Source organism: Mastigoproctus giganteus, chromosome 6 (assembly GCF_048544385.1).
Source record: "Mastigoproctus giganteus isolate SK-2022 chromosome 6, ASM4854438v1, whole genome shotgun sequence".
In the NCBI taxonomy this organism is placed as follows: domain Eukaryota; kingdom Metazoa; phylum Arthropoda; class Arachnida; order Uropygi; family Thelyphonidae; genus Mastigoproctus; species Mastigoproctus giganteus.
Window position 1 is genome coordinate 52,664,778 of NC_143580.1, and position 110,716 is coordinate 52,775,493.

The window sequence follows — 110,716 nt, forward strand, 5'->3', positions numbered from 1 at the left end:
GGAAAAGGTTTCTTGAAATTTACGTTCAAAATTGGACCAGTCAATATTTGTTGTCTTGTAACGGGGAAAATCCGCATTACATCTTGGAACATTGCTAGAAGTAGCAAACTGTAATGAAAAGGATATCACATTATGGTCACTACCGCACCAAGAGGGATGCAGTGACCAGAGAGTAAGGTTGGGACCAAGAGTTCTATTAGAGAGTGTCACATCTATATCGGAAGATCCAGTTGGTGAAACGAAAGTAGGAATACCAATAGGATTATTCCAAACCTTCAAATCCTTAGAAATTATAAAATCCTCTAAAATTATACCTTTAGGAGTTGATGGATTTCTAGACCAAAGTGTGGATGAAGCATTTGCATCCATCATGATTAATAATTTTCTTCCAGCTAAAGTGTTTAAAGCAAGTTCTAAGTAGTTGATAAAAGGCTCTATTGGTTGGGAGTCTTGAGAGCTTTGAATATACAGTGAGATCAAGTAAACCTGTCCGAAGACACCCTCTACGCAAACACAGACAGCATGTCCTGTACATAAAGTATTTATTTTAGTCACCGCAAGAGTAGGGGAAGCAACAACTAGAGCTGCCCAGACTCTAGCTCTAGCATTCCCACCAGTACCAGAAAAATGAGTATTGGACTGTATTATTCGGCAAGAGGGTGGAAATCCTTTGATTTTCCCTTTAAAGGAATAAGGTTCTTGAAGACCTAGTATAGATATCTGTTTTTCAACCATTAATTTGGAGAGGTCATTTAAAACAGAGGCAGAGCGTTGACAGTTTAACTGAATCAACTTTAGTGAGGTTCCAAGAATGTTATTATTTTGCCTGTTGAACGTAATTTATTCGGGATTTGGCAAGCTCCTGAGCACGAATAAACTCTGGACAAGTAAGGTCACGATAAGAGTTTGCGGAGTTGTGTTTTCGCAACTTGCAATTAGGACAACAAGGGGGAGCAGTATTATTTGGACAACCATCAAGTTGGTGACCTTGTAGGCCACAGTGTCCACAAGTATTAATTTGCTGAGAACAAAATTTAGCAGAATGACCAAATCCTAAACATTTATAACACCTAGATACAATAATAAAATCTCTAGTATTGTGAGCTGTCCAGCCGAGGAACACACGGCGGTCACCACTCAGAAGAATATCACGAATTTTGGGAGATACATCATAGACTATGTGATTGTTTGTTTGAACTTTTGATTTAAACTTGAATCTGATTTTTACATTATCTTGAAATTCCTGTTCAGAAATATTGAGGTCACTTAAGTTCTTCTGATATAGATTATCCAAAAACTCTTCATCAGAGGTATCTTTGGGTACATCATGGATTACCAAGGAAGGATTTTGCTTCCTTGGTTTTTCAATTTTCAAATTTCGCTCTGTAAATCTATTACAAGATGTTAACTTATCAAGGTCTCCTTGAGTGGCCGTCTCAATAAGAATACCCTTGTCTCTAATTTTGCGGATGGACTTAACCTTCACCTTTTTAAATGCCGTTTTGAACTCTTTGGAGACCAACTGTTTTACCTCTTCACTTGTAGAGAGGTCGCTGTGCTCGTTTGGCTTAACAAACAGTACGTGTCGTTGTTGAGTTCCAGAAGGGGCTGGTACTGAAGGTTTAATTACATTGGTATCTACAGGTTTTGCTACAGTTTGAGCAAAGCTTACATTATTTACACAAGGGGAAGGGGGAAGACAGTCAAGTTTGGTCTTCAATTTCTCATTTTGGACCGTAAGATCCGTAACTAATTTCTCCATAGAGCACCAAGTCTTTGTAATCTCTACAAGTAATGCTGTATCAAGTGGGGCTCGTTTAAGAAGATCAAATAAATTATTACGTAATATGTACACTTCATCTGAAACTCCTTCATAATCTGTGAAAGAGCTATCAGTAGGGAGATTCACAAGCATCTCAGCAACTTGAGAGATGGGTTCTTGAATAGGAACATCCAGTAAATCTTGATCTATTAACTGGATTGGTGTAATGATGTCTGAGATCTCAGGGGCATTTTGCTTTGTTAAATCTTTATTTTCCATTGTGAAAATTGATAAAGTTCAAAAGTTCCAAAGATATTAATTTTTAAACAAGCAAAGTTAAAAATATGTTATTATAAGTCACCTAGAGTACAAATCAGTAGTCTAAGCCCAAAAAACAAGAGAACCACAAAACTAGTCAGTTCTCACCAGGGGGCGCTACAAAAATTATGAAAAATAAGTAATTTGGTAAGGATTCCCCTCACCAAAAATGAGCGAGATCCGCCCAATAGGTACTAAGATATAAGCAATTGAAAAGCAATATTTTAGAGCCCAAACCAGCCCAATAACAAAAATGGAAGGCTAGTTTGAGATGCAAATACAAAAATGTTGATAACGCTGGCCCTAATGCTCCAATCCACACCAAATTTTCAGCAGGGGGTCTTTGGGGCACTGGGAGGAAGTATACTGAGTGTCAGAATATTAGGAACACCCAGTACAGAATTATTAAATTTACAATTTTCTTAAAGCAATGTTACAACAATATATACATACCTGGAAACATATTATGGCAACCATGGTAACCAAAAACAACAAAAGACTTAAATTATATATTTAATCTAAGGTGCAACCAATATTTTGCACCTAAGATAGTATCAAAATCAGTTTGCTGCAAAATCAAAGAGTCATCCCCACACTAAAAAACAAACGCTATGTAAGTCTATGAGAGTTCCACTAAATGGCAGCACCCACAGGAGGCCGCCATTACATAAACAAAATGGTGTCCTTCTATCAGAAGTAAAGTCCGCCAAAAAATATTGACCTTTTCATTCATTGGCCAGAGAGTTGGGGAAGACAAGATGGCAGCCAGGATGAAACCAAAACTAAATATGTTGGCATTTGCAAGAAAATTATGTAGCAGCAGTATGGCTGGCTATTTGCACATAAAAAGTATCTCTCAAAATGCCCAGTGCAACCATCAGCCACCCAAGTGTTCCAAAATGGTGATAAAACCCTTAACCACCCCAAAACTGGAGGGTCAAAGGCCAAACACAGAATTATCTGAACGTGAAGGGAACAACAACGTTAATTAGCAGCCATTTTCTTGTGTTAACAACAGCAAAAAATATGCCAGAATGCAGCAGTTTTAATATGGAGAGCAGAGCGCTATCCCTTCACCTTCAGGAACAAAAAATATATAGCCACACTCACCACAACTTCAGCTTTATGGGAACATACTTTTTACAGGGGGGGATGGCCTGAAAACACAAAAACCAGATACAATCCATGGAGACTCATAGATCACATGTGTACACTTTGAAAGCTATCCAACTAGTCCCTCTAGCTGCACAAAGTATTTTATTATTTTTTTTTTTGGCGGGCTCCAGGGTTTCCCCTATTCACCTTCCCTCTAGCTGCACAGCTGTAAAGGGACATTTCTTCGGAAATACAATTGATATTAATAATAATAATAATAATAGTCGCATTTTGCGGTGACAACTGCAACGCCAACTTCGGTGTTGCGAGAAAAGGCAAACATATCGTGCCTAACGCTTTGCAAACAAGTGCAGATATATTGCCAATTCATGTGGAATCAATTATGAACAAAGTGTTTTAACATTTTCCTGTTTTCGCTATTAAAGTTGAGGCACTGAAATCCTTCTGCAATTTTGTTGAAGTGGAATACAAGCTACTTTTAGGAAGTGCGAAAACGAGATGGCTTTCCTTTCTACCTGCAGTGGAAAGAATAATCGAAATGTTTAATGGTCTCAAGTCATATTTTCTATCACAAGATAACAGCCCCAAACTCTTGAGGGATTTTTAATACTCCACAGCCCCTTCTCTGGTTCAAGTTCATTCATAGTCAGCTTAAAATGTGTAATAACACAATCAAAATGATTGAACGAGAGGACATTTGTGGCAGTGAAGTGGCACAAGAACTGATTGCCCTGACAGAACAAATGCTCAATAGAAAGGAGCAACGTTTTTTACATCTGCTGTCCTGGATCTCAAAAACCAACTTATAGAGGATGGTGTCATCAGAGATGTTGAATTTACTGAAACTGTCAACAATTTCTATGATACTTTCCTAGAATACTTGGGAAACTGGGCCAAGCCTTTTGCAGACCTATGTGACTTTAAATGGGTTTTGTTAAATATTCCTCCATCTTGGTGTGTTGTTCAAAAGTGTGTCCAAAACATATCCAATATTGACAACAACATACTAAAAGTAATAGATGAAGACGAACTATTCAATGAAGTGAATCATGTGAAGAATATATGGAATACTGTATATGTGAATCTAAAAATGATCATTGGAAGAAATGTGGTGTGACCAGTGGCGGATTACCCATTAAGGCAATGAGGCACGTGCCTAGGGGCCCCAGGCTTTGGGGCCCCCAAGCCAAGACATTTTCCTATAGTGTTCTAAAATAGATTAATGTTTTCAGTAAACATCATAAAAATCTTGATTAATTTAAGTGAAAATTTAAGCAAAAAATTCAAAAGTACAAAATTTCATTTATTTGCCACCTAACTTTTATTTATTTTTTATTCTTTTTTGGGGGCCCCCAAATATTATTTGCCTAGGGGCCCCCAACTATCCTTAATCCGCCACTGGGTGTGACGACTAGCGAAACGTTGGACTGAGACGATTCAGAACAATGAAAAATGAAGACATTAGTTTTGGGAATATAATACACATTGTGAGTTTTGTGTTAGGAATACCGGGCATAAATGCATCATTAGAGACAGTGTTTTCTTTAATGAACCATATGGCTAATAATAATAATAATCATCAGAATGCTTCAGCTAGTGCTCGAACACCCCCTCCCCCAACGTGCCTATATATCAACAGGTTACAAATCTTTACAAATCTTTAGTTGTATATGCTATCGCAGGACCAAATTTCGCTTTTATCCAAAGAGTTAAATTATAATTTACCACTTCGTATTTTGGACTGATGAAAGGAACCAGTTGTATGTTGAAACTGTACAGGCAATATTAATAACAAAAACACATTTTAAAGACATTTCTTGTATGGGCTTTTACAATTTCATAAAGGAACAGCCTTTTGGAAAAAAATCAATCATCTAAAAAATATGACAAAGTTATTAGTAGTGTATGTCCTGGACCATCTGCTGAATAAAGATTTATGTAATTTGACAATAATGTGACACTAAAACAGCGATAAATATGTAAGTAACCTACGTTACTTTTAATCAAGCTAAACAGTTATGGCTAGCTGGCATGAAACGAGTACAAGAGGATCATTTTAACTAGTATGACAGTCGAATCATGTCAACTCGCCATGAGTGTCCCGTTTTTTGGTTTTATAAATCTGGTCACTATTCTAAGGCGACACAAAAATAAATACATATAGAAAACAAGCCAAAGTCCAGGTTATTTTTTTGAAATGGTCCAGTTCAACCCATTTCAAAGTCTACAACGTCATCAATTAGGATGGCCTTGGCAAAACATACTAAATCACAGTGAAAATGAGATCTTCCAACGCTAGCGTATGCCTTTATCTCCTTTTTTTTTTTTCTCTCTCTTTTGATCTCAAAGTACAAAAAGTGAAATAAGAAGTATGCTCTCGTTCCTCGGTAGTATAGTGGTAAGTATCCCCGCCTGTCACGCGGGAGACCGGGGTTCGATTCCCCGCCGGGGAGTTTTTTTTTTCTTCTTGTTTCAAATTAGAGATCACATTAGTTATAATGATTACTATGTTGCTTTAAATAATCTTCTCCCCTTTTTATTATTATCATTAAATCTGAGAAGCAGAAACAAGGAACTGAAATAAGAAATAGGTTCTCTATTCTAGGTAGTTTAATTGCAAATATTCTCGCCTGTAACGTGGGAGAATGAGGTTCAATTCCCTGCCGAGGAGGTTTTTTTGTTTTTTTTTAATTTCTTCTTTCTGATTTCCAATTATAGATTATATCAGTTATAATGATTATTTTATTGGCTCTTTTTTCATCTGAGAAGCACAAGAAACTGAATTAAAAATACTGCTGTCATTGCTCGGTAGTACTGTATAGGGGTAATATATAACAGAGCTATGATGCTCAATACGTTCTACGTTGATATCAATATCTGTAGAAGAATAAGAGAAATTTATCTCAATATTATACGTAGAACACTTCAGTATGATACTCTCCAGAAATTAAAACGTATTGAGCATCGTAGCCCTATATACTCGTACAACGTATTGAGCATCATACCTCAGTTATATACTATCAAATTGATACGTAGAACGTATTGAGCATCATAGCTCTGTTATATACTATCGAATTCATATTTTAAACTCTTGTTGACTATTTCATTCACTTACTTTCTCTCCAGGCATAACTATCGATACACACAATTATGGGAAATTTTTTGAACATCTTGGTGGAAAATTCCTTTCCTAGTTTCACATTATAGATTACATTAGTTACAATGGTTATTATACTAGCTTTAAATAATTTATCGAATTTAGCATGTAATTAACAAATTACTTAAATAAATGCGTATATCTACAACTTCCAAATAAGCTTTACTTGTACTTACGAGCATAAAACTTTTGGCAGAACGATTAGCAGATCAAAAAGATTGAAATAGTAAGTGAGCTTTCAAACATCGATAATAGAGTGGTAACTATCACTCCCTGTCGCATGGGAAAGTTAGGTTCAATTCCCCAGGTTTTCTTTTCCCTCTGTCTTTCTCTCCTGGTTTCAAATTACGTATGGCTTGTAACAATGTGTAACAACCATTAGAATTACACTAATTATAATGGTTGTTACATTATGAGATGGCTTTTAAATGATCCTTTCAATTTACCATCTAATTACCTAATTACTTATAATAATTGCGTATGTAAAACTAAAAGTGTATGAGTGTAATAAATTTTTCCCATCAACGATTCGCTGATCATAAAAGATTGAAATTGTAGATGTTATTTCGTTGGTCGGTAGTATAGTGCAGTGGTTCTCAACCTTTTTTTGTTCGTGGCCCACTTCTGAGTTTCATTCATCTCTGTGGCCCCACCTCTCATATTGTTTACTTATAAATATAATATTTATAATAATACTATTTTGCAAAAAGTCTTTGGGCCGGTACAAGACGTTGATGGATCCTGGAGAATCAGAACGAACCATGAACTTCATCATCTTATTCGGGGTGCGACATCGTCAGATTTGTGAAGAGCCAGAGACTTGCCTGGTTGGAACATGTTATGAGAAAAGATGACAGCAGAATTAAGAGGATAATGAAATGGAAACCTACCGGTAGGAGGGCAAGAGGAAGACCGCGGAAAAGATGGATGGATGACGTAGAAGAGAACTTAAAGATCATGAGAATAAGAAGTTGGAGAAGTTTGACTTTGACTATGTACTTTATCAACTGCACTTTTTATTTATAACATCTATTATTTGTTTATAATATAAGGAACATTAATAATAAAAAGTGATTTATTTACTACAATCTTTATTTATAATAGAATTTTTACTCATATAATATTGTTTATTCACAATACATGTATACAATTATGCTCCTAACAAAAAATAATACAATAATATTATTGTCCCTTAGTTTAGTGAGATCCTTGCGGATCCCACTATATATATATATATTTTTTTTTTTTTATTTACAGTATTAGTAATAATTTTATTTTAGAAGTGAACTTTTCGTGGCCCACTTAACAGTTTCCATGGCTCCCAATTTTAAGATTTTTACCGCTGGCCACCTCAGAAATACGGCACGAACCCAGTTGAGAACCACTGGTATAGTGGTTAGTATCACTACCTGTCACGGAGGAGATTCCTCCCGGGGGAGTTTTCTTTTTGTCTCTCCCGTTTTATAACTAGGTTACATTACTTATGATGTTTATTGTACTGACTTTAAATTATTCCTCCAATTTAGCATGTAATTACCATATTATTTACAATAACTGCATACATGTCAATCTTTTAAAAAGGCTCCGTATGTACTTATGAATATAACAAAATTTCACAAAACGATTGGCCGATCTTAAAAGATTGAAATAATAAGTAGGTTCCCAATCCTCAGTAGTACAGTAGTAAGCCATAGCCGAGTGGTTAGGTACCAGGGTATCTTAAGTACATGTGCCTTGAGTGATTAAGTTCGATATTGAAATTCAAGGTTTAAAAAAAAAAAAAGATGTGCCTACTACTGGTCGTGTCAACCATTTCCATTTCATCTTAAGTTCTCAGTAATAAAAATACTCTGCAAACATAGAAGAACAGTATATAATTAATGTTTGTTTGATAACATAAACTGTTTTATGTTTTTATTTTCTTTCCTAGATACTGAAATGCTGAAGATTCAGATGCATTCTTCATCAGTGATGATCAACTTTCTATCACTTTGTCTCTGTTTGTTATTTTATCCGATGTTAACCAACAGTATCCCGAATGAGACAAATACTATCCAAACTCCATTGCAATCGGAAAAGACAAATAGCGATATTCGTCCTTCTATCGGATCGTCCATGAACACCTTGCAATTTCACCGTCAGATACTAGCTAAAGATATGGGATTGCGTACTTTGATGATGGGCAGCATGCTGTATAGTCTGTCTCTGTTACCTGCTATGGTTGTAGCGTTGGGTAGAACTGGAGTAGCTGGTTCTCTTGGTGGATTACTCTCCTCTTTTGGAATAGGAAAACGTTCTGTTCCAGGCAATTATATGTCAGACACTTTGTTGCCTCTGCTTGAAGAAGATGATACCAAGAAGTTCTTGAATATGTTGCGTCATGCTTTTGACAAATGGCAAGTAGTAGGAGAAGAATGTAAGGAGCTTTTTGTATGTGAAATTTATCAAGAGGTTGCTACAAGAGATATGGCTCCCGATATAGGAATGTTCACTGAAGCTATTGAAGAAGTTTTCTCGTAAGAATAATTTTTATTATTTATACCTTATTTATAAATAAGGTTAGATTATTGTACCTGGCAATAAATAGAACAACCCCCCTTCTATCCATTCTGCAGCCCATTTAACTTTCCCTATTTCCAAAACGACGATGTTTTTAGGTAGCTGGTAAGCTTAATTAATTGATACACAGTACTATCAGGAAATGATCAAATTTTTTCACAGAATCTTTTCTTAGAAACAGCAAAAACTACTGATTACAAAAGTTATATCTTCCTGTAATGATTTCAATCAGCCGGTACACTTATTTTAATGTTTATATTAATTATTTTTAAATACAGGCTAGGCCAAAAATATAACGACATTTTGAAGGTTCTGATCACTACAGTAATTAAATTTACATCCCCCCACCCCAATCTTTAAATCTGTTTAGAATTTAACGCAAGGCTTTAACTGTACATACTATCTCATCATTAGAGATGATCAGTATGAGTTCCACCAGAATTCAACCTTGAAAATTAGTGGAGCACTGAACGTGACGTTACACCATTTTCGACAGCAATTAACAATGATGATATCATTGAATGATTAGTAATCGAGAGATTTCAATAATCGAATTCGATGATTATTAGTAGTAGTAGCAGCAGAGACATGTGATTTCACATATCCATTCCCTCTAAACATTTGTCCAGCTCCTTGAATTTATTTAAGCTATCAACTTCCACAACGACAGATGAAAATTTCTTCCAGCAATCAACTACCCACTGGCTAAACGCAAATTTCTGCACATCTATTCTATAACTGTCTTTCCTCAATTTGAATTTGTGCCCCCTCAAGTCCGTAATCTGAGCATGAGGAACAATTCCATCAGAATTTAGCCGGCTCAACCCATTCAAAGCTTTATGCTACTCAATCAGATGACTTCGCAGGTGCCTAGTCTCTAGACGCTGCAATTTGCAGAACTTAAGCCTTTCTTGGTAACACCACCCCCCCTCGTTCCTCTCACCTATCTTGTTGCCCTTCTCTGTACTCGCTCAAGTAACTCTACACCCTTCCTAAAATGTGGCCTCCAGACCTTTACGCAGTACTCAAGGCACTGATCATTCGAATGATATGAGTATAATCGAAATGATCTAATGATTTGCGGTAATCGAAATAATCGATTATGACCTCTCGATTATGCTCATCACTAATAATTAGTTGGCAAGAGAATTTGCGATTTTTTCTTTAATCGATCAAGAGTATTCTTTTTTTTTTTAATTATGATTATCTATTTTTAACAAATTGGGGCAATGTAGCATTAAAGAAAAGTTACCGCTCTGGATCAAGGGCTGGTTCAGTGGGAGAAAACAGAGAATGGTTATAAATGGACACTACTCTTCTTGGAACACTGTTATTAGTGGAATCTCCCAGAATTCAGTGCTGAGCGCATTGTTCTTTTCTGTATTTATTAGTAACATTGATGAAGCAATATCAGATTTAATGTATAAATTTGGGTATAAAGGTAGACACGGTGATTAATGACAGTATTCAGGGTAATCTACTTCAAAAAAGTCTGAAAAAATTAGTCATATGGGCTGAAAAATGGTAGTTGAAGTTTAACGTTGACAAATGAAAGTAATCCCCGATTGGCTTACCAACTGTGTGCTAATATACTCAGGGTAGTGGAAAATGAAAAAGACCAGGCAGTAATCGTGCAGTCAGATATGAACTTCCCTGAGCAATGCAGAAAGGTTTCCAGGACAGCTCATGGGGTTTGTCAATGATATTCAGGAACTTGGCTAGCAGGGATAAGGAGGTGATTATCCCTTTGTATAAGGCAATGGTCAGGCCACATATTGAGTACTGCATACAGTCCGGAGGCATCATTTTAGGAAGGATGTTGATCTTCTAGAACGGGTGCAGAGAAAGGCGGCGAAGCTGATGAAGGGAACGAAGTGGTGGTGTTATCAAGAAAGGCTTCAGTTGTGCAAATTGCAGCGTCTGGAGCCAAGGCACCTGCGAAGAATTTGATTAAGGTGTTTAATTCTTTGAATGGATTGAGCAAGCTCAATGATGGTGGTCTTTCTTTCTTTTGCTTAGAGCACATGCATGAGGGGACATAAATTCAAATTAAGGAAGGATATTTGCAGAATAGGTGTACGGCAGTTTGCCTTTAGCCAGCGAGTGGTGATTGCTGAAACAAACTTCCATCTGTTGTTCTGGAAGTTGACAGCTTAAATTAATTGAAGGTGCAAGAATATTTGTCGATGCTATCGAGGCAGTGATATATATTTAAAAATTTTGTTTCGTTACTTTTGTCGAGCAGTGTACTACTACTACTAATTATTATTATTATTATTGTTGCACTAGTAAAATAAAATATTGAACACTTGAGTGATATTTACTGATTATGTTTTCTTTCTTTTTTTTTTTTCTTCCTTTTGTATATATTTCCAGACGAAAATCGCCGCAATCCAAACGTGACGTACATAACAGAGAATCAATTTCACTCTTTCTAGAAGCCGCAAGAAATGGACTTGATCACCAGAACTGCAGCGCTACCTATTTAACTTGTTCTAAATCACTACAGGAGCATTAAGTCATTAATTTTCGATAATAAAATTTATTAAAAACAAAATTCGAAATGTGGTGAAGACATTTTACATCCAAAACTGTATTTTATTTTAAAACAAAAGCATGCCATATAAATAAAGAAGTCATTATTCTGTGTCATTGTTATGATTAATATAATTAATGTGAAATCCATTATATCTCGAGAAAGTGGATTTATATGTCAAAAGTTATAATGTTGTGCTTAAGGAATCACTTTTACTGTAATCTGTCTTTCTCTTTTTCCGATTTGGACTTGTTGGTTGGCAGCTTTAAAGAAGTTAAAATATGTAACAAAAAGAAAAAAAGGATAATCGTTGAAATTATTTAAAACGGCATTTTCAATAACAATTTAAAATATTACGTGATATCATCACTTCATTTTTAATTATAATTTGATTTACTATTATAAAATATTTAAAATTAAAATCAATACAGTATTTTGATAGTGCACGTTTTATTTAAAATTCATAGTAACCTTTATATATTTATTTTAAGTTAACCATGTTATCCAATTTTTAATTAGGAGTTTAATAAAATAAAGCTTAATCCCAGGGGCTCACATCTGGTGAGTTTGGGCTTGGCACACCCAGGATCCTGAGCTGGATATCATCATTCTTCTCTTTTTTGGTGATTCCTCAGGGTAACTGGGGATTTTTTTTTTTTTTTTGCTGATGAGCTTCCTTGCACCATATAGCTAAATAATAATAATAATAATAATAATAATAACAATAATAATAATAACTTCAACGTAAGTAACAGAGATGTTTTGCAGCATTGAACCTACGTCAAAAGCTGAATACAGAAATGTAATAATCGGACATCCCTAGTACCTTTCATACTAATGTACAACTTTATCCAATATTTCTTCTTCTTTATTTAAAATACTTAACAGTGATTTTAGCTATAAATATTCGTCGTTTTGCAAGATGCATCTCACTCTTTCTTACTTTTGAGCCAATTTAAGAAATGTTCTAATATATTTAGTGAAGGACGTTACGTGGTTGTTTTCCATTAAGATTATTACTAAATATAATACCACTCTTATACCACGTGAAAATGATAATATAGTTTATTAAGCTATTCGCCTAAACTACTATACATTAAGGTAACGTTTCGGGTATCTTACCGATACCCATGATCAGACCATGCTGCTGACAGACTCGCGTATGCACATCAGGTTTCTGGGAGCATCGCAAGAGGAGTCTGTCAGGAGCACGGTCTGATGATGGGTTTCGGTAAGACACTTGAAACTTTACCTTAATGTATAGTAGTTTAGGCGAATAGCTTATAAGAGAGGTATTATATTTAGTAATAACCTAAAGAAATGTTCATGAAATATCGATATCTGCTCTCAGAAATCACTGTTTGATTTATTTCTTTTTGTTAAAATTAATTTATTCAAACGAACAAATTAATTCTCTCATAATTGAGAGAATTATGAGAGAATTAATTATGTGACTGTTTGAATAAATTAATTTTAACAAAAGAAATAAATCAATGAGAAATTGATTTATTTCTCATTGATTTATTATGTGACTGTTTGAATTTTGTAATTATGTGACTGTTTGAAATTAAACTCATTACATCATCTCGCAATAGGACAGATTTTGAAGACGTTCAGTGTTTGCCATATTAGAATCGGACCATAAATTTTCGATAATGAAATGTGATTGCTGTGCAACAAGCTAGTCCTCCTTTCTTCAGGAATTTACAAAAATATTATTCTGTACTTTTATTTAAAATTTACAATTTTATATTTTAATTAATGAAAAACCCTAATGCATAGGTATCGAAAATTTCAAATTCCGAATGAATTATGTTTGGCTTCTTGATGTGTAATTTTATTTAACTCATGTTGTTTTACTGAAGAAGTGTAGTAAGTCATCAGTCGTTTTTTTTCTTTTTCCCCAAAGTAATCCTTATTGAGGTATCCATATTCCAAAACTAATTTCAGTGTTTCAGAAAAAGGTTTTATTTTATTTTATTTTTTTAAAGAGATAGAGGCATAATACTAGAAGCATTGGCTATTTGATGATTGTTATTGTAATAAGGTTTTAGGAGCATGGTCAACTAAGGCCTTATTGCTCCGTCTATACTGTCTGAGAATTGTGTGCTTAGTGATCGATTTTCTGTTTGCTGAACAAAAACCCGAGTTTCCGGGACAAAAAAGTTGGTTGTTTGATATATACTGTACTACACTGGTGTGCAAAATTTAAGGACCAGTCAGGTTTTCACCTGTAGCTTCTAATAGGAGTGGCCTGGATATGGGAAAAGCATACCAAAGGAACCTCGCGAGGTACAGAAATGATGAAGGAAACAACACCGACACAACAACGGAAACAAAACGGTACAGAGGGACTTAATTCAAAAATGGCAACATAACACTGGCTGCCATGATGCAAATGCATCACTGCCAAATATGGAACAGAGGTCTTCAGTAGGAGATATGGCCACCCCCAATGTCGATGCAGGCTTTGCACTGCCTGTCCATACTTAGAACAATGTTTTTGATAAGTTCTTGCGGTAACATCGTCTATTCCTCTCTCAGCGCCATCTTCAGCTGGTGAACATTTTCTGATGGGTGTGGACGTACCGCTAGGTGTCTTCCCAGAGCTTCCCATATGTGTTCGATGGGATTTAGATCATTGAACGGGCAGACCAATCCATACGAATAATGTCTTCACTTTCCAAAAACATATCAACAGCTGCAGTGCGATGGGGTGTGGCGTTATCATCCATAAACACGACCTCGGGGCCAATGGCACCTTGGAACAGACGCACATGGGGAAGGATTACCTCAGTACAGTAGCGTGCAGCACCAGTTACAGTACCGCCTTCCAGTATCTGGAGTTGTGTACGTCCATCCAAGTTAACGCCTCCCCAGACGAGAACACCTCGACCGCCATATCGATCCTTTTCAGTGATGTTTGCTGGGTGATCATCATCATCATCAGCCATTTTCAATCCACTGCAGGATGAAGGCCTCTCCAGCAACTTTCCAGTTCCTTCTGTTTTGAGCACTGGACATCCATTTACTACCCACAAACTCATGAATTTCATCTATCCATCTCCGCCTTTGTCTTCCAGGTTTTCTTCTAGCTCCTCTTGGATACCATTCTGTTATTTTCTTAGTCCATCTGTCATCATGTCTTCGAGCTATGTGTCCTGCCCAAGACCATTTTAGTTCTTTAGTTTTGATAAGAATGTCCTTTACTTGAGTTTGTTGCCTAATCCATGTGTTTCTCTTCTTATCTAACAGTCTTATTCCCAATATGATCCGTTCCATTCTTCGCTGTGTGGTTCTCAGCTTCTCTTCCATTCTTTTGGTGAGTGCCCAAGTTTCACTTCCATAAGTCATGGTGGGGAGTATACATTGGTCCATTATTTTACGTTTCAGACAAACTGGGATATTGCTCTTCAGTATGTGACTATATTTCCTGAATGCTATCCATCCAAAATTTATTCTTCTCTTGACTTCCAGCCATTTATCATTATTACAGCTAATAACTTGTCCCAGATAAGTATATGACTCCACCTTTTCAATTACTGCTCCTTCAAGCATTATTTCCCTTTCTGTGGCATACTTGTTCATCATTACTTTTGTTTTAGCCATATTCATCTTTAGTCCAAAATCCTTACTAGCTGTGCATAACTGATTAAGATTTTCCTCTAATTCTTTGGGATCATGGCTTATGACCACAATGTCATCTGCAAATCGCAAATGGTTTAGGTACTCTCCGTTCACATTGACTCCTTTCTGCGACCAGTCTAATCTTCTGAAAGCTTCCTCAAGGGCAGCAGTAAACAGCTTCGGAGATATTGTGTCTCCTTGTCGAACTCCTTTCTCAATTTTAAATTTCCTACTGTCTTTGTCTAGTCTAATAAAGGAGGTAGCACTCTCGTATATTTTCTTCAAAATCATAATATATGGGGTATCAATGCCTTGTCTTTCCAGTGCCCGAAACATTGCCTTATGCTGTATGGAGTCAAATGCCTTTTCATAATCCACAAATGCCAGGCATAATGGTGTTTTATATTCATTTGCTTTCTCCCTTAGCTGTGATATTACATGAAGGTGATCCATAGTTGAGAATCCTGTCCTAAAGCCAGCTTGCTCTTTCGGTTGATTCTCATCCAGTATTCTTTCTAATCTGTTAGTAATGACCCTTGTGAACAACTTGTAGATGTGGGATAACAAGCTAATTGGTCTATAATTTCCAATTTCTGATTTATCTCCTTTCTTATGCAGCAAAACTATGATTGCATTATTCCACTGCTTAGGCGTCACACCTTTTCTAATGCACTTTGTGAAGAGCCTTGCCAGTTTTTGTGTTATGTCTCTTCCTCCCAATTTTAACAACTCTACAGTAACTTCATCTTCCCCCGAGGCTTTCTGATTCTTCATTTTCTTCAATGCATGTTCTACCTCATCAGGAAGAATATTGGGTATGTCGTATGTGTTGCTACTTTGCAATCCATCTTCCCCACTGCTGGCATCATTCCCCTGCTCCTTGTATAATTCTCTATAGTAGTCTTCTGCTATTTGAATTATGCCTTCTCTGCTGTTTATAAGTACACCATCGCTATTCTTCAGTTTCAGTATCATTTGTCTTTCTGTATTACTGATCATGGCTGCTGATTTAAATCCTTTGTTTTCCCTTAATGCTTGTTCTACTTTTCTTGTGTTAAATCTTCTTATGTCCTCTCTGAGTCTCTTTCTAATGGCTTTGCATAACTCAGTATACTCAATTTTCTCCCTGTCAGTGTTTTTCTTGCTTTTCATTTGTCGTCTTCGGTTCATCATGACAAGTGTTTCTTGACTAATTTTTTCTTCTTTGGATTTCTTTTTCCCTATAGGTTTCTTGGGCTTTATCACTTTCAAAAAGTTGTAATATTCTTCGTCGATATCTTGGTCCTCAGCAGTCTGCAGAAGCTCAAAGAAGCTCTCAGCAGTCTGCAGAAGTCTGCATGCAGGGTATCACCCAGCAGTCTGCTGGGTGATACCCTGTGCCAACCTCTCGCCAGATTAGCTGACGTCCAGAATCGCTGCTGAGACTGAATTACTCTCATCAGTAAAGAGTACCTTAAGTAAAGATTTCGTGGTTGTAACCTTTAGAAATAGTGTTGGTCCTTAAGTTTTGCACAGCAGTGTATATATATAGCTAATCATGGTACTCAGTTTTCATTATGTCTGCGGTATACTCCTGTTCTCAGTTTTGTTATTACACTGTTTAAAGCACATTTCACTAATTTCATGCTATTCTAATATTTCTATTCAGTGCATATATTCTTCTTAAATCCATGTAATTATCTGATATACTTTTTTTTCTTTTTAATGAGAACTACAAATGCAAAAGGTATCAAAACTTAGTACTACGCATGAGTTAAAGGAGATGGGGAGGGAGCAAACACCGGAAACTGCTCTGGAGACTAAACATGGATTTCATCACGTCAAGCCTCCAATAAGCATAATGGTGGCATTGTATCGGTTGGTGAGCGCCATCTACCACTTAGTGTTAGATTATCAGTAAGCATTAGTATTATATTACTATTACAGTGTATATTAAAGTATTATACAGTATTATTAGTGTTATACAGGGTGTTTCAGTTAAACGTTTCAGAACTTCTAAGAGGGGTAGGGTACATCCTGACAACTCGAAATCATATAGCAATGTGGGGTCGGAAATGCTTTCCTGAAGCGGTGTTGTACACAGAAGCACCATAAAGAAAAGAGACCGTAAGTGAGAAATTGTTTTAATAATACATGAAAAGAAGCAAAAGGTACATGGATTATCTAGTAGATAGGTCTAACCGGACCTATCTACTTGATCTTTCTGCAGCAAGTATTGCCACAACTTTTGAGAGATGAACAGATTTCTGCATCGACGCAACAGACAATGTGGTTCCAACACGATGGAGCCCCTGCCCATTATAGCGGAGATGTTCGTAACTACCTGGATGTCACATTTGGTCAACAGTGGATCGGACGTGGTGGTCCCGTGCGTTGGCCTGCTCGGTCACCCGACCTATCATGTCTTGATTTTTATTTCTGGGGTCATATGAAATCGCTAGTTTATGACACCCCTGTTGACAATGCTGAGGAGCTGTTTGCAAGAATCGCAGTAGCTGCCGAAGAAATTCGAAATTCGCCTGGAGTATTCCAGAATGTTCGGATGTCCATGCGTCGGAGATGTGAGGCGTGCATTGTAGCCCGTGGAAGAAACTTCGAACACTTACTTTAATCCATGTACCTTTTGCTTCTTTTCATGTATTATTAAAACGATTTCTCACTTACGGTCTCTTTTCTTTATGGTGCTTCTGTGTACAACACCGCTTCAGGAAAGCATTTCCGACCCCACATTGCTATATGATTTCGAGTTGTCAGGATGTACCCTACCCCTCTTAGAAGTTCTGAAACGTTTAACTGAAACACCCTGTATATTAGTATTAGTACTGGTCACTGTAATAGTAGACATCAGCAACTGTTGATTTAGCCAGTAGGCACTTCAAATTCATAAAATTTAGATTACAAATAAAAAACTTGTGTTTCTCACCCTATAAACATACTAAATAAACCATAGAATTTCTAGAATTTATTTATTAGCATTAGTATAGAAGCGGAACTTCTTTTTTTATGTTCTTTAAGCTTTATATTTCTAACACGTTCTATGTTATTTTTTATTATTATTATTAGCTATATAGTACAAGAAAGCCTGAGTCTTATGCTGCACCAGGCCGAGTTACCCTGAGAGAGAGAGAGAGAGAGAGAGGGGGGGGGGGTAGAAAGTAATCACCAAGAAAAAGAAGAATGATAATATCCAGCTCAGAACTCTTTCCACGGGAATTTTCCAATTGGCTGTTTGCTTACTTCTAGAATTTTCTGATAGATTGTGGACAGCAGCCAAGCTCATTTGATAATGTGATAGGGTTTAGAGCATCACTGACTATGGCGTTGTTGCTCCCTGTATACGATTTTGTTTATTTTGTTTATTGGACTGTCGATTTGCTGTTTGTTTCGCCTACCCTCATCTTAGACTGACTATCTCAGCCACGTTGTGAAAAAAGGCCTATAAAAATTCCTTCCGTCATTGACGGGACTCAAACTCAGGTCTTTGCTACCAGATGTGGGGGAGGAAGGACGATTCTCACAACATAAAGACAGAGAAAATACTGACGCCTGATAGCTGCAGCTGCCTACTGACTAATGGTGAACGATCCAGTGAATTAAACAATCCAACCAACCAACATTCGCTTTCTTTATTTTGATTAGTTCAGTTTGCTCAAAGAATTCAATTTTCTGAAACAAAATATATAATATCAGAATTTATCAATTTATTACTTTGGTTCTTGCAATTTTCTGATAACTAAAGAAGAGATCATTGTGCCAACATGAAAAGTTAAGAACAGAAAATGGAGAAAAATAGCAAATCGTTTTCGTAATAAGCACGGTAATTGTCACTGCCTGACCGAAAGACATCGTGTATACACTGTATAGGAAAAAACGAATTGTTTCGATTTCATTGAAAATTGATTTGCGTGCCATCTGTTGTTGTGCACTGTTTCTACTGAGCAACCACAAATTTAAAGAGATGTGACGTAAGACGCCGTTCTACTGCATGAATATGATAGTTCGGTTTTCGTCTGCTAATTTTGTTAGTTTTATCAAATTGTAATATTTTGTCATACTTTAAGCCTGTTCAACTATTTTTTTTTTAACTTTTATAATTGCGTAAGTTATTCTGATAATCACATATTTCATTATGATAATTGTAAATAACTATTTTCGATACTGTATTATTATCGAAAACATTCGCCACGTTATATGCATTGTCTTGGTAAATTTGTGCCTTAGCGTAAATGTTCTCATCTTTGTGAGGATTTTAAATAGCAATTTATGTGCAACAGTGTAAGAAATAAAATAAATGTATTTGTGGAATACACCTTTTTTTCTTTTTTTTTTTTTCATTTTCGAACGCAGTGACAAACCACTGCTTTCGAAAAAAATCGATAATGCAATGTACTTACAGAGTTCGAATTAAAAATAAATAATAGAATATAACAGATTTCGCTTTCAGATCTAAAGCCTCCTCGATAGAGATAAAATTAGCATTTTAGCATTAGCATTAGCATTAGTAGAGGCATTTGATGCAAGAAAGCAAGCTTATGCAGCATCAGCCAAAAAAAAAAAAAAAAAAGTAACATAAATAAATAAAAATAACCACTCCACTTCACCCCTCTGTTCGTTCGAAATACCTGTCCAGGTTCGAAATTAGTGGCAAATGCAGGCGTGTACATGAGGGACGAGTCAGAGAAACGTACACATAAATAAAATGCATATTATATATATATATATATTTTTTTTTTTTTTTTGTTTTTCTTGTAAATCTCGGATGAGATTGGGTAAAGCAGTAAATAATATATATTATATTATTTACTGCTTCACCCAGTCTCATTCGAGATTTACAAATTCCTTTTTACTTCAGTGACAGTATAGTAGTTTCGCAACTTTTCGCTTTTTTTACTGGGTTCGAATCCTGTGGGAGGAATTCTTAAATGCCTCCTCAATCGGATTTATAGTTAGCTAGAGGGAGTAGAATTTTTCAGCGTGTACAACATGCGAATCGGCAGTGAATACACACGCAGCACAATATTGCCTTAGATGCTAATGCTTAGTATATTGTAATAACAGATTCCTCTGGAGTGTCCCTTAATCCAACTTTACAGAACATTTCAAGAAAAGTAAAAAATAACGGAATGATAGTGCATAGCTCAGTTTAGATACATTGACCTCTACAAATAAGTTTCGGTATGGTTATAAAACTACATCCATTAATATTTGGTCTAGAATAAGAAGGAAACATCTCTTTGGTCGTTTGCCTTTATATGTTATAAGGAATTCATGTATTATAAGAAACTTTTCAGAATTATTTGACAATTTTAATTTTGCTTGAAAATTTTAATTGCTCCTCCCTCTCTTCAGAATTTCAAATCATCTATTACCGTAGCATGTAGTATTAGCAGTAGTAGAGGTATGTGATGCAAGAAAGCAAGCTTATGTAGCATCAGCCGAAAAAAAGATAAAACCCATTTCACACATCCATTCCCTCTAAAAGTTTGTCCAGTTCCTCCTTGAATTTATTTAAGCTACCAACTTCCACAATGGCAGATGGAAGTTTGTTCCAGCAGTCAGCTACCCTCTAAATGCTTAGATCAGTTGGAGCCTAAGGTTTAATGGGATGTTGGGTGGCCCCAAAATTGGGAGCACCAGGAATGTGCCTGTGGATAAACTACTGATTTGGATATGCTACTGACCTATTTATTAATTATAAATTGGTAATGGAAAATCTCTTGTTGGTCGCTTAAACCAAATCTGAACAGCTGTCCTTAATGTTATTATTATTATTATTAGCCATATGGTACAGGAAGCCTGAGGCTTATGCTGCACCAGCCAAAAAAGAAAAAAAAAAAAAAAATATTCCCAAGTTACCCCCTGAGAGAGAGAGAGAGAGAGAGAGAGAAAGAGAAAGGAAAAGGAATTGCCAAGAAAGAGAAGAATGGTGATATCCAGCTCAGGACCCTGGGTTTGCCAAGCCCATATTCACCAGATGTGAGCCCCCAGGGTTAGATGTATTGGATATGCTAAGTGTTTGTCTCACAATTTTTAGCATTAGCATTAGAAAGGCATATGATGCAAGAAAGCAAGCTTATGCAGCATCAGCCAAAAAAAAAAAAAAATCGATCCCATTTCACCCCTCCGTTCGTTCGAAATACCTGTCCAGCTGAACTTTAAATTTATTTAGGCTATCAACTTCCACAACAAGGAATGGAAGTCTGTTCCACCAACCAACTACTCGCTGGCTAAAGGCAAATTTCCGCACATCTATCCTACATCTGTCATTTCTCAATTTGAATTTATGCCCTCTCAGGTGATTATTCTGAGCAAGAGGAAGAATCCCATCGGCATTGAGCATGCTCAAACTATTCAAGGCTTTATACACCTCTACCAGGTCACCTCGCCGGCTCCTAGTCTCCACAATGAGCAGTGTAATTTGCAAAACTTAAGTCTTTCTTCATAAGAGCAACCCTTTGTTCCATTCACTAATCTTGTTGCCCTTATGTACTCGTTCCAGCAGCTCTATATCCTTCTGGATATGAGGCCTCCAGACCTGTATAGAGTACTCAAGGTGTGGCCTGACCATTGCCTTATACAAGGAACATGACATTGCCTTATGTCATGGTGTCATTGACAAGACACCATGAGCTACTCTTGCAGCCTGTCTGCACTGCTCAGAAAACTTCATATCTGCCTGCACAATTACCCCACGTCCTTTTCATTCTCTACCACTGTCAGTGTAGTACCACAGAGTTGATACGTTGCTCTGGGATTACTGCTTCCAATATGTAGTACTTGAAATTTGTCAATGTTAAACTTAATTTGGCACCTCTCAGTCCATCTGCTCAACCTTTCCAGATCCTGTTGCAACAGCATAGCGTCAGTAGTGTCCTTAACAACCCTACCAACACCTTTGTATCATCTGCAAACTTGGACATTAAGCTTGATATACCATCATCAATATCATTTATAAATACAGAAAACAAAAATGGACCTAACACTGAACCCTGAGGGACTCCACTAATAACATTAGTCCACGATGAGGAGTGTCCATTGATTACCACTCTCTGTCTTCTCCCCCTCAACCATCCCTTTATCCATAGCAACAATTTGCCTCCAATGCCACACTGCTCCAATTGTGCAGCAGTCTTCCATGTGCAATAGTATCAAAAGCCTTTCTAAGTTGTTGTTATTTGGTTTTTAGGAGCATTAGTAACTAAGGCCATATTGCTCCAGAGATATGCGGTGGTCATTCCCTGATCTTTCTGCATCCTCCGTATTTGGTGGTCACGGGCTCAAACCCTGGTCTAATCAGGAAGCGTGTGCTACGCACTGCTGCTCCTGCCCACCTGGCTACTGAGGCGCCACGCCTTTCTAAGATCCAAATATATAATATCAGAATTATTCACTGCTTCCAGTTCTTTTGTGACTGCATCATTATATCCAATTAAATTGGTCAGGCAAGACTTTCCCTTAAGAAAACCATGCTGTGTCCGAGCTATAACTGAAGTCTTGTCTAGATGATCCTGCAGTGCATCTTTAACCAGTGACTCCATTATTTTACCCGGAACAGAAGTTAAACTAACTGGTCTGTAATTACTCGTGTCACCCTTTGATCCCCCTTTGTGAATTGGAGATACATTTGCACATCTCCAGTCCATGGGGACCTCCCCTGAGTCCAAGGATGCTCTCATAATGATGGCTTAGGGTTTGCTTAGTTGCTTTGCTGCCTCCTTTAATATAACTGGATAGATCCCATCCACCCCAGGTGCCTTTCTTATGTTTAACTTCAACAATTTCTCCTCCACTTTGCTCTCAGTTATTACAAAATCATTAAGCACCCTGCTACAATTTGATAACCTTCTGCCATTTTGAAACCTTAATAACTCCTCATGTGTGAATGTAGATGCAAAATACTCATTCAGTTTGTTCGTCTGTTGATGAGCAGGATCATCAACAGTCAAACCATCGATATCAAGTGGACCAATCAGATTCATCCCCTTCTTGTTAGCGTTTATATAAGTAAAGAAATCCTTGCTGTTTTTCTTAGCATTTTTTGCCAAAGATTTCTCATAATCTGCCTTCGCCTGCTTAACCTCCTTTATTAATTGATTACAGACTAGTTTATATCTGCCATAGGCTTCTGAGTCGCTTGATAATTTATGTGTATCCCATGCATTTTTCTTCTCTGTCACGAGTCTCATTAGTTCATTTGATAACCATTTAGGCCTAACACTTGAACAATATTTCTTAATAGGTATGTAAAGCCTAGTAGCTTCCAAGATTAATTCCTTGAATGCTTCCCATTTAGAATTTGGTGTTGGTAACGTCATCAGTTGGTCCCAATATAGAATTTAAATACTGTCTCAGACCATCGTAGTCGCCTTTACGAAAGCAAAAACCCTTCCATTTACCCCTGATGGTAGTTACCTCTTTGAGTAAATCCCACTTCGGCACACTGTGATCACTGCCACCTAGTGGTTTTTTTATCTGGAGATTCTTGATGCATGATAAATCACTACTGGTAATCAGATCAAGAGTATTACTCCCTCTAGTTGCCTCCCGAATATGCCGATTTAGAAAACAATCATCCAATAAATCCACAAAAGCCTTGATAGTGTGTGAGTGACCAACCCACAAATTCCAGTCAATATCTGGGAAATTAAAATCTCCCATTATAAGACTCTCTGATTTACTGGCCCACTCTATTTCTCTGTACAGTTTCTTATTATACTCATCAGAGTCATTAGGCCTATAGCACACTCCTACTCTCAATTTTGATCTCCCAATGCTTATATCACACCAAACTGACTCGACACTGCACTATCCAGCGATGTCAACTGGCTTCACTTCCTTGGATTTTATGTGTTTCTTAACTAATAGAATAACCCCTCCTCCCTTCCTATCCTGTGTATCCTTTCTGTACACATTGTACTCCCCAAATTCCAGTTCTGCATTCCTTATATCTGTGTGACACCACGTCTCTGATATCCCAACAATATCTGCCTTTGATGTTTTTAGCAATACCTCAAATTCATCAAATTTATTTACCAAACTCCTAGCATTGGTATACATGCACCTATTCCTATTCTTAGCTACCCTGACACAACCCATGTGTTTACTTGTACCGCAATGACTCCCAGAAATCTCTGAAATACCCTGCGTCTTGTTTTCCAGCCTGCTACTCATTCCAATAGAAGCAGTGCAAGAATCACTTTCACCTCTGCCAGTAGCTACTGTTAATCTATTAGTCCTTGTATCCCCCCCAAGCTAGCAGTTTTCCGACCCACCTAACACTACCTCGATGGCATCAGCAAATATTCTTGCACCTTTTCTATTTAAGTGTATCCCATTCCTGTAGAAGCAGTCTCTCCTGTTAACAAGTACACACCAGGCTGAAAAAAATTCTATCCCTTGAGCCTTGCACAATCTTTCTAGGGCTGAATTGATCGACAAGGCTCTCATCATATACTCCCTCCTATTGTGTCGGGGCAGAATTGCAGACACTTTCAAATTCAACCCTAATTCACGGCTTTTTTTCAACAGTGACCTGTACTTGTTAAGTAATTCCCCCGGTCTCCTACTCTTAATATCATTAAGGCCAATGTGTACAACTATAACACCTTTTGTGCCCTTAAAGGATGATATCCGCTCTACAACGTCATCAACCTTTGCCCCTGGCAGACATACCCTGGTCCTGTTCCACCTATCCTTTTTACATAGCATGTTTCCCGTTTCCCTGACATTAGAGTCACCAACAACTACTAGTTCATGTGGGACCACATGAACTTTCTGCCTTGGGGGTTGCCGCTGTGTTGCGTAATGATCAAGTGCAAGCTCTGACATTGATGTGGGCAGCTGAGAACTTGATGGGCCGCTCAATTTAGATCCTTCGAGGGCATCCACCCTGTCCTTCAAACTCTCATAAAGGCCCATAACAACGCTGAGTTGCTGATCAATACAATGCTGCATTTATCTTTTTTGCTAACTGGTTAAATATTAACTAATTTTGTTCAAGTTTAATAATGGATATCATGAATAATTTGAACTTTAATCCTGTAGTAATATTGTCTGTCAAGATATAATCATTCAGGGCCATGTTAATATACACTGCTTGATAAAACTAACAGAACAAAATGTTTTTCTTGAATATTTTATTGTGAACAGTGCTGAACGAAGGTGAATATTTGGTATAATAGGCATCCTTGCATGCAAATTCCGAGTATCCATAAAAATGAAGAATTTACAGATAAAGGAGCCACACTAGGAGGCAGTGATCACAGTGTACTGAAGTGGGAGTTACTTAAAGATGTAACTACCATCAGGGGTAAAGAGAAGGGTTCTTGCTTTAGTAAAAGTGACTACAGTGGGCTCAGAGATTTTTTTAAATTCTATACAGTGGGACCAACTGATGATGAATCGGACCAACTGATGATCTTGGAAGCTAGTAGGTTTTTTGTTCCAACTAAGAAATACTGTTCTAGGTTTAGCCCCACATGGATGTCAGATGAACTAAAGAGCCTCATGGCAGAGAAGAAATATGCATGGGATGCATATAAATTATCCGACAACACAGAAGCCTATGGTAGATATATGCTAGTCTGTTATCAAGTTACAAAGGAGGTTATGCAAGCGAAGCCAGATTATGAGAAATCTTTGGCAAAGGATGCAAAGAAAAACAATAAAGAGTTCTTTACTTATATGAACTCTAAAAGGAAGGGGATGAATCAGATTGGTCCATTTAATATCAGTGGTTTGACTGTAGACGATCATTCTCAGATAGCTGCCACACTAAATGAGTATTTTGCATCTATATTCAACATGAGAAGGCCAGATGTTTATCAAACTGTAACAGGGAGTTAAATGATTTTGTAATAACTGAGAGCAAAGTGGAAGAGAAACTGTTGAAGTTTAAAACATAAGAAAGGCACCTGGAGTGGATGGGATCTATCCAGTTATATTAAAGGAGGTGGCAAAAGAAGTAAGCAAAGACTTAACCATAATTATTTGTTTGTTTGTTTGTTATTTGGTTTTTAGGAGCATTAGCAACTAAGGCCATATTGCTCCGGGAATATGCGGTAGTCATTTCCTGACCTTTCCGCATCCTCCGTATTTGGTGGTGACGGGCTCGAACCCCGGTCTAATCAAGAAGCGTGTGCTACGCACTGCTGCTCCTTCCCACCTGGCTACGGAGGCGCCCAACCATAATTATGGATGCAACTTTGTTCTCAGGGTAAGTCCCCAATGACTGGAGATGTGCAAATGTATCTCCAATTTACAAAGGGAGGATTAAAGGGTGACACAAGTAATTAGAGACCTGTTAGTTTGACTTCTGTTCCAGGGAAAATAATGGAGTCACTGGTTAAAGAAGCATTGCAGGATCATCCAGACAAGACTGCAGTAATAATTCAGACAGAGCATGGGTTTGTTAAGGGGGAGTTTTGCCTGACCAATTTGATTGGATTTTACGACATGGTCACAAACGAACTGGATGCAAAAAATAATTTTGATGTCATATACTTAGATTTCAGGAAAGCTTTTGATACTGTTGCACATGGAAGACTACTGTACAGATTGGAGCAGTTTGGCATTAAGGGCAAGTTGCTACAACAGATAAAAGGATAGTTGAGTGGGAAAAGACAAAGTGGTAATCAGTGGACACTGCTCTTTGCGGACTAATGTTCTTAGTGGAGTCCCCCCACAGTTTGGTCTTGGGCCCATTGTTGTTTTGTACATTTATCAATGATATTGATGAAGGTATATCAGGCCTAATATCAAAGTTTGTAGATGATACAAAGGTTGGCAGGGTTGTTAATAAGAGTAATGACATATGTTGCTGCAACAGAATCTGGAAATGTTGAGCAGATGATCTGAGAAGTGGCAACTGAAGTTTAACATTAACAAATGCAAAGTACTGCATATGGGTAGCAGTTACCTCAGAGAAATGTACCAACTAGGTGGTGTTACGCTCAGGGTAGTGGAGAATGAAAGAGACATTGGGGTAATTGTTCAGTCAGATATAAAATTTCCTGAGCAACAGACAGGTTGCAAGAGTAGCTCATGGTGTCTTGTCAATGATATACAGGAATTTTTCCAGCAGGGATAAGGAGGTGATTATCCTCTTGTATAAGGCAATGGTCAGGTCTGGAGGCCTCATTTTATGAAGGATGTTGAGCTGCTGGAAAGGGTACAGAGAAGTACAACTAGATTGGTGAATGGAACAAAGGGTTGCTGTTACCAAGAGAAGCTAAAATTTTGCAAATTGCAGTGTGTGGAGACTAGGCACCTGTGAGATGATCTGATTGAGGTATGAATTGAGCAAATTCAGTGCTGATGGAATTCTTCCTCTTTCCCAGATTGATCTCTCCTGAGGAGATATAAATTCAAATTGAGCAAAGACAGGTGTAGAATAGATGTGCGGAAATTTTCCTTTAGCCAGCGGGTGGTTGATTGCTGGAACAAACTTCCATCTGTCGTGGAAGTTGACAGCTTAAATAAATTCAAGGCAGAACTAGACGAACATTTGGGGTGAATGGGTGGGTGAAATCGGAAGGATTTTTTTTTTTTTTTTTTTGGCTGATGATTGTATAAGCTTGCTTTCCTGCATCATATGCCTCTACTAATGCTAATGCTAATAATTTTTGGTTTAATTTTTAGTGGATGTTGCTTTTTATAGGTGAATCTTCAAGAAATTGATTGTGCCCAATATTAAAATAAGTTGCTAACTTCTGAAGCATCAAAAATTCTATAATCCCAGAAGATCAATTGATATTTAATTTTTTTGTATTAATTTTCATTATCATTAGTTTTATTCAAATGAAGTAACACACAAACCTACATACATTTTTGTATCTCCTCGAACAGTGTATCTACCTCTTCTTTTAAATTTATTCAAAGTACTAGCTTCCACAACACCAGATGATGTTTGTTCCAACATTTTGAGAAAACATTTTGTGCCACTTATAATGTAGAATGTGCTATTCATCTTATACATAAAGTTAATTGAAACAATGTTGTAATTATTATTATAATGTAATTAATATACTGTATTTAAGTAAATGCTTTACACTTAAGCATAAGTGTAAAGAACACTTGTTTACCATTTGTATTCATGTCACTTGTTCAGACATATTGCTTTTATTTATTTTATTAGTAGTGACAGATTATGCAAAGAAGCAAGCATATATACATTATCAGACGAGAAAAAAACAGCTATTCCATTTAACAATTTTTTAGTTGTCTATTTCCTAATTCTTTTTTAAATTTTTTGATGAAATAGTTTCAACAATGACTCACTCTCTGGCTGAAAGTGAATTTTTGCATGTCTCTCCTCCAACCATCCTTTTTCAATTTAAATTTATGTCCCTTTATGTGTCATCAGAGAAGAATAAAGATGTCATCAGAATTTAGTTTACTTAATCAATTTTAAAGCCTGATTGAAGTGTTTAAATTTTAAATACTCCAATCAAGAGTGTTTAAAATTTAACCCTTGCAGGTGTCTAGATTTCAGGCATTGCAGTGTGCAGAATTTCCTCAGAAACATCTTTAAAAAATCTTTAAGATTCATGCATGTGACTATAGATTTAAAATAACTAGTCAGTTGATTAAAATATATTATAATGTTCACATTCTAATAATAATTAATTATAAATTAAAATATATATCTACAATGAAATTTGTAATGAAAATAAATTTAATCAAAATAATAATAAATTATAAATTTAGAAATACAACATAACTTTTCTGTATAGAACAATAAATGGATTTGGCATTCTACACCATTATTTATGATCATCAATGTGATAGTCATCTGAGAATTGCATATTATAAAATTTTTCTTATTAAGGGCATTGGTGGCTCATGACTCTGATGTATGGGGATGCTGCTTCTTAAAGTTACATTAAATTGCCTTGGTTATAAGAAATGTAAACTCTCACATGACTTACTTCATCGGGAAGCATGGAGGCCATAATCAAATCAAATTTCACAAAAACCATCTGTCGTAGAAATAATGTTTCTTACACATTACACATCTCTTCATAACATAACTTCAACTTAGCAAGTTCAAGCTCAATTTGCAATTAAGCTGCAATCACATAGTTATACTGTTGAATGTTCAGTATTGACTTAACACTGATATAATTTACTTAATGGGAATTTGGGCAAATCATGCGAATAACAAAAAGACACTGATATTGTGATGACACACCCTTAATGAGCAACAATCAAATCGACACTGCTCAAATCAGCATTGACTCAACCACTGGGAGCAAAATATGGAATTCTCTAGCACATAGTTCTGTCTATGGTTAAACTTCAGAAGTGAAAACGATTTCCTGTTTTTATTTGTTTATCATTGAAACGATTATTGGAAATACTGTAGTTGTTTTTCCATGAACCAAAGGCCTTAGGCTATGGTTGGGATGGCCCTGGCTCTGTTTAATACTTGTATTAAATAAAGAAATTATTTTATTTTTATTTCTTTATTTATTATTATTTTATTTTTTGATTATTGGAAATAGAGGATGAGTATATTATATGCGGGACCTGTTAATAAAAATATTCATTGCATTGCATTGTTCTTCACAAAATTCATATAACTCTGTTGACTATATTTAGATTTAAAAAACTGGGAGTGCTGCAGTTCTGCAATACCTACCAACGACCTGCCCCTGGTTAAGGGTTGTTTATGACATTGCGAGTGTTTGTAATCAGTATAAAAAGTCATTGGCTTTCCTTGCTTAGTTGATAATTAAATGCGTCAATCTTAGACCACAAGGATTACAACAAAAACTGTTGTCAACTTAAAACATGGTTCACAATCAAATACTAACACTATTATTAGCCTTTACAGATAGCACAGTGCATATAAGCATTGTCCTCCCTGCAATTTCATGTCGACTACATATTTTGTTTGATTGTGCATTGCAGAAGATTCATATATGCAAAGTTTGTGCAATGCAAAGATCAATACTGCTGCAACTTAGCTTGGTGTGTCATGCGGTCTCAAATGTGGCACTGCAAGTGTTGACAGGTAGGTTGCCCTTGGACTTTTCTCTTGTGTTTTAGGCATTGTGCTTTTACTATAGTAGAGGAAAACAATATGAGAAATTGTTTTTGACATGTACCACAGTTACAAGGAGGAGAGAAAGAGGATTTGGAATGAACTGATTGTTCTTTGGCAAGATAAATGGAGTGCTGCTAATAAAGGTTTGATAACAAAAAAATTCTACCTGTGGTAGTAGACAGGTAAATGCATGCCTAATTGGTTCTGTTGAAACTTGTACTCCACATTTTATTTTAGAGGACATGGATCTTTCATTGCAAAACTAAATGCCCTTGGAGTGATGAATCGGACCATATGTCATTGTGGTGTGGTGGAGGATTAAGGTCATGTACTTTATAGCTGTAAAGAGTACCAAGATCTTCAAAAGTAATTGCAGGGACTACTGTCAGATGTAACAGAATTGAAGCCAGGTTGTGAGTGTGCTGTTGTGGCCTGTCTCAAGAACTTCTCAGCTTTTCAAGATTTTGCACACACAATTTTCTTGAGACACTGAGTCCTGTTAGAAATGGAGCAAGTTTTAGATTAGTAATTTGACTTATGGACCTGCTAGGGGGACTTATTGGGTGTTAATCATTTCAGTGACTTGTAGTACTATGTATCAAGTGAGGTATGCTTAGTTTATATGGCTGGTTAGTGTATTTCAGGGCAATGTACAGTTTATGGGAGGACATCTAAGAACAGTGCTGGGACTCTTATGCAGATAGTTCATCAATAGAGATATTTTGGGGGTCTCCTGTGGAGGAACAGGTCACCAAGCAAACTGAAGTTGTGTGGGGAGTCTTAGATACTGGGATTTTTGATGTTCCTAATGCTGTGTATATGAATTCTGTGCATCCTGAAAATGATATCTGCAGGAAGAACCGCTTGGTATTTTTCTACACTACTCTGTGCCTCTGCAATTTCTGCTCATGGGAAACCCGGACTGCTAAACCTTCTAAATAATGTCTCTATTGTGAATGGTAGGACTCTAACAACAGGATAATTTGAGAACTGTATATGAAGAATGAAGTGATGTTGAACTGCTGCGTCTACACTTTATGTTCTCTTTCATTTCTTTCTTCACTGCCTTTTCATTTTTTCTTCTTTCTGTCCTTGCTTGCATGTTTCTTCTTTTATACTCTTCAACATTTTTCTACTCTTTCTACACTACTAAAGTGTTCATAGATTTGTATATATTTGGAGAGTATGGATTACGGGTATAGATAGTAGATCCTTGGCCTGGCTCCACATAATCAGTGTTGAATCCAGGGGGTGACCGGGGGTGAGTTTCACTCCCGGTGGAATAAAATTCCCCCGCCAGTGAAAAATAGTAATTTTTATTTTATAAAACACAAATTCAATAAATTTATGTCAAATAAACAACAAAAAATCACATCAACTAAGTGTGGTACTTGTTAGGTAGTAGACAGTGAAAATAAATCACTAAAACTCAAGACAGAAGTTTTCAAATTAATTAAATGGGCAATATTTCTGGCTGTGCAAATTTTAACTAAACGTCACTATTTCAAGTGTCTGTATTTTTGTTTTATGGTTTTCAGGTTCCTTTTATTTTCACACAAACCATCTCTTGATAGTGTTTCACACAAATGGTGTACTTGTGACTAATTCTTTGTTTGTATATTCACAAACAAGATTGCAGGCCGCAAATAGGTTTGCCTGAATTGGTTCCTGACAGATGCTATTGTAATTATAAAGTGTCCCGTGGCTTTCAGGGGAGTCTGCAGTCACTAGTTCAATCGTCAGCAGTTTCGCTTTATGGTTTTCATATTCCTTTTTTTGTTTTTTTCACAGCAAGAGTCTACTTGTGGCTAATTCTTCCTTTGTATACCACAAACGAGATGGTTTGGTTGCAGCCTATAAACAATACATTTTATAACTTTTTTATTATATATGCATTGGTACTTTAAAGTACTTGTGTGTTGTATTGTGGTCTCCAGGGTTTCCCCTATAAGCTGCTGATGCATCTGACAAGACATAGCACCAATGCTGGCAAGTGTGTGTATGTGTAGGTATGTACAGTGTATGTGTGAGTTGTGTTGAATGTTGAGTGCCTACACATGGCATTTCGCAGTCAGGGGGCAGAGGACACCTGGTCCCCCGCTCCCATCCCAAGCCACGTGGAGGCAGCCAGGATCAACTACCAAAAAATAGCCTCTTACTGGTGCTATTAGGCACGCCTGGGAGCCCTAAGGTATTCGAGGAAAAGAAATAGGATTTAGAGGGAATAGTATGGGAAATGGAGGGGACAGAAAGCAAGGGGAAGAAAGAAAAGACATCCCCTGAGTACAAAGAGAGAAGTGTGAAAAAAAGTTTACAGGAAAAGAAACGTATAGTGGATCAATTTTAACACAATGTTAAACACCTAAAAACCTTAAAACTAAAACTATAATGTTTTATGGTGCAGAGCTAGCAACATAGCTATTTACATGTACAGGGTGTCTCAAAAATATTGGTACAAATGTTTAGGGAAGGTAGGTAACATCTAAAGGAATGTGAATCGCATAGGAACCCATAACTGGAAACGTCACTGTAAGTTGGTACACGGCGCTGTTCATCAGTTCGCGAGAGGGGAAAATTTCTGGTTTACTCATTCAAGCAGTAGTCGCCGCACGAAGAGCATGCATTGATATACGAACTGTGAGCTGGCAGACATGCACCTAGTGTATGGATTAGCAGAGGGCAATGGACGAGCTGCTCAACGAATTTATGGAGAACGCTTCCCAGACAGAGATGTACCAGACCACCATTTGTTTGTGTGTGTGCATCAAAATTTGTGCGATTATGGGTCATTTAGCGGTAACAGGAGTAGTGCGGGCAGACCACGTTCAACGCAAACTCTCGCCATGGAAGAAAGTGTGTTGAATGCCGTCCAGAATAATCCTACTACCAGCGCACGCACCGTTGCCTCTGCCTTAAGAGTGTTTCGTTGCAGTGTACAGTGTGTCTGGCACGACAATTCTTTACACCCCTTTCATCTCCAAAGGGTTCAGTTACTGCTCCCCCAAGATCATCCTGCATGTGTGGCTTTTGCACAGTGGTTTCTCCAAGAAAGTGTTCAAGATTTGAATTTTCCAGCCTATGTTTTGGTCACGGATGAGGCTTATTTCACTTGGGAAGGCTTATTCAATCAGCACAATTCTCATGTGTGGACTCAAGACAACCCACACAATGTGTGCCCCCATGCGGCACAATATTGCTTTGCAATAAATGTGTGGGCAGGTATGGTCCCGTGACTGCTTAGTCGGCCCATACCTGTTACCATCCCGCATGAACTCCGCTAAATATTGGATCTTTCTTGAACAAGTTCTACCAGGGTTACTTGACGATGTTCCAGCAAATGTGAGACGCAACATTTGGTTTCAACATGACGGGACGCCTGCCCATTATGGAAAGTGTGTTCGTGACCATTTGAACAGGCGTTTTTGGGCGTCGATGGATTGGCCGTGGTGGACCCGTTGCCTGTTCCCCCCACTCACCTGATTTATCGAGCCTTGATTTCTTTCTGTGGGGGGGCCCTCAAATCTATCGTGTATGAAATGCCTGTGGAGATGGAAATGGATCTCGTGGCGAGACTCGTCTGCTGCTACTGTCAAAGAAACTCCAGGTGTGTTTGACCGTGTCCACCAATCCATGCTGTATCAGTGTCAAGCATGCATCGCGTCTCATGGTGGAACCTTCGAGCATCTGTTGTAACATCATGAAATGCATCCATCTCGTACTCCATTGTTAATATTATGTCAAATAAATATTTGCCACTAATTACTGTCTTGTGTCATTTCTGTTTCTTGTGCCTCTGCTACTACTTTCCCGTGACGTTTCCGGTTATGGGTTCCTATGCGATTCACATTCCTTTAGATGTTACCTACCTCCCCTAAACGTTTGTACCAATATTTTTGAGACACCCTGTATTCAATTATTCTAGTCTGCCAACTGCAGACAGAATCAGAGAATTTTTTTTATCTCAATTTTAGACACCAAGAATTACAACACAAACTGTTCTCAACTTAAAACATGGTTCACAATAAAAACATAGCTTAGAAGTATGAATCCAAGCAAACCCAATACATATGGGCATTCAATCCACACAGTTCCCGATCAGTTGAACAAACTAAAAGCGTCCATACATTTGATATAATTTGCCTACCACCAGAACAAACTTATATTAGGCCACAAGTTATACTTTACAGATGACCAATTATCTAAAAGCTCCATAGACCACCAAAACCTCAACATCTATTATAAAACCCAATCTTTTCTGGCAAACAATCCAGGTGCAGCTCAAGCACCCAGAATGAAGCAGAAGACATCGACAATTTATTTACAAGTCTAAATAAACACCATCAGTGTTAGTCTGTCTACCATTATCCAACAATCCATCAGGCAAAGATGTCCAACCAGCGAAATATTCATTAAGAACTGTACTATGTCTCAGGTTACAATTCCCTAAGTTATAGTTTTTTTTTGTTTTTTTTTAACGTGCTCAACCCAAACAACCATCAACCAGTCTAACAATCACAATACCTCATTTCAGCACTCATGACAAAACAGTTGTCACATCATTATCCAACTGAAAACAATTTACCAGTATTCAAAATCAATTACACTCAGTTGACAGAATAGTTAGACAACATTCAATACAACCCATTTCTATTGTCCTATAAAATATCCAGTTCTTGTCACTTTACCAAATCACTGTTACATTAATAATCAGTGCAACAGTCTCACTAGGAGCTGTTGACCCTACAGCCTCCAGCTTAGATACAAACATAAAGATCTGCAATTTAACAGTTCTATAATTTAAAGAACATCATTTATGTCCAATCCACAAGACCAATGGTGTTTCGATTGAGTAACAAACACTAGCTCAAAAACCCTCATTCTGACTCAATTTGTTAGGTAATCCAGAAAAACTCCAATCTCCAAGAAATCCATCACAAGAATTTTCCTTGCAATTTTCAATGAGTATAATGCCTTGGATTATAATGACTTCTCTACATATTTACATTAGCTACATCCTTTGTTGTAGTAAAGCATATAAAACTGACTGTTCAGCATTAAATTTACTTACTATAAGTTAACCATTTGTATCTAATTCATAATTATAAAATTACTTTCTTCATCTAAACAATTTATTTGTGAAATCTGAAAAAGCATAAAAATTTTCCTTGCAACTAAGAAACTGAGGCAAATCATCCTTGTTGTACACATTTGTGAGGAGTTGGAGACTATTTTTTAAATCTAAATACAAATAATATTCAAATATTAAATGGACAACAGTCTCCTGAGTCCCACATTTACATAAGGCCGTGGCAGCCAACTCAAACTTGTATAGCTTAGAGTTAAGGCTACCATGACCAGTCAGTAAAAAAGGCACATTTAAACCAAGCAATTTGCTGTTTAGTATACTCCATCACATTTGGGATAAATTTATTAGTTACTTTACCTTGTTCAGCAGTTGACTAGACCATTTGCCAGTCATTTATAAACATTGATCTTATTCTAAGATTGTCCTCCTTCACTGGTGTGTCCAAATCAATAGAGAAATTCCCGACTCTAGCCGGCAAGGCTTTCCACCTGAGATATTGAAGATAGTGATATATCACTTCATAATTTATTGGTAGCTTTCCATTTACAACTTACAGGGCTAAAGTGGAGATGGTTCTATACAATTTCTAGATATAGTAAGTAGAAAAAGCATTGTGTTTGTATTATATATCTTTTGACTTGACAGTTTGTGATACGATAGCCTCATGCACCTGCAGCATAACATATCATAATAAAGATACATTTGTAATAAAGCTTTAAAGTAGCAGACTTAACACCCCAGACACATTTTGAAATTCTAATTATTTTCCCTGTAATTGCCTTAATTTTTGAAGCAAATATTTAGCATGAATAATGAAACTGAAGTGGTCATTCATCATAATCACTAAATATTTATAAGATCTTACAATTTGAATAGTTGTCATTGAGTCTATTTGGTGGTCTGTTCAAGTTTAAATAGCCCTTCAGAAGCATCTGTTTTGTCTTAGATGTCAAAATTTTTAGCTTGAGTTTTGGACCAACAATTTAAATTACTCAGTATGTCATTTGCTCTCATTTCTAACTCAGGTCTAGATTCTCCAAATACTAAGACCACAAGGTCATCAGTATACGCTATTTTCAGGACCTTCTCATTCTCAACAGTGAGCCGCCCATCAAGGACCGGTTCTAAAAATTGGATAAAGTATGGATCCTTGAGGGCAGTCCTAGTAACAGGTCTACTTACAAATCAGTAGCCCAATGAGATTAAAAGATGCCTATCATTAAAGTAGTCAGATGTAAGCCTATAGATAGGAGCAGAGAGCCTGGTCTCCCAGAACCTCGCCAGGACACTCTGCCACCATAAGGTGCCAAAGGCCCTTTGAAGTCCACGAAGAGGCCGAGGACATTCTTTGATTCCGTAGATGAAACAGAATTGATCACGTGTCTGATAGCATCAGCCGTGCATTTAACCTTGTTAAAACTATACTGGGATTGTACCTGCAAATTTTTACCTTGATAATACACAAGAAATCTGCCTATGATTAACTTCTCTAAACCTTGCTCAACGTAGGCAAGAGGGCAATTGGCCGATAGCACGATGCATCATTAGAAGACCTGTTTGAATGCTTAAGTAGTATTTTGAGATTGGCTTGTTTCCAAATACAGTACCAGGGAAAGAAACCATCCCTTAGACAAGAATTAAGTAAGTTTAAAATGAGCTGCGAACACACGTGCCAAATTCTTTTCAAAATCACAACCTCGATAAGAACCAATCCGGGGCATTTCCCATCCCACATTGAATCAATAGCCCATGCAGTTTCCTCATAAGTAAAAGGCTCTTCAAGTGCTAGACCTATGCATCTGTACTGTAATATTGCAAGATTGCATGAAGATAAGCTGAGGGCCCAAATGAGTTATCGGAAAAATTAATAAATAAAGTGATTGATACACACGCCAAGAAAACTCAAAGAAGAATAAGATTATTACAATGCAGTAATTGCATGTTTGATTATAATTTGTATAATGTTTTGTTGCAAATTTTAATCGGTGAGTTTCATATTATTAAACTGTGATTATTGTCAGTAATGTGGTTTTTCTGAACTGGCTATTAGTATTTAGATGTTAAATAATAAATATTTCCTTTTGTTTCCTATTTTGTTTTCTCATATTCTCCCATTATAATGTTCATAAATATGCATAATCTGTATATTTATGCATATTTTAAATTTATATTTATGCATAAATATAAATATACAGATTTGTTTGTAACATATGCATATGTTGTAAATATTAAATAATAATTAAAAAAATACTACATGTACCCCCCCTCCCCAAGTTTACATTCTCCCCACTGGTGCAAACACTCTGGATTCAACACTGCTAGCGATGGAAACTAGTCTGTTACAGTTTGCTGTAGCTGACTAGGCAAAGTGGCCAGTCATACAACACAAATAACACAACCTGACACTGTACTATGATACAGTTATACCACTACATCAATTAGGACTTTATCAGTATAGTAACTACATACAAAACAGGCAGGGTGCCATAGATTGGTTGGGGCTGCACATACCAATAAAAAAAAAAGAAGTTCTTTCCACAATGGGTGTAAAAGGCCCAGGTTAAAATCCTGTCAATGACGTGAGGAATTTTTATTGGCTTTTTTCACCACACGGCTGGGTTGTAAAAAAAGCACATGAATCATGCAGCCCTTAGGTGAGAGTTGTCTGGTTTTTTCTCCTGAAAATTGGGTTTTTTTCATCCAGCAAACAGGCAAATAAACACAGAACACGTACAATTTACAAACATAATATATACAGATCAACAATATGGTTTAAGTTGCTGATGTCTAAAACCTCAGGCAAATGACTGATGACAAATATGGAATTTTATCTGTATGTGAAAAGTTATCCTTCATAACATAATCTCATTACCATTTGTTATATATCTTTTATGAGCATTTTTCTCCTCCACTTCAAAAAAAAATTCTGTGACATAATAGTATCATTCTTGTTTTAGCCTTTGTAAAATTCTTCATTTTTTTCTATTTCCTTACAATTTCTCCCATAGATAAAAATGGTGTTATCAGAAGTGAACACAGCATTTCTGGTGACAATTTTTGAAGAATGCATAGATCGTCTTCAGATTCTAGGTCAGGTATTATCCAAAACCTTAATGCAAACAGCTAAACTTGTGAGTACTAAAAAATTCAAACTTCTAAAGTTCTCTTGATTTATTTTAGTATTATTCATAGCAGTACAACTCTCTAATGTTCAAGGCATGTTCCCAATGATTCCAGGACTGATTTTTTTTTTTAAATCATTGGATATTCATATAATTTATTTTATATATAGTATAAGTGAAGCAAAGTCAGTTCCCTGCTTTCATGCAAATTCTTGCATGTTCATTCCAGTCATGGCATGCACAACACAGTTTTGTCAGTGTTAAGGTGCATTAAAATCTAAAATAGTATTGTAGATTTAGGTTGTGGACAAATGTGTATTGAATGCTTACATACGATGTATGGCAATAAAGTTCCCAGACTGGTGCTGTTGCATTTATGTTCATTGAGTTTGAAAATAAATGGAAGGGGAATGTTGTAGTTCAAACTTTCTTCAACAGATGATGGTAATGAGATTGTCCAGTAGGCTGATAGGTTGCAAGTAACAACCAGTATCATTAATAACATTAATGTTCCATGTCATGATTTTGCAATGGAGCAATGAATGAATATCAAATTTTGCTTTAAACTGGAAAAATTTGCAATAGAAATGTGAAAAACTGTTTATGGTGATAAAACGTTAAGTTGTACTAGAATACATAAGCAGTTCAAAGACTGATGTGAGGATGTTTGTGATGACTCAAGAAGTGGGCATCAGTCAGTCTCTCAAAATGAGGACAGAGTTGCAAAAGTTTGGGAAATTGTGGCTAGTGATTGTCATTTGACCTTCAGAATGATGGCTGATGAGTTGAATATGAATAAGGAGACAATTCATCAAATTCTGCATGAAGATTTGGAGAAAAGGAAGGTCTGTGCAAAATTTGTGCTGCACAGCCTCATGGTTGAGCAGAAGCAAAGAGGTGTCATCATGTGAAGACTTCATCCAGACTTGTTGAGACAATCCTGATTTCCTTGACTGTATTGTCACTGGAGATGAGTGCTGTGTTTCAGTATGACCCAGAGATGAAGTATCAGAGCATGCAGCAGACTTCAAAATCATTCTCAAGGCTGAAAAAAGTTTGATTTACAGAAGTCTAGGATGCTGATCATGTTTTTTGACAAACGGTGTGATTCACAAGGAATTTGTACCTGTAGGGGAGAGGTAATGTTGCATTCTATGTACAGGTGTTTCAAAGACTATTGAAGTGCATTTTATGGGTGATGCTGCAATTTTATCATTAGCATTAATAATGGCAAATGAAAAAAAAAAAAAAAAAAATCAACGCTTTCTATTTCACCTATCCATTCCCTCAAGGCATCTGGTTCTTGTTGCATGATAATGCCCTCACCCATTCTGCACTTGTTGTGAGGATATTTCTGATGAAACATGGCATCGTACTGATCACCAATCCACCCAACTCTCCTGATCTGGCACCAGTGGACTTCTTCTTACCCTAAGGTAAAAGCTGCTCTCGCAGGAAAGAGATTTCAGGATGTTGAGGACATAAAGAAAAACAACCACCAAACTGAATGTCCTCTCTTTGGACACCTTTGCTCTGACTCTTTTCAGAAACTTTTAGAAAAATTTAATAAATGCATTCAGTCAAGTTAACTTTGTGTTCTTTTTATTGCACCGGTCCAGGAATTTTATTGCACATCTTGTATGTACAGACAGAGATATTTGTGATTGGCTCTTGATGAAATGAGTGTGGGATGGGGATGCTTCATTAACACACACATGGCAAGCCTCGAAGATGTCAAAATTTACTTCCATAAAGTTGTGGGACACATTGTTTTTGCTCTCTGAGAGAAAGCAAAATGCAGGTCTTTGGATTTTGATATGGGTGCAGTGCAGTTTTCTGTTGATGGATTTATATAATTGATTTATTGATTGTGACACACTGTGTACAATATAAATTATATTTCATGAAGTATTTATTTAAGCAAAACATCAAAATGAAGTCTGTATGTTAATCTTGTGTACTACTATAGTATAAATTTATATTATAGTTTGGGCCTACTATAATATAAATTAGAATCCACGAAGAATTTGTTAGAAATTCCAGCAAAATTCAAGATTATATTAATGGATATTAAGAATAAAATCATCAGAAATGATATTAATTAGTGAATCTTTTAATCAGTGTACCATCTATACATGTAATTTAAAAAAAAAAAAAAAGTATGTAAAGCTGGTACATGCTGTTGATGTCAATTAAAGGAGACGTAGGATTATTTAAGTTGTAATTTTAAAAATATTCCCAAAAAGTCATTTTATTGGGTTCTATATTTCGGACACCTGATTAACATAATGTTGATTCACAAAATGGAACCCGGACCTAATTAAAACTGGGGCTAGTGGTTTTATGCATCCAAAAATGTAGTTGATTGGTGAATCTTAATCCATCTGTATGGTACATTATTTTTAAAATTACTGTGAAAATAATGGGTTCCCTTTGACTAACCATGCAGAAGGACCCACTCCTTGCTATTGATTTAACATCAATAACCCATAAGCTTTACATACTTTTTTGACCAAATTACAGTGATGGAAACATCACATTAGTCACTGTAATGCCTACCTGAAAAAAATTAAACATACATTAGATTTCAACACAAATTGTGGACATCCACACAAATTTCAAGAATAAAACTGATCACTTGTGGAAATTTGATCTAAGAAATACACAATAGATCAGAAGACCATCATTTTACATGCCTTGTCTAAAATATGAGGAGCAGTATGAAAGTAATGCTTTTTTCATCACAAAATTCAATTCTTACAACTGTGCCTTTTACATCAATTAATCTTCAATCATTAATAAATGCACTATTATTTTTCTACAAAGTCACCATCATTTTCTATGCACTTCTGCCATTTCTGAGTCAGATGCTGTATTCCAATCCTGCAAGAGTCCTTACTCTTGCTCCGGAGGGCTTCATGAACACGGTGCTTGAGCTGGTTGTCATCTGCAAAATGGGTTCCATGGATTGCAGCCTTCAGAGGGCCAAAGAAGTGATAGAAGGTGAAAGATATGGGCTATGGAGAGGTGAGGAAGAACAGTGCACCCCAGTTTTGCAATGGCCTCCATTGTGTGCAGACTGGTGTGGGGTCATGCATGTCATGCAGGTTTTCAACTTTTTTCAACATTTCCACATCAATCTGAGTTGATTGTGGTGCCACACTCCAAGAAGTCCACAGGCTAGACCCCATCTTTGTTCTGTGAAACACTATCACCATGACTTTACCAACAAAGGCTATCTTTTGAATTTCTTGCTCAGTGAATTTTGATGATGCTACTCCGATTCTGTCTTTGTATCAGCGTCATTAGCATTAGCATTAGTAGAGGCATTTGATGCAAGAAAGCAAGCTTATGCAGCATCAGCCAAAAAAAAAAAAAAAAAAAAAAAAAAAAAAAGTAACATAAATAAATAAAAATAACCACTTCCACTTCACCCCTCTGTTCGTTCGAAATACCTGTCCAGCTGAGCCTTAAACTTATTTAGGCTATCAACTTCCACGACAAGGGATGGAAGTCTGTTCCACCCACCAACCACCCGCTGGCTAAAGGCAAATTTCCGCACATCTATCCTACATCTGTCTTTCCTCAATTTGAATTTATGCCCTCTCAGGTGATTTTTCTGAGCTAGAGGAAGAATCCCATCAGCATTGAGCATGCTCAAACCATTCAAGGCTTTGTACACCTCTATCAGATCACCCCGCTGGTGCCTAGTTTCCAGACACTGTAATTTGCAAAACTTAAGCCTTTCTTCGTAAGAGAACCCCTTTGTCCCATTCACCAATCTAGTTGCCCTTCTCTGTACTCGTTCCAGCAGCTCTACATCCTTCCTGAAATGAGGCCTCCAGGCCTGTATACAGTACTCTAGGTGTGGCCTGACCATTGCCTTATACAAGGGAATAATCACCTCCTTATCCCTGCTAGAAAAATTTCTATATATCATTGACAATACACCATGAGCTACTCTTGCAGCTCGTCTGCACTGCTCAGAGAACTTCATATCTGCCTGCACCACCACCCCCAGGTCCCTTTCATTCTCTACCACTGTCAGTGTAGTACCACAGAGTTGATACGTTGCTCTGGGGTTGAAATGGTAATTCAATTACCATTCAAATGGTAATTGAAATGGTCATAATGGTAGACCCAGGATCCAGGTTAAATACAATGTGTTTAACATACACACATTGTGTGCATGTTCAAATTCAAGGATACACTGTGTTTTTTTTTTTTTTTCACATAGAGAGCTATCACTGGTAGTACTTGAGGCTTGCCACCTGCATGGTAATTAATGATGCAGTGACTCTGTACATATGTAAACACTTGGTACCCATGTGTCCAGAACAAAAGGCCAGAACAGTGTTTTCAAGGTGTAAATTAGATGCACCTTGCAGAGGCAAACAAACAACAAGTGAACATTAAATTTTGTTTAAAATTAGATAAAAGAGCCACTGAGACACACAGCCTTTTGAAAGATGCTTACAGTGATGCAGTTATTGTGTGCTTGAGTGGAATACTTGTTTTCCCATTGGAAGGGGGAGTATTGAAGGTGATCCCAGGTCATGTCATGCTTCCACTATACATTTGGATAAAAAGTTACCAGGGCCTGGGGAATTTTTGCTACAACCTGATTGCTGAGGAATAGTTTTGATGCTATCAGATAAGTTGAACATAAGCATAAACAGTTATCATCAAATTTTGAATTAAACTCAAACATCAAAATTTGACATCAAAATTTGAAATCAAATTTTGAATTAAAATTTTGAAATTGTGTGCAAGGTTGGTTCTGCATGGTTAGACACTGAAACCAGGGATACAAATGGAAATTTTCATGAAATTGAATGCTTATTAATAAAATATCTTAATATTAATAATCAAGTATGTACATGACCTTACCAATATATGTGATAAACTGGAATGGCATTCAAGTGCATTTCAGTTCATTACAAGCCCTCACCTGAGCAAAAGGTAACAAAGCCTGTGTTTTTTGCTGATTTTTTATAAATTTTACTTAATAATAACACCTTTATTACTTCTATTATTGTTGGAGATGGAAGTTTGCAGAGAGTGAGGTGAGTAGTAATAGTAACAAACTGACATGGGCCTATTGATTGGAAAATGTGCCACATATGCTCTGATGGGAATGAATGTGCTTGAATTTGCATAGAAGTAGAGAACTGAGTCTGCCTCATTTGTATATAAATAAATTATATGAATAGCTGTTGATTAAAAAAAAATCAGTTCTGGAACTTTTGGGGCATAACTTGTACACTGCCCTACGATTAATATCTGGACAACCCTCTTTATAGTTGGTTATGTCCCACACAAGTATACATTATGCTTGTAAGCCTTTGAGGAGTCAGTAATATGATTGTAAATGCTAGCTGCCACAATCGACAGACTAACAAACATTCCAGCACAGAATGTTAATAGGGTGCAACATAAGCAGTTGGTTTGTATGGGATATTTCAAAAGCAGTGAAGATCCCTAGATCAATGATTGACCATGTGATTATTATTATTATTAGCTATATGGTGCAAGGAAGCCTGAGGCTTATGCTGCACTAGCCAAAAAAAAAAAAAAAAAAAATTCCCGAGTTACCCTGAGAGAGAGAGAGAGAGGTAGAAAGGAATCACCAAGAAAGAGAAGAGTGATGATATCCGGCTTAGGCCCCTTTGTGTGCCAAGCCCATACTCACCAGATGTGAGCCCCCGGGGTCTGCATATGGAAGCAGACAGAACGTGATAGGAGAGAGCTTTACAAAGAATTGGCCACTTGGAACAGGCCAATGTTGTCACAGCATACACAGACCCCCGGTGAGATGATTGGGACACCTATAGCACCTGTACAGTGTGCAGGACACTATTATGCAGGTTACCATGGTCGTGCAGCCATCCACAAGCAGCTAATCACCCTGATTAATTCCAGACACCATCTAGCTTGGTGTAAGGCCCATCATTCTTGGATTGTAGACCAAATGGATAGCTGTGTTTAGCGGTGACAAGTCAGTACACAGTCTACCAATCTGATGGTCATGCCTGGGTATGGCAGATGTTGATAGAAAGTTGCCTGCTGGAGTGTGTCACCTCAACGATGAAGTTTAGCAGAAGCAGTATGATGGTCCAGGGCTGTATTCATGGTTTGTCTAGATGTCCTGAACAATAATGCATTGCCTGCGTTGTGGCAGCACATTAGAGAAGGCCCATACCTATATCAGCAGGATAACTCTCCATATAATACTGCTCACATTGTAATAAACTGATTTGAGGATATGAGTGTTTAAAAATTGGACTGGCTAGTCCAGATCCCTGATCTCAATCCTATAAAGAACCTCTGGGATGAATTGGATGTTAAGTGTGTGTGTGAGGAAAAACTACCCAAAAAACAGAGCCAAACTAGTTGCTGCTTTGAAGGCCAAATGAAGGAAAATATCAGAAGATATTTATAAAAATGCTGGTGGAGAGTACTCTATGGAGACTGTCATAATGACTGAAGGTTTCAATGCACATTATTTGTGCACCAGATATTAATGGTAGGACAACATATATAAGTAATTCAATGCACCAGATATTAATGGTAGGACAACATATATAAAATGGAAATATAAGAATCTATTGGCTCATTTTGTGTTTAGGTTCTGGTTGTAAAGGTTAGTACATGAACACAAAACCATTGAAGTAATAGAGTTATTAAGCATATACTCCAAAATAACATGCCGGTTTGGAGTATATATATATTTCAATATATATATAGATTTCATATCACCATCATCTATCCTCGTTCTGCTATTCCACGGGTCGATGTATGAAACCTCGCCACCATGCCCTGTCCGTGTACTTCTCTCTGTCATTGATTTCACTCCAATTTCCTCTTCTCTTAATGACATCAGTCTTTATCATGTCCTGCCATCTCATTCTTGGTCTCCCCCTTGGTCTTTTGTCCCTTAATTGTAAATCAAACATTCTTCTTGGCAAATGCCTCTCATTCATCCTCTTGACATGTCCAAACCATTTCAAATGGGACCTTCCAATCCTATTCTGGAGTTTTTCAACCTGAATTCTCTCCCTAATCACATCATTCCTGATTTTGTCTTTCCAGCTATGCTCCTCACAAATCTCATTTCTGCCCCCTGAATTCTGCTTTCATCCTTTTTCCTCATAGTCCAAGTTTCAGATGCATATATCAGAATTGGTGCGTATAATAGGCCTGATATATAGCCTTCTTACACTTCACTGGTATGTTCCTGTTCCAGATCAGATCTCTTTATTTTTTTTTTATTTTTTTATTTTAGGACTAATTTTATTTTTTTTTATTTTTTTATTTTAGGACTAGTTGCTGCTTTGAAGGCCAAATGAAGGAAAATATCAGAAGATATTTATAAAAATGCTGGTGGAGAGTACTCTATGGAGACTGTCATAATGACTATACCTTGCAGTTTGAGCAGTATTGGAGGGGTGGGGGGAGAAGAATATTTATTAGTTTAGAGTAGTGATTCCCAAACTTTCAATTGTATTATCACTGAAGTATAGAAAAATTTTCATTTGTCTCCAGAATGCATTTCTGAACTTTCTTTGTGAAGACTTGCACTTAGTTAATGTCTGATAAGCAGAATATAATCTGATACTATAGAAAAGGAATAGTTCTGTTAAACTTAGTTTGAATCTACTGTTCAGTCATTCAGTCAATCAAAAGCAGAATTGAACAAGCCAGGCAGGCATTCACCAAATGGAGAACCCTCCTCACCGACAGAAGCTTGAACATCATGCTCAAATTATGCACATTGAAATGCTACATCTGGCCAATACTGCTCTACGGTGTAGAAACCTGGACTCTAACATCAGCCACTACAAAAAAGCTCCAGGCCTTCGAAATGTGGCTCTACTGAAGAATGCTGAAAATTCCGTGGACAGCCAAGATAACCAATGCACAGGTCCTGCAGGACATGCACACGGAACGGGACCTGCTCAAAACCATCATCAGCAGGAAATGGAAATACCTAGGTCACATCGCTAGGAACCAACAAAAATATCACCTACTATCACTCATCCTGGAGGGAAAGATCGAAGGCAAGAAACGCCCAGGCAGACCGAAAATGGCATGGCTAGATAACATCAACACCTGGCTTCACATGACAACAGCACAAATTCTACACGCAGCGCTAGACAGAGAACAATATCAAAACGAAGTCGCAAACGCCATTCGGCAGCATTAAAGAAGAAGAAGAAGTTCAGTCATTTTCCATCACGATAAATTCTCATATTTTAAAATATTGTGAGAAGCAGAAAATTGCTCAAATTACATTTAGAAGGCATAGAATGAACAAGGTTTGGAAAATAATATAATGAAGCAGCAGTAAATCATGATTTATTTCCAGTTATACAGTTTTATTATTCCATTAGGTCTTATCCATCTTTAAACAGTAAAATGAAAACACTTTCTCCGAGTAGAGAATGATCAGTTTGTTCTCTGCAATGATATTGTAAAATCTTTCTGCAGTATTTTAAAAAGAAATCACGTGTAATAGTTTAAGAATTCTGATATGGTTAAATGTCTTGTCTCTCTGTTTACTCTTACAGTTGCACAGGGTTCCTACTGAGCTTTCATTATTTTAAATCACAGGAAGTAGTTTTAACAGTAAAATCCCTTCCTTTTTAAAATTTTTTGCTTTCTCTCAGTTTTATACAGTGTTACAAAAGTGTTTGTTTGATTTTATTATGAAGTCAAATGGTAAAATTCTAGTTTCTGGCTGCTGCCTTATAGCATGATGTGATTAGCATAACATTGTAATTCAAAGCTTTATAATACAAGGATCCAACAGTAATAACAGTAATTGTAGTACATACAGAAATAATAATAAAAGCAAAAAACAGAGATAATAGTTTTAATAATTCAAGTTAAATGGGAGCAGACTCTACTTGGATTATAAATAAATCTTTATTGCATACTTATTGTCGGGGGGGGGGGAGGTACAAAGTATACAAAAAATGAAAACCCATAAAAGCAGCATTTCAGGGATTATATAAAATGATAGAATAAAAAAAATGTATTTTGTCATTTTATTTGTTACTGTATATAATTACTGTAATAAAATTACTGTATGTTATTAATTAAAAATTGTAGTTTTTAATTAATTTTGGTGGTGTATTTAACACTACAAAAAATACCTAAACATCCCTTCAAATGAACTGGGTATTATTCTTTAAAGTTTGATAGTAAGTTTTCTTTATAGATATATATAACATCTCCTATACAAGATGAGTAATTAGAACAATTGGAAAGAGTCATTTGTTGTATTCTGTATGAATTTTGCCATGATAACAGTTCAGCAGTAGCCACCAGAAAGATTTTCAGTGTTTATCCTAATTCACTAGATGTCTGCAAATTGCTAGATGTCTACATTGCTTCAACAAATTGCCAGTGTCTACATTGGTTCATCAAATTGCTAGATTGGTGAACTAATGTGGCCTTCTTGCTATGTGGACGTCTTGCTAGATGTCTGCATTGCTTCACCACCAAATTCCAATCATGCAATTTTGACTTTTCTGATACCCATCATTCAAGAAGGCCATTGGAGCTGTATAAAATTCTGCTGTGCTCAGCTGTTGAAGCAGATCTCATCGAACAGATATCAAGAAAATTTAATTTTCCATGGTCTGCTGCAGTGATTTTCAAGCTATTGTTGGCCACAGAAGGTTTTTGTAAATTAAAAAGAGTAATATAAATTAAATAAAAAAATCAGTGATAAAAATGAAAAATTTGCAGAATCCAAGGATTCTGCAGAACATGCTTTTAAAATCACTGTTCTAGTCAGTTTGAATCTTGAATATTTCTTAATTCATATTAAGAATTGTTAAAAATATATTGTTATATTGTTCTATTATATTGTTCTAATATATTGTTATATTGTTCTAAAATATATTGTTAATATATTTTAGAACCCTCATCCCAGACTTTGTTTTATATGTTATCTTCCTCCTCTTTCACTGAAAAACAAAAAACTTTGTACAGTATAATATTATAAAGATTGTGAGATTGTCTCTCTTTCATTAAAAATCTCACAAAAGCCTAGGATTTTGCAGAACCTATTTGTAAACATATAGTCCACTATTCAAGGCCATCTTCAGCAGGTTGGGAAGGTAAACAGACAGTGAAGTTTAGGTCCCACATGAATAATCAGCTTGAAATAGAGCCCAGTGTTTGACAGTTTGCAACATTTTTCTGAGTAAACAGCAAAAGGAACCATTTCTTCATCAAATTCTTATTGAAAATGAGTTCTGAAAAAATATGTTAACAGAAAGCATAAGAACCAGTGGCTCTCTCCCCCTCCCTCCCTCCCTCCAGGACAGATGCCAGTTCCTTCACCAAAATCAGTGTCTACACCAAAAAAAAAAAAAACCTTACTGTGCATTTGGTGGAATACCACGGGCATTGGTCACTTTGTATATTGGAACCGGGTCTCACAGCTGATATCTACCATCAACAAATGGAATGTCTGACCACAGCTTCAACCAAAAACATCCGGTGTTGGCCAATAGGCAAGGTGGTATTCCTTCAGCATGGCAGTGCTAAACTGCATTCAGTAAGACTGGATCTACAAAATATCAAAGATTTAAGCTGGGAATTTTACTTCACCTCCTGTCCTACTCACCCAACATTGTGCCTTCAGACTACCTTTGTTTAGATTTCTAGAACACTTAAAAAGTGTTCCAGAAATCTAAACTGGAACACTTTCAAATATTGATGAGTGAAACTGGGGGTCTTGTAATTCTTTGAGTCAATGCCAGCATCCTTTTATAAAGAGGAGATTGAAAAGTTGGTTTCAACATGGAGAACTTTGTGGTATTGGAACAGGTTGGGAAAGTAAACAGACAATGAAGGAAACAGAAAAGATCATCATACCTGATATTTGCTGTCAACAAATTAATGTTTGAAGCAGTAAAATATCCAGGAGGAGAAGGGCTATTGTCCCAATGTCCTCTCCCCTTCTCAGAGCCTGAGTAAATTGAAACAAATATTGTGTGCTCTATGATATTAAGTTGTATGTATAATATACAAAGGCTGGTTAAAAATTCAAGGTAAATTCAAACTAAATTCAAGCTTGATTTTCAACTACTGTCAATCAGTATATCATTATTATATTCCTTCCCCCCCAGAAAAACAGTCTGATCTGCTCCTATCAGACTGTTCCTAGAAATCCCAGTGCTTTAACTGAAAAATTTGATAACAATGATATTATATAAACAATTGAATAATGCTTTTTATGGAAAAACATGTTTGTCTTTTACTACAAAAAAGTAACATTACTTTCCAGAATTACTAGCATAAACTTGTTCTTTACTTATACCTTAGCCTCTGTAGAAAAGTATATTAAAAAAAAAGTGTTTAATATTTTTGCAACCAATGTTTAAACAGTTTTTAATTCAAAAATTTATTACATTTTTTGTTTTTATAACCAAGTGAAACCAAAAAGTCTATTCTGTCCTGTCCCATGCTCTTGTAGCCAGCAGGATCCAAACTATCTAGTTAGTGTAAGTCTCAATGCACTTATTATGCAGCCCAACCATGAGTTTCCTTGGCATTGTAATACTTTAAACAAACATTGTATAATATTGTAAAGATTGTGTCTCTTTCATTAAAGATACTATCAGGTGGCCACTAGAAACTATCTGAGAAATCAATAAATCCTGGAACAGGCTGAGAAAATATTTCTTCATAATCAAAAACAAAATATGTGATGCAGGATTATGTTTACAATGTAATTTACTGTTCATAAAAAGTTTTTTTTTTTTATATTAAGCTTATTTTAAGGCTGATGTGACTCAATCACTTTCAGCTTTTAAATTTGACATCTTGCAGGACCTTCAAGATAAGTTTGATAATTATTTCCAATATGTTTGTTTTCCTTAAAGTGAATATTACAACAAATATTGTATTATGCTATTTTCATTTTTTTGTTTTTTTCTTATTTCTGTTCTTTTATCTTAACTATTGGAATATACTTTTATATATACTATTTTATCTATATATATTGGAAGAGTGAGGATTCAGATGATCAGAGCAGTGTATCAAGTAGTGACACAGCATCAAGCAATTTTGAAGATGCTGGTATGCCACATCTTCCTACACTTGGGAGTAAAAAAATACCTACAAGCATGGAAAAGTTGCAGATGGAAAGGTAAATTGTTTATTTGTTAAGGTCTTAAGAAATAAAAGGGGCGAAGGTAAATAAAGCCAACACGAGATGGGAGACATTGGCTAACTTACCCAGAAAATTAGTTTTCTGATACTGCACTCTAGCGCTGCTCACTTGGTAAACAGATGGTAGGTGTTATCAATCTGGAGCAGAAGTCGAGAACGATATATTGATTGACAGGTAGGTGTAGCAAATGATGTACTGATTGGTGTGTGAACACAGCAGATGATAACATTGGTTTAATATCACTTGCCCTAATCTCAGAAGCACTAATGGTCACTTGCCTCAATAGTAACTTGCCCTAATGAACGCTTTCCATAATGGTGAAGCCGACCAGGCTAGCCGGGTGGGTAAAGTGCCTGCCTGGCAACCCAAAGGTCGCGGGTTCGATTCCCGCCTCGGGCTTGGATCAAAGTACTGCAAAAACCTTGGGAGGTGCATTATGGTGGCCACAGAAGCCTATGCGCCAACAACTACAAAAAAACCATAATGGTGAAAAAAGGTCAGATTACCTCCACTTGAATCCCATGGGAGCTTGAACCCCTCCTGAAGTGGAGGGGATAACCTGACCTTTTTTCTTTAGAATCATGGGTGGACTAGTGCATAAACTGTTTATTACTGTATTTTTATTTTTAAAGACACATGCGGATACACACGTATTATAACGTCAGTCAGTACCTCAATAACTGTATATATATGTATATATATATAGTTATTTTATATATATATACATATAACCACAATGTATGTATATATATATAAAGAATCTTTCTTTCTTTTTCTATTATTTCCTAACTTACCATTTAAGGTCAAGTTATGAAATATAACAAAAAATAAAGAAACCTTTTCCTTTTTTCGTAACCAAACCTAAATTAATAATATAGTAAAAACACTCATGAACTCCAAAACTTTTATTTTAATAATGAGAAAAAAAACATAATGAAGAACATACAAATGAACAGAATGGAATGTTTTCAGAAAAAAAAAAAAAAAAAAACAATTTTGTGAATACAAATCATATAGTTGGACCCTATAGCTATTTGCGATTTGATTAATAATATTCTGAAAAGTATCTTCGTGATTTTTCCCATAAATTTGATGCCATACATATTCATTCATGTGACCCGTCAGCATAACTTTACAGCTACCATTTAGTCTTTTAGTCACACTTTTTAGTCTCTTCCACTGGACTTTGATGTTATTCGTATGTGGATCTACAAATGTTCCTTGCGTTTCATCATTAAATGTTTGTAATTCTTTTTTTCTAAGGCCGTAATATGCCTATATCCACACAATTCATCTGTTATGATGATAGTATTTTACCTCACTACTTTTCTAATAATACTTAAAGGAGTTTTTGCTTTCTGATTTTTTATGAATTTCATGAAGACGAATTTTGATTCTCTTTCAAATACTCCAAACACCCATTTCTACTTAGCAGTTAAATTTCATCCTCTATGATGTTTTGGTTTTACCAATAGTTTCGCCTGTTTCTACAGTTTTCCCCGATCCACCCAACTTAATGGGTTTTTTTAGCAACTGCAATTCGCAAATATCTCTTAGTTTCTTATAAAACTTAATTGCTGTTACTTTCAAAATCTCCAGATGGAATGCTGTCATAGTTACTGGTGTGCACGTTTACCAAAAGTATATAATATACATTATCTTTTTTAATGGAAGTATTGTATTTTCCATAAAACTATGTTTTAATAAAGAAACTCGCACAGAACATTTTTTACAATACCAGAACTTTCCACGTGATTCTGTTCATGATTAAATTAGTTTAAAATAATCATTGCACTTAAAACAGTACAATTTCAGTCTTATTAATTTAGTTTTCATCAAAAAATCAAGCAACATTTTATTTTCTTTACAAATTTCTTCCATCTTTAAAAGATTCATTGCTACTATTACCTGTTTACCGTTCATTACAAAACTAATTATGCGCTGTTCTTTACTCATAAATACACATCATAATGCCAACCAATGACTACACAGTAGCTTGTCGTCTGTCACGCCCACCACCAATCATTTCATTGTTTGCCATGCCTACCTGTCTGATAATACCTACTGTCTGTTTACCAAGTGAGCAGCGCTAGAGTGCAGTATTGCCAAACTAATTTTCTGGGTAAGTTAGGCGACGTTTGCATGGTTCTCATGTTGTCTTTCTTTACCTTAGCCATAAAAGGCTTTGTTATAATTTTTTTTTATATGTTTTGTAATTATTAACAGAATATGTAAATGAAAGCTAATCCCTTAATGTCTTTTGTATCCTCTTTTCTGACAGGTGGTGATCAGAGGTACTGCTAGGCATGTGTAATTATACCAGGCTTCTCACTTTCCTGGTGCTTTGTGCAACTAAATTTGTCTCTGTTATATAACAAACAAAGCTGTGTACGATATTACTTTAAAATAGTAATGGTGGGCAGGCTTGCTAAGTAATTTTATGGTTACAATGTGAAGCTACCCCCCATGCAACCAGTAAAGTGTAAAATGGCCAAATATTCTTTGTTAGCATGGTGTTGTGAGTGAGTTGAAATCAGAGTTTTCAGTGTGGAGAAAAAATTTATAGTGATATGCAAAATTAGGTAGAATAAAGAGAAGGTTGTTGTTTGCTGTGGTTTCATTTGGTCACCTTAGCAAGCCATACAGTTTTTGAAAATAGACAGATTGAGCTCACTGGGAGGATACAATACAAATAACAGGGACATTAATTACTTTGATTGATTAAACACTGAGTTTTTGATGCAAAAACATCTATGGCGGCACTAGAGTAAAATCGATTGGTAAAGAAATTCTTACAGTAATGGAAATAGTGAATTTTTTTACCAAAACGATGCAATTGACATCACTTCCTGTTAGGTGGCTGTTAGATTTTAAATGATGCAAATGACATCACTTCCTAAATGGTGCTAACAATGCTAACTCAGTCACTAACATTGATTTGGTACAGTAAGTAGTTGATTCAGTAGAGTAAGTTCATACTAGGATATGGAAATGACATCACTTCCTAAATGATGCCAACTCAGTCACTAGCATTGATTCAGTAGAGTAAGCAGCAGGTAGTAATATTATACGAGAATAAAAGCAGAATATTATGCAAGAAAGTGGGTAGTAATATTATGCAAGAATAAAATGCAGATTTTAATAAAATCTGCTTTTCGAGATTTTGATCAGCATCAACCTTCTAAGTAGCGTAAGTAAGTCTTGAATAAACCGTTCAAAAATTTAAACGGTTTTACTCTAGTTCTGCCATAGATGTTTTCACATAAAATAAAACATCTTTCATGTGAACAGGGTACACATGCTGCTTTTTTTATTAATTTAATTTTTACAACATGTGTACATCTGTTGCACGTACTTCCTGTAAATCACATGGTTTCTATGAAAAATGCATCCCAAGTTTTTGAACATCCAGTTGACAAACAAACTTCTGGTGCAACCCATTTGTAAGTTTGGAACTTACAGTATAATATAGTTCCACTGTATAACAGAATTTTGGTTGATAAATTAAGGCACAACCCCCCCATCAATAAATTTCACATTTACAAAATATTGAAACAGCAACAATTGATAAATTTACATGAATGCCGTTTCTAGATGTACAGCTGTCTAATTTATAAGAAAAACTTATAACTTGTTATAACACATATTTTCAAAATCATGTTTAAAATAAAACTGCAGTGTAATCCAAATATTAAACTCTTCTGCAGCATATACACCATAAAAAATTATTATGGAATAGGAGGTTTCCCATTGGTTTGTTGTTTGGTGAATTGGCATAAACTGTCTTGGCTGTAGTGTAATCCAAAAACACAGAAACTAAGGCATGAACATAGCTGGAGCATTGTGTTGTTGGTTTTTAGGAGCAGGGCCAGATTTACATATAAGCTAAACAAGCTACAGCTTAGGGCCTCACTCCATCTTAAAAAAAATAATTTTTTTAATATTGTCACAGGTGAACTGTAAGAGAGAAGGGCCTCGTGCATGTTATAGCTTAGGGCCACAACAAGTTTAAATCCGGCCCTGTTTAGGAGCATCAGTGACAGACCATATTGCTTCATTGTGTACTATGTCTGTACAAGCGTGTGTTCACATGCCAATTTGCATGTTGTGCAGGCTGAAAAACATAAAATAATTCAGAGGGAGATCCTAACCCTTCAAATTGAGACCAACTAATTACACCCCAATTTGAAGACACCTTTAGAAATTACTCCAATCTATGACAGGACTCAACTCAGACCTTTCCAAATGAGTGGCAAGTGGTGAAATTACTGTACTATCATGGAAGACCTACAAAAGATTAAAGTTGCTCTTCCATGGAAACTTAATTATAATACATAACTATGTTAAACTTAATTTCAACAGATAACCATGTTAAAAATGACTTATACTGTTTCAGTTGTAGGCAAACTGAGGACTGTATTCTTTACGGTATGAATTTTTTTTTCAAAGTAAGACAGTATAGTTTTTTTTTATGGATGATTTTATGGATGACTTATACTGAGATGGGGTTTCGCTGCCATTCATTCTTAAATGGTATATAAAATTTATTAGTTAATAATTGTATGAGTATGAGTATTATTTTCATTTTACATTTTTATTATTTATTTGATTATTTATTTTTAGCCCAGTCATGAGTGGAGTGAGAAGTGCATATCTGCTAGTAGAATTACCAAAAGGTTGAAGAAAATTATTACACTAGAGATGAAATTGGAAGTGTTATAAAGATTTGATTCTGGAGAGAAGGCTGTGGATATAGGAAGAACCCTTGGTCTGATTTCACCATTGTGGGAAGAACCCTTCCCACAATGGTGAGATCTATTCAAAATCATGATGGAAATAAAATAAGGGAAGTGGCTAAATCTGCAGCGCCTTCAGATACTTTGATGCTGACCTGTGCGAGAAGTGCTATGATGATGAAAATGGAATCTTTTCTATCTACTTGGATACAAAATCAGGTTGCACAGAGAATACCATTGAGCAAAATAATAATACAGATGAAGGCAAACATTTATTTGTTGATTTTAAAAACAAGTTAACTTGCGATGATAGTGCATATTCTAGTGCTACCAATAAGGAAGAAAAGTTTTAAGCTAGTTGGGATTGGTTTGAGTGTTTTAAAGTTCATGCAAATCTACATAGCATTTCACTTAAGGGCAAAGCAGCTAGTGCAGATACTTCAGCTGCAGGGCATTTCTCCAAAGAGCTGAATGCAATAGTTTGTGAAGGTTGCTATGCTCTGAAACAAATCTTTAATGTGAATGAAACTTCCTTATTTTGGAAACATCCAGCAACTAAAACTTATATCACCAAAATGGAGAAATCTGCACCAGGACTTAAAACTAGTAAAGATAGACTTACTCTTCTTTTAGGTGGAATGCAGAGGGAGATTTTAAATTTAAATCTCTTCTTTTCTACCATTCTGAGAACCCCAGAGCTATGAAAAGCTATTCAGAGGATCAACAGGAAGTCGATCCTTTGAATAGCCTTGGAGAGTAAGCAAAAAAATCTGGATTACAACAGTTTTATTTAAAGACTGGGTTTTGACTGGTGCTATTCCTGAAATGAAAGCCTACTGCACTAATCAGAACTTAGACTTTAAGCCATTAATTCTGTTAGATCAGATAAGATCAGACATAGATCAGATACTTGTCAGAAAATGTAAAGTTTCTATTTTTGCTTCCTAATACCACTTCATTGATCCAGCCAATGGATTAGGGAGTAATTTCAACTTTTAAAAGTTATTTCCTCAGACATACATTTAAACAGCTTCTAAATGCTATTGATGGACAAGATAAGCCTACTATGTTGAAATTTTGGAACACATTTAACATACTGAATGCCATAAAAAATATTTCACTCATGGAATGAGATGATATCTTCATGTGTGGATGGAGTTTGGCACAAAATATGGCCAGAATGTGTGCACAAAGAGAAAGACAGCGATGGTGCCATTTTAGGGGTTGATGAATTGCCCATGGTTCATCAAGAAATAGCAAACTTAGCTAGAGAATCTAACTTTGAGGGAATGGACAAGAGATATAGATGATTTGTTCGTCTCACATAATTAATAAATGAGCAATGAAGAGTTAATACAACTGGATTTACAAGCAGTAACAAGCATTACAGTTTGGAAGAAATTCCTATGCAATCAACTTTAACTTGAAAATAAATTTCCAAAATCCTGAGTTTTGATCAACTAAGCTTTTGAGATTTTTACAAATGACAATCCTGAGAGGGAAAGAAGTTCAAAAGTAACATGGGTGATAGCACATGACATTAGTTGCTATACGGAAATTTACATACCCAAAAAAAAAAGTGGTGTTCAGCAGAATTTAGATAAATATTTGAAGCTAAAAGAACAAGGAGACATCTGAACCTCAAAGCATACAGATCCAGAGTCTGAGCAGATTAGTTCTTCATAAAATTGAGTTTCACATAATTTGTTTTTTTGTATTTATATGTTGAAAAGTAGAAGTTTTTTTTACTATATATTTCAGGTCATTATTTTTATAATTCAGAAGGAAACTAGGATTGATTAATTTAAAATTTCTTAGAATATTCTTTCTTGAAAATTTTAGTGCTGATACCTATCTTCGATATTTCAATGGTTTCTTATTTGAAAATTGTATTTCGATTTGCATCATTTCAGTTTGTATTGTGTTTTTTAAGGATGTAACTGTATATATATATATATATATATATATACACACATACATACATACATACATACACAGGGTGTTTCAAAAATGATGGTCAATAATTTAAAGGTGAAAAGTACAAACTAAAATAAGCAAAAAAGTTCCAGTGAACATCAGGCCGCAAATGAACCATTTTCAAGATAATGCACATTTTCTGTTAAGATCCGCCACTGACTATTGGAGCACTCTGGGAGGATAGTCTTTATTGCTGAGACCTTTTACACGCTGGATATGGTAGGGGTACAGTAATTGGTGATGTAAAATTCGCCACACACACTGCTATGACTCAGTACACATTCTTGCAGAGCAACCCTCCTTGTCGAAATTCCGGGATTTTGTTCTATTCTTTCTAACACCCTTTCCTCAACATCAGGTTTTGTGCTTCCGGGCCTACCTGCTCGTACTCCATGTGCGAAGTGCCCATGTTTCTAAGGCATTGATGTACCTTGATGAATATGCACCTGTTGGGCTGCCTTCAGCGGGGAAATGCTTCTTGGGACAAATGTGCAGCCTCGAGTGCACTGCCGTTGGCTTTACCATACTTAAAATGCATGTCCACATACTCTTCGTTGCTGTAACCTCTTTCCATGTTGACTATCCTTTGACAAGTACTAGTATGCCTGCTACAACTCAGAGCATTGAGAAAGGGGAAAGGGAGAGAATGAGCATAACCTAAACTAAACAAACAAGTCAGTGGTGGATCCCAACTAGAAATGTGCAATATCTCAAAAATGATTCACTTAAGGACCCATGTTTACTAAGCTTTTTTTTGCATATTGTAGTCTGAACAGTTCACCTTTAAATTATTGACCATCACTTTTGAAACACCCTGTATATGAACGCACCTAATATTTGAGGTTGTTCATAAGTCAAGAATAACTAACAGACTTACTGCTGCTTTCAGTTGAATGTGGATTGCTACTAATTTTAATTATGTTGATATAATGTGAGATTTTGCATTGATGAAACCTAAATAAAATAAAGATTCTAATGGGGAAATTAATTATTGAAATATGTGTATTGCACATTTATTCCTGATAATATATAATGCACATAAATTTTATTCATGTGATATAATATTAATACTAATGTTATATATGTATATATATATTTTTAAATGATGCTATGTTGCTTCATATATAATATATCATGTAGGTATATGATGCACTGTCAGCTGGTAAGCCAGTGAGGTCAAGAAAGGTAGGTGTCTGTGAAAAATAACTGCACCGAGCCTCATGGGATTTCACACTAGCTATGATGATGATACTGCACTGACTGTTTAGTCATTCCAAATATGATCTCCCTCTGAAGCTAGATTTACTGAAGTGCAGTGCATGGTTACTCCTGGTTCCCTGTTCAAGATGGGTCTGGATCAGTGCAATTACTGTTGGTCACATCAACTCCCCACTCTTAAACTTATTTTTTAGTGCCTTTAAAAATATGTGTACTGTTGCTTCAGACTAGCTAAATCTGGCATTATGCCTCTCTTGTCTATGTCCACACCAGAGGATCAACAAAGCGCTGCACAATTTTTATGATTCCTGAATGTCACACTCTGTGACATTTATTGGCAGTGGCTGCTGTATATAGGAAGAAGTGTTTGTCATATCTGATGGTTTGAGCAATTCAAAAATGGACAGACTGATGTCAGTGATGTGGAAAGGTCCAGTCAATTGAAAATGCGGAAAGGTCAGGGAATGACCACCGCATATCCGGGAGCAATATGGCCTTAGTTGCTAATGCTCCTAAAAACCAAATAACAAACAAACAAGCAACTCCAGACAACACCACTGCCATTCAAAACAACAGGTGAATGACAATCAAGGACATTGTAGCTGATATGAAAATTTCATATGAATTCATATATATCATTCATGAAGCCCTGCATTACACAAAGGTTGCAGTACAGTGGGTGCTGTGAAATCTCATTGAAGACCAGATAGTTACTTGTGCTGTATTCTACCTGGAATGTGTGCAGTTCTGTTGGCATGATCAGGATGAATTTTTGGATTTCATAGCAACAGGAATTGAAAACTGAGTCCACCATTCCACCTCAGAATGGAAGGTGCAGAGTATGGTGTGGAAACATCTGTCCTCCACCCCCCCCCCACCTATAGAATTCTGTTTGACTCTCTCTTCCCAAAAAGTCATGTTGATATGCCTATAATCCAGCAATTAGCAAAGGAATTATTTTTGCCAGTTTCCTGCCATCTGGGGAAAAAAAAAATTCTTATTTGTTGTCTTCTGTGGCACTCCTGCTTCATGGCAATGGCCTAGCTACACATATCTACTTCATTTTGAAAAAACTCAACTGGGGTGGGAAGTTCTTCAGCATTCATCATACAGTTTGACCTTGCTCCTAGCAGCTCCATCTGTTTGACTTGTTGAAGAAGAATGGCCTACATTTCACTGGCAACAACAAAGTGAAAACAGCCATTGATCAGTGGTTTTGTAGGCACATTCTGCAAGAGAGGTATTAAAATAATTATGAAATAATTGGACATCTCTCAACAAGCTTGGAGATTATGTTGAAAATGGGTTAGGAATGCATTCTTCACTTGTATATTCAGGCGCCTCCATAGCCAGGTGGGCAGGAGCGGCAGTGCATAGCACACACTTCTTTATTAGACCGGGGTTCGAGCCCATGACCACCAAATACGGAGGATGCAGAAAGGTCAGAGGAGGACCACCACATATCCCCGGAGCAATATGGCCTTAGTTGCTAATGCTCCTAAAAAAAAAAAAAAAAAACCCAAATAACTTGTATATTCTAAAATGTGAATAATTATGAAATATGTAAAATAAAAAAAAAACTTTTGGCAAAGACTTTTTGCCCTCTTATATATACTGAGTGATCACTGAATTATGACCACCCCTATGAAAACTGAATGCGACCCGTTGACTACATGAGGTACAAGAGTGCGGAGTTAGTCAACCTACGTAGCATAGATAAGGTGTCAGTGGTTCAGTAGGTAGTAAAATTCTCAGCGTGATGGGTAAAAGGAAGGATTTATCAGACTTTGATAAAGGACAGATTGTGGGTGCTTGACGAGCTAGTACCTCGGTTTCCCAAACAACTAAACTGGTAGGGTGTTCGAAAGCCGCCATAGTTAAAATGTACCAGGACTGTTGTCAAAATGGTCAAACAATGACCCGAAGGCAAATCTGCAAAGGTCAGCAAAAGGTTGATGTTAGAGGTGAGATAGGTCTGATGACTCATACAGGCAAACAGGCACAGCACTGTTGAAGAGTTGACTACCAATACAGCATGGGCTAACCCGAAACAATATCTGGCATGGCCATGCATTGCACGCTCGCATGTATGGGCTATACCAGCAGACAACCCCTACGGCATCCTCTCCTAACCAAGGTTCATCGGCGTAAAAGACTTGCTTGGTGCAAAGAGCATGCAAGTTGGACATTAGAGGACTGGAAGAAGGTGTGCTGGTCGGATGAGTCACATTATTTACTCCACACTATGGATGGTTGTGTATGGAGTTGGCATCAACAACATGAGGCTCTTGATCCATCATGCATGGTATCAAAAGTGCAGGCCGGTGGAGGCGGTTGAATGGTGTGGGACATGTTTCACTGGCAGGAACTTGGACTCCTGGTGCACGTGGAACAACGTATCAGTGGTCTCTGCTATTGTCAACTGCTTGCTGACTGTGTAAGAAAAAGTGTAACATGGCTGTGTACACCCAGCTATGGTACACTTTTTCCCAAATGGTGATGGTGTCTTCCAAGATGACAGTGCGCCGAGCCATTGGGCACTTGTTGTGCAGGAATGGTTTGAGGAATACAGTTCTGACTTCCAGCATATCAGTTGGCCTCCGAACTCCCCTGATATCAATTCCATAGAGCAATTGTGGGACACCATGGAAAGGCATATCAGGCATCTGGATACACCAGTCACCTCCATACCTGCATTGCTGACTGCATTACACACAGCTTGGTTGGCCATACCTCCTGAACGCTTCCGACACCTTGTTGAATCAATGCCACATCAGATAGCTGCTGTACTGAGGGCAAGAGGAGGACTGAGGGTAAAAGGAGGATCACTGAATTATGACCCACTGATCATAATTCAGTGATCACTCAGTGTATATTGTAATTCATTCAGGGATGGTTGGAGCACAGTTATTCCCAGATGCTAATTTCCTCTCTGCTGTAATTGGAAAATAAAGAGAACATATATAGAAAAATTATTTATATAGCTTCATTTCTTTTTAATTTTTATTTTCTGGAACATGATTTTACTATGGAATAGAGTCCTTTAGAAAGTTGTAAAATATATTTTACAACTTTCTAATATGGTAAACTCCTTTTATACACTTTTGCTTTTAATACCCTTTTCTTCTGGTTCTATAGTCAATTCTGTGAAGTGGCATGCATTTTTTAGCAGCTATAGCACTCCTGTTTAAATGCTTTCCTGCTTGTATCACTTTTTTTTAAGGATTTTATCCAAGGTTTTATGACAATTTTATCCAGTGTTAAACCCAGATAAACCCTCCTTCTTCTTGATTTTTAGCTTTAAGAAAGGGATAATAAATGATAAATTCTAGAAATTTTTAATTGTGCAGCTTTGTTTACTTCACAAAAATCATTCTTTATTCATTACTTTATTCTATGTAGATGACATTTTTTCATATTTAACTTGAAGGTAGATAGGCCACACTTTACAACTTCGTGTACTCACTATTACATTTAAATATTCTCCTCAGCCTTTTTAAATTCAACATTATTTGTTCACTTTCCTTTTTAATGCAGTAATTAATGTCTTTTGTGTTTATGTGTGTTCAGTATGTCATCAGTAAAGTTTGTTAATGTTAGCATTATTATTATAATTACTATATTAATACTACTTTATCACATTTATGCAGTAATATTCAAGGTATGTTTAGTTTAATTTAATAAAATCTTTTTAAAAATTTTCATTCTTTTTAAGCAAAAAAAAAAAAGTTGAAGGTGTCAAAAAAGCAAGTATGGTACATTAAGTGTCCAGGTTTTCAACTTAATACAAACTACTGTATCATAAACTCAGAAAAAAAAAAAAAACACTAAATATCACTGTTGTCTAACAAAATATTGATGAAAAATAGCCTCCCAAAAGGGGTGGGGGGGATCCCCATCCTTTTTGTATATATTTTCTTCTATTAAAACATATTTAATTTATTCCTTAACTTGTTTTAATAGAGAATACATATGTAAAGTGATGACAACTACACTCCACGAATTGGAAACAAGTAGAACTTTTGGATATCTTATAGATACTGTGATGCAAGAAGATGAACAAAGCAAAGCTTTAGGAATAGCTTATGAAGAGTAAGATTATGTTTCATATATGTTATCTTTTGATTACTAGTATTATTTTTTTATCTTATTTTCTAGTAACTATATTGTTAGTGTTTGCTGGTCATGAGTGCACCACAGAAACAGAGAAAGTAATGTTCATTAACAAATGAAACTAATATTAAGCATATCATGAAATCAGTGGGCAAATTTTTACATTTTGAAGATACATATACTAAGTATCTGGCATAGGGCCTTAAATGATGCTAACTCCATCTAGAATATAAGGAATAACTTTTTTCTTTGTTTCCAATCAAAGGAAAAAAATAATAAAATCCAAATCCAATCAAGGAATTTTCAGTAAGATTCTAAGGACATAGCTTGATTGAAAATGTATCTTCCATAGTACAACTTAATCATTAAAATATCAATAAACACATCACATTTATCATCTATTAGTACTATCATCATTTAAAGGAGTGCTACTATAAATCAACTCAGTACACATATATATATAATAAAATTATCCTTACATATACTTATCCTTAAATACTTTATAGTAGTAGTGAAAAATGATGCAAGAAAACAAGCTGATATATAGCATCAGCCAAAAAAAAAACAAAAAAAAAAAAAAAACCCTACACACTTCATCCATCCAGACCCTCCAAGACCTAGTTCATTTACCTAGTTCTTCCTTGAATTTATTCAAACCATCCACTTCCACAACAACAGAGGGAAGCCTGTTGCAATACTCAACTGCCCACTGGTTGAAGGCAAACTTCCATACAGCTATCTTGCAACCATTCTTCCTCAACTTAAATTTATGACCCCTTCATGTATGCAGTCTCAGTGAGCATTAGCATTAGTAGAGGCATATGATGCAAGAAAGCAAGCTTATGCAACATCAGCCAAAAAAAAAAAAAAAAAAAAAACACATTCCCATTTCACCCCTCCGTTCGTTCCAAGTACCTGTCCAGCTCAGCCTTAAATTTATTTAGGCTATCAACTTCCACAACAAAGGATGGAAGTCTGTTCCACCAACCAACCACACGCTGGCTAAAGGCAAACTTCCACACATCTATCCTACATCTTTCCTCAATTTGAATTTATGCCCTCTCAAATGATTATTCTGAGCAAGAGGGAGGATTCCATCAGCATTGAGTATGCTCAAACCATTCAAGGCTTTATACATCTCAATCAGATCACCTCACAGGTTCCTAGTCTCCAGACACTGTAATTTGCAAAATTTAAGCCTTTCTTCATAAGAGCAACCCTTTGTTCCAATCACTAATCTTGTTGCCCTTCTCTGTACTCATTCCAACAGCTCTACGTCCTTCTTAAAATGAGGCCTCCAGACTTGTATACAGTACTCAAGGTGTGGCCTGACCATTGCCTTTATACAGTATAAGGGAATAATCACCTCCTTATCCCTGCTAGAAAAATTCCTGTATATCATTGACAAGACACTATGAGCTACTCTTGCAGACCATCTGCACTGATCAGAAAACTCCATATCTGCCTACACAATTATCCTCAGGTCCTTTTAGTTCTCTACCACTGTCAGTATAGTACCACAGAGTTGATACGTCACTCTGGGATTACTGCTTCCCATATGTAGTATTTACATTTGTCAATGTTAAACTTCATTTGCCACCTCTCAGCCCATCTGCTCAACTTTTATAGATCCTGTTGCAGCAGCGTACTGTCATTAGTGTCCTTAACAACCCTGCCAACCTTTGTATCATCTGCAAACTTGGACATTAAGCTTGATATACCATCATCAATATCGTTTATAAATACAGAAAACAACAATGGACCTAATACTGAAGAGACTCCACTAATAACATTAGTCCACGATGAGCAGTGTCCATTGATTACCACTCTCTGTCTTCTCCCATTCAACCATCCCTTTATCCATAGCAGCAATTTGCCTCCAATGCCACACTGCTCCAATTTTTGCAGCAGTCTTCCATGTGCAACAGTATCAAGCCTTTCTAAGATCCAAATATATGATATCAAAGTTATTCCCTGCATCCAGTTCTTTTGTGACCACATCATAGTATCCAATCAAATTGGTCAGGAAAGACTTTCCCTTAACAAAACATGCTGTGTCTCAGCTATAACTGAAGTCTTGTCTAGATGATCCTGCAGTGCTTCTTTAACCAGTGCCTCCATTAATTTTCCTGGAACAGAAGTTAAACTAACAAGTCTATAATTACTTGTGTTGCCCTTTGATCCTCCTTTGTGAATTGGGGTCACATTTGCCCATCTCCAGTCCATGGGTAACTCCTCTGAGTCCAAAGAAGCTCTCATAATTACGGCTAAGGGTTTGCTTACTTCCTTTGCTGCCTCCTTTAATATAACTGGATAGATCCTGTCCACCCTGGTTTTTTATGTTTATCTTCAACAATTTCTCCTCCACTTTCCTCTCAGTTATTACAAAATCATCCAGCTCACTGCCACAGTTTAACTCACCTTTGGCATTCCCCTCCCTGAATAACTCCTCATGGGTGAATGTAGATGCAAAATACTCATTTAGTTTGTTAGCCACCTGAGCAGGATCATCAAAAGTTGAACCATCAATATCCAGTGGACCAATCTGATTCATCACTTTCATTCTAGAGTTTACATAGGTAAAGAACTCTTTTCTATTTTTCTTTGCATGCTTTGCCAAGGATTTCTCATAATCTGCCTTTGCTTGCCTAATCTCCTTTGTAACTTGGTTACAGACCAGCTTATATCTATCATAGGCTTCCAAGTCATCCATTAATTTATATGTATCCCATGCATTTTTCTTCTCTGCCACATGTCTGATTAGTTCATCTGACATCCATTTAGGCCTAAACCTTGAGCAATATTTCTTAGTTGGTATGTAAAGCCTAGTAGCTTCCAAGATAATTTCTTTGAATGCTTCCCATTTTGAATTTGTTGTTGGTAACATCATTAATTTGTCCCACCGTATAGAATTTAAATACTGTCTCAGGCCACCATAGTCACCTTTACGAAAGCAAAAACCCTTCCATTTACCCCTGATGGTAGTTATCTCTTTGAGTAAATCCCACTTCAGCACACTGTGATCAGTGCCACCTAGTGGTTCCTTTATCTGCAGATTTTTAACGCATGAAGAATCATTACTGATAATCAAATCAAGTATTTCTCCCTCTAGTTGCCTCCTGAACATGCTGATGTAGAAAACAGTCATGCAATAAATCCACAATATCCCTGCTAGTGTGTGAGTGACCAACCCACAAATTCCAGTCAATATCTGGGAAATTAAAATCCCCCATTATAAGACTCTCTGATTTACTGGCCCACTCTATTTCCCTGTGCAGTTCCTTATTATACTCCTCAGAGTCATTAGGCCTATAACACACTCCTACTCTCAATTTTGATCTCCCAATGCTTATGTCACACCAAACTGACTCGACACTGCACTGTCCAGTGATGTCAATTGGCTTCACTTCCTTGGATATTATGTGTTTCTTAACTAATAGTATAACCCCTCCTCCCTTCCTATCTTGTCTATCCTTCCTGTACACATTGTACTCCCCAAATTCCAGTTCTGCATTCCTTATATCTGTGTGACACCATGTCTCTGATATCCCAACAATATCTGCCTTTGATGTTTTTAGCAATACCTCAAATTCATCAAATTTATTTACCAAACTCCTAGCATTGGTATACATGCACCTGTTCCTATTCTTAGCTACCCTAACACAACCCATGTGTTTACTTTTACCGCAGTGACTCCCAGCAGTCTCTGAAATACCCTGCATCTTGTTTTCCAGGCTGCTACTCATTCCAATAGAAGCAGTGCAAGAATCACTTTCACCTCTGCCAGTGGTTACCATTAATCTATTAGTCCTTGTATCCCCCCAAGCTAGCAGTTTTCGGACCCACCTAACACTGCCTCGATAGCATCAGCAAATATTCTTGCACCCTTTCTATTTAAGTGTATCCCATCCCTGTAGAAGCAGTCTCTCCTGTTAACAAGTACAGACCAGGCCGAAAAAAATTCTACCCCTTGAGCCTTGCACAGTCTTTCCAAGGCCGAATTGATCAACAAGGCTCTCATCATATACTCCCTCCTATTGTGTCTGGGCAGAATTACAGACACTTTCAATTTCAACCCTACATTATGGCTTTTTTTCAACAGTGACCTGTACTTGTTAAGTAATTCTGCTGGTCTCCTACTCTTAATATCATTAGTGCCAACATGTACAACAATATCACCCTTTGTACCCTTAAAAGATGATATCTGCTCTACAACGTCATCAACTTTTGCTCCTGGCAGACATACCCCGGTCCTATTCCACCTATCCTTTTTACAATGCATGTTTCCCGTTTCCCTGACAATAGAGTCACCAACAACTACTAGTTCCTGTGGGACCAGTGCATTTTGCCTTTTGGGTTGCCGCTGTGTTGCGTGATGATCAATTGCAAGCTCTGGTGTTGATGTGGGCAGCTGAGAGCTTGATGGGCCCCTCAATTTAGATCCTTCAAGGGCATCCACCCTATCCTTCAAGCTCTCGGCATAAAAATGCTGAGTTGTCGCCTCATTTCCTCACATACATCACGTGCACACAAAGACATCCTCCTTAGCAATATCATGTCCCATACCTGATTGCTCCACAAACATCAAGCAAGCAGTGCATTTTAAAAGGCTGTGATTCAGAGGGCAACTGCCCCCCTCAGTTTTCTCCTGAGCCACAGCATTCCATTTAGCTTGAGCCTTTTTCTTTGCTGCTCTGGTCTGAGTCATGATTCCAATTCAATTTCAATAAAATTTCAATTTGAGTACAAAATTATAACCCTAAACTTGTATCCCAATGCAGTTGTAACACTATATATCTATATATATTTTTTAAGTGTCAAGTATTATCCTCGAGTTTCTTTATATAAGTTCTGTATCAAGTTATGTATTGATTAATTATTTTGCATTCGTAAGATCTCTATATGTATTTAATTAAAGTACAACTTAATTGACAATGAAGTTCAACAAGAATAATAAATTACTGATTAATTTATAATATTATATACTATACTATACTAAGCTAATGCTATCTAGTTCGGGATATAACGTATTGTATAACAATGGTGGCAAGTTACGAATGGTAATTCTACGGACACTTAAATATTAATTAACTTCCAAAATCTCGCTGTCTCAATTCAGAATAAATCAAGGATCTTGCCTAGGTCCATAAGCTACTTACAGAAAATAATTTAATATAACAATTGGTCAATAAAGCAGCTAACTATAGCTAAAAAACGTCCAGTTCGCCAGCTCTGCAAAATTTGTAAAACACGTGGATTGGATACCCTTACCGATACTAAGTAATAACCTACAAAATCTCTATCTACGTTAAAATTTAAACTAAGTATTGTAACTAGGAATATAGAGCTACTCTAGAAAATAAGTTAATATTCCAATTCAAGCCAATTTAAGTTAATGAAACAGAAAAAACTTCTCTATGTTCCTCAGCCATAAAAACTTCGCCTGCACAAGGTTACTCTCCCCCAACACCCGAGAAGACCATTAACATTCAGCTTACTCAATCCATTCAAGGCCTTAAATGCCTCAATTAGATCACCTTGCAGGTGCCTGGTCTTGAGACACTGAAATTTTCAGAACTGAAGCCTTTCTAGGTAAGAGCACTCTTTTGTTCCCTTCACCAATCTTGTTGCTCTTCTCTGCACCCATTTACAGATCTACATCCTTCCTAAAGTCCTCTGTTTCCTAAAGTCTTCCTAAAGTCCACCAGACCTGTATACAGTACTCAAGATGCAACCTAACCATGGCCTTATCTCCGCTAGCAAAGTTTTTGTATATCATTGACAAAACCTGATGAGCTATCCTGGCAGCATGTCTGCACTGTTCGGAGAATTTCATATTTATTTATATAGAGACTTCTCACCCACATGGCACACAGACCCTAAATAATGGTGAGAATGCTGAGAGTTATAGAATCAATACAAAACTAGAATTAACATATATACAGAATTTAGATTAAGAAAACAGAGTAAGGAGAAAATTCTTATACATAGATAGATTAAGTGTAAAATCAATGTTGTAATTATTCAATACCTGAAGGAAATGAAATAGAGGACTACCAAGTAAGTGTTTAGTAATTTCTTACTGGACAATTATCCCAAGGTCTTTTTCATTTTCCACTACCCAGAGTGCAGTATGACACAGTTGATAAGTTACTCCAGGATTATTGCTACTCATATGCAGTATCTTGCATTTTAGCATTAGTTGAGGCATATGATGAAAGAGTGCAAGCTTATATAGCCCAAAAAAAAAAAACCCCTTCCCATTTCACCCATCCAGTCACTTGTTTATTTCAGCCTTAAATTTATTTAACCTATCAACTTCGATTGATATTTCTTAGATGGAAGTCTGTTCCAGCAGTGGTGCCTCCGTAGCCAGGTGGGCAGGAGCAGTAGTGCGTAGCACCTGCTTCTTGATTAGACCGGGGTTCGAGCCCGTGACCACCAAATATGGAGGATGTGGAAAGGTCAGGGAATGACCACCGCATATCCCTGGAGCAATATGGCCTTAGTTGTTAATGCTCCTATAAACCAAATAACAACAACATCTGTTCCAGCAATCAACTTGCTGCTGGCTAAAGGCAAATTTCTGCTCATCTATTCTACAATTGTCTTTCATTTTGGTAGGTGTTTCCATTATTTTATCCAACACGTGTACATTGACAGAAATTATACGCCACCCATTGGAAAGGACAATCCTAGTCACTGAAATGGTCAAGAGCTGATTGTACAAGAAGCAGAGCAATCTGATTTCCTTAGCTGACAAATTAACCACAGATATTAGTTTTGTTTGCTTACTCATGTATAAGATGCCTGATTAGGAACTCATAACAGTTTTGTTAATATTAGATGTGCTGCCATAATTAGGAACAACATTTGCTTTAGCAGTGTAGTTATCTATGTCACATGGTCCTGTGATAGAGATAGGTACAGTAATTTTCCTTTTGAATCATGACACCTCTGTTAGCTAGGGAAATTAGAATGCTCTACGCTTTATGACACATTCTACAGGAAAGAAGAACAAATGACTTTAGTATTAGTCATGGCAAATGATTCAAGGAAGTGACTTTATACAGCATCAACCAAAAAAAAAAAAAAACATAACCTCATCTGTCTGTTCCCTCTAATAATTTGCATCATTTTTCTTTAAATTTATTCAAAATTACCCACTTCCACAATGTCCATTGTGACTTTGTTTTACTCAGTCCATTTAAAGCCTTTGTTCCCAACCATTGTGAATTTGTTTTGGGATTGATTTTTTGGGATACAAGACAAAAGGTTGTAGAGAAGTATTATCACAGAAGAATGGGTAGCTGAAAGCTACTCAAAACCTGATGATATTTCTTAGAATACAATTCTTAGTATATATTCTAGTTATTTGGTTTTGGTTTTTTTTTTTAGGAGCATTAGCAACTAAGGCCATATTGCTCCGGGATAAGCGGTGGTCATTCCCTGACCTTTCCGCATCCTCCATATTTGGTGGTGACGGGCTCGAACCCCGGTCTAATCAAGAAGCGTGTGCTAACGCACCGCTGCTCCCTCCCACCTGGCTACGGAGGCGCCTAAATATTCTAGTAAACAAGCAACATTTACTTCTCTAACTAAACAAAAAGTTTGTTTCTTCACATGTTCAGTTTATAATTAAAAAAATCCTGTTAGAAAATTTAAAATAGCACTCAAGTACATTCACATTCATGTCATAATTATATTCATTTTAATATAGTTGTGCATTTTATTCATGATGGTGTTATTAATTGTAGATTAGATGTTGGAATGACTGAGACTAGGAACTTACTGTTTGTTTATCCATATATCAGATGTCTAATTAGGAATGCATGCCAGTTTTGTTAAATATCTCTGTTATACCAGATGTAGTATCATGATCAAAAATCACCACATGCTGGATCATGATACCAGAAGTTAGTTTATTAAGTAAGAAGTTTTTTAATTATGGTTCCCTGATACCTTTATCTGGTGCTCCATAACTAGTGAAGTTAATTAAGTGAAATAACTAGATTATATGGTTGATCTCATTTTGAATAAATGGCTAACGAGAACCACGGGAAACTTTGGTAAACTTACCAGGCAAACTCGTTTCCTGCTGCCACAGTTTCTCCCTGCATTCTCAGTAAACAGATGGTGCATGTTATTGGTAGTTGCAGTAGAAGTTGATAATGATGTATTGATTATTTTTTTCTCATTATTAAGCAGATTATTGGAGTTTATGAGTGGGCTGAAATTTACTTACGGGTACACCCTCCAGACTGCCTCAGTCTTAGATTGTTTATCCCCCTTCCTGCTGTTTTAAAATAGGAAAACAACTTCTACAGATGGTGTGTTTTATCGGTAGTGGCAGTAGAAGTTGTTTTCCTATTTTAAAACAGCAGGAAGGGGGAATAAACACCTAAGACTGAGGCAGTCTGGAGGGTGCCCATAAGTAAATTTCAGCAGCAAAGGCATTACACTCATGAACTCCAATAATCTGCTTTTAATAATGAAAAAAAAACTAATCAGTACATCGTTATTGACTTAAACTGCCACTACCGATAACACACCATCTGTTTACTGAGAATGCAGGGAGAAACTGTGGTAGCAGGAAACGACTTTGCCTGGTAAGTTTATTGAAGTTTCTTATGGTTCTTGTGTTGCCTTTCTTTACCTTCATTGAATAAATTTGGCAGAGTGTGCCTCATGTTACAGATGGTAATTTTTGCTTAATTGAATGTTGCCACGAAGTTTGAAAGATTTCAGTGTAATATTGGGAAATTTGACTTCATAATAGACTCACCTGATAATTCAGTATTCTTTGGCACAAAGAACGTTGAATTTATTAAGGTGGTATCAGACGATGCCAGCATACTGGCCAAAAGTATTAAGCTTTCAGTTAATATTAAGTTATATTTGCCATATAATTTGTACATAATAAAAATAAGCATTCTCTACTTTATTCCTAGAGAACTAAAATTGAAAAAAAAAATTCAAGAGCTTCATGAAAAGATTGCTACAGTAAAAACTGAAACAAAGGAACTAGTAGATGAAATGGATGCCGAAATACTTAACTTGAAAGAGCAGGTACAAAAGTCTAAAGCTAGAACTCAAATGGAAATAAGTTATATTACAAAGCGTACTTCAAATGACGTTGTTCAAACCAATAAATTATGTTTTGACAGAGAAGCTGATCTTAGAAAAGTATTACAGGTAAGAAACAAAATAAGGTCATGATATAGTATTTTGTTTCATGTGTGGCCCATTACCAAAATGCATTCTTTTCAGGTTGAATGCATAGCTCTCTATAATGCTGTGGAAGGACATGTTTTGCATGGTTGGCATGCTCTTCTAGTCAGGTGCACTTTCAGTTTTCTGTAGGATTGACTTACCTAAGCCTACAGGGTGACAACAGCTACCTCACAAACTATGTTCCTAGTATCCAAAAAAGTGTGTGTGTGTGTGGGGGGGGGGAGAAAATAGAGTAAATTGCTTTCAGGTGTTTGATCTCTCTCTCTCTCTCTCTCTCTCTCCCCCCCCCTCCCTCCCCTTGAAATCTGATTTTTGTGTTAACTTTGCTGCTGTTCTGGTGAATTTCTCTTCCTAGTGGTAGGGAAGAATGATGTGTGCCTAGGAGGTTAAGTTTTTTTGTGATGGGTAAAGCCCCAAATTGGTCCGTGACCATCATGTAATGTTTTATGAATGATTTATAATGCTATTTATGAGTAGTAGCTGCTCAACATATTGAAGCTCCCTTTTCAATGTCTTTGTAGACCATTCCATCAGGCACTGTCAAGGTTCTCAAAATCTATAGGCTACATGCTGAAAAGGAACTCCAGTATGTCAGCAGATATTGTTCAGACCTCATTGGCATCATTGTGATCAAACTCTGTATGGCCCCTCTTTTGCTTAGAAAGTCAAGGGCTATATTTGGATTTAAAATTTTTATCCTATGGGGTTTTAGTCATAAATTCTTTTATTTGATTTTTTTCAGAAAGATTTATTGAGCCATCCCAAATTTTATTTAAATTGAACATTTCTTTCAAAAATAGCTATTATTTATTTTTTTCATAGGTATCACATACAAGGTGGCTCTTAAATAACAAGACTGTTGCAATAAAATAAATATAATGAAATATTTTGTGTGACTGTTTCAAATATTTTATAATGAAATATCCCCTTCAAAATGATTGCCTCAGGCTTGCATACACTGTTCCATACTTTTTTTTTCAAGAACAGAAACATTTCTGGAAGTCATCTTCTGTAAGCCCTTTTAACACTTTGATCTTTTTTTTTCTGAATGTCATCAGTGAACTAAAAATGGGTTCCCTTAAGTACACTTTTCAGTTTAGGGAAGAGAAAAAAGTCACAAAGGGTAAGGTCTGATGAGTAGGGTGCATGTTAACACACAAGGATTTGTTTTTTGGCCAGAAACTGCCAAAGAGAGAGTGCATTGTGTTCTGGAGCATTCAACCATCCTTTCATAATTCATCCTTGTCTGTCAGAACTTCAATGTAGTATGTTTGATTGACAGCTTGATTTGGTGAGACATATTCAGCCATAATAATCCCTTTAATATCAAAGAAAACAAGAAGCATGGTGGTTTTCATTTTTGATTTTGACATGCTTGCTTTTTTTTGGTCTTTTAGATTGTTTTGTCTTCTATTGCACTGACTGTCTTTTAGTTTTATGGGTCATACTGGAACAGCCAACTTAATTACAGTACTCAGAATGTTTGGACTTTCTTTAAAACATCTTCTCAAACTTGGAGTCTTCTCATTCTTTGATCTTCATTCAAAATTTTTGGCACAATCTTGGCACGCTTTTCTCATGTCTAAATTTTAAAATTTGTCTGACTGTTTAAATGACAATCATTTCTAATTAGAATCCTTACATGGTCCACATTTTCATCAGTTTTCATGGATTGCGAACAGCCTGGTAATTCATTGTCTTCCACATTCACTCTTCCTTCTAAAAATCTTTTATGCCATTCAAAAATGCGATATCTTAACAACATAGTATCTTCCCCGTAAACTTGATGTAACAACTCATAATTTTCGGTTGGTGTTTTCTTTAGTTTTGTTAAAAAATTTGAGGTTGATTAGTTGTTCAATTCTTTTGTCTGTCATTTTTTTGGCCAACTGCAGAAACATAAGGTAATGAAACCTGTCTCAGTGTAAAGTGAATGCACATATTGGAATATGACTTGGCAGACAATGAGGGAAAGGTTCAAGACCAATTGCTATGCCTTTGTTTCACAGGGTGCTTGGTGTACAGTGGCTGTATGCCATCTCATTATGTAATAGTCACACCTTGTAGGCTATCCATATACAACAGGGTCTCAAAAAGTACTTGAGGGTTAGGTTCCTGGTAATTTTGCATAAGTGAGAATTTATTATATAATATCGGTGTAGATACACCATAGTTTATCCATAAATTTGAACTGTATGTGTATGTAGTGTAAAATGAACTGAAATGTATGTAGTGTAAAAGGCATTGTTTTAATTGTATCTCATATTGTGGTTGCCTTCACGAGATAGCTGATATTGCACTACTTCAAATAAATAACGCTTCTCTGGTAGAGAAGACTGCTGTTATTTATTTTCAGTGGATACCACCACCCAGACGATCGTTTCGTAGCTATTTGGCTTCATCATCAGTGAGTGGGCAGGTACCCTGGTAATGCAACATGCCATCACAGTTGCGAAGTTAATTCCACAATATGAGAGATGCCAAATGGTGTATAAATAGTAATGTATTAGAAGATGAAATGCACAAGGCATAATTTCTTATGGGTTTAGGTAATTAACTATATAATATCGGTGTAGATACACCATAGTTTATCCATAAATTTGAACTATGTATGTATGTAGTGTAAAAGGCATTGTTTTATGTAAGTTGGGGTTCCCCCTATAGAAAACTATTGTACTAAGGTAAAACTAGGCGAATTCTTATAAACTATGTATGTGTGTGTGTATATATAAACTTTATTTCTATAAATGTGATATACATAAATCTAACAGTACAGTCAGGATTCCCTAAAGGAACATCCTCATAAAGGGCATGCCTTTAGGGGAAGCCATGTTTAGGGTAAAGATATACATTATTGCTCTTATTAATCCATAAGGTATATCATCTAGTTCAAGTACAGAATTTTTACTCATCTGAATGAAAAGCTGATACTGCATATCCACTCTGACATTAATTTTCCCCTTCCTTCCCTTCCATTCTCATTTTCTGCTGACTGCCATCATAAAATGGACAAGCTTAACTACATGTTGCTAATATAGGTATGAATCAGGGATCAGTCATGTATGAATGGCATCACGTACTCTGAGTTTGCACACCTTATGATCCTACTGTACTGCATATTAAAGCTGAAGTACTGGATGTTGTTTGTGGTGATGCACGTTGAGGGGATGAATGGGCAATATGGTGGATGTGCAGAAAAAATGTTCTTGGTTCATGCATATGAAGTGGTCACTTTTTTGATGAGCTCCTTTTTGCTATCAGTTTACTAAATATATAAATCTTGAATTATTGCTATTTGTTTATTATATTAATCAGATCAGAAATGTGAAATGTGTTTTCTTTCAATTGTTATTAATATCCAGGAGGAAATAAGTCTTCTTCTTCTGGTGTTACAACCCAGGGTGGGTCTTAGCCTTCTCAATGATGTTCCACCAGTAAGCCCTCCCAGAAGTCAAACTTCTCCAACTTTTTATTCTCGTGGTCTTTAAGTCCTCTTGTACATCATCCATCCATCTTTTTCGTGGTCTTCCTCTTACCCTCCTACTGATAGATTTCCATTTCATTATCCTCTTAGTTATTCTGCTGTCATCCATTCTCATTACATGTCCCAACCAGGAAAGTCTCTGGCTCTTCACACATCTGATGATGTCCGCACCCTGAATAAGATTGTTGAGTTCATGATTCATTCTGATTCTCCAGGATCCATCAACGTCTTGTATGGGCCCAAATACTTTTAGAAAAATTCTACACTTAAACACTCTCAACAACTGCTCATCTTTACTCGTTAATGTCCAAGCTTCACAAACCATATGTTACAACTGATCTAATGAGACTTATGTATATATCCTTAATTTTAAATGTCCGTTCAATACTCTGGACTTCATTAGTTTTTCATGTGCATAGAAGCATCTGTTTCCACTCAGGATATGGGACTTCATTTCATAGTAATAGAGTTGGACTGGTTTATCTGTGAAACTAGATAGGCGAAATTTTGAACATGCTCAAATGAGAAGCTGTTAGTTCTTAAATTTTCCGTGTTATCTGCCATTCTCCAGACTTCCATATATTTTGTCTTCAGTTCATTTATCCTAAGTCCTCTTCTTTGTGCTTCACTATCCAGCCTGGCCACTGTTTCCTCCAGTGCTCCTTTAGCCCTACTGATAATAGCGACACCATCAGCATATGCACAGACCTGCACTGTCTTTGTGGCTATGTGTCCAGTCACTTCTAATTTTCTGACAGCCGCCTCTAAAACCAAATTAAATAACACAGTAGAGAGTGCATCACCCTGTCTAATACCAGCGTTAATGTCAAAGGGAGTCGTCAACTCATTTTAAATTCTCACCACTGCTTTAGAGCCAGCCAGGGTTGCTTTTATGAGCCTAATAATCTTTGCAGGTATGCCCAGGAGAAGGAGATCATTTATTATTTCCTCTCTATTGAGTGAATCAAAAGCTTGTTTGAAATCTACATATAGGTTAAATAAGTGTATATTATACTCAAATGCTTTTTCCTGTATCTGCCTCAAAATGAAAATCTGGTCAGTTGTTGAGCGATTGGGTCTGAAACCACATTGATATTCTCCAATGATTTTTTTCTGAATATGCTGCCAGTCTGTTATAAATAACTTCTGAAAAAACCTTGTAAGTAATGCTCAGCAATGTAATACCTCTATAGTTAGAGCAAAGCAGTTTATCACCCTTCTTGTGAATTGGCTGTATGATTCCAAGTGTCCATTCATCCAGGATTTTTTCCTCAGACCATATTAATAGTATCAGATTATGTATTCTTCTCCATAGTGTCACTCCACTGTCCTTGAGCAACTCTGCAGTTATTCCATCAGCACCTAGTGCTTTAAAGTTCTTTAAGCACTTAATAACTTTTTAAGTTTCTTCAAAACTAGGGTTTTCAATGCATGGTTCTACTGTATAGTACAATAACTGTTTTGTTTCAGTCTTACATCCTGTCAGAATGCTCTCAAAATACTTTTTCCACTGTTTCAGAACCTCCTTTCTCTCAGTCACCAAGTTCCCTTCACTATCCCTACATGCAGTAACTTTTGATCGGAATTCCTCTGTACTTTCTTTAATCTTCTTATGAAACTTTTTTCTTTCCTTCTTGTTGTAATATTCCTCCATTTCGTCGACCTTCTTTCTCAAAGCTTCTCTCTTTATTTTCTACGCAACCTAGCTACAGCAATTTGTTTTTCCTTGTAGCGTTCACTATTCACTCTGCTATTCCGCTGTAAACATTTCATCCTTGCTTGTCTCTTCAATTCTACTGCTACTCGACACTTGTCGAGTAGCAGTAGAATTGAAGTACCATTCCTCATTTCTCAGCCTTGAGGTCTCACCCAAGGTTATGTGTGCTAAGGGTTTCTCTTACGAAGAAAGGCTTAAGTTCTGTAAATTACAGAATCTGGAAACTGGGCACCTGTGAGGCGATCTGATTGAGGTGTTTAATAATAAGGCTTTGAATGGTTTGAGCAAGCTCAATGCTGATGGGATTCTTCCTCTTGCTCAGATTATACACCTGAGGGGGCATAAATTCAAAATGAGGAAAGAGTTTTAGAATAGATGTGTGGAAATTTGCCTTTATCCAGCAGGTGGTTGATTGCTGGAACAAACTTCTGTCGTTGTGAAAGTTGACAGCTTAAATAAATTCAAGGCGAACTAGACAAACTTTTGGAGTGAATGGATGGGTGAAAGAGGAAGGTTTTTTTTGGCTGATACTATATAAGCTTGCTTCCTTGCATCTTATGTCTCTGCTAATGCTAATTTTTATCAACAATCTAGGAGGAAATAAGTAAAATATTGGAAAACACTGAATAGGTATTACGTTGAGGTATGCATGGTAATGTAAAAAAAAATTATTTATATATTATTAGTATTAGTATTACTATTTGTAATGGCCACATGGTGCAAAGAAGCCTACGGCTTATGCTGCACCAGCCAAAAAATAAAAATAATAATAAATTAAAATAAAATAACAAAAAATAAAATAATAAGAATAAAAACAAATTAATAATAAGAAAAAAATAAAAAAATAATAATAATAAGAAGAAAATTAATAATAATAACTAATAAGAGAAAAGGAAATGGACAACCTATGCATTTCCCTCCTTCGTCTCCCTTAGGTAATTATCCAGCTGACCTTTGAATTTCCCCAAACTGTCAGCCTCTACCACCCATGTAGGTAACTTATTCCGGTAATTTATAACTCGCTGGCTAAAATAAAACTTCCTGCAATCCATTCTAAGCCACTCCCGCCGTAACTTGAAATTATGACCCCTTTCTCTAGAATCATTTATAACTGTGAAAATTTCGTCCTTATTCATTTTGCTTATGCCTCTGAGCCTTAAACACCTCAATCAAGTTTCATCTAAGGTGCCTAGTTTCTAAGCTCTACAACCCAAAAAAGGAGGGTTGCAGCATATGAGGAGAGACACTGCAATTCAAAGTCTCTCCTCATATGGAAGCCCTTTTGCCGATCTCACTAGGTGAGTTACCCATTTTGGACCTTATTAATTATTCAGTAATTAAATGGTAATAAGATGATTAGTTATTTACTTTTCACTTTTATTAATTACAAAAAAAAATGCAGTTATTTTAAAAATAAAAATTGAACATGCATGAAAGGTAACACACTGTATATTACTTATTTATATAAGAACCTTTTCCCTTTTTCAGTACTTTTTAGCTCGCCAATTGCAGAAATTTGGAATTGACTCCTTTGATTGTAATATTTTGTAATTTTCCTTTTTTTAAAAAAATGTGAATGGTCTTTAGAGAGAATGACTTTCTCTCTTTGCAACTTAATTTCTTCAGTCCAACTTTCCTAATAACTAACAAAAAAAAAAGGAAGTTAATCATTAAATTTGTTTATACATTGATGAAACAAACTGTCATTTTTTTCATCTTTATGGATTAGGTTTTGCAAAAACAACCAGCCAGGTTTTAAATTTATATGAACAAAGTAAAACAATTTTTCTTTTCTCTATTTTACCTTTTCAGAAGATTTGACTTTCATGGAAGATATTTGATAATATGTGCAGGTTAATGTTAGAAGTGGTATTATAGTTATAATACCACATCAGTATTCAGTATTATTTTTAAAAAATCCATATAAAAGACAATATTTTAAATCTTACCCAGAAAATATGCTGGGATAGGAAAGTTTCAAAATTAGTTTGGAAAGTCTTCTTCTTCAGTGTGAAACTTTATAAAGTTTCACACTGAAGAGTGAAAAATAAAGTTTTAAAGCTTTATAAAGTTTCACGCTGAAAGAGACTTGTGTATGAGGGTTGTCCCAAAAGTAAGGTAACTGCAACAGTAGCACATTATGTATAGTGTTGTTATCTAGTTGAAGTGAAGCTTCCTAGTTCATTTCACAAATATACATGGTCTCAGTTCTAATCTCAACAATGTCCATTTCCACTTACAGTCTGCCAAACCCCATGTACTTTTGACAGAATCTCAGTTATCAGCTGATTCAACCACTGCTCATCTCAGTTGCCCAAATTATTCACTGTATGGTTCCTTTCGTCTCAAAGGTGGTACTTGTGCATATGTCCGTTCCGATATTTCTTGTCAGAGACTTGGTAATTTGGCATCTCCTCTTTTCTCCTCTTTAAAACCTCTCTACGTCATTCTGTCAAATTCATCTGTTCTCTCTACCATTCTCCCAACTCCACTAATCACTTGGAACTCTATGACTTTCTCTCTTTGCAACTTAATTTCTCCAGTCCAACTTTCCTAATAGTGAGGTAATTTTCCTTGGTGATTTTAATGTTCATAACTCCAGCTGGCTTCCGTTTTCTAGTCACACAGACCCAGCTGGTCGAGATGCTGAGGCTTTTGCAATTATTATTACTAATGACCTTGCACAGATTGGCTCACCTGCCAGAATACCAGACAATCCTAACCATACAGCCAATACGCTTGATATTTTTCTCACAAACAACCTTTCTAACTACCCAGCTGAAGTGAGTAGTCCTTTAGGCACCTAAGATCACAACTTGGTGATTGTCTCTTCTCCAATGGAGCCTTTACCTTATAGCTATTCCCAACCTTTTGTTGTTTGCCATTACAGGAATGCAAAATGGGATGACCTGTGAGATTTCTTTTTCTTGGTTGGATTACTGTTTCAAAACTTCTGATGTCAATGTTTGCTCAGATTGTGTCAGTGAAATTGTTAATGTAGGAATGGAATCTTTTATTCCACACTCCACTTTAAAATCTAGTCCTTTATCTAAACCTTGGTTTTCCAATAAATGTGCTAAGGCTGTTCAAGAGAAGAATGTTGCATATCATTATTGGCTTGTTTCCAATTCTTCAGTTTCATTTTCTGCCTACACCAAAGCTTGCAACAATTGCAAAGCAGTTATTAATCAGTCCAAACTAGACTTTGAAATTTTTGAACATACTAAGAGTAGAAAATTTGCTTCTTGCCGAATGGTAGCCAAGCATTCTGATCTCTTGCCAAAGCTATTGGCTGCAACTTTTGCCCATCTCTGCTCCCACCTCTGTAAAAATCAGATGGTTCTGTTGTGACTTCAGCCAAGGATTGATATTGATATTTAGTTTTTAGGAGCATTAGCAACTAAGGCATTATTGCTCCAGGGATATGCGGTGGTCATTCCCTGACCTTTCCGCATCCTCCATATTTGGTGGTCACGGGCTCAAACCCTGGTCTAATCAAGAAGTGTGTGCTACGCACTGCCGCTCCTGCCTACTTGGCTATGGAGGCGCTGTCAGCCAAAGATAAAGGTGACCTGCTAGCATTCCATTTTACTTCCAACTCATATATTAATGATCTTGGTAAAACACCTCCCACCATTCCCAACATGCTCCATTCAATGCCACCTGCGGTCTTCTGCTAAAAGCAAGTAGCTACAGGTACATTAGATATCTGAGAAGTGGAAAAAGGTTGCTTGGTCTGACAAATACCAGTTTCAATGGTTCTGTGCTAATGGCAGGAGAGAGTATAGCAACAACAGCATAAATCAATGGACCTCTTATGCTAGGTGTCAACACTGTAGGCCGGTGATGGGATCCCCTCACATTCATATTCATCTGGTAATAATTACTTCCAGCACCATGTCATAAGGCACAGATTGTCTAGGAATGATTCCAAGAGCAAAAGGATGATTTTACCATATTTCAGTGGCCTTCTCAGCCACTTGATCTTAATCTGATTGAGCATCTGCGAGATGAGGTGAAACAGGTTGTTCACAGCAGGAATCCACCTTCTAATCTAATCTGATGCAAATGCATAATGTTATTGAGTCTGCATACACCAGTATCTTGTAGAATGCTTTCTGCACCTTGTGGAGGCTGTTCTGAGGGCTAAAGGAAGTTATACTCGCTCTTAGATCGATATACCTAATAAACTGGCCACTCAGTAAAAATAGCGAATGGAACAAAGGGTTGCTCTTACGAAGAAAGGCTTAAGTTTTGCAAATTACAGTGTCTGGAGACTAGGCACCGGCGAGGTGATCCGATAGAGGTGTATAAAGCCTTGAATGGTTTGAGCATGCTCAATGCTGATGGGATTCTGCCTCTTGCTCAGAATAATCACCTGAGAGGGCATAAATTCAAATTGAGGAAAGACAGATGTAGGATAGATATTGAGTAAAGACAGATGTGCGGAAATTTGCCTTTAGCCAACGGGTAATTGGTTGGTGGAACAGACTTCCATCCCTTGTTGTGGAAGTTGATAGCCTAAATAAATTTAAGGCTCAGCTGGACAGGTATTTCGAACAAACGGAGGGGTGAAGTGGAAGTTTTTTTTGGCTGATGCTGCATAAGCTTGCTTTCTTGTATCATATGCCTCTACTAATGCTAATGCTAATAATCACCGTTTCTAATTAAGTACCAGTTTTCTTTGATGGAGGCCTCCGTAGCCGAGTGGTCAGAGCGGGAGTGCACTAGCACGCTCTTTGAGTAGACTGGGGTTGAAGCCCCTGACTGCTGAATACGGTCGATCTGCCAACCCGCACTGTATCAGCGTGGCAGATTATGGTCCATTTCCCTCAGCATGAATTGTTGAGGAGGCTTCCATCCTGCAGTGGGTTGATAATGGCTGCACTTTACCTTTTTTTCTTTGATGACATAAATGATAACTAATCATCTTCCTCCTTGTGATTACATATTTTGTCTCATATTATTGATAGTTCTTTTTGAAACAGTGCTAGATATGCATCATACAAAATTTCATAAATTTTGATCACAATGAACAGTGCACACTGTTCATTGTGATCATCGATAATGTTATCACTTTTATGAAGTCCCAGTGAGATGTATACAAATACAAAAAAAAAAAAAAAAACTTTTTGTAATCAGCATTTTGGCTTTTGTTATTGTGTTTTTGCCTTTTCATTATTTATGCATGTGCAGTGGAGGTACATAGTGTCCCAATTTGTTCTTGAACACTAACACATTGCATGCCTAGTTACTGCTGTTGTTTCTTACAGTTCATATGGTTATCAGTGTTGTTACTCTGTGAGAGAAAGTACCATATCTCTATTTCTACCAATCTGTTTTACAGTAGAGAATTAATTCTTTTCTAATTCTTGATTTTAATATTTTCTGTATTTGTTTTTAATAGTTTGTATGTATTTCTAGAAACATTATGACAGTAAATTTTTATTGATGACTTTCTTGAAGAAATAGTGGACAATCAAATTAAAGTATTTTATATTGTTTGATTTTAATGCTTTCTTTCTGTCCTCTTCCATCTTTTTTTTTTTTTTTTTTTTTTTTGTACACATTTCAACTCTGCATCAAATAAACAACACTGAACAGTTGTATTCTTTTCATCAGTTTTTGTTATTAATTAAGCTGGGACTCACAGTGGTCACAATAAGCCACATCACTGTATTTCTAATGTGCCTGGCAAAGGCCATCGTTATATGGAGGTAGGCAATTAGATAAATGAAACAACACTTTCACTGTATAGTGCTAAAATGTTTAATAGCTTCCTTGTATAATCTGAATTGAAAAATATTAAAAGCTATGCATGCATAGGAGATTTCAAAAGTAGCATGTGGGAATTAAATTATTTATAGGTACATTTTAATACATTTGATGTGTTAATATAGCACATCAATATTTAAGGTCACATTACACTGTGTACATTATGTCTGTACCGGGGTGTCTGTCCCATGTGCTCACACTAATTTCCATGCTGTACATATGAAAAATTGATAATAACGTACAAGACAAATCACATAAATTACATACTACTTGAAATCAGCTAACTACAGTCCCACATGAAGAGTCATTTAAGAATTCCTCCAGTCTCTGATAGGAAACGAATCAGACCTCTCCAAATGAGTGCCAAGTGATGAAGTCACTGTACTGTCACAGTGGACTTATTTTAACATTTAGGATACATAATATATAAGGTTGGTAAATATGAGATTATTTACATTTATAAATTTAAATTTATTATTAATAAATTTAAGGAGGAATTGGACAGGAGTTTGGAAGGAATGGTGTGATTTTTTTTTTTTTTTTTTTTTTTTTTTGGCTGATGCTGCATAAGCTCATACACTTGCTTTCTTGCATCACATGCCACTACTACTACATTATTCACAGAACTATAGAGAGAGCCTCTTAATGTTAAACTGTAACTCCACAGCTCTATAACACAGATATCCGATATTTGTTATCAACCATATACATTATGTGTCTTATACATTATAAGAAGTCTAAGATTATACATTAAAGATTTTATGTTATAGTTAACTGTAACTGCACATAAAAATTCTTACTGGTAGCATTCCTCAATTGTTAGCAAATATACCAACCTATTTGCTGGATCTTTTTAACAAAATATTGGGTGAGCTGTTGTTTTTAGCTGACTAAATTCATTTGCTCTAATCACAATATCTTGGATATTCACTAATCTTGGGTATTCACTACCTTTACTATTTCTTTTATTAGAAATTGAAAGACAAAATTGATTGTGAAACTAGAGTAACAACTGAATTAGAAGCATATCTTACAGCTGATGAGAGTGTAAGTATTGTAAATGATAATTAATGAATATAAATTTGAAACAGCTTTATATAAAATAGTCTGATTTTATTTTAGATTCTGAAATTGTCTTAATTTTATCTCAATCTTTTTTATTATTGAGAAAACAGACATCACTGTGTACTTCAGACTGCATTTAATATCAGCTGACTATAGTGATATACTAATTAAAATTGTTAAAATAGGAATGACTATACATTGAATGGTAATTAGTACTACTACTAATTACCGTTCATTTCTTCAGTGGAATAATTAAAACTGGTTAATCTTTAGTATACGATACCCCTTTAAATTGGCTGTGCTGATGTGCAGTGTGGCATGAAACAGTGATTGGCAGGCCTAGCTCCTTCCACCCATTCCTTTCCTTGCAATTACATTGCATTTTCCACCTAGCTGACTTTTCCGAGGCTGCTGAAGATTTACCCAAAAAGAGAAGGAGATAAATCTTCAGCATCCTTGGAAATGGAATCCCTTGAACAGCGGCATAACGTAACCTAACCCATTTAAGAAAAGTAAGCATCCTCAGAAATAGAAGCAAATCAAAATCCCTCTCGCATGGCGGCATAACCTAACCTAACATAACCTGACCTGACCAAACATAACCTACTTTCTTAAGAAAGTAATCATCCTTGGAAATAATGTAATCGTGGGGAAAAGTGCAGGAAAGCAACTTGTGGGAGAAGCTAGGCTTGTTTGCTAATTAGCCACATTTATTTTCTAATTATTTTCAGAATTTGTTAACTCAACAGTAGTACATGGAGTGGGGGGTAGAAGTGTCCCATGAGCCAGAAACCCCTTTCCTGCTCTTCAGCCACACTGAACTCTCAACTGAAACTCAAAATACCCTTCAAGAATAGGCTGGTCTTTTATTTATCCATTAAAAACTCAGAAAATACAGTGACTGGTGCTATATGTAAAATTTGATTTTGGTATCAAAATGAAATTTGGATTGTTCAAACTGGATTCAAACATTTAATTAATGAGATTTTCCTGCAGTACTTTTTTTTATCCCTCATCAAATGGAGGGTAAATAACAATAAAAATAAGCTTAGTAAAGTCATTACACTATTGATTTTTTTAGCATATCTGCATTACATAACAGTTGCTGCTTGACCAGCTGACAAGAAGAATGAATTGGAGAAGGAGATAACAAGTATATTAAGCAAAACAATGTGATTAATAATAATAATAATTATTATTATTATTATTAGCCATATGGTGAAAGGAAGCCTGAGGATTATGCTGCACCAGCCAAAAAAAATTCCTGAGTTACCCTGAGAGAGAGAGAGAGAGTGTGTCAGAAATAGAAAGGAATCACCAAGAAAGAGATGAATGATGAAAGAGAAGAATGATGATATCCAGCTTAGGACCCTGGGTGTGCCAAGCCCATACTCACCAGATGTGAGCCCCTGGGGTTAAATGTTATTATATATTTGAATCTGAAAACAAGCTAAGAGCATTAAGCTCAAAGATTGCATGAGAAGGAACTCAGATGAGGCCGTAAGTCATCATTGAATTGGATTCCTCTGCTATAGTCTATTTACATAATATGGTATGTACCCAGCATCAACATTAAGTTCAGCATGAACCCTGTACAGTGCATTTACCACTACTAATTTATGGCATATTTCAGTGAGAATACCATGTCCATACTTGCTAACTTTTAGAAATAAGAATCTCAAAAAATTTTACTACAGATCCTTATTTCAGTCAGAAGTATTCAGAAATACTTCTTATAAATTAATAAATAATTAATGCATATCATTTTATGCATAGAAAATTAAATATACCAGTATGAAATGTAATAAAGTGTATTTTTAAAGCAAGTCTGCTTTGTTTTATTGTTCAATTACATGAAAAATGAAAATTTTCAGTAGAAAATTTTGTAAGGCTTTTTTTATAAAATTAAAGCCTTAAAAAATAATATGAACAGTATACTCATTTCCAATCTTACAGCATCCAACCAGTGTGTTGTTGAGACCACGGCATTTGCTGTCAACAATGATCAGCAGTGAGGAGAGGGTACCTGTGCCGACCGGGCTAGCCGGGTGGGTAAAGTGCCTGCCTGGCAACTCAAAGGTTGTGTATTCAAATCCTGCCTCGGGCTTGGATCAGAGTAAAATGCAAAAACTTTGGGAGGTGCATTACGGCCACAGAAGCCGATGCACCAACAACTAACAAAAAAAAAAAAAAAAAAAGAAAAAGATACCCGTCTTTTGGGTCGCCTACTGTGGAACCACCACACATCTGAGTGTGTCGCACATTTTGGGATATTGTTCTTGCATTCCCATAGTGTATTTCCATCTCAGCTGTCACACAGTGACTTGCCATTGAGCCCATACAATGCACTGCACCCTTTGCTCACCACAAACATCCATGCATAATCCTTTACAGTTCTGTCGGCAGGAGGTGGTTTGACACCTTTCTTTTGCCATTTTAACCACAGTGGCTGTGAGCAACCAAAAAGCCATGCCATTTCTGATATGGAAGCACCCAACACGCAAGCTTCCACAATCATGCCCTTTGAAACTCAGTGATATCTTTACTACATCCCCATAACTGTTACATTATCACTTTGAATTGCTTGAACAGATGTAAATTACCATTGACCTAGCATATGAAACTGTTCAGCTTGTTATACTGTGAGCTATGTGGCATAGTTCATTGCAGATGGATTGGTCATAATTCAGTGATTGCTGAATGTATATTGTTACTTATATAATATAATAATTCAAACATAAAATGAACATTAACTCACCATAACAATACTGTTAACTATAATGTTACAATGATAATGTAAACAAATGTACAGAACGGTAAACAAAAATACTTGAAAGAACAGTGACAATTGACTATTAGGTGTTTTTGCACAATTACTCTGAATAAACAATAATGTGTCACTTCCAAAACTACTCAATTAATTCTGTGTACACATTTATGAAGTAGAGTGGATAATAGCCACTTTTCTTAAACTGGAAAGTAATGTGCAATAGATGTTTCAGAGCAGAACCTGTTAGGTGTCATGTAGCCACTGCTGGTTTAATTGTCATTAGATCTAGTTACAAGTTCAATTTTTGTCGTCACCATTCTGTATGCCTGTTACTGCAGTTTATGGTTTTATGAAAGTAGAGAAAACTGCTAATCAGTTTTACTTGTAGGAGTTGTCTTATTTATATTAAGAAAAATATTTTGCAAATTTTAGAAGGAATGTAGAAGGAAACATGTATGTTATTTGTTAGTGGATGCCTTCTACACTTTCCTTTCCTAGTTATCAACTTGAAAGTATTCAAATAAGACTATTAAAACATCTCTTGTGAATAAGTAATATGTAGCAGAGCTAGGAATTTCCCAAAATAGTCATAATATGTAGCACAGTTGAGAAGTACCTAGAATGGCCATGTACTACTGCAGCCAGTATGCCTTTAAAATTCACTACAAAAGCATTCTGCAGTGTTCCAAATGGTACACTACAGAATGTAGTGTTCTATTTCTGATGGAATACTATATTCTGTAGTGTTCTATTTCTGATGGAATACTATATTCTGTAGTGCACCATTTGATGTAGTATACTATCAGAATTTTGTGAGGGTCAGTAAAATGGTTTGTAGTGGTTTCTTTCCCTTAAGGCTAACATAACTTATATAATAAACAATATACTAACATATAACATAATAAACAATATACATTTAACTTGCAACTGTCTGGTCTGAGGAGGTAAATATTAGTTTTACAATTTTTCTTTCATTACTGTTATTCATATTTAAGGATGCACACAGTAAATAAAATTATTCAGACATTTTACTAGAAATGGGAAACTGTTTCCCTATTTTTTAATTCATTGTCTGAAATACTTAGTATTTGAGACAATGAAAATATAAATATTTATATTTTCTAAAAATATAAATATTTAATAATATTATTATTTAATATATAAATATAAATATTTATAAATACAGGAAACTGAACTTGTGCTTGTTTGAGACCATAAAAAATTGTGACTTTGAAGCGTGCAGTTTGTGACTTTTAAGGTTGTTGTAAGGTTATTTTGGTTTTCATTTGATCATTTATAAATTTTTCCAGGTATATATTACTAAAGTTTGTTCTTAAAAACTGTATTGGAATAATTTCTTTGTTGTGAATTAAATTCCGGCCCTAAATTATGCCTAAGGAAAGTAAAAAAGCATCGCTCAATAGAAACTTTATTTCTCTAGAATCAAAGATACAAATTTTGGATCATCTTAAAAAAAAAAAAAAAAAAGAGGAAAGGTATCATACATTGCAAAAAGTTTAAATTTAAATGAAGCAACTATCTGGACCATAAAGAAAAATGAACAGAAAATTAGAACTGGTGTTGTTGCAGGATCTTTTATTTCTGCAAATATGACAGCTCGTTCCCGAGCGTCAATAATTGATAAAATGTAAAGAGCATTCAGTATTTGGATTGATGATAGCAGAGATAAAAAATAGATCTCATTAGACAGCAATGTAATTAAACAAAAGGAACTAAAAATTTATAACCATTTAAGTGCATTATAGCCACAGTTGCTGATGCACCAACAAACCCAACAACTTCTCTTTCTTGGTGATTCCCTTCTACTTTTGTCTCTCTCTCTCTCTCTCTTAGGGTAACTCGGGGAATTTTTTTTTGGTTGGTGCAGCATAAGCCTCAGGCTTTCTTGCACCATATAGCTAATAATAATAACAACATAACGATTTAAAAGAAAATGGAGAATCTTCTTTCTGTTAACCTGGAATTTATTGCCATTAAAGGTTGATCTGAGCAATTTAAAAATTGCTCTTGGTACATAACATAAGAATTCAAGGGGAAATTGCATCAGCTGATAATGAAGCTGATAAGAAGTATGCAGGGGAATTTCAAAAAATTATTGAAAAGCACGGGCACACTCCACATCAAGTTTTCAATGCTGATGAAACTGGTCTTTGGTGGGAAAAATGTCCAACAGAACGTTTATTTAAAAAAAGAGAAAACTGCACTAGGTTTTAAGGCATCAAAAGATTGTGTAACATTACTTATATGCAATAATACACCAGGAGATTACATGATAAAACCTATGCTAGTTGATAGATCCTCTAATCCTCGTGCAATGAAAGGTGTAAATAAAAACTCATTACCCGGTATATTGGAAAGCAAATAAGCTTGGGTAACTGCTGATTTATTTAAAGAATAGTTTCTAAATGTCTTTGTGCTAGATGTGGAAAACTATTTAAAGTGGAAATATCCAGATTTCAAAGTTTTATTGCTATTGGATAACGTGCCAGGTTATCCAAAAGATTTAAGTCATCCAAACGTTGAAGTAATGTTCCTACCACCTAATACAACTTCTTTAATTCATCCAGATCAAGGCATTACATCAGAAAATTGTTACAATGGATTTTGGAAATAATTAATTCCAAATCTATTGAAGTTATGGAGCCATGGAAACATTTTTCAATTGTGGACTGTATTGGTATCATAGCTCTATCACTCAAAAAAGTAAAACAGTCAACATTAAATGTGTTGGAAAAATGTATGGCCAGAATCAGCTCATTCAGGAAATATGGTCGAACCAGCAGAAAACTCTGTGTGATAATAGAACTTACTAAGTCAGTAAGAGGAGAAGGTTTTAATGATATGACTGCTGAAGACATTCAAGAATTACTGGTAGAAACAGAGGCTGGTGAAGCAGATTTTGTGGAAATGGCATCAGAGGTAAACCAAATCAATTCAAGGGATGATAGTGCAGAAGAAAATTCTGTAGTTCCATATTTTACATTAAAAAGCATACAGGAAGGCATAAACTTAGCTAAGCAATTATAAACTTATTTTTTTAATGCAGATCCTTCGACTGAAAGGAGAACAAAGTTCAAAAAGGAGCTTCAAAAGTGCCTAGTTCCATACCATGAAATTTACAAAGATCTATTAAGCGAAAGCAAAGAAATTTTAAAGAGAGCAGAAGATACACAAAAGATCTGGATGCTGCAGAAGAAAGTTCAGAAGGTGAAGATATTCTGCAACACAGAAAACGTTCTCATTTGATTGTGCTTAGCGGTAATGAAGAGGAAAAAAATGAAAACATACATTATCTGACATGTGTCACAGTTTGTAAGATGTTTGTTTAGTTATTTTTAAATTTTAAAATTTAATTTTTATAAACTTAATTTTTAATAAAAATTAAGTTTCCAATAGGTAAAAAAAAGTGTATTTTTGTTACTTTGGAACGTAACTCCCCTTTTTGTACTGGTTCTTAGTCCCATATAACATGGTTTTGCACTACACGAGACTTTATAGGAACCTAATTACTGTGTTATAATGAGGGTTACCTATATAAATATTTATATTTATGGTTATTGAAAATATGAATATATATATTTATATTTATTGAAAATATAAATATATATATTTATATTTATTGATAATGTAAATATATAAATATTTTCGAGTTAGCCAAAAATTGCTCATGTTGGTTGAATTAGAGCAGTGGTTTTCAACTGGAGTGCCACGGCACCTTAGGGTGACACATAATTTGGGTTTAAGTTACTTAAACTTATTTTTTTTAAATTTATATATTTATTTCATTATAAAAAGGTGTTGATACCTTTTTAATTTTGTAGTGATCTATAACTGATGTTTATTTAATACCTCTATATAAAGAATAAAATTATTATATATATATATATGTAATTTGTATTATGAATTGTAATTTTGTTTATAGTTATATTATTGTAATAACTATCAAAAAACATATTTTTTAAATATTACACACACACACACACACACACACACACACACACACACACACACACACACACACACACACACACACACACACACAGAATTGGGTCTAGCAGGTAGAAATTTGAGTAGGGGTGCCACAAAATAAAATAAATTACTTAGAAGTGCCGTTATTAAAAAAAAGGTTGAAAACCACTGAATTAGAGTATTAAAAGAAAAGCATTAGTTGAATTGATGTTAAGTATAAAGGTGATATTGAAATCTGTATTTTGTTACATGTGATTTTTATATGTTTATTATATATGGATAACTCATTTTATTTTGGATATTATTGTAGGAATTATCAAAAAAATTGGAGTTCTGGCAGAAAAAGTATAAGAATGATATAGCAGAAAAAGATGCTGAGCTGGACCATCTACAGACAATTAAAGCTGCCAATCTGAAACGCATCAAGGAGCTTTCACTTCGAGTAATTAAATTACAGGAATTCCTTTTTAATAATATGAAACTAACTTCATTTGATAATTAACTAGTAGTGGTGCAGAATAAAAAATCAAACTGGTTTAGCACACAATAAAAAACCTTTAAATTATTTTACTAAATTAAAAAACAAGGAGTGAAATATTAACTATCCAAGAGTTTATTCTCTTAAGACAATAAATTATGGATAGTTAATATGATGTGATATTTATTATCTTTCATATTTACACAGTATATTTATTATCTTTATTGCACAAACTCACTAGTAATGAAGATATAAGTCTTGGTCTTTGGTAACTGGCCAAGACCCACAGCATTATCCAATAAATAAATGGGATCTAGATTTTGTGTAATTTATAGGACTGAACTGTTACATTTTGAAATGGGTACTATGAGTAAATATAACAATTGCATTGCATTTGCCTAGGTGGCCCTCAACCTTTTAAAGCTGAGAACAACACTGTTAAAATACACTAAAATCCAAAGAGACAAAATTTAACTTCTTTTTTTTGAAACATTAGTACAAGCAAATTCAATGTACAAGAAATTAGTACAAGCAAATTAAGCTTAAAATCAGACCAACTGATAAACACAGTGATTATAAATAAACTCTGCAAAATATTTCAACAGTGGCTAGCTTGTGGCTTCTGAAGTTACACAGAGGTTACTGGAACCATATACTTGGAATGTGGGAGATTCAAGTTTTGCTCTCAAGGACACTATGTTATCAAAATTCTTCTGCAGAATCAACAGATTGAAAAGCTTTGAACAAAAAAAATAACCTCAGTAATTCTCTGGTAGCATTAAGGCTTATAGTTGGTAGGAAGCCCACCTGAATCAAATCACTGATGGTTTGCTAAGGTATTGAGTACTTCCACCCAATAGCATAACTAGAGTATGGTGAAGTGGCACTGATCATAGACATGATGCACTGGGTGCCACACGGAGCCCCGGCAACCCAAAGGTCGCGGGTTCGATTCCCCCCTCGGGCTTGGATCAAAGTACTGCAAAAACCTTGGGAGGTGCAATATGGCCACAGAAGCCGATGCGCCAACAACTACCAAATCAAAAAAAAAAAAAAAAAAACCACATGGAGCCAAAAAAAAGCTGCAGAATAATTAAATTTAGAATCATTTTAAAAATATCACTTGAATTGCAATTATCCAAAAAAATTATTATAAAAGGGAGAGGCTTTTTAGTATAATATTATTATGTTATTTCATAACATAATTATAAAGATAAGCAAGTGTGAATCCCTTGTTATGGGAAATTTCAGTCTGCCCCTTACTAATTGGAGCAATTTAGAGGGGGAACTCATCAAGGGGGACAAACTTTCAGTACAGGATTGTTAATGGCATGTTAGGGAAAGTACTAGGGATAAGAACACATCACTCATGATGTTGATAGTGTTATAGCTGATGATGCAAGAAACTGTTAGTGGGGAGTGATCACGGAGTGCTAAGGCAGGTGACAACAAGTGAGATGTTGATAATTTAAAAGTAAGAACGGATTTCAGAATGAAAAGGAAGGAAGGACAATCACAACAATCTAATATGCTATTTGAGAAGATAGTGTGCAGAAAGCGAACACAGGAGAATTATTGAATAATTTGAAAGCTACTGTCGTCGAAGCCACATATGCACATATACCATTAAGAAAAATGGTATGGGGAGAATGTCAAGGTATACAGGTAGGTGAATAAGGATCAGTGTGACCAATGTTGCCAATGCATCATAAAAAAAGCAAATGAAATAATATATCAAAGAGAAAAAAAAGAGTGCATAGGATATTTACAGTGTAATTGAAATATAATACAAATATGCTCTGAAGTATAAGTTCATCTGTAATAGCACCCCGGGAATGGTTATGATGGCAAAAGCAGTATGAGAAATTACTTGCTAAGGCAGCAAAGAAAGGGGATGAAGAGTTTTACTTTTACATAAATAAAAAGAAGGAAAGAGCAAATCAGAATAGGTCCATATTTAATGATGCAGTGAAGTCATTTATAACCCACCAGACAATATGAATGAGAACTTCTCATCCATCATGACACTGATGAAGGGGTACAAGGTGTGAAGTCAATATTTGCAGCTCATACAATATTAAGAGATATTCATTCACTCACTCACTCGGCGCCTCCGTAGCCAGGTGGGAAGGAGCAGCAGTGCGTAGCACACGCTTCTTGATTAGACTGGGGTTCGAGCCCGTCACCACCAAATACGGAGGATGTGGAAAGGTCAGGGAATGACCACCGCATATCCCGGAGCAATATGGCCTTAGTTGCTAATGCTCCTAAAAACCAAATAACAAACAACTCACTCACTCATTCTGGAAGCCATTCATTTGCTACCCATATAACTAGTACCCTACTAAGGGAACCACAAGGTGAAGAGTAGACACTGTGTTATGGATACAAGGTGTGATGTCATCATTTTCAGTTCATGCAATTTTAAGAGAGTGCTTAATGACCACCATCAAGCAGCACTCTTCAGAACAACTTGAATAAGCTTCTGGAATGGTCAGATAAATTGAAACTGTTTTAATATTGCAAAGTGCAAGGTTTTCACAACCTAAGAATAACATAATATCATTCCCTCCAAATATTCATTTGGAGGGAATGAATTAAAAATGGCAGAGGAAGAAAGTGATTTTGGGATTGTGATACAGAATATATGAAATTCTCTAGGCAGTGCAGACAGGTTGCAAGGAGGGCCCATAGTGCTCTGCCAGTGATTTATGGAACAATTACTTGCAGAGATAAGGAGATTATAATTACACTGTGTGAATCAATTATGAGATCTGAAACGTTACATACACAAATGGAGGCCACATGTTAAAAAAAAAATTCACGAAAAGGTCCAATGTGAGGAACACACACACCTGATTAGATTAGCAAAAGCAGGGCCATGCAAAGGTACTCTGGGGCCTGTATGCAAAAGAGATTAAGGGGCCTTGTTTATTTACGTTGAGACTTTGATGGCTCTCTCAGTTGGGAGCCCTGGTGCGGTATTTCCAATGCACCCCCCATATACATGGCCTTGAGCAAAAGGGTGCCTATACAAATGGGACTTCTACTTTGAATATATAATTACGGAACTGAGTAACTAGATCCTTTAGTGGAAATATGACTGAAGTTTAGAAGTCCTTGAGTAGGGAGTAAAATGAATGAAGGAGAAATTTTCACCTATTAATGGTACTTGAACGAAGAGTCATAAATGCAAACTGAGGAGAGGTATAGAGTGAATTTCAGGAAGTTTTGCTTTAGCCAGTAAGTTGTTAATCATTGGAGGCAACTTATTCATTGGAATAAGTTGCCTCCATGGATGGTTGGCTGACTGCTTGGGGAAATTCAAATATTAGCTTGAATTTTTTTAATTGTGATTAAAAAAGAATTTTATTTTGGCTGATGATGCTGCAAAAGCATGGCTTCCTTGCACTGTAAGCCAATAGTAATACATTAATTAAAACATTAAATTAATATTTAATTAATTAAAATGTATTGCAAATTAATATTTAATTAATTAAAATATATTGCAAATTAACATTTCATTATATCATTATTTAATAATTAATCATTAAATAATAAGGTAATAAAAATTAATGAAAATCAAAGGTTCATTTCTAATATTTGGTCATAAGTGCCAAAAATCTTAGTTACACTTCTGTTAATAACCTCAGAAATCCTCTTTCTATTAGAAATATTTAATGGTTATGTTATGATGATTCACAGAAAAATATAATTATTAACAGAATGATATTACTTTCTTTCATATTTCCTGTATGGCTGTGGGCTTGGCTTTTGTTTTTCACTTCTATATATGAGGGGTGATAATTTAGTTTGTAGACTAGTGCAAGATTTTATGTTTACCATGCAAACTTTCCATAACTGCTGCTAGAGGTGCTCTCCCTGATCACTACTGAGCAGATTCCATGTGTGTATGCCAGTACTCGTCGAGCTAGTGTTGTGTGAAGAGAGTTTCTTTAGCCGTGTGTCAAATCATTTTGAAGCAAGTATCATGTTGTACATACAATTTGTTATTGTGTCAGATGGGGCTTAAATGCATCAGAAACAGTTAAAGAGATGAATGAAGCATATGGTAATGAGGGTTTTGGTATGACAGCCATATTTAAATGGCACAAACGATTCAGTGAAGGCTGTGAGTCTGTTACAGATGACTCAAGACCTGGTCAACCTTCCTCCTCAACAACTGAGCAAATCACAAAAACCCAGGAAATCTTGGATGAAGACAGGTGAATTACACTTCATGAATTAGAATGTCCATTTCATATGATAGTGCACACAATATTGTGAAAATGTCATGAATCTGTGTCTGATGGATTCCACACGATTTGACTCCAGAACAAAAACAGCAAAGAATAGACTTGTGCAAAGAAATGATTGATTGTTTTGAAACACAGAGTCAAAACTTCTTAAATCAAATAGTGACTTTTGATGAAACTTGGAGTTTTTACTATGATCCAACAGCCGAGTGAGTGGAAACATTCTGATTCACCAAGACCTAAGAAATTTTGGGCTTCTCGTTCAGCTGACAAACAAATGGTTCTTGTGTTTTTTGACATAAAAGGCATTCTTGTTACACATTTTGTGCCTCGTGGAACAACTAAGGAAGCATACTCTAAGGTTTTCAAAGTCAAACTTTGTCATGTCATTCATGAGAAACATCAAGAACTTTCCAGTGTGAAGTGGTTTCTTCGTCAAGACAATGCTAGGCCCCGTACAACTAATATTGTGCAGCCAGTGATCACTGCCATAGGTGCCAAGGTTCTACCACATCCCCCTTATTCATATGGAGCTAAGTCTGGTGGACTTAGCCCCCGTGTGACTTCTTCCTGTTTCCGTGTCCAAAGAAATCTCTGAAAGGCATGTATTTTGCGTCTGACAACGATGCTCAGAGAGCCACAATGGAAGCACTTCACAGTCTTTTGAAAAATGGCTTGCAAGAAGCATTTAATGTGTGGGTACAACTGTGGCAAAAATGTTTAAAGTTCAGGGAAAGTATTTTGAGAAGGAGAAATCCAGATGATGACAATTAAGATAAGATCTTGCACAAGTCTGCAAATTAAATGGTCATTCCTTATACATGCACAAGTATTATCTCTTGAGTTACATAATTTAATACTTGTGGGCATGAGCATTAAATCATGTAACTCAGGGGATACCTGTGCAATGCACTATGCTGATCATAAGTGGCTGTGATTGGCACATTACATATCTGTCTGCACTGGTTTGGAGAGATCTGGGTTCCATTCCTATTGACAACTGGAAGAATTTCCTCTTCGATCGAGGAGCTTTAGTTGGCCATTTCAGGCAGAGGGAGTAGGGTTTTTCTCCATGAGTTATTTCAGATTTTTAAGCCTGCATAATATGCAGATTGGCCTGTGGAATGACTGACTCACCCGCCTACTCACTCACTCATGCAGCCATTCATTCCCTATCCATTATAACTGGTTCCCTATTAATGGCGGTTTTTTTTTTAACATATAAAACACTTGCTGCCACCAGCCAAGAGAAACAATAAAATGAAGTGTGCCTAATGATTTTCTTTTTACAAAGGTTGCATGCTGGGTCCACACTTGGCACAAGTGGGAATAAAAGGGGGGGGGGGGGAGAAGGGGCCAGGGGAGCTATTCACTGTTCACTTTATCCTATGAAGATGACTGTCTCCTTTACAGGTTGCCAGTCTCACCAAATGTAATCAAAACCCTCATGGCTAGCACAGCAGTTACAATTGTTGTCTTTCTACATTATGTGGAGAAACAGCTTGAGTTCGAATCTCATTGGGACAGAAGTAATGTTGACAGACATTTTTTTTTTTTTTTCCCACATTGTGACCGAGGTAGTCGGTTCTTGGTGCTGGTGGCACAGTTTTCTCCCTCCTGGAAACTCAGGTTTTTAACATGCAGAAAAAAAGACAAACCAATCACAGAATAACAGAATAACATATGCAATTCACAGACATATATAACAATGCATTGTGGCCTTAGCTGTCTGTATCTAATACAACCAAAACCATAAATGTAGGCAAGTGTGCTACTTAGTGATCCAAGCAATGATTTAGAGGGTTAGTAAAAAAGTTAAAGGTGAAGAAAGGTATCTTTCTTTTCATTATTTATTGTGTGTATTCTTCTTGAGTTTTTAATCTTATAACCTTCTGAGAAACTTTTACTAACTTACAAATAATGGAGGGACTAGTTATTACTTGTTTGTCCTAGGGAATTTTTGTCATAATGAGCTATTTCTTATGGTATGCAAGGCCATAGTTTTTCCATGTACAAGTGTGTTCATGGGCTGATTTACATGTTGTGTGTGTAGGCTGGAAACCCCAGAATAACTCAGGAGAATCCTACTTCCTCCACTCAAGAGGAAAGGGCTTGAAGATTCTGCTGATCATTGAATGATTCAAACCCAGACCTCTCTGAAAATCTTATTAAGATCACTGTAATCACTAAACACTGTTTGTTTCTCTCTCTCTCTCTCTCTCTCTCTCTCTCTCTCTCTCTCTCTCTCTCTCTCTCTCTCTCTCTCTCTCCCCCCCCCCCTTGATCACTCATTCACAGAAAGTCACAAGTTACTTTATTCCAATCTTCTGTACAAAAGTAAGCATATACAGGGTGATTCACTACCAGTGCCACAAACTTGCAGGAGGTGTAGGGGGCACAAAGACGATCGGAATCATATAGCATTGCAGGGTCCGAAATGCCTTCTTCATGCAGTAGAGGACGTTGAACGGGAGGCTGCGTGAACAGCAATCCTGCTGGAAGTCAGCATTTGTGAACAGGTTCCAGAGGCAGTAGGATGGATGAGCAGTCAAATGTTGAACTGACCAACATGCACCTCGCATATGGAGCTACGGACTGTAATGGGTGCACTGCTCTGCGCTTGTACCAGGAATGTTTCCTGCACAGGCGTGCTCCTCATCATACGATTTTCGCACGTGGGCACAGAAGGTTACGTGAGACTGGTTGTTTCACGAGAGGTACCATGAATCGAGAGCGAACAACGAGGATGCCAGACAATGAGGAGAATGTCTTATGTCATGCAGAAGGCAATCCGAGTACGAGTACTTGAGCGATAGGCCAACGATTGGGTATTTCCCAATCCACTGTATGGAGGATACTGTCAACAAACCAAATGAGTTCATACCATCTGCAACGCGTCCAATCATTGGAGCCTGCGAATTATCCACTCCGGAAGATATTTGCTAATTGGTTTCTTCAACAGAAACGGTTCTCAAACGCTGACTTCCAGCGGGATCGCTGTTCACGCGACCTCCCGTTCAACGTCCTGTACCGCATGACGAAGGCATTTCGTACCCTGCAATGCTATGTGATTCCAATTTGTCTTTGTGCCCCCTACACCTCCTGCAAGTTTGTCGCACTGGTAGTGAATCACCCTGTATATGTAAAAGCAAGTAACTTGTGACAGAAAGCCACAAGTTACTTTATTCCAATCTTCTGTAAAAAAGTAAGCATATATATGTAAAAGCAAGTAAAGCAGTTAAATACTCAAGTTTAGTCTAATATTCAGATGTTATAATTTGTAGCTACAAGTATATGAGACAGTGATTGAAGATGACAGAATCGAGAAAGAACTAGCCAGACAAAGAAAAGAACAAGAAGAAAAGGAAAATAAAGCAGCTATCAAGGTAAGTAATATATATATATATATAAATAACTTAGCAGTTTTTTGTTGAAAAGTTAATAATAAATGCAATTATCTAATACAAGCTAATTTTTATAATCACTTTATGCCCATGATTTTTAAAGCAGAAAACTAGCTGGGTAATAATTTTTCACAGGACTGTCTTTAGATTAATAGCCATTGGTGTGTATGAATAAAAACTTGGATACTAAACTACTCTACTATCAAAAGGCAGTATTTATGTAGCATGGCCAGCTAGATAGTTTTATAAACTATCAACATTTGCTTCTCAGAATGATCTCCCCCCTCCACTAAATGCTTTTGCATGAACAGTGATTCCTGCTTCAGCAGACCTAAAGGAAGAAACTTCCAGAATGGCCAGAACATGTTGAATTAAAAATTTTATCATTAGCACTAGAATACTGGAATACTAGAGCAATAAACTGGGCATCCTCCAGCTCTATATGGCTCATAGTGCTAATGCAGTAAAATTCCTAATGCAGTAAAATTCCTAAAATTCCTAAATTCCAATGGATATTCCTATATGATCCACATCTGGATCATATAGGAATATCCATTGATGTTTTTCTAGACAGTAGTCAGCAACTGAAATAGGATTCTTTTGAAATTTACATGTGCCGATGTTTCTTGAAGTGGTGCTTGTAGGTTTCCTGTGGATATGGCACACCTTCTTGGGGTGTAAAATTGCATCTCCTCAGGCACAAGTCATGCATTTAAAGTGAGGTAAATTTCACTAGAGGTGAGTGTCACCTTAGTTTGTTTTAGTTTTGATTTTACTTTAATTTGATGGTTAAGGTAAGAAATGCACCTGGCCAAGTAAGACCTTAACTGTTGCACTAGTTTGCTGCATTGTATTATAATTATTGTTCTTTTTTCTACAATAGTCTTAAAGACAATTATATTTGTAGTAAAGAAAAAAAATCTTCAATTTTCTATGTTATGTAATATGTTCTGAATGATAAATATATATAAATCAATCATTTATGTATATACAATGCATATTCATGTTATAATCTCTCTAATTTCAATATTTCAGTAATTTGAACACCCCTTAGAATTTATACATACTCTGCTGGATTGGTTGGTAATTGCTATAGAAATAAGGAAGGTTGATGAACTGAGCTGCTAAGTTGCCTGGCTAAGGAGGGAAGGGAGACTGAAGGAAGAAGGAGAATAGTGGAAATGCTATTGATAGGAAAGAGAACTAATAGTGGGGAGGATAGTGACTTTCTGGTTTATTAGGATTTGTTTGAATCAATGTTTAAAGATTTGGTTGGTATTTACTTTTTCTTTTTATGAATGATATTCACCTAGATCAGCAATTCCCAACCTTTTTTGACTTGAGATCCCCTTTCAACATAATATTTTTATCACGAACCACTAAGCCTATATTCTCTGAAGTCATATATAATAGCTCTGAATTTTTATTATAAAATATTTCCAGTACTATGTTTTTATAAGTGATATTGCTCACTATGCAAGGGTGGGCCCAAACCACAACTAAATATAAATTTTGAACCAAATCACATAAATTAATATTAAACTATTTTGTAGTTTATAAAAATATACCTATGTAAATCTCGGCAGATGCCATTACAGAATTTTCAGTGCGACCCTCCTGAAACACTTTTGCTAACCCCTGGGGGTTCATGAACCATCGATTGGGAACCGCTGACATAGATGAACCAAGAATATTGTTATAGGGAAGGAAGAGTATTCGTTCCGCAATGAACACTGTTATTCAAGACATGAGCAGGACAACCAACACCAATTGCGGAAGATGTAAGACCATTTTTCAAGGTGGAAAAGACATTGTTCTCAGTTTTTTTCATTCAACCACCAAAATTAGTATTACAGTTATCACCTGTAAAAGACACACATTTTGACGCAATTCCATTTTCATTCAACACTTCCAATATGATATTTGATATCGTGGTCGACTATTTGTTTGTTGCATTTTTTAAACCTAGTAATTTGATTTGAATTCCTCCATTCTTATAGTCAAAGTATTGAATACAAATTTGAAACAATTTTACTGTACCATGATTACTTGCATCTGTTTGAACACTTATGTATTTAATATTATTATCAGAAATTTCTCGTAGAAACTTTATGATTGAATGTGGAGCTAAAACTGCATTTACTATTGCTTCTGTTTTCGTACAAGCACGAATAATCTATTTGACTATTTTTGAGTCAGAGTAAATTATTTTGTGAAATACAGCTGAGCAATCCATTGATTTATAAGATTGGTGATGTTTGATTGTATGGAATGCTAAAGCTCCTTCAGCGGCCCAAACAAAGTTCAACATATACAGGGTGATTCTCTGAACTATTTTCTATCATAAAAAAGTCACTCAAACACGAATTGTTCCTTTGATTCTGAACATTTTTTATGCTTATCTGATTCCAAATAGCACTGTAGTTCAGCAGCAGCACCTTTGTTGGCAACAGATACTACAGAACTACATATAGCGCATTTAGCTTCCCACGGACTCTTTCCAGGGGCAAATGCAGGAAATTTTCTTTGCAATTTATACTAAATTGAGATTTTCTCTTTGGAATTTTGGATAAGTTATTATTCTGAAATATTAAAAATATTTACAAAGTTAATAAATCTACATTTAAGTTTAAAAATTTTAAATATTCAATACAGTTTCTTATTATTATTAGCTCAGGATTTTTTTAAATAGCTACCTTTATTTTTTTGTTTCAACCAGTGAAAGTATGCATACTTCTAAATATTAATAGAAAACTTAGGATGTGATGACATGAAATGTACCTGTCAATAAAACACAGATATAAATACAAATTGGCAGAATCCATAGGAAAATATGGATTCTGAGTGCTACGAGGGACGCCATTTGAATGCATTGTAAGCAGAATTATTAGCAGGCTGAATAGTTAGCATAAGTGCAGCAATTATTTCTTGTTTGGACATTATTTTTCTGCTTACAGGACATCCTTAAAAAAAAGGACATATCTGGGAAAAACCAGATGTCTGGTACACCTACATTCAGTCAATTTTCTGCCTAATTCTAAAAAATCTAGGGAATATACAATAACTAGGAAATAGGTTATTTGACATAAACAAAATTTTGCAGTGATTATTATAAAAAAAAATTACATTTTTCTAAAATATAAATTATTTTCTTTTTCAAAGATGCCATGTAGAACAAGAATGAAAGAAATCCTTTATATATTAAATTTCTTATTCTAGAGAAGATATACTGATCAACTTTCAGTTATGGAACCATGCTGAAATGCATGTTATAATGATTACATGCATGTTATAATGATTACAAATTCCTTTCATGGAATTTGTACATGCATAAAGTACATTTTTTATATGGATACCTAGAGAAGGAAGAAGTTAGCAGCTTAGTAATTATGTAAATTTCACTGTGGTTTTAACAAATTGTTCTTCAGTAAAAATCTAATCTTTTGCTATGTAACATTGGTTACACTATTTGAAATAATTACACTATAAAAAATAAAATAATACTTAAAAAAAAAAAAAAAAACCAAGCAAACATAGCATCAAACAAGAGTTATAATATGTAGGCTTTAAACATATGGATTGAATTTCTTATACCAAAGTAAAACATAAGTGTAATGGTAACACTAAAGGGGAAAAATTGTTTAGATTGTTACTTTATTTCAAAATAACAGATATTACAATATCTGTTATTTGTTTATAAAGATTTACTTGTAATTTATTCTAAGTTCTATTGGGTAAGCTCAAGAAATCACAGTGCTAATGTAAAGCACAACTAATTTATGATTATTAAAAATAAAAACAGGAAAGAGGGCAGGGTACAAAATAGTTTTTATTCTTTATGGTTCTTAATCTTAAAAGTTGTATACTGTATTATTACAGTGGTGGATAAAGTGTAAGTTACCTCTGACATATGTTTTATTTTGTTATACTGCATTCAGTTTGTTGAGAAATAAATAATGCATGTTATAATGATTACAACCTATTAACAAAGATATATTACTGGCTTTGCATATGCTGTGGAAATTGAGTGTATTTTTTTTAGTACATTCTTTGTTTATATTTACTGCTGCACTGCATCATTATTGTGAAAGATTAAATACCTATAAAGTGACAATATATGCTTGCTGAGACAACTTTTGTTTTGTCTGCTGACTAAGTGATTGAAAAGTGCATAAAATTTTTTGCACATGATATACAAGGCACATCCACAGAATAAACTTTTTTGTACTTTCCCCTTTTTCCTGAGCCTGTCAAGAAAACTAGTTCTCCTTTTTTGCCAGTTATTAGTATCAGATTCCATCAGTAGTTAATTTGTAACTATATGACAAAGTATGAGCAGAAATATCAAGCCAAAACTAAATTTCCAGTCAAGTATTGCCTTTATTATTTAGCCAAAGGGGAAAAAAAAGAAAAAAAAAAAAAAAAACACTACTCACTCAAACAGCTATTTATGCTGTGTTTATCTTTTTTTTTTTTTTTTTAAACAGAAATTCTACTATATTCTAAACAAAAGTGCAACAGCACTTTTAGAGTAGTATTCTCTGGGAAGAGGTGAGTTGAGGAAACTAATGAGAAATTTCTGTATGCTTTTTCTATATTATAAGCTTCTAATGTCAAGATGAAATCTATACCTAATGTAATAATTTACACACACAAAAAAACTTGACATGGTTAGCTTAGGATTAATATTTAACTAAAGAAATGATCATGATATTTTCAACTAAAATTCTTTCTTCTTGCAGATACAAGCATGGTGGAGAGGAACCATGGTTAGAAAAGGACTTGGTCCATATTCTAAGAAAAAAGGAAAAAAAGGAAAGAAAGGGAAAAAAAAGAAATAATTTGTGCTAATAAATTATTTAACATTATATATATATATTTTTTGTATCAAATATATAATTACAATTTTGGTTGTAAATTAAATATATGAAAGCTGGCTTAATATATACCATTTTATAGTGAAATAAGCATATTTAACTGAAAATTAACATATGCTATTTCAGTGTAATGGTATTGTATTTCCCACTATATTTTAGTAAACAATCTGTTTATCAGAAAATGTGTAAGTTCTTCACTTAAGAAAGTTTCCCATTATTCATTCCAACAGCTAGTACTAATTTCCAAAACAACATAACCAATTTGTAGTTCATTTAATCATCCAGCCTACACAAAATGCATAAGGAAAAAAGTCATCAATTTGAGTGGCATTGATGTAAATTTAATTTTAATATTCTTTCAGCATGGCTTGACCTCTGATCTGGACTTTATTATTATTTTTTAATTTGTATAGTTAAAAGAAAAGTACAGTTACAGTCACTTTGAGGTACTTTCCCTTCTTCAGAACACTACACTTGTTTCAATGTTCTGGTAATTTTTCCTGGAATAAATGTATACATTCAGGGTGAGTTAGAATTATGTATAATCACTTGAAATAGTCATACCTTGCAGACAAAATGACCAAATTGAATAAAGAGTTTAATTTTAAAGCTAAAATAAAGAATATGTTTTTTAATAAGTTTTCATTGTGTTTCAGATTAAATGGTGGCCCAACAAGTATGGAGAATAATCAACTAACATTTGAAGAAAAGAAGTGAAATTCAGTCAACTGAAATGGTAGTGGAATATGAGAATGTTATACAGGTAACCCCCGAGGCGCCTCCATAGCCAGGTGGGAAGGAGCAGCAGTGCATAGCACATGCTTCTTGATTAGACCGGGGTTCGAGCCCGTCACCACCAAATACGGAGGATGCGGAAAGGTCAAGGAATGACCACCGCATATCTGGAGCAATATGGCCTTAGTTGCTAATGCTCCTAAAAAAAACAAATAACAAACAGGTAATCCCTGCTTAATGCTGATAATTCGTTCTGGAAAAACAGAGTGCTAAGTGAATCCGCGCTAAGCGAGCGCTGCATTCCCATAAGGTAACATATGTATTTGTAAGTTGCGGTCGGTGCCATAGAATATTTCCTAATCAATAATAAACGGTAGTGAAAAGATGCACAAATGTCGGTCAAAATATTTAATATTCAAATATTTGTACATATAAAATATTCTGCATTACATACGTATATAATTATGTGGTAACTACTTACGTATCAAAATTAAACTTAAAATTCCAATTAAAATCATGAATTTAATTGATCTAAATTGATCTAATTTAATTGATGAATTTAATCATGAAAAATGTGTCGATTTTGAGTTGCACTTTGGCAATCTTCCAAATAAACTAAAAGGGGTATTAATTTTAAATCCCCCACAGCATTACCACCCAACAATAAAGTCAACCGATCCTTCCCCGCTTTGAAACCTGGCATGTTTTTTTTTTTTCTTTCAATATGAAACTTCTTTTAGGCATTCGTTTCCACAAAAGTCCTGCTTCATCTATGTTAAAAACTTGTTGAGAAGTATAACACATAATACCCCTCTTCAATAATTTTAACAAATTCTTTTTCGAAAGTTTCGGCTCCTTCATCTACACTTGCGGCTTCTCCCTGGATTTTAAATCTATTCAACCAGCCCTTACTAGTTTTAAATGGATCCACATTTTTTTTTTTTTTTAGGCAAGTTTTCTTCAGATCATCATATTGGCTAATCTCTCTCTCTCTCTCTCTTATAATATTTAACTTAACTGAATTCTGCATTGGATATTATCTTCAATAAAATTAGTTAGTCTTTCCATTTCAATCCTAATAGTCGGCTAGCCCTAGTAGCTTGCAGTGAAACAACTATCTTTCCCGCTGCTAAAATTAATTCTTTAATTTTAGCAGCAGGAAAGATAAAATTAATTCTTTATTTTTTTATAATTGTTCTTACAGTTAAACTTGCAAGTCCTAAATTATGGCACACATCCACTTGTCGTTGACCGGAATCGATTCGCTTCAAAACGTCTAATTTAATTTTCAAATTCAGTCTTTTTCTTACATTTATAGTCTTCGTACTGTGCCCAGATGTTGCTTTTTCATTCTTATCGGCCATTATTAACTCTTCGAAAATGTAACTGCGTTGGTTGCATTAATTACGATATAATGTTCAAGTAAACTGTCCGTTACGCACAATGTCTAATACTGTACTGAGTAGACTATATTTTGAATAAATGCATATAATGCGAATATTACAAGCAATATACTTGATCGTTTTTTAAAATGTTGATCTCGGAACTACGTAACAAGTCACTGTACTGCAATTAATTTAGCGTGCGAGAAAATTTCACTGAGTGTGGGAAAATTTCTCAAGTTGGCGTGGGAAACGTTTTAATGCTGCTTTGCTATTCATTTTCAAGCTGTCGACTCCATCAAATGAAACGATTTCGCTAAATATGCCAAAGATGCAATCTGTAAAAGAATGTTATAGTGATCTGTGACAGCGTTATAGTCAGATATGGGTTATAATATAAGAACAGCATTATAGCGAATCAGTGCAAAGCGAACCACATTATAATGGGGGCCTGCTGTAGTGGTTTGGAAATGTTAACCTGTCAGGGATTAGTTTGTAGATGAACTCTACCCTTGTGGGATAATCAGACCTCACAGATTTAACGATACTGTTACTAGCCACAGCTATCCAGAATTGTTAATGAATGATGCAGTCCTTGTAACAAGAAACTTATTTCCAGATCCATTTGCATACTTTCAATAGGATGGTGCGCCTCTACACGTTTTCTCTGATGTCCAATCCTATATGGATAGGTCACGTGACAAATGCTTTTGAATACTGCCTCCCAAGGTCTCCAAAAACCTCATTCCTCTAGACTTTTCTACTACAAACACTGCAAGATTTGTGCGTATGTTGTCTGTGTGGTCATAAAGCAGGCAATATTACAGCTGACACACTAAATCAGGCTGTTGAGAAACAATGCCATTTATGTATATTTGATGGGCATATATATTGAATATCTGATAACCTTTGTAAAATATTCCATTTCAATGTATGTAATGTATTTGAAATCCTTTTATTGTTTGTTTACTCAAACTTTCTAATATAGAGCATATCAAAGTTTTTATACATAATTTTGACTCAACTGTGTGTTAGTTTCATAGAAATATTCTGGTTTGATGTAAACTTTTAGGAATGCATTTTTGTCTCATAATTAATCCAAATTTCTTTCCTCTTAAGTGCTCTTTTCAGTGGCACAAACAGATAGAGGTCACAGGATAAAAAATCAAACCTATAAGGAGGATGAGGAATAACATCTCAGCCAAGTTCATGCAGTGCATTCATAGTCAGATTTGCCATGTGGGCACTTCTAGAGCCAGGTGGGCAGGATCGGCAGTGCGTAGCACATGCTTCTTGATTAAACCGGGGTTCGAGTCCATGACCACCAAATACAGAGGATGCAGAAAGGTCAGGGAATGACCACTGCATATCCCCGGAGCAATATGGCCTTAGTTGCTAATGCTCCTAAATAACAACATAACATTAACAACAATAACAATTTGCCATGTGTAGATGAGCTTTGTCATTGTGGAGAAAACCCTTTGGACTGAAAACCTGGTTGCTCCCTTTTTTTTTTTTCAGAGGTTTGAATTTTTTTGGTGGAGGTGAATGAATGTGTTTCCATTCCATACTAGAATGTCTGAGTTTAAGAGTAAAGTGATTGATCCATGTCTTGTATCATAACAGTAGTTATGAAGTTATGATATAATTCAAAAAATCATCCCCTTCTCTCTGAATGCATACATCTGGAACCAGTGAACTCTCATTGAATTTTGTTCTGATGATAGTTGTTTGTGCACTGAATTACTGAATCATAGGTTTTATGGATTATAATGCGACAATGCTGACATTAAGTTTCAGTGCTAATTCATTCACCGTTATTTTGTTATACCATGAGTTCATTAATCTATGCATTTTTTGCAGTATTTACCATAGTTGCTGGCCTTGTTTGTGCACTTTTCTCTCTTTCATGATTTGATGGCAAGATTCTCCATATCGTTTTAGTACCAGTAGTCATACAGACAAATGATGCAAGGAAGTAGATTTTTTTCAGAATCTTCCAAAAATTTGAAGCAAAGCATCTGATTTTCTTGGAATGAAATTTAATTAATAATACACTGCCTTACTGAATCAGAAATATGTGTAAGCTCCATTTTATTTTGTACTGACACATCTTGCTGTGACAACCAGATGTTTCTTTTCATAGGGCTTATGTTATAATAACATACATGCAGTTTTCACAAACTGTGTTAACCATATGATTAAAAAAAGGTTCAGGTCAAATTTACCCCACAGAACTGGAAAGTAGTATAGCCAAATTAAAATCAGCTGACAACAATTCTTTGTTTTTGGCAAAAATGCCTGGTCATGCTAGTGAAAGCTGCAGATGGAAAAAGTATTTTTAGTTGTACAAAGTACACTGGGAGGCGATGTGATTTTATTTTACAATATATGTTTTAAAGTTAAAAAAAAGTATATATTATTCATAGCTGTAGTCATTATAATGTTAAAATAATCGCTTTACCAATTTTTGTTATCAAAATGTGGGGGGTGGCACTAGTGCACCTTCAACCATGTACATGGCACTTCAAACTTGAATATTTCTCGAAGTATCCCAATTCATTAATAGCTATGCAAACTTCTGAAATATAACCTAAAATTTATTAAACTTCTAAAAAAAAAATCAGTTTTGATATAAAAACAGACAATGGATTGGAAGATTTTTACCATCAAATCTCATGTTTTGACTACATTAAATCTAAATTTAATAAGTCTGTGAACATTTATTATCCACTAAGACAAGTTTTTTTGTGGACTGTTTGTTTTTCTGCTAATTGTTTATAAATGGCGAGCACAGCCAATGCAAATTTGTGACTCCAGTTGTCTGTTACTGGTATTCCTTTTTTGAGGTAAGATTTTTCTTCTATTTTTTTAGACATTTTTTTAACCTTCAATTTTTATCTAGCAATATGCAATGTAAGAATGCTCACAGAGAAAATAAAAATATGAAAAATATTTTATTAAATGTGTGCGTATAAATTTGCTCCAATTAATTGTTTACAAAAACGTGTTAATTTTATTTGACATCTACCAATTTTCATAGTATTTTACATGTGAATAAAAGGAAAGTTTATTATTACTTCTTTAAAGAAAAAAAAATTAGTACCCTGCAGAAAGAATCCCAAATAAAAAAGTCTGGGCACCCCTGGTCTATGCCAACTGCTGGCATGGATATGAGAGGTTGTCAAATGAAAACTTTGAGCACTTCACAGTGACTCACTCTATTTTGCCAACCCCATCATCATGGGAATGAATATCAACAGGCCAGAAAGTGTGCAGCAGTCCTTTGTTAGAGAATGTCTCCCAGGGGCCTTCAATCTGATAGCCCTTTGCCCTTTTAAACATTGCCCTTTATTTGTCTGAATATATGTGGAGGAAAGATTGCCACTAATTTGGCCAAGGTCCTTTTGATACCCTCATAAAGGACATACACATCATCCACCTAAGAGGTAGTATCTACATTGCAGTTCCAGTGACTGTAGTTTGATTATAAGCCATTGACTGTATCAAACTATATTTTTGTTATGAATAGTCATAAATTCCAGTGCTTTTGTTGATTTTTTGCACTTTTCTGCTTTTAGCATTTTTCATAGTATTAATCACAACTACAGAAATCAGCTGCCATTTCACTTGGTGAGTCTGCCTCCCCCACACACAATGGATTTTGCAAAATGATGAATGTGCATTGAGCATCACTTAATTTTTTTTCATTAGTCACTAGTGCTGTGTCACTGATCTTGTGCAAAAGAATCCCCAAAGTTTTTTTTTACTGTTCTGCATTTTTTATAAAAATTTAAAAAAATTGTGATTATTACACTCTTGCAGCCCATTAAAGTATTGTATTGCCCAGTAATGTATAATTAGTACTTTGTAGTTTATACTGCTTTTCTTGCTGCAGATAAACATTCATAAAAAAAAAAAAAAAAAAAAAAAAAGGTTTTATAAACTATTACAGGAAGCCATCATTGTAATTATATTCTAGAACTGCAAAAAAACAACAGGGCCAATGACTTGCATATGTTAAAAAAAAAATGCATTAAAACTTTTTTTTTTTTTAAGGTCACATTTATTACTAAACAGAAAAACAACCGGTGGCTCAACCTAACCTCATTCACATTATAAATTTGCCAACTGTTTTTCTCCTTAGTATAAAATTCATGAAATGTAAGCTATAAATAAACAAAAAAAGTCACCAGTTTATTTCTGCAAGGACTCAGATATTGTGGTCTCATTTTATTTATTTATTTACTTTTCTTTCTCTTTGTAAAGTTCTTTGTAAGAGGAAATTGTATTTAAATTGATTGAACCATCCATGACTAGGACCAAATTCTTGCTTTATATGTATGTTATGTAAATTTCATATTAATAATAGTAAAGTTAAAGCATCTGAAGTTATTTTTAGTTTTTTAAAAGGCTAAATACATTTTTAGCTTAATGTTACTTTCACATATTTAAATAAATGAAAGTATTAATATTAAAGATGCAATGAAATTTTGAGAAATTCTCAATAAATACACAAAGCAAACCAATTCAATAGCAATTACACCTGACGATGAGCTATCACAGACTGTGATGGACACAAGATACACAAGTGGTGATGAACTAACGAAATCATGAAAAATGAGGGCATCCTGCAGTTAATTCTCTTCATGTAGATCACAAAATTATATTATTTATTAATGTCAATTTGATACATGCCTTTTTCGCAGCCATATTTTTGGTAACTTTCATAATCCATAAAATAAATGAAAGCACTTCATTCCTGAAGTTCCTTTTTTTTTTTTTTCTTTTTTTTTTGTCTACTTCAAATGCAGAATATATACGCTGTGCTGCCACTTTATTAGGTACACCTACCTAGTAGCGTGTTGAGCCTCTTTTAGCCTTCAAAACAGTTTGAATTCGTCTAGGCATGGATTGAACAAGATGCTGAAAATGTTGTGCAAGAATGGAGTACCATGCAGACACAAGTGTGTCACGCAG

At 35.8% G+C, this 110,716-nt stretch overlaps 1 protein-coding gene and 1 non-coding gene across 2 annotated transcripts; both read left to right on the plus strand.

Moving 5' to 3' along the window:
• Window positions 1-5,577: 5,577 nt before the first annotated feature.
• Window positions 5,578-5,649, plus strand: TRNAD-GUC (transfer RNA aspartic acid (anticodon GUC)). The gene has a single exon. It is a non-coding gene; the product is annotated as a tRNA-Asp (tRNA).
• Window positions 5,650-8,468: 2,819 nt separating this feature from the next.
• On the plus strand, window positions 8,469-103,583 carry LOC150084260 (dynein regulatory complex protein 9-like). The gene is made up of 10 exons (XM_090376167.1): window positions 8,469-8,869; window positions 9,191-9,236; window positions 38,219-38,341; window positions 50,362-50,501; window positions 62,420-62,548; window positions 71,521-71,764; window positions 83,752-83,826; window positions 90,915-91,046; window positions 98,623-98,724; window positions 103,485-103,583. Exons 1-10 carry the CDS (start codon window positions 8,469-8,471, stop codon window positions 103,581-103,583), a joined length of 1,491 nt encoding a protein of 496 aa, XP_090232293.1.
• The last annotated feature ends 7,133 nt before the right edge of the window (window positions 103,584-110,716 follow it).

Coding starts and splice junctions, on each gene's coding strand:
- LOC150084260 (XM_090376167.1), top strand. CDS start 8,469: ATGAACACCTTGCAATTTCACCGTCAGATACTAGCTAAAGATATGGGA. Junction 38,342..50,361: donor TAATGCAAACAGCTAAACTT/GTGAGTACTAAA, acceptor ATATATTGGAAG/AGTGAGGATTCAGATGATCA. Junction 50,502..62,419: donor GAAAAGTTGCAGATGGAAAG/GTAAATTGTTTA, acceptor TTGTTTTAATAG/AGAATACATATGTAAAGTGA.